Source organism: Solanum stenotomum, chromosome 1 (assembly GCF_019186545.1).
Source record: "Solanum stenotomum isolate F172 chromosome 1, ASM1918654v1, whole genome shotgun sequence".
NCBI classification, from domain to species: Eukaryota; Viridiplantae; Streptophyta; class Magnoliopsida; order Solanales; family Solanaceae; genus Solanum; species Solanum stenotomum.
In genome coordinates this window covers 21,593,486-21,737,664 of record NC_064282.1, presented here as the reverse complement: position 1 = coordinate 21,737,664, position 144,179 = coordinate 21,593,486, and the positions used below count along the sequence as shown (strand labels likewise).

At 31.3% G+C, this 144,179-nt stretch overlaps 13 protein-coding genes and 1 non-coding gene across 20 annotated transcripts in view; 8 read left to right on the top strand and 6 right to left on the bottom strand.

Moving 5' to 3' along the window:
* Window positions 1–173, top strand: part of LOC125875584 (putative late blight resistance protein homolog R1A-10) — a 3,194-nt gene extending 3,021 nt beyond the window's left edge. Inside the window, exon 3 of the mRNA XM_049556572.1 lies at window positions 64–173. Within this exon, the coding sequence (XP_049412529.1) occupies window positions 64–119 (56 nt within the window). The 3' untranslated portion in view covers window positions 120–173. The remainder of the gene's footprint in view (window positions 1–63) is intronic.
* A 1,790-nt stretch (window positions 174–1,963) lies between these two features.
* LOC125875683 (chaperonin-like RbcX protein 2, chloroplastic) lies at window positions 1,964–7,132 on the top strand. The gene is made up of 5 exons (XM_049556705.1): window positions 1,964–2,498; window positions 3,786–3,877; window positions 6,194–6,251; window positions 6,488–6,553; window positions 6,824–7,132. Exons 1-5 carry the CDS (start codon window positions 2,175–2,177, stop codon window positions 6,947–6,949), a joined length of 666 nt encoding a protein of 221 aa, XP_049412662.1. The 5' UTR covers window positions 1,964–2,174; the 3' UTR covers window positions 6,950–7,132.
* A 1,429-nt stretch (window positions 7,133–8,561) lies between these two features.
* LOC125875693 (uncharacterized) lies at window positions 8,562–9,962 on the top strand. The gene is made up of 2 exons (XM_049556714.1): window positions 8,562–8,669; window positions 9,521–9,962. The coding sequence occupies exons 1-2, from the start codon at window positions 8,616–8,618 to the stop codon at window positions 9,902–9,904; spliced, it is 438 nt and encodes a 145-aa protein (XP_049412671.1). The 5' UTR covers window positions 8,562–8,615; the 3' UTR covers window positions 9,905–9,962.
* An 11,213-nt stretch (window positions 9,963–21,175) lies between these two features.
* Window positions 21,176–25,358, top strand: LOC125875595 (zinc finger CCCH domain-containing protein 30-like). The gene is made up of 2 exons (XM_049556580.1): window positions 21,176–21,542; window positions 22,849–25,358. Exon 2 carries the CDS (start codon window positions 22,860–22,862, stop codon window positions 25,035–25,037), a length of 2,178 nt encoding a protein of 725 aa, XP_049412537.1. The 5' UTR covers window positions 21,176–21,542; window positions 22,849–22,859; the 3' UTR covers window positions 25,038–25,358.
* Window positions 25,359–28,101: 2,743 nt separating this feature from the next.
* LOC125875605 (protein DETOXIFICATION 43) lies at window positions 28,102–45,512 on the bottom strand. 6 transcript variants are annotated; one of them, XM_049556624.1, is made up of 14 exons: window positions 40,344–40,528; window positions 40,138–40,264; window positions 39,918–40,039; window positions 39,393–39,650; window positions 39,130–39,311; window positions 38,903–39,038; window positions 38,693–38,789; window positions 38,509–38,609; window positions 38,195–38,358; window positions 38,038–38,109; window positions 37,834–37,950; window positions 28,443–28,538; window positions 28,240–28,361; window positions 28,102–28,162 (listed from the first exon to the last, which is right to left on the bottom strand). In XM_049556624.1, exons 2-14 carry the CDS (start codon window positions 40,212–40,214, stop codon window positions 28,102–28,104), a joined length of 1,605 nt encoding a protein of 534 aa, XP_049412581.1. In that variant the 5' UTR covers window positions 40,215–40,264; window positions 40,344–40,528. The 6 variants fall into 6 exon arrangements, with proteins under 6 accessions (XP_049412581.1, XP_049412589.1, XP_049412558.1 ...); XM_049556608.1 differs by lacking the exons at window positions 28,102–28,162; window positions 28,240–28,361; window positions 28,443–28,538 and adding exons at window positions 37,062–37,382; window positions 37,459–37,580; window positions 37,662–37,757; XM_049556617.1 differs by lacking the exons at window positions 28,102–28,162; window positions 28,240–28,361; window positions 28,443–28,538; window positions 40,344–40,528 and adding exons at window positions 37,063–37,382; window positions 37,459–37,580; window positions 37,662–37,757; window positions 45,434–45,512.
* Window positions 45,513–58,925: 13,413 nt separating this feature from the next.
* Window positions 58,926–65,505, bottom strand: LOC125875660 (uncharacterized). The gene is made up of 3 exons (XM_049556673.1): window positions 64,883–65,505; window positions 60,429–60,614; window positions 58,926–59,355 (listed from the first exon to the last, which is right to left on the bottom strand). Exons 1-3 carry the CDS (start codon window positions 65,477–65,479, stop codon window positions 59,062–59,064), a joined length of 1,077 nt encoding a protein of 358 aa, XP_049412630.1. The 5' UTR covers window positions 65,480–65,505; the 3' UTR covers window positions 58,926–59,061.
* A 12,880-nt stretch (window positions 65,506–78,385) lies between these two features.
* Window positions 78,386–78,467, top strand: TRNAS-GCU (transfer RNA serine (anticodon GCU)). The gene has a single exon. It is a non-coding gene; the product is annotated as a tRNA-Ser (tRNA).
* A 2,967-nt stretch (window positions 78,468–81,434) lies between these two features.
* Window positions 81,435–83,997, bottom strand: LOC125841878 (transcription factor MYB46-like). The gene is made up of 2 exons (XM_049521064.1): window positions 83,685–83,997; window positions 81,435–82,506 (listed from the first exon to the last, which is right to left on the bottom strand). The coding sequence occupies exons 1-2, from the start codon at window positions 83,978–83,980 to the stop codon at window positions 81,729–81,731; spliced, it is 1,074 nt and encodes a 357-aa protein (XP_049377021.1). The 5' UTR covers window positions 83,981–83,997; the 3' UTR covers window positions 81,435–81,728.
* An 8,244-nt stretch (window positions 83,998–92,241) lies between these two features.
* Window positions 92,242–94,256, top strand: LOC125864687 (probable carbohydrate esterase At4g34215). The gene is made up of 3 exons (XM_049544760.1): window positions 92,242–92,588; window positions 92,724–92,916; window positions 94,065–94,256. The coding sequence occupies exons 1-3, from the start codon at window positions 92,242–92,244 to the stop codon at window positions 94,254–94,256; spliced, it is 732 nt and encodes a 243-aa protein (XP_049400717.1).
* Window positions 94,257–94,640: 384 nt separating this feature from the next.
* LOC125843687 (ATP synthase subunit O, mitochondrial) lies at window positions 94,641–100,371 on the bottom strand. The gene is made up of 6 exons (XM_049522863.1): window positions 100,218–100,371; window positions 99,356–99,406; window positions 97,423–97,666; window positions 95,821–95,933; window positions 95,147–95,233; window positions 94,641–95,055 (listed from the first exon to the last, which is right to left on the bottom strand). The coding sequence occupies exons 1-6, from the start codon at window positions 100,320–100,322 to the stop codon at window positions 94,936–94,938; spliced, it is 720 nt and encodes a 239-aa protein (XP_049378820.1). The 5' UTR covers window positions 100,323–100,371; the 3' UTR covers window positions 94,641–94,935.
* Window positions 100,372–101,138: 767 nt separating this feature from the next.
* Window positions 101,139–117,603, bottom strand: LOC125843527 (telomerase reverse transcriptase). The gene is made up of 13 exons (XM_049522642.1): window positions 117,247–117,603; window positions 114,232–114,309; window positions 114,002–114,067; window positions 113,737–113,902; window positions 108,628–108,691; window positions 108,245–108,539; window positions 107,617–107,743; window positions 107,174–107,318; window positions 105,469–105,607; window positions 103,919–105,079; window positions 102,637–103,196; window positions 101,675–101,947; window positions 101,139–101,496 (listed from the first exon to the last, which is right to left on the bottom strand). The coding sequence occupies exons 1-13, from the start codon at window positions 117,535–117,537 to the stop codon at window positions 101,214–101,216; spliced, it is 3,648 nt and encodes a 1,215-aa protein (XP_049378599.1). The 5' UTR covers window positions 117,538–117,603; the 3' UTR covers window positions 101,139–101,213.
* Window positions 117,604–124,293: 6,690 nt separating this feature from the next.
* On the top strand, window positions 124,294–124,908 carry LOC125843796 (uncharacterized). The gene has a single exon (XM_049523003.1). It carries the CDS (start codon window positions 124,506–124,508, stop codon window positions 124,707–124,709), a length of 204 nt encoding a protein of 67 aa, XP_049378960.1. The 5' UTR covers window positions 124,294–124,505; the 3' UTR covers window positions 124,710–124,908.
* An 837-nt stretch (window positions 124,909–125,745) lies between these two features.
* LOC125843636 (uncharacterized) lies at window positions 125,746–128,266 on the bottom strand. The gene is made up of 6 exons (XM_049522790.1): window positions 127,974–128,266; window positions 127,837–127,901; window positions 127,603–127,655; window positions 127,039–127,497; window positions 126,691–126,865; window positions 125,746–126,164 (listed from the first exon to the last, which is right to left on the bottom strand). Exons 1-6 carry the CDS (start codon window positions 128,116–128,118, stop codon window positions 125,973–125,975), a joined length of 1,089 nt encoding a protein of 362 aa, XP_049378747.1. The 5' UTR covers window positions 128,119–128,266; the 3' UTR covers window positions 125,746–125,972.
* A 2,913-nt stretch (window positions 128,267–131,179) lies between these two features.
* Window positions 131,180–134,493, top strand: LOC125843605 (ADP,ATP carrier protein 1, mitochondrial-like). Of its 2 annotated transcripts, none has more exons than XM_049522747.1 (4): window positions 131,180–131,307; window positions 132,266–132,741; window positions 132,826–133,197; window positions 133,855–134,493. In XM_049522747.1, exons 2-4 carry the CDS (start codon window positions 132,274–132,276, stop codon window positions 134,149–134,151), a joined length of 1,137 nt encoding a protein of 378 aa, XP_049378704.1. In that variant the 5' UTR covers window positions 131,180–131,307; window positions 132,266–132,273; the 3' UTR covers window positions 134,152–134,493. The 2 variants fall into 2 exon arrangements, with proteins under 2 accessions (XP_049378704.1, XP_049378712.1); XM_049522755.1 differs by lacking the exon at window positions 131,180–131,307 and adding an exon at window positions 131,344–131,379 and having other exon boundaries at window positions 132,268–132,741.
* Window positions 134,494–144,179: the final 9,686 nt, after the last annotated feature.

Genomic DNA, 144,179 nt, shown 5'->3' with positions numbered 1-144,179 from the left:
TTCTTGAAATCACACATTGAGTAGCTCGAAATTCTGACTGATCGATGACTTTCTCTCTTGCAGCTGATGATGATGAATCTTCCTCATTGTTCGACTTCTGGAGAGCAGTACTAGATTGAACTTGAGTTGAGAAATCTGTATTTGACTGGCTAAGTTTCTTGTTATTGTTACTTCATGTAATTATAGGTTTCTAAACAAATAATAGTTTGATTCCACTGGTACTTGTAGATATCCTGCATGTTATTACAAACATTTAATGTTAGAAGATATATGCTCACTGAACCTTCGTAATATCTAACAATCGAGTCTTATGTTAGTCATATAAAACAATAAACACTAACACATGGAAATATAGCTTATGAAGTCTAGCTTCCAAACAAATCAAACGGTTCTTGATTTGGATAACAAATGGTCATTTATCTAGTGATATGTAACATAATTTCATTTTGTTATGAAAAATATTTGAAATCTATGGTCATACGCATACTTAAAATCTCTGATATGACGTGTGCAACATTAGCAAAAATTAGAACTAAAAAAAGAACCATTATTGCTAAATATGTTCTACCTTACTCTTAGACTAATCTACAATGAGTTATGTTTAAGTAAATATTTCATTCGTCTTTCTAGCAAATTTTAACGTTCTCCCTATAAATACTTTTGATTTACTTACTACATAATCATTTTACTAAATTTTCACAAAATTGTCGAAAAAAGTAATTTTACACCACAATTTTGGTGAACTCTAATTATTTGGTTCATTGTTAAATTTAAGATGTACTTTCATTGCATGATTTTCTCTTCGAAGAAATATTTTTCTTTATATAGTAGTTTAATGTACATAATCGGAAGATGAAAGGACAAATAGGTTTAGATTTTGGATTGAAAATAATTATTTTATTCAGTGTAGTAAGTTCTATTCCTAAACCTTCAAAACACGCATTTCAATTACCAAGTCTATATGAATTGAAAGAACTTAAAAGTACAATCAACTTTTTTTTTTTGGTAAACAAGATGATATATTATAATTTAATATGCATCAGTACAAGTAAATGGCCGAGTATGGCTAGTAACGTTTGGGAAAGGGATTGGGATTACATTATACACATTAATACCTTCTATAGTAGAAGACGACTTTTTTAGCCTAACATAAAGAGTTCCTACTTTGTCTGCTTCTGTTCTACTAGAAACAATAAATGGAGGAGTTGTCCAAAGTACAAGGGATTTAGCTTCCTTCAATCTAGACCCCTCCTTAGCCAAGGTATCTGCCACTTGATTTTCTTCCCTATATTTATGTTGCATCGAAGAGTTTCCAAGTTTAAGTAGAAAGCTCCTTGCAATCAGCCAAAATATTAGAGTAAGATGGATGATCATTTGCTAGACAGTGAAGGATATCTTGACATAGTTTTCAACCTATTCTATAAAATATCTAAATTTTCTAAAATAAAATTTAATTATTTAAAAGTTTATATAAATATTATAAGTCCCTATAGGTAATGATTCAAAATATTTACAAACTATTTGTAAGAATAAGATTAATGTTTTAATCTTTTTTACAAAGAAAATATTAAAAAGTTTTGAAATAGTTCAAAAGGCTATGTTTCAAAATTTTCATTTTCTTAATTATATTTTTTCATACAAGCACATCTTCTTCATGTTTATGACCTTCATTGGCCAAAAGGTCATACAATTATTTGCCTCTCTCCAAATATATGCAATAACAGTCGCATTATTGACTTCTAACAATTATTTGCATTTTTTAATACTTGCCCTAAAAAGATAAAATTATATGTCATCAAGTTTAATAAGCTTAACAACAATTAAACAATTTGTTTCAAGGTCTCTTTGGTTTAGTTCTTTTCACTTTACCAAAAAAAAAAAACTTTAGTTACGTCACTCTTCCTTCAAAAAGAAAAAGGAAAAAAAGACCATTTTGGGCAAGAAGTTGAACTCCTAGTAAAGATTTGGCCCGTGTTCTCCTGAGAAAGGAAGAAGCTCAATTGCTTGTCGATTAAAAAAAAATCCTTTGTCAAACAATTTTGGACCTCAGAAAAAAAACAACATAAAATCTCCGAAAAAATGTGTTTTCAAGAATCTGCAACAGAAGATTCAGCCACCAAGTCCACTGCTCTCTACCCCATCAATTTCCCATTTTTTCGAACCCCCAACTCATAATGGTTGGAACTATTTCTGGGTCTGGAAGATCATTAGCTGAAACTCACTCTACTCCATGTTTGTGCTTGAATCCTAGTCTTAACTCAGGCAGCACTAATTTTAAGAGTAATAGGGAATTGGGGTTGTGGAGAAGCTTTAAGGGGAGAAAGCAGTTGAATTTAAGTAGCAGTTTCTTGGAAGCATGGTGTGAGTGGAGGTTATCTGCAAAGATGGTATCTTTGGCTTTAAATGGAGGTTCAAGAAAGAGACAGAAGATTAGGAAATTCACTGTTGTTGGTGGGTTGGAAGTGGAGGATGATGATTCAGGGGAAGATGTTAAAAATGTAAGTTTTTTTGTAAATTGTTACTACTTTTTTTTATTATTATTACTAGGAATTAGACCAGAAATTTTCCAATGTGAAGAATTGATTGTGTTCTTTATTATCTGCTCGTACATGATAGTGGGATTCTATAAATTGATTAGCAATAGTGAATTGTATAGTGGATTCTGTTGAGCAAGCTTCAGCTTACTAAGGACGTGAACTTAGATGGGAGGTTATGGAGGACATGGATTAGGGTAGGAGGGTTAGTTAGGTAGTTGAGAGTTGTTTCACTTTTGCTTCCATACTAGTAGTTGTAGCATTACTCAGGGAAATCTTGGTTTTCCATTTTTGTTACTATTTGATGTTTCTTGCACTTTGATTATCATAATTTTTTGTTGTAGTGACTGTTCCTTTTTAATATGCTTTGTCTTACGGTCATTAGCATTTTGTATTGGATTCTTCAGTCCTGCTGTTTTTGTTTTTCAAACTGCTTTGTAATGCTTTTACCTGCGTTAAGGTCCATCGATAACAACTGCTCTACCTCCCAAGGTAGGGGTAAGGTCTGCTACACACTAGCCTTCCCAGACTCCATTTATGGGATTACACTGGGTATGTTATTATCTGCTCACAGTGATTCTGTGTATTTATGACAAATGTATTATCTTTCATTGACATGGGAATGTTGAAGTTTGTTGCAATAGTTTGTAGATAGAACAACCTTGACTGAATGTTGAACATTTCCTTGTTGGTTATAAATCCTGGGAAGAAATGTGAACATCTATAGAAATTGGATATAAGTGAACGGGTATGGTCAAACGGGAAATTTTTGGTTGTGTTGTGTTAATTGAAGGTTTTTACAGTTGATTATAGACTGCTCTCGTTGGGCTTTAGCGAAAAAAACTTGCAAATTTATACTTTTAATCATCAGTTTGAAAAATGTTTAAAATGATTAGGGGATAAGGTAGCTGTCTTTTGTATGGTTAGACGAAGGAATCTCAATAATATAAATTCATTGCTTAAATTGTTTTCTGGTCTTTTTTCCAAATGGCTTGTACTACTCCTTTTGTTGCAGAGCCAATCGATTCCTCCACAGGTGTAGTTAGCTAAAGTTTGGTTCATTATTACAGTGCTCTCTTTGTTGATTCTGCACTTGAATTTTGTCCATCCATAAAAATGAAATCTGCTGAAACTGTTTTATCCTCGGTTTGCTGGAACTGTATGACTTCAAAGTGAACCGTGTCCGATCTCCTTTTGCAGTTCCGTTTTTACTTGATCATAATCAACTCCTTAAGTGATTGGCATTTGCAGGAAATAATCAATGTTATCACTTACAAAGCTGTACGGACTGTTCTTCAACAACTCTATGAGATGAACCCCCCACAGTACACATGGTTTTACAAGTAAGTTTAGATTTCTTTTCTTCTTAAGCGTATCCACTCTCCAGATATGATGATCCTCTGATTTAGCCCAACGATTCAAGTTAGCATTTAGGCTGTTGATGTTACAAAAACTGACACCTTAATCCAATTTAAACAAAATCATGTGAGGAGTGATCGATGCAAAGACCATCACAGTTTTGGTGTTATTGTTTTTTAATCCTTTAAATCAAGGGAAAGAGGAAAATAAATTGACAATTTCAAAGGAGATGGGCTCTAGATTGGATTGGAAGGATGGGAAGGTGGTTGTGGTTTAGTGGTAGTGGCTGTTGGTTAGAGAAGGCTGGGGAAAGGAAGTAAAAATGAATGCGGGCGAGGTAAACTGAGAGAGGGCAAGAAGCTGCATTGGAGGGGCAGTGAAAGGCCTGAACGGCAGCTGAGGCAGTTATATGCTTTGTTAGAACAAGGATAATACAGATAATAATAATATTAAAGACCCAAAATAGGACTTGCTTGTCTTAGTGGACACGTCAAGATGTTTCTTGAAAATAGTTGGAGTCTCTCCCACGAGCAAATGGAAGAAATTCAACTAAGCCACACAACAAGTAGCACTCAAGAACGTTGATCTTCTATTCTTGATCTGTGGTTTCACCTTTTGGTCAATGTCTCTCAAATATTTTCAAGGGAAAGAGTTTTTGAAGTGCTTTTCTTTTATGAGAAAAGAAGAACTATTTATAAGATAAAAGTTCTTGTAAGAAGAGTTTTCATCAAATAACATTTATTAATAGGTTTGTGAATTTTGGACGATAAATGTATTTTTCAAAAGAACCTAACGTATAAACAAAATGAAGTGAAACCTATGGATTCACATTCATTCAATAAGAAAATCAAAACTTTTATCAAATGTATTGTTTCAAAAATAATTGAACATTTGTTCCAACATGCTTCTCTCGTCGTCCTTTGCTTTTTCTATTTTATTATTAAAATACGATGAGCGTTTTATCTCCTGAGCTTTTCTATGTTTTCCCTTTTATAGTGCATTTCATTTTTCATTTGACATTCTTTGGCTCTCTTGAAACTGTTTCTTTTTCCTTTTCCTAGATATCTGTTAATCTTGATTTGAATGGAAATACGGAAAATATTGTCCGAATTTGCTTTTCCACTTGAAAGGTAACATTAAATTTCTCCTGAGAACTTGTATTTTAAATCATCCATTCCCTAAAAAATGGCAGAAGTACTCACTACCCCCCTGAACTTAAAAGCTTTTTATACGGTGTACACCTAAACTAAATTTTGTTTTAATTACCCCCCCGAACTTGTTTATTCCTCTGTCGCGTGCACCTTTTTCGTCCACGTGGCGTAGAAATTGACAACACACTCTATTAGGCGCGTGAGGAAGTGATTTTTTGCCACATCACAAAGCTACAACGGTAAAAAAACGTAAAATCTCCATTTTTCTTTAATATTTGGCATATTTTAAACGAAAAATAGGGCAAAATGTAAATGAAAAGTAAAGGAAACAAAGATTAACACTTACTTGGTAAGAATTTCAGATAAATTTGAAATTTAATCGACCAACTTCACGTCTAGAAAACCCAAATCCAGAAGGAGTTCCGCGAAATCAGCCCTTATTCAAAAATAATTTTTAAACAATGAATTTTAAATTTAAGAAATTTATTTTTTGCAATATTAATTTATCTAGGTGGAAATCCACATCACCAATTTAGACAGTTGTCGCTCGCGTGTAGTCACAGCAGGAGTAGGTGGACGAAAAAGGTGTACGCGACGGAGGAATAAACAAGTTTGGGGGTAATTAAAATGAAATTTAGTTTAGGTGTACACCGTATAAAAAGCTTCAAGTTCAGGGGGTAATGAGTACTTTTGCCCTAAAAAATACCTTTTAAAATTGGATTATACTACCACTTTTGCGAGCTTAGTATGCTCTGATTTGGAGTCACCAAGGGAGTGACTTAGTGGTCGAATAAGTGGAATAATACCTCGGGAAGCTTGGTTCAAATCACAGTAGAGGTAATACTAGGTTAATTGTTCTCAGTTGTCCAAGCTTTGATGGACAGAGTTGATTATCTAATATATACCTGTGCTAGTGGGATTAGTCAAGATGTACACAAGCTAGCGTAGACACCACCGTTATATGAAAAGAAGAACAAAGCTCCAAACTGGAAGCACAGGGTCTAAAGTGTAGTTTCACCTGGTAAAAAGTAGCGAAACTGCTGTGTCAAAGAATCTTGTTTGTTCAATGGCACTGAGAGGTATGAGTCTTTTGATGGTTTTGCTCACTGGTTATTTCACTAATTTTTTTTATCCTTTTCCGTTTTACAGTTTTATAGCAAACCACGTGCCTAACACTGGGAAAAATTTCCTTCAACAGCTTTTCAAGGTAACATAGTATATATTGATAAATATTCTATCTTTCTATATGGAAAAAGTGAATATATGGCATGCAACTTGCAAGGATTTTCCCTCTGTCCTTCGCATCCATTTAAATATGTTTTCAAGGAAATAGCACTGTAATAATGTCCGCTTAGATTTAAGGATAACTACCCTCATATTAGCTGAGTTTTGCATTTTGTCTGTATTGTTATGTGTGTGTGATAGTTTCTAAAAGTTTCGCAGGAAAAGCGAGAACTTGCTGAGAGAGTGATGATTACACGTCTTAGCCTTTACAGCATATGGATGGAGGTATGCCACTTTGATTTTAGCTACTGCTTGATGTAAATGTTTTGCTCCTTCAAAAGTACCGTGTTCTTGAATTATACATATCTTTGTTCAAAAGCAGTCTATTGACCTGTTCTTTATGACAAACAGATAGTTTAATTTATGGCGAAAAGCGTACTAATCCCTTTTATCTATCTTCCATTCGTCTGTATTGTATCATGGACGAGTGGAAATTTGCTATTTCAACTGCAATGATGCAGAGGAAAGCTAATGAACATTCTGTGTTGGATGTAGAAATGTGATCATGCTGAATTATATAACAGAATATCTGATGAGAATGTGGAACTGATGCGTGAACGACTAGCTCAAACTGTTATATGGCCATCTGATGATGATGAGATTGCTGGAAGTTTGGATTAGCTAGCTCTCTTTGGTGTTTTATTTTGCCCTTCCTTTTTCCATTAGTCTTGATAGGCAAAACTGTATAGTGCATCTGATTGACCAATATATCAGGCTACATGTTTTTCATCCATACATATTTGATGTGACTTCAAGGTTGCAATCATTTCTGAATGTTTATAATGATTGGCAGATCACATAGAATTATGCCGTCATCTCTGTTGGGTTCTGAAGGGTGATTATGGCGTCATGCGGAAGCTTATAATTTGCAAATCATATGGTTGACAAATTAGACGACAAATAAAAACATACTAAAGATATATTATTAATATGGTTTGGTCAAACGACCTACATATTATAAAACTAATATAATATTGAAAAAGAACATAAATATGTTTAGGAGAAAATCTCCCCATAAACAAGACTCTTAACTGACTACATTGTGGATTCTCTTGTGTTTTTTATATGAGAAGAGGGGTCTTCAATTTATAGAGTTCCAAACTTTTCTTCCAAGGAAAGAATAACTCAAATATGGAGAATATTATATTTTCCTTTCAGGAAAAGTAAAAACATTTATGGTAATGTTTTGTCTTTTCTTTTAGGAAAAAATAAACTTAAAATAAGGTAAGAAAATCAGGACAAAACCCTAGCAATCTCATCTAAAAGCTTAAATTGTTTTTTATTCATTCATTTACTTATAAATTAGATTGTCACTAGTTCTCGCTTGAGTAGGTTCAGGACATGCAGCTCCATTTTTAATCCTCCCACTTTACTAAATTGTTTTATATTAATTTATTTTTTTTATATCATATAAAACAGTTTTGTAACCTTTTATTCTTGTTCAAATGAAAATGGATCCTAATAATCTGAAGATGTAAACATCCGTTAAATATTTAACTTTTCGTTTGTTTTTACCTTATTGGAAACATGAACATAGTTTGGTTATTTTACTGTCCAAAACAATTCAAAAATTACTTTAATAATTTATTTTTATAATCGTAATTACCATTTTAATAACTGTGCAGCCTGCTTGATGAATTACGTGATGAAAACAAGGTTCACCGTGTAAGACTAACTAATTATTACTCGGTTTCGAGATGGATTTCCTTGCGGGTGTGTCCACTTGTTTTCCTATTCAAGTTCTGATTCCAATTTCAGAGAGTTCAGATTCTTATTGTCATTACTTAGCATACACTGATTAAAGGGTTAAATGGTTAATTTTTCTTAACTTTTGATGAGTTAGGTTTTTTACGCAAAAAGTCAAGATTCTAAATAACCTTATATGACTTATTATTCTTTAATAACAATAAAAACGTTCATTTTATTCAAACCAATGGGAAAATGATTGTTGATTTGGAACCTTGGAGGGTTGTAGTTTTGGAAAGTGGGATAAACATGACACAAAAATGTGAATACATATCCACTGCATGCAATCCTCAACGTGTCAACAGAATATAGATTTACCAAAACATCATCATATACTCATCAAACATATAAAATGTTGTAACGTGTCAAGTGCCAGTTGCTCTTCTTATATCCTGACACGTATTAGTTTACCACCTAAAATCCATTATAAATATCCCTCTGCCTCTGGCCCCGGCAATTATATTATTATTATTATTATCATCAACACAACACACTGAAGAAAGAAAGAAAGAAAAAGAATATAATTAAGGAAAAGAAGAAAATGGCAGCAGTAGAAGAACCAATACTCTCTAGGCTTGATAGACTTGACAATATTGTGAGTACTTCTCTAATTACTCTTTATTTATTTTCTTGATATAATGATTCTAGATAGTATGTTTGACGTTTTTCTTTTTTTTGCATCAGTTGTTTTCTTCATTTTCTACCTTTTAATAAAGTGGTTCCTCTTATTATTTGATACAAGCAAAAAATAAGTGCCAAGTACTAAGTCGTAGCAATAAGCATGCGCTTCAAATATATATAACAATCAGTGAATTTTAATTTCTTAATAATAATAGTAAGATTATCAGTGCATCTTAATTTAGTAATAGTAAAATTGGTAACATGTTTATCAATTAATGTTGGAAATAGAGGTTAGTCATGACAAGATGATATAAAATTACCTTTTTTTAATTGAACTCTACGAGTTATCGAACTCAGAATTAAATCAAATCAAATCAACGTACGACCAATTGTAAACTTGGTACTTGGTGGCCTCACCCTTGGAGTTTAGATGTCTTAATTCATGATTTTCCATTTTCGAAGGATAGGCAAGCACACGGGTTGTATCGGTCAATTGGCCAAGATGATTTTCATCATGTAGATAGGGTACAAATAAGTCAGTTAAAGACGAGTAGGGTACAAATAAGTCAGTTAAAGACGAGTAGGCGGGGCATTAGGCTAGTGCTAATGGGTGAATAGATCACATGATTTTGTACTAGTCAGTTTTGAGTAATTGAGTGAAGATTGTTTTATCTCTCAAGAAATAAGAAAGGATGCGGGCCTGTCTTATTTTATAATAATAAAGGGGGCAATCTCCATAAGAAAGGACGTGTTACATGGGAATATATACATCAATTAATAGGAAGTTTTTTGACGTTTGATATAAAATCATATTTGTGTGTGTAGATAAAAAAATTGGAGGAAGTTAGAGGAGGTGATCATTCCCCAAAGACATCAACAGCATCAAGCGAGACATTAACGAGCGACGGGCAAGTTTCGTCGCTCGATTTCTCTCCAAGAAGTATGGAGAAGCATTGCCGGCCTATAGAAGACGTGATTTCGGAGACTGAGCATAAGGGGACACTCATTGAGAGGCTGGTGAATGTTGAGAACAGGGTGTTGAATGTGTGTTTGCAATTGGAAGCAGAGTTGGAGATGATGAAGAAGAAAAAAGAGGAGGAGAATTTTAATTTGAAGAATAAATTAGCTCATAACAAGGCTAGTTTCAAGAGCTTTGTTAAGTCTTGTGTTAAAGGGACAGGAATAGGGAAACATAAACAAAGAGACTGAAATTTTGTCGGATTCCAATGAATGTAACTATGTAAAATTTCTAGTTTTTTTTTTCCTTCTTTGGTTTGATGTAAGGTGTTTTTTGGCACCAATGTGACAATTTTGGCAGTTTCAAAGAGGATGTTTTTTTAATAAGTAGATGTGAATCATATTTTGGATACAATAATTATATTAAAAATAACGTGTGTATCCAAATTCGATACATCCAACAATCGGAATAGTAATTAATTATATTTTACTATACATATTACACACATCAAAATAAATAGATGGTATAATTTTGAAAGAAAACTACTAGTGTTTTAGCTTTGTTAAGAATGTGCTCTCTGTTGTTTTTCTCCTTTTCATATGTCAAGCCCAGCAAGCTCGCATCCGATCTGCAGGCCCATGGGCTGTGTACTTGGGTTCTTGCTGCATGGCAATGTCAGTTGATAAAGTAATTATATACATACATATATACTTGATATACAAAATTTTTAATTATTTATTTAATTTTATAAATATGAAATAATGAAGCTAATAATACGTCCACACATCAAAGAAACATTTCCTAATTAACATGCAGTGCTACTTTTGCCTTCATTGTTCATTTGGTATAAAAAGTAGAGAAAACCAAGCATGATGTTGAGACTGATATTGATTGCTCCAATAATTAAATATTTGGTAGACAATCAATTCTTCTATATATATAAAGCATAACATCAAATTTCAATCCACTTAATTAACCCTTTGGGAAGTACCATGCTACACTATATAATATTATGATGTCTTAAGGTTTTGGAACACCTTCAATGTCTTAATGATTCTTGATTTATGCTAAATTATTGTTTTTTAATAAGGCGAAATGGTCTGATGGACCCTTAATTTATATTCTGAACCCTCTTACTTTATACTTTGTCAATTGGATCCTTAAACTTATTAAAATATAATATTTGAAATCCCTCTGACCATTGACCAAACATATGTAACATAAATATTGCTGAGTTAGAAAAATGTGTAAATGCACTCGCTTCCAAACACGTCATTACACTACTTTCTATTTAAAAATATTTTTTTTTGGATTTTTTTTTAATTAAAAATATATATTTCTTCATTAACCCTCTCCCACCCCCACCCCATCTCAATTTCTCTTCTTCTCCACCAATCTTCCCACCCATAACTCTAAACTTTCTTCTCTTCTTCTTAAACAAAATCACCCATCACATCCATTTCCTTTTTTCTTCGAAATAACCAGTCTTCTTCACCTACCACATCCATTCCCTTTTTTTCCGTCGTCTTCTTCTTCTTCTTCCCACCGATAACCCTAAACTTTCTTCTCTTCTTCTTCAACAAAATCACCCACCACATCCATTCCTCCTTCCCTTCTCCGTGCACCGAACCTAATTTCTTTTTTAGCCCCCTTTATCTAAATTTTTAATTTTTCCTATTTAAAAGTTGAAACCATTATTTGTGTTGAATTTAAAGAGAAGGTATGATATGAATTAACGTAAAGAGTGATGGTCAGTGTCGGAGCCAGAAAATTTAACAAGGGGGTTCAAAATCTGAAAAGTAAACACACGAACTAGTGGAAGGGGGTTCGACATCTATTATACATATCTAAAAAATAATTTTAACCATGTATAAATAGTAATATTTTTTGTCGAGGGGGGTCGGATGACCCCCCTCATTACATGCTGCCTCCGCCACTGGTGATGGTGGGTATTGAAAAAGTTGAAAACTCCACTTTGCAATAAATCAATTTCAGCCCCCCTTATCTAAATTTTTAATTTTTCTTATTTAAAAGTTGAAATCATTATTTGTATTGGATTTAAAGAGAATGTATGATATGAATTAACATAAAAAGTGATGGTGGGTATTGAAAAAGTTGAAAACTCCATTGATAAGTTTGAGAAAAATTGAAGAACAACAAATGGATCTTATGAATTTGTAAAATTAATTCAAATTTGTGATTGTGGCTAATAGGTTTTGTGTTTATGAACTTCTAGTTGAAATTTCAAGTCAAATAAAAAAAAATTCATCAATTTTACATGAATTTGGTGCTCAAATTGTGAGCATATATAGAGGTTGAAGAACATGGCTATTCAAAAATTTCCAAAAGTTAAATATTTATTTTTCTTTATTTTCTTAATATTTCTTACGTGTCATTGTAAAATGACATGGAATTACACATGTAAGAGGTTGGATTACACACACAGTGATCTAATGGAAAAGGATTTAAAGTATTGTATTTTAATGAGTTTAAGAGTTAGTTGACAAACTGTTAAGTATGAGGGTTTGGAATACAAACGCATACAAGTATAAGGTTCAAACAGACCATTTCGCCTTTTAATAAACTTATGTTATGAGCTTAAATACTACTAGTACCCTTTAGTATACTATTTTAGTTTTGACAAATGCTGAAGTTCGATATATATTGGTTTTGTTACAAAGATAACATATCAACAAATATTTTAATATGTGATTTTCTTGGTGTGAATCTGAATTAATAGTTGAGACTCAAAGCAAAAGTATTCGAATACCTGACGGGCTGACATCAAATGAAAACTTAATAAACGTATTTCAAATGAATTAAACATTAAAATGGCAATTACCACCAACAATTTAGGGTCGTTTAGGCTACATATTATTTTAATATTTGCAAATATTAGTTTGGTGATGAACATTTTCCCAAGTATTGAATTTCATTAAAATGAAAAATTGATATGATTTTCTGTCACTTATCGTCCATTAAAATTTACCAACTTTTCTTATTTAAAATAAAGTTTACAAACAGGAGCTGAGTTCAACTTTCACATTTTTTCCTATGGGTGCGTTTGATATGATGTCAAATGTTTTTCGTGAAAAATATATTTTTTTTAAATATATCTCTTAAGATAATTAATAAGTGAGTTTTTTTTTATTTAATTTTTTGTGTTTGACAAGCAAGCAAAAATATTATTTTAAATGTATTTAAATATAATCTAGACAAATACTATGAGAGGTGACGAGACGACAAAAGACAAGAGGTGTGGAGGTGAAGTTGAGGTCATGTGGTGAAAGGTATGGAGGACAATATCAATGTGAAATATTGTTTGTATAACTTGTTTTTTTATATTTCCATAAGAGAAACAAATATTTTTTCCTTAGCGAAATATTTGACCAATCAAACGTCAAAAAATAGGAGAAAAGTTTTTCTCTATACCAAATAGGCAAACACACCTTAATTTCGACTTCAATTCTATTTTTTTAAAATTTCATCTCAAAAATTGTTTAAACCTTTTTCAATTTCAAAATTAAATACTCTATTTTCCAACCTCCACTCAAATATTGTACAAATGCATGCCTACTCCATTTTCACTTTAGTTAGATAGGTAAAAACGTAACAAAGAAATATATTTGTCAAATATATTTATGATGAGAATTCTTGAGATAATTCATACTCCACCCAAAAATATACTCTTTCAATTTGGTCCCCAAGAAGTAGATACTGGCATTTAATTTAATTTTCTTTGAATATTCTCATAAAATTCTTACCCAAAAAAAGGTGTCTAAAGATTGAAAATGACAAACTGTTTTGATTGACTTTAAAGATAGGTACAAAAATCCTTTCATCTTCTTTTTTTAGCATCACTTTGTGCCACTTTCAAAGAACAACATTATTTTCAGGTGTGGAATTTAATGTGTAGTGGAGGTTAATTTTTTTAAAAGCAATCTTATATCAAAATCACCAAATCTTTTAATTAGACTTTTGTATTAATTGAATTATTATTATTATATATAGTCTTGCATGATTAAAAAGATTATGTTACAAAATTAAGCATGACAAAATTCATTTTTGAGTCCTTACCAAATTAAATTACTAATCTGTTTTCTTAAAATTGGGCACTATAGTTTTCTGATTATAAGAAGTTTTGGGGAAAAAAAGTAGTAGTAATTTCTCCCACAAGTTATGGATCATGACAATTTTTAAAAATTATGTTTTGCCTGGTATGTGGGTAGCATTATTAAATTAGAAGAAAAAGAAGAAGTTGTGGATGTAGTTGACAATTAAGAATCTCTATAAAATAATTTCTTTAAGAAAAATTTCATTCCATGTTTAGTATTTATATCAGAGTTGAACTAATTAAATTGACTTTCCATAAAAGAAAGTATCATATTGGAGGTAATTCCTAGCAAAAACAACTTTGTAGTCAAAATCACTCGAATTTCAAACATCTGATTAAGAATTAAAAAAAAATACTTATTGCTCGATTATAACTCTTATTTCTTTTTTTATTTTTAAAAAGTCCTTTTGCTGCAATTGAAGGACCCATTTTTTTTATATTCCTTGAAGCGCTTTTTGAAATTCAAGGACCCATTTTGAGATACTTTTTTTTTTCTATTTTAGTTAAATTAAAAGAAATAGTCATCTCGTTTTAAATTTAAAATGAAAACTAAATATATTCCAGTTGTTAATATAAGAACCAACATCGTAAAGAATAAAGATACTAAGGAGTAAGGAATATATTTTTCGTTTACTCTATAGTATGAACAAAATAAAATCCAACATGTTACATCATTGGTTACTTTTTTAGTTAATAACCAAAAAAATTTCTCAATTATAATATGGATCAAAATCGTAATTAAATTTGCTATAAAGACTTCTATTTAACCAACCAATATTTGATATTTAGTGTCATATCTTATAGTTCTTCCTTCCTAAAATTTGATCTGAAAACGAAATTTCAATCATCTCAACCATCTATTAATTAGTGATTATTTTATTTTTATTATGCCATGAATATCACCAAGTACACGTCACCTCTTTTTTTAATTAATAAATAAAAGATCCTTAATTTCCTTTTTCTTTTGTATAATAATATAAAGTCGCACTACCTCCACAGCATCACGTCAATATTGGCCGGCTTAAAAAGCAGGAATAATGCTCTTATCTTTTCATAATTCATCACCGTCCATAAAATAATATTTGTCCTTTTTTCATCTTCTTCTTTTTTATGTTAACTACTTTTTTTCTATATATATTAATAGATTAGTGTTTAGTTAGTGGGTTAAGAATAATACAAAAACATATTTAATGAAATTTCACCAAGTGAAGTTTGAGGAGAATAAAGTGTATGCAGACTTTCACTATCTCGAGAAGGTAGAATAGATTAAGAATAATAATTATATATATATATATATATATATATATATATTGTTTTTTGCTCTTTTTTTTCTTTCCAATTTGCCCCTTATTGGCCGTGCTAATGTGTAGGGGTGTGAAAAAATGAACCGATCAATAAATCGAATCGAAAAAAATGTTATTGGGTTATTGAGTTAACAAGTTTTAAATGATTTTATAAAAAAAGGTATTATTGTGTTATCGATTTTTAGTATTGAGTTATTGGATAAATTGATAACTCTTAAGACAATAGTAAGTTACTACTATACCCTTCATAAATATTAAATATTGATAATTTAACATAACTTTACACTATATCAGTTCTCTACCGTCTACACTACGGTCTACACACTTCACACATTATAGTACGCATCAAAAATTTCATATTATGTTTGGTTGTAACATGTTATTGTAGCCTTCGTACGACATCTACTCTTATTGATGTAATTTCTCATTATATTTCTTGTTTCACTATATCAAAGCATTTACAACTTATTTGTTTGTCTCATCGTATCGGGTCAAATTGTTAGAGAAGTGAGAAATCATATATTTCTTTTATGAGCATTTTTCTTATTGGGTAAACCTAAAATCGAACTGTTAATAACCAAAAACCGATAAAGAATATCTTATTGGTTTGTCATTGATTTAGCGTATTTGAAAACATATAAATCGAACTAAACCAATCGATGCACACCCGTACTAATGTGAGCATAGACTTCATTGCAAAAATATACTACAAATATTAATAAATAATTATAATAAGTTTGAATCCATAATTTTGAAAATATATCAATGATAAGAATGTTTAAGATAAAACGCTCAAAGTTTAAATTTTAAATTCGCCTTTAATTTTGACCTAATTTGTAGTTATATCGATAAAAAAATGATAAAGTACTTTCTCTAATCGAATTTAAGTATCTTAGTTTGACCGAACATGAAATTTAAGAAATAAAAAGAGACTTATAAATTTTGAGATTTTAAATTAAAAATATATATAATCTCTTAAATCTTGTGATCTTAAACTCATCATATCATTGTTAAAATTAAAAAAAATTACTGAACACACAAAAAAAAAAATCTTTTTTAAAACAAATAGAAAAAAAAAATTAAATTAAAACGGGGAGAGCAATAGAAATATATTATTTCTAGGCCTAGACACAATCACTATCACGATAGTAAAGAAAAACGGTGTATTTTAGCTACCCAAACATGAGTCAAACATTCAACAAGACAAATCACAGCAGTAATTAGTTAACAAATTAAATTTTAAATATTTTTGAATAATGATTTATTTTAATTGAGTATCCAAGCACAATACATCTTTCTATTGAACACTTCCGGTTCAAATATAAAAAATTATATTTATTTTTAAGCATTATTTATATAGATAAATTAACCATATAAAATATATAATATGTCCTCTATTGTAATAACGAAGAAACTTAAACTGCTTTTAATTTGATATTAATTATACATATTAAAATACAAGCGTCCCCTTTAAGCGCTAATTGATTGATTGGATGTCTATGATTAAGGATAATTTAAATATTAGCTGTTGAATAACCAATGACTAAATCATCATTTGACATTTTGGCTTAATATTGTAATAACAAATAAATTACTCATTCATTAAAGGAAAAAAAAAACACAGACAAGGACATTTATAAAAGTGAATGGTAGCCATTAGACAAGGTCCTTGAGTAATTTCTATCGATACAATATAATAATTATTAATTAAATAACAAATGATCATATTAAGTTCTTTCAAATTAAGTTCAATGCTTGAAACTTACATTCATTTTTATCAATTATTTGGTGGACTAATTCCTAAAAAAATGTTTCTATTTCAACTTATAATAAAGTACTTATAGAATGGTTGGATATAAGTTAAATTCATAGTAAAATACTCTATTTTAAAAAAAAATCTATAATCTCAAATAGGGGTATATGATCAGCTTTAATTATCGAACGGAAATTGCATTTGTTTAATAGAGCTTGATAAATGGTAGTATGTCGATTATATTTATTGAAGTTAGAAGAGTTTAACCATAATAATACTTTAATTAGCCTATCAAATGAGTGAAAGATTCATTAAAATGTGAAATGTTACTTATGACATGCTTATTAAGCTCTATTCTTTTTGTCAAATTCATTAATATATGGAGGAAAGAATATCTCAAATGGTCAGAGCTACTACAATCAACAGGGTATGATATCTTTTAATCACCTAGAATAACGATGCATATTTATTTAAATATAATAGCGCAATAAATAATACATCAGACCACCTAACTACTCCCTCTGTCCCTAATTACTTGTTCACATTTCCTTTTTTAGTTGTCCCTAATTACTTGTCAATTTTGACAAATCAAGAAAATATTTTTTTTTTTACCTATTATACCCTCAATTAATTATTTTGAAAAAGGTAGAACTTTTTGAAAATATTAAGTTTTTAATTCATCCACTTTATAATTAATAGGGGTCAAAATTTAGAGTTGTCAATTTGGGCTAGCACACCCCTTTCGGGCTAACCCATACAAGCTTTGAAATTTCACGGGTGAGGCTGGGCTAGCCCATTTTTGGCGTGGGACATAAAATGGTCAGCCCAACCCACAAGTACATGGGCTACGGGCTTTGCCATGCCAGCCCAGCTCACAAGTACATGGGCTACGGGCTTTGTCATGCTAGCCCTCTTTTCTTAAAAATATATATTATATAATTTTTTTAATTAAATTAAAATTTAAAAATATTATCATAAATATTGACAAGACAATATTACATGGTGTTAGTGTTACTACTTGTTAATCAAATTCACGAATAAAATTATCTTTATAATATTTATTAAGTTTGATTTCAAGTAAAAACATAAATAACTAAACAGAAATATTAACCTAATTATTTTCCAATGATCATAATAAAACACAATATTCCATAGGCTACGGTCTATGTAGTGATTCCCTATAAATTTTAGGGAATTTTTATTTTATGTAGTACATATTTTATAAACATAATTTGTATTTAAATTGTAATATTTCAAACTTTAGACAGATTTTGAGTTTAGACTCTTATTACTTTTAATACTCTATTTTATTTTTATTTTTAATTAATTTTTATTTGGCCCACGGGCTGGCCCTATTCATATTTCTTAAGCCCCACAAATCGGCAGGCTTATTCAGGCCGGGCTAAAAAACCCTTTTCTTAAATGAGCTTCAAAAATCGTAATTCAGCCCTATCAAATCATGGGTTAGGCCAGGTCGGCCCAACGGGCCTAGCCCATACTGACGGCTCTAGATAAAATGGTAAACTCACTATGTCAATTATTAATTTCTTAATAGGTGTGCCAATTTAAAAGTGAACAAATAATTAGGAACAAATAGAGTAGTTTTTATGGTTGACTGAAGGTATTTAATTAGAAAATGGACGTGAATATATCACTGGTCATGACCATTAACTGATATGGCATGATGGATGAATTACCTTCATNTCCATAGGCTACGGCCTATGTAGTGATTCCCTATAAATTTTAGGAAAATTTTATTTTATGTAGTACATATTTTATAAACATAATTTGTATTTAAATTGTAATATTTCAAACTTTAGACAGATTTTGAGTTTAGACTCTTATTATTTTTAATACTCTATTTTATTTTTATTTTTTAATTAATTTTTATTTTGGTCCACGGGCCGGCCCTATTCATATTTCTTAAACCCCACAAATCGGCAAACTTATTCAGGCCGGGCTAAAAAGCCTTTTTCTTAAATGGGTTTCAAAAATCGTAACTCAGCCCTATCAAATCATGGGTTAGGCCAGGCCGGCCCAACGGGCCTAGCCCATATGACGGCTCTAGATAAAATGGTAAACTCACTATGTCAATTATTAATTTCTTAATAGGTATGTCAATTCAAAAGTGTACAAGTAATTAGGAACAAATGAAGTAGTTTTTATGGTTGACTGAAGGTATTTAATTAGAAAATGGACGTGAATATATCACTGGTCATGACCATTAACTGATATGGCATGATGGATGAATTACCTTCATTTTTAATCAAATTTAGAATTCGATTCTTGAAAATAAATGAAAAAATCTTTCATACAGATCATCTGCTCCTTTATAGCCCCCCAGTACAAATAGTGAATATCAAGTTTCAGATGATTATAAAAATAAAAATAATTTTTTATTGAAATAACATCTTTAGAACCTTTTTTTCTTTGTGTTCTCTAATTACATACATCTGACTCCTAAATTATAATCCAAAAAATATTATTCATCTTGGAATTGTATTTTTTAATATCCATTATTTACCATTGTTTGTATATTCGGATAAGCATCCCTAGAATAATAATTAACATTATTTCAGGTGGTATTTGATTATAAAGAACACCTTAATATGCATATATTGAAAGAGACCATTCCCAATTTTGACATAGCTACATAAGGAACTTGGTCTTTAATTTGGCTACGAAAAGGTCTTAGATTTCAAGTGATATTTCATTGGATATTTTAATAACTATAGACAATTAATATATTTTAAAATGAAATTAGACATGAAGAATGGATTAGGGTTAGTAGACTCACATGATAAAACAAATAGGAGGAGCATGAATTGAGTGTTTTTTGTATTTAAAAAAAAAAAACGAATAATGGGTCAATTAGTGTAGAGGTTATAGTTTAATTTTTTTGCTTTTACAAATTTGGGAATGACTCTATAGTCCCTCCTAAAAAGATTGTTATTTTATAATAATAATAATTTTAACATATAAAATACTAATACGGACTATTTATTTGATTAATTATTAAAAATTAAAATTAATGTGACATGTCAATTTTCAATTAGAAGAACATGAGACTTTATGGTGTTAACTATCTTAAGAAAAAAATGATAGTAAATGATAGTTAATTGATTTTCTAATCCTAAAATAAAAATAAAATATTATAATTATTTTTTATCGTTATATAATATAAATTAATGATGAATATACTATGATGTTATATATATGACATATATTATCCGTCGAGAGGGTATATGAAGTTATTCTATTTTAATTGATAAAATGAGATTAAGAAGAAAAAAATATTTCTTACATTTTTTATTAGTTAAAGTGATTTTAAATGAAAGAAAACAAGAACATGATTTTTTAATAATATTTTAATTAGGAAGAAAATGTGTTTAAAAAGGAAAAAAGTAATATATATATTCAGAAAATGACATTATTGATCCATTTAGTAATTATAAGGACATTTATGGATCAAAGTATTGATTACAAGGATATTTTTAAATAAAAATATTGACGAAAAGAACATTTTTGAGTCAAATTATAAACAAATGACATTTTCATTACTTTCACACAGTTTAAGAACATTTTTTTTTTATCATTTTCCCTTACAATAATTTAAACCAAAGATGAGAGGGAGTTGCTCAGATGGTAAGTACTCTTCACTTTCAATTCAAAGGTTGCGAGTTCGAGTCATCAAGAGAACAAAAGGGGTGAGAGCTATTAAACCAAACAACCTGGTAGAATTTAAAGTTGTGGCTATTTCGTCTTGTAGCATGGCAATAAATGTAAATTATGAGAAATATAAGGGTATTTAGCTTTTAAAAAAACACAAGTTTTCTCTTTCTGCCGCGTGCCCCCTTATTTTTATATATATACTCTATTCGATATTATAATTGATATTTTGAAATTTCGAAATTTTTTCACCCTACAAAATAAATAAATTATTTAGAGTTCAAAATAAATATCTGAATTTTTTAATATGTATTCTATCATTTATTGAAGTTTTATATTTTTGTTGAATATCAATTAAACTACTTACAAAATATATACATTGTATTACAAATTCTTCTTTTGATTTGATCCCAAAAATTAACCATAATTGACCATTGGCCCTCACGTCCGCTCCTTCTCTCTCCTTTTATCATAGGCGGACTCCAAATCCCCTATTTAAATCGACATTAATCTACGATTTGAAATCCGGGACACCTCAACTATTACCCACCCAACCGGTAACATTCAACCGGCCAAACCCGTCCCCACACCTTCACTTTCAAATATAACTTCAATTTAGCGTTCATTTCAATATCATTTCATCTTAATTTCAATTTCATTTACATTTGCATTTGCATTTTTAATTTCTATTTCCCCCTCTTCTTCTTCTCTCTCCCTGTTATTACACAACTTCATTTTTCTCACTCTCCTTACTTCTACATCTTTCTCTCTCTACATCTTTCCAATGGTGTGTTTATATATATAGAGATTCACTTCTATGTATACATGTATGTATAGATTACAAAAACCTGATTTTGAAGTTTCAATGAAGATGGTTATGGTTATCGAAGTGATTAGTGTATGTAGCTTCTGCGATTACTCCTCTTCTTCTGCTGCTGCTGGTGTGTTCTCAACTTCGAAGGAGTGTTGAAGAAGAAATCTGTTTCGAGGCTTTGTTGTTGTGGATCTGCTAAAGCAACTATAGCTGTTGGATTTTTGCTTGATTTCTGGTAAGATTTCAGTTGAATGATCGAGATCGAATTTGTGAATAGTAGTTTAATTTTATTTATACTTACTGTTATGTTTGCTGACTGTGGTTAACTATCAATACAATCTGCAGTGATTTTATATTAGTAGATTCTAGTTTTATAGCTTAAGTTTTCTTGTTGAAATCGGCTGATATGTTGATCTATGTGCTTCCATATATGTATTGTGGCGATTTGTTCTGTAAAGATGCGATTTTTTTCATGTAATGGGGGAGTTTTTTTTTTCTTTTTTTAAAGGATGACTCTGCTTTTGAATATATTTGGGTATGAGATGCGATTCTCTTTGATATAGTTATCATTTTATTTTTGTCTCTATCACTAATATTTGGTGTGTGAAGGTTAATTTTTGTGAATTGAGTCAATGAAAAACAATAGATCAGATCATATATATTTTAATTTCGGGTTAAACAGATTTGACATGATCATTCTTCCTTAGCTTACATTGATCATTATCAAACTGATAGGCTATGAAATATTTGCAGAATAATTTTTGCTACTCTATGACAAAAGAGAACACAGTTTGAAATTTTATTTTTTATTTTCATGGTTGAATTCACAGTTTTTAATGTTTTACAACGTATGTGCCTATTCAAGTGAAGAAGATGGAGATATTACCAGAAAAGAAACTGAATCAGGGATTATAATTAGTTGTTGATCAAGGTATGTGAAAAAGCAAAGACTAGAATGAAAGTTAACCCTTGTGAGTTGATATTTTATAAAAATAATAATAACTTACTGTGTTATAAATTAATAGAGACTTCTTATTTTATAGAATTAAAGCAAATAGAGTTAAATAAATTTGTTATTAAAAGTATGAAGTTTAATGTGACATGGAATGCCAACTAGAAAATTACCTCTGTGTATGTCTGTACAAAATAAACTTCTTCATTCTACCTTTCTATCATGATTGTCTATCTATTTACAAGGTTGGTGTATTTTTATTAGTTTTTGAGAAGGTTAGGTGAGTTCAGTTGTACCTAATATGATTATTTTCTTGTTTTTAGAGATATGTTTTCTCCCCCCCTTGGCTTTCCCCACTGATTCCAGACCCTTTAATTTACGGGCAGTTTGATAAATTTTCTATTGTGTTTTGGGAGGATTCTGAGTTTTTGATATTGTCTGTCAGGTGTATTCTTGAATTAGATTTTTTCTATTCAATTTTATTAATCTGTATATGACAAACATCTAATTCTAGAAAGATGGTGCTTGGAATTTTTTACTAGATTTGGTGCTGTAGTCTTCTTTTAATTTCTTGATTTTTGACTTGCAGTTGACTGAAGCATGTGCACTGGCCCAGAAAGATCCAACCAATCTGTTACTGATTCTACATCTAGTATGAAGGGTATTACTAAGCTCACAGTTGAGACTGAAGATTCTTTTTCTAGTTTGCTTGAACTTGCTGCAAACAACGATCTTGGTGGTTTTAAAAGATCTGTTGAGCTTGATGCTTCTGCTATTGATGAGGTGGGGCTATGGTTGGTTCGGAAAAAAGGTGCAAAACAGATTGTTAACGAGGAAAGGACTCCTTTAATGGTAGCTGCCACTTATGGAAGTTTAGATGTTTTGAAGTTGATTATCTCTAACCCTGTGGTTGATGTTAACCGTGTTTGTGGTCCAAACAAATGCACTGCTCTTCACTGTGCAACCTCTAGTGGTTCTGTCAATGCTGTTGATGCTGTTAAGTTGCTACTATCAGCTGGTGCCGATCCTAATGTTGAGGATGCTAATGGCCAGCGGCCAGCTGATGTGATTGTTGTTCCACCAAAGCTTCCTGGTGCTAGAGCTTCTCTAGAAGAACTGCTTCTGAACAATTCATCTGATGGCTCAGTTGGTGACTGCAAATTGAGAGTATCTGTGGCTACTTCAGATGCATCATCTCCCATTCTCTCCCCATCACCAGAAAATGGATCTCCTTCATCATTGGAGTCCTCATCTTCCCCTATGGCATTGAAGTTCAGTGATATCCCTGCAAATTCTGCACGAGAGAAAAAAGAATATCCAATAGATCCATCTCTCCCTGATATCCAGAACAGTATATATTCAACAGATGAGTTCCGCATGTTCTCTTTTAAGGTCCGTCCATGTTCTAGGGCCTATTCACATGACTGGACGGAGTGCCCATTTGTCCACCCTGGAGAGAATGCTCGTAGAAGAGATCCAAGGAAGTACCACTATAGCTGTGTACCTTGTCCTGAATTTCGCAAGGGGGCCTGCCGGCGTGGTGATATGTGTGAATATGCTCATGGGGTGTTTGAGTGCTGGCTACACCCCGCTCAGTATCGTACCCGTCTGTGCAAGGATGGTACAAGCTGTGCTAGGCGAATTTGTTTTTTTGCCCATACTACTGAGGAGCTTAGGCCCTTGTATGTCTCCACTGGATCTGCAGTTCCATCTCCTAGATCAGCTGCTTCTGCAGCTAGTGTGATGGACATGGCTGCAGCACTGAACCTTTTTCCTGGTTCGCCCTCAGCACACTCTGTGATGTCTCCTTCTGCATTTAACCAACCTATGTCCCCCAGTGCCAATGGAATGTCTCATTCACCTGCACCATGGCCTCAACCAAATGTCCCAACTCTTCATCTACCTGGAAGCAATCTGCAGTCTAGCCGTCTGAGGTCTTCCCTTAGTGCACGAGACATTCCGCCTGAGGATTTTAACATGTTGCAGGATTTTGATGCCCAACAACTAGTTTTCAATGACATGGCTTGCTATTCACAGCAGCGCCCTAATTCTGCCTCTTTGAACCGATCTGGTCGGTCCAAGACACTAACTCCTTCAAATCTTGAAGAGCTATTTTCTGCTGAGATGAACTCTTCTCCACGATTTTCTGATCAGGCAGCGGCTTGTGGTGTTTTTTCCCCATCACACAAGTCGGCTTACTTTAATCAGTTCCAACAGCAACAGAACATGCTTTCACCAATTAATACTAACATTTTTTCGCCAAAAAACATTGAGCACCCTCTTTTGCAGGCTTCTTTTGGTGTTTCCTCACCTGGAAGGATGTCCCCAAGAAGTATGGAGCCCATTTCTCCCATGAGTGCTCGCCTTTCAGCATTTGCTCAGCGTGAGAAGCAACAGCAACAGCTGCGAAGCCTCAGCTCCCGTGATCTTGGATCCAATAATGCATCAATTGTTGGATCCCCAGTGGGTAATTCTTGGTCTAACTGGGGGTCTCCCAATGAGAAGGTTGACTGGTCTGTCAATGGAAATGGACTTGGACACCTGCCCAGATCATCTTCTCTTGAGCAGCTCAATAATGGAGAAGAGCCTGACCTATCATGGGTGCAATCTCTTGTGAAGGAATCTCCAACCGAGATGAAAGAGAAGCAGGCCGCTCCTAATTCAGTTGCTGCACCTTCCGGTGAGAGTTTGAAAAACAGTTCCCAAATTGATTCAGTTGATCATTCAGTTTTAGGAGCTTGGCTCGAGCAGATGCAACTTGATCAGCTTGTCGCCTAGCGAGATAAGACACTATTAACTCATTTTCGTGTTTAGCCAAACAAATCAATTTCATAGGGGGGGTAGTATATATTGTTTTATGGTACAACTTTTTGTTTATGGAGGGGAGGAAATTTGAGAAAAACAGGGAGAACTTTGCATAATGTTTCTATTCAATTCTAATTGTTTATTTGTTTACAAGCAAACAGTTTTTAAGTTTCCTGGGCTGTATTAATGAAAACCCAGTCCAGGTTTATTGAGAGATCATCCTTGTATTTTTCCATAATCCTATGGACTTCTTTTTGTTACACTCTCAAATGAAACTATATTTGGTAATGTTTACCATTAGCATTTCATTTTAATAAGGTGTTGCATGATTATGTGCTTATATATATTAATAATCTCTCCATATTTGCTACCCACTCAATAAAGAAGGGTCATTTAGATTGTGGAGTAAAGGAAGTGGGCAGGTTTCGATGGTGATTGGTATTTGAGGATAAAAAAATGTGGAGTGTTGTCCAAACATAGGTTTTAACTTGAGATAGTCATGGATGGTGACAAAAGGGTAGATTTCTTTTAAAGTTTGAAAATTTGGGCAAAGACTTTGAATGTGTAGGTTAAAATAGTAAATGATGAGAGGCCCCTCAAATGACATTGCAGATAAATAGTGGGTGAAGTTGGGCAGATTTCTTTAATGGAAAAATATATGTTGGATTTGTCGAGTCCCCTATTTTTGATAATGAAATGTGGGGACAAAAGAAGCAATGAATGACATTATATTATAGTAGTCCTAAATAAAGGACAAAAACAGGTGAAATGGGTTCGCCACGTCTTAACATCATCTTGGATGCCACATGGCACGAATTTCTCCTAGTGTAGTTGGTTTCTATTTTTTCTTTCTTAAATTAATTATGATCTTATTTTATTATAACATACTACGTTTTATCTTGTCTGATATGAATTTGCAAGATAATATTTGGAAGGATTTTTATCTTGCTCGGTTCAAGTTTGTAGAAATAAGTTAGAGCATAACTTTGTCCATTCTGAAACTACTAGATTTTTGAGTTATAAACTTCTAAAGCCGTAACATTCGGAATTCTTATTTTTATGCAATTCTCTAATAAGCTTAAAAAACTAATGTTCATTCAAAAGGGATAATTTAAGAGTCCTCCAATTTGACTTCGTAATATAATTTTCTCCTTTAATTTATGATATTAAGTCTATTTTTTATTGTTAATTTTTAAAAATTGATAAGCCTAATCTATTAATTCTTAATTAAACCAAATGGTATGCACGTCAGGTTGTCGATTAATATTGAGTTTTCTCTCGGTGAGGGCTAACCTCAACAAAATGGTATCCTTAAAAAATTAGTTATTTTTCGAAAAACTATCTATAAATTAAGTGAATTTATAGCAAAAAAGTTTTCTTAGTGATTTTTATAGAAAAATTTAAAAGTCGATAACTATTTGATGAATTAACTTTGACACATGAAATGCTAGTGGAGCAGAAATTCAACGTGCTATTTGTTTTGAGTAGTATATTTTCAGTAACATAATCAAAATAAATAAGGTGATAGGTGCACCAACTTTCAAAAAAATATATAAAAGAATTTAGCAAAATTATAATTAATGATAAATTTAAATTCATAATTTAAATAATACCATAAGTATAATACTATAACTCTGGGAGAAATAATGAATATACAAAATTATTAATGCAATGAATGTACTAATTATTAACATACAAAATGAATGTAATAATTACTAATATACAAAACTATTACTACATAAATTTAGTAGTAATAGTTTGCTAAATGATTAGAAAAATATTAAGGAAACTTTTCCACGGGTTTAGTTGAGGAAAGAGTTTCCCAATTCTAATTAGTTTGGGTAAAATACATATGCCTTATAAGTGTGATGTAACCCTAATTAGTCTCATAATAGATTTTACTTCCGACTAATTTTTGTTAGGGTGAGAACAAGGATCAATCATGGTTAAAATTATTATTCGCATGGATTTAGAATGAACGTTTCTGAATCAATTTTTCAATCAAGATAATATTAAAACAATAGACAAACTTAGAATACATTTGAGTTTATTCCCCTGCATAATGAGGTACTATATAAACACAAATAAACAGAGATGCATCCAGTTAATTAGTAGCGGAGCCAAAAAATTCACGAGAAATGTCCAGAATTTCAATTTCAATGTTCCTTATGTTTTTGTCATAGCGCCATGAAATTCCTATTAATGCAGCACAGGTTTCACTGAAGTCTCTATTGCGTCTAACAGTGTTCAAAATGTTATATATAAATAAAGAGTAAATATCTCACAAGGTCACTGAACTACGAAGAATTGTATAACAAAGTCAACTTTAATTTATTTCAATAAAATCACTTGAATTAAAGTTTTTCTTTTATAAAATCACCCCTTCAAATTTATCATAAAAAAATGTGACATAACATTTTTTTTATATAAGTTAGACAAGAATTCTACTAATAAAATAAAATTTAAAGCTTACAGGAGATGTAACACAATAACTACGAGATGTAATATATTGTATTGAACTATATATTTTGTAAAAATCCCATAAAGAAATGAATGATTAATTACAAGGAAAAAGACATGGAGTTTACAGACTTATTTTGACTAGAGATGATTGATAACATGAATTATCTCGAATATTAAATAGTGTAATTTAGTGTGCCACCAAATGTATTTTTCTAAGTTCAACTCTAAAAAAACAATAATATATTTTCGTGGCAAAATGCCTTAATTTCCAATTTAATTTGGAGATTATTTTCACGGCTGAACTAATTAAGGAGGAAATTATGTTTTCAGCAACAACAAATAAAGAAAATTTAAGGACATAATGTCATGAATATATGACACCAAAAAAATTTAAAAGTTTCATATGTATCTAGCTATTAGGCATATTCCATTACAAAATGTCAAAATCATATAAAAATGACATCACATAAAAAAAATCTGTAGAATTTTTACCCTATACGCAAGAAAAATAATAGTAACTCCCTAGGAAAATAATAGATTGAATATATATAGTGACATAAGTGCTCTAGCAACTCTATGACTTGGCTTCTGCCGGAACCCGCAGAAAACGCCATGGTCCTGTTCCTGTCCCCATCCTGTAATCAATTATCGAGTCAATTGAGTTCGTATCTTATTATAATTTTATTTTAAGATGTTAGAGATGAGAAATTACCTCCATAAACCGGCAAATGTACGCAGGACCATGAATATGGTTAAAGCAATCCATATTCCAGTGTAACCATTGGATTTGTAAAGGAAAAACTCAGAGGTTATGGTTAATGCACCAACTAAAACCTACATAAGAATCACTTTACATTAATTAAAGCGGTAATTAAATTCAAAAGGTAAATTAGTTGTCTAAACTAACTAACCAACCATGGAATATGCAGAGTATGCAAAATCATTTGCTCCAAAGTTGACACCATCTAACACAAATGCCACTGAATTGATTGGTTGTGTACCAGCAACAAACTGATCGATTGAAAAATAAGTTAATAATACTGAAAGAAAATTAAAAGAATCGGAAAAAATGTTTATTGAATTGTACCGGGATGGCAATGGTTATAAGACGGATAACATTCTTGTCCTTTGAAAAGACTCCTGATCCGAAATATAACCCAATTGCAACGAACATAGCTAGTCCGAATCCCAACACTAATCCCATCTGCATAATGAAAAACTTTATCCTCTTTAGGCGCGTTGTATAAAATTAGTAGCCTAAAGCCAAATTCTATTGTAGTGCAACTTGTTATATAGTAGTACCTGTAGGACTCGAACTCCTGCAGCCTTTGCCTTTTGGAAGTCATTCTCAGCAAATGAAGTAGCAAGTATTGCCTGGAAAAGATGAAATCGCAGTAATCAGAAAGCAAGTTTCATTTCTAAATGTGTAGTTGGTGTGTTTTTTTACCTGTCCTGCTACAGCTAATCCATCAGCAAGCAGAGATGATGTTAGCCAGATTTGTAAGCAAACTTGAAATGCAGCCATCTGCGTTGTGCCTAATCGTGCAGCCAACGATGCAGCCAATGTCACACAAAATGTAACAGCTATCACCCTTGCTAGTAACCAAAATCCTACAGCAATCAAAGTTTATCAACTTAATTAACGTACTTATGAATTGTTGTTGATTTGGTACCAGTGATGGTCGTTTCAGTATCTTATATGCCCTTTTTCGCCTTCTATCATTTACTTACCATTCTTGAGAAATTTGCTGAACTGCAGATCTTTCGCGCTAGGAGGTAATAGATCAACTTCTGTCATCAATTTAAATAGGAGAATAATCGTTATCAAGTACCTAAAGGAAACACAACAGAGTGATATTAGTAATTGTGTGACTATATAACTTGAAATTAGTTTTGATTCAGAAAACGGACTTACTGAGAAAGAACATGAGCAATGGCAGCACCACTAACACCCCAACGGAAAACAAAAATAAATATTGGGTCCAAAATTATGTTTGTCAAATCTCCAGCAACTGATACAATTGAAGAAAAATAACGATAAGAGTTGGAGCAATTATCTTAATTTAATTTTATTTGATGTATTTTAAGTAGTTGTTGGTTCAATAGCAGAGTAAATACTAGTTACCAGTAGCGAATAACGGAGTTCTAGTATCCTTGAAACCGCGAAAAACGCCTTGCATAGCCAAAGAAAGAAGGACTGCAGGGGCACCAATTGCCCTCAAGGTCAAATACTTCTTTGCTGGAGAAAGCATAGGAGAATCCTGTATGATTTCGTTAAATAAAACCATGTTACTCTTTCTTTCTGATGACATGGTCACATAATTTAATATGTACTAATGATGTTGTACTTACAGATTTCACACCCATTAAGCTTAAAATTGGTTTCACCAGAAATATAAGGAAAATCGTCTGGAGAATGCCAAGAATGCATCCCATGAGAATTGCAGTTGAAGCTGATGGAATATGTCGCTTCACATGTTTGAGTTTGCCTTTACTTTTATTATCCAAAGACTCACATTTTGTCGTCTTAAATTCTGTAAACGTAACATTATTTTGTTTAGTTATAGTAAAAAAAATGACTGTCAGTGTATAAAAGTTAAACTCGTAAGATATACCTGGTGCTAACACAGTCTCTTTGGTTTCCGTCTTGTCATTGTTATTATCACCAGTTAGTATTAGCTGTTTTGTTGAATCATTCTTCTCCATTTTACCCTTCTCCAAATCAGCTTTTGCTTCTTTTTCACTAATTCTTCTAACAGTATCTTCCTCAGCAACAAATGAAGTAGTTATGTTCACTAAAGGGAAAATTGTGACTTTAGAGGCTTGATTAAAAATGGCAATTGAAACTCCTACTGCTGCAATTTCAACTGCCCCTGCAATGATTAAAAATAATTGTAAGGGCAAAATAGTCAAGTTATTAATGCTTACATTTAATGATTTAAACTTCTAACAAACAAAAAAATGTGACTGTGCTGTCCTTACTAATACTGATGAAGATTGTATCTGTCCTATTTTCATGACTAAATTAACACGTCTTTTGTCAAGTAAAGCTTTTGAATACAAAAGTCCTATGTTCACATTGAGGTGAATTTTGATACCACTCGCTTGACTACCTGAACTTTAATCCTAAACGTACATACCTAAATGACCGATGAATGCTGTATCAATGAGAGAAGCAATAGGATCAGCAGCTAATGCAAGAGCTGCAGGGAACGCGATACGTAGGATTTCCATGCCAAGATCATCGAATTTAAAGACATTCCTAAACACCACAAGAAAAACAAACTACATAAAGTGATTAAACCGAGCAAAATTCAGTATTTGGAGAAAAAAAATCAACAAATATTTGACAAAATGTACCTAATGTCTTCAAAGAAAACAAAGATTGGTATGTTCCATCTTCTTTCAGTGCAAGCTACATTGCCAACTTCAGCCATGAGTCCTTGATTTTGATAACTTATCGCGCAAAACGCGTTGGCTAGGGCACCTAAAAATCATCAAAAATTCAAAATTTAGTCACAAATGGTATGAAAAATAATATAAAGAATGAGTAATTTGAAAAGAACCTGATGGAAGAAAGCAATGGAGGAGAGTAAAATTAACAAGTGAATGAATTTATAGTATGACTAAATTCTCTATTAAGTTTTCAATAAAAGTTGAGGACAAAGAATTAAATGAAACTGGTAGTAAAATGGTTGTATAGATATAGGTTAAGTTTAATGAAGATAATAAGTGAGTTTAACGCATCTAGGCATGCACTTATTGTACTTTTCCGTAGTATCTTGATGACACATATTTTCCTCTAATTCATTTATTTATAACAAAAAAAAGGAGGACTAGGACTAGGTAGGAAATATAAGCATCTTTTCCTGTATAAAAATACAAAATAGTAATGACCAAAATAATTCCCCTTCCGTTACAAAAAGAATAACCTAATTTGTCTGGCACAAAATTTAAGAAAATAAAAAAGATTTTTTTTTCAATTTTATAGTTCTAAATTAAAGTTATATCAAATGTATCAAAATGTCCTCTAATTTTATAATTTTAAACATAGTGGAAAACTGAAAGTAAAATATTGTCAAAAAGAGAAAGGGGTTATTCATTTTGAAACATAGTAAAAAGAAAATTATGTATAAAAAATATATAGCATATATTTTCAAAATTACACTTCTTTTTAATGGAGTTTTCAGTTATTTTTAAATCTCAAAGAATGACTATATATATATATATATATACATGTGTCACACCTTGATAATCCATTTTGACACACACCCTTATAATTTATTTATATTGGACTAGAGGAAATNCACCACTAGTTTTCAAACAAATTGTACCAATACCAACCACCCTAGAAACAGTCTTATTACCCATACTCAAGGTTCCAAAATCACCAGGAGTATAGGAAGAGAAAAAATCATTCTTTGATGTCACGTGAGAAGCGGCACCAGTGTCCACAACCCAGCTTGACTCATCACAAGCAATATTTATCATATCTGCATCAAGGACGGTAACAAGATCTTCAGTGGTGACGGTGGCTAGGCAATTTTCATTGCCATCTTCTTTAGTTTCCTCCTTGTTTTTGTTCTCCCTCTTCAGCTTCCTGCAGAATTTCTTTGTATGCCCTTTCATGCCACAATGATAACACTCAATGTCCTTAAGTCTGCCTTTGGATTTGCTCCTATTTTGTTCTCTATTTTGAGAACCACGAGTTTTGTTTCTCCCCCTGGAGCCAGTTATCAGGACATCCGACGAAGAAGAACCTTGGGATTTTCTTCTCATCTCTTCGTTCAAGACACTACTCTTGGCGGAATCCATTGAGATCACACTATCCGGAGCAGAATTTGACAATGAAGTTCTAAATGTTTCCCAAGAGTCTGGTAGGGAACCAAGTAGAAGCAAGCCTTGAATTTCTTCATCAAATTTGATGCCCATAGCAGATAATTGTTTCATGATCCCCTGAAAATTATTCAGATGGTCTGTCATCGGAGAACCATCATGATACTTTAAACTCAACATCTGCTTTATCAAGAACATTTTATTGTTGCCAGTCTTCCGAGCATATAAACTTTCAAGATGCTCCCATAGGGTTCGAGCATGTGTCTCCCCAGAAATATGGTTCAACACATTATCGTCAACCCATTGCCTAATGAATCCACAAACCTGTCTATGCAACAAATTCCACTCTTCATCTGTTTTATTATCAGGCTTTACAGTGGCAAAGACTGGTTGATAAAAATTCTTGACATAAAGCAGATCTTCCATTTTCCCCTTCCAAATGGCATAATTAACACCATTTAAAGCAACCATTCTACTTGTGTTGGCTTCCATTGTTTATCCCCAAAAAATATAGATATTGCAAATCAAAGTAAATCTTTTCTGATGTGGAAGTTCAGACTGTGCTGCAACCACAGAGCATAGTCAGATAAAACCTTGGCTCTGATACCAGTTTGTTGGGAAAAAAATGGACAAGCACAAAAATATATATGGTAAAAGTAATGGAAATATAATGGGAAAATAATGACACCAAGAATTTTACGTGGAAACCCTTCTAAATAAGGGAAAAACCACGGGCCAAGAGGAGCAACTGATATCACTATAGTAAGGAATTTTACACTGTGTAGTCACGAATACAATACTCAAAATGACTACTACACACTCAAAAAGAATAACACTCTTTTGATTTCTACCTTACTAAAATATCGCTCACACTCTATTTTTCTTCACAGACTACTTTTCTTGTATAGTCTATGGAATACCTCACTTTGCTCTCAAAATGGTGTTTTCTCTCTAATTTTGGTGTGTGTAGAAATGAGCAAAATGGCTTTCTATTTATAGGAGAAATCTACTTCTTATGATGTCACCAATGACATATAAAAAATACAAAAGTTTCAAACTTTGCAACTATGTAATTATCTTGGTAAGATTTAGTTGGTATGAAGTTGTACCAACTTAAGACTTTAACCAAAATGGGGCTTGGAACCCCACAATAAGAATCACTTTACATTAATTAAAGCGGTAATTAAATTCAAAAGGTAAATTAGTTGTCTAAACTAACTAACCAACCATGGAATATGCAGAGTATGCAAAATCATTTGCTCCAAAGTTGACACCATCTAACACAAATGCCACTGAATTGATTGGTTGTGTACCAGCAACAAACTGATCCATCGATTTGGAAAATAAGTTAATAATACTGAAAGAAAATTAAAAGAATCGGAAAAAATGTTTATTGAATTGTACCGGGATAGCAATGATTATAAGACGGATAACATTCTTGTCCTTTGAAAAGACTCCTGATCCGAAATATAACCCAATTGCAACGACCATAGCTAGTCCGAATCCCAACACTAATCCCATCTGCATAATAAAAAACTTTATCAGTATACGCGCGTTGTATAAAATTAGTAGCCTAAAGCCAAATTCTATTGTAGTGCAACTTGTTATATAGTAGTACCTGTAGGACTCGAACTCCTGCAGCCTTTGCCTTTTGGAAGTCATTCTCAGCAAATGAAGTAGCAAGTATTGCCTAGAAAAGATGAAATCGCAGTAATCAGAAAGCAAGTTTCATTTCTAAATGTGTTGTTGGTGTGTTTTTTTACCTGTCCTGCTACAGCTAATCCATCAGCAAGCAGAGATGATGTTAGCCAGATTTGTAAGCAAACTTGAAATGCAGCCATCTGCGTTGTGCCTAATCGTGCAGCCAACGATGCAGCCAATGTCACACAAAATGTAACAGCTATCACCCTTGCCAGTAACCAAAATCCTGCAGCAATCAAAGTTTATTAAGGTACATATGAATCGTTTCAGTATCTTAAGTATAATATATGCCTTTTTTCGCCTTCTATCATTTACTTACCATTCTTGAGAAATTTGCTGAACTGCAGATCTTTCGCGCTAGGAGGTAATAGATTAACTTTTGTGATCAATTTACATAGGAGAATAATCGATATCAAGTACCTAAAGAAAACATAACAGAGTGATATTAGAAATTGTGTGACTATATAACTTGAAATTAGTTTTGATTCAGAAAAAGGACTTACTGAGAAAGAACATGAGCAATGGCAGCACCACTAACACCCTAACGGAAAACAAAAATAAATATTGGGTCCAAAATTATGTTTGTTAAATCTCCTGCAACTGACATAATAGAAGAAAAATTATGATAAGAGTTGGATCAATTATAATAATTGTACTTTAAGTAGAAGACTAAATACTAGTTACCAGTTGCGAATAACGGAGTTCTAGTATCCTTGAAACCGCGAAAAACGCCTTGCATAGCCAAAGAAAGAAGGACTGCAGGGGCATCAATTGCCCTCAAGGTCAAATACTTCTTTGCTGGGGAAAGCATAGGAGAATCCTGTATGATTTCGTTAAATAAAACCATGTTACTCTTTCTTTCTGATGACATGGTCACATAATTTAACACGTAAAATCACATTTCTTGAAAAGGCACTTTAGAATACTTTAAATGCCATGTGGATGCCACATTGCATGCCAATAGGGTTCCACTGCCACATAGACTAAATCCCTAAATCCTAATTACTCTTTTCCCCCCTCATTTCATTATTTTTCCAGAAACAATTTCACCCTTTCTCCCTCATTTCGCGGCTAGGGTTTCACAGTTTTCTTCGTGGCTGGGTTTCAAAGTGGATATCCGTGGTTGTAGGTTAGTAAATCTTTTTTTCTTATTTTATTATGTTTTCGATTTCAAAGCATGATAGTTAGGATTTCACAACTTTCTCCTCATTTTGCGGCTAGGGTTTCATAGCTTTATTCGGGGATGGGTTTCAAAGTGGATATTCGTGGTTGTAGGTTAGTAAATATTTTTTCTTATTTTATTATGTTTACGATTTCAAAGCATGATAGTTAGAATTTCACAACTTTCCCCTCATTTCGCGGCTAGGGTTTCATAGCTTTCTTTGGGGTTGGATTTCAAAGTGGATATTCGTGGTTGTAAACATAATAAAATAAGAAAAAAGATTTACTAACCTACAACCACAAATATCCACTTTGAAACCCAGCGACAAAGAAAACTGTGAAACCCTAGCCGCGAAATGAGGGAGAAGGGGTGAAATCGTTTCTGGAAAATAATGAAATGAGGGGGAAAAAAAGAGTAATTAAGATTTAGGGATTTAGTCTATGTGGCAGTGGAACCCTATTGGCGTGCAATGTGGCATCCACATGGTAGCCACATGGCATTTAACAACTTCCGTTAATAAGAAGGGCACTTTTGACCCAGTAGTTTGACGGAAAGGATAGTTTTGAGCCAAAATATAGTTTAAGGGTAAATATGAGCTATTTCGGATGGCTTAAGGGTATTTTTGACCCTTTTCCATTATTTTTATTAATTCTTTCAGCTTCTATATCATGAATCAACATCAATAATCATAGAAAAATAATATTATTGCTTCACCTTAACCAGAGGTCTTGGATTCAAGTTCTGCGTATGGAGCAAATCTTATTGGGAGCGTTATCCCCAAATGAATTCTACAGTCCGCGATTCAGATTTAGTCAAGACTCCAATGTAGGCTCCCGATCAACAATGGAAATAAAAATAAATAAAATAATATTACTATATGTCTTTTCATATGAATGTGGACTTGATATAGCTGGCATTCTGTATTATCGACGACATTAGTAACGACTCTAGTCAGAAATTATTGATTGGCCAGCTTTAAACTATACTCCATTTATTATAATGATCAATCCTCTCAAAGTATACAATAAATAAAGGGAAAATTACCTGTGTGAACCTTCGGAGAAAATAATGTAGGCATTGTGAACATGTTCTTGATGAACTTTATTTTTTATTTGAATTTTAAGATTTTTAAAAATAAATTTGTGTTGTGGTTCGTTCACGCGTCATGTGTGGTTAAATTTGAAGATATTTGAAAAAGATTTGATCCATTTATTGGAGGTTCGTAGTTAAAGTTTATAGGTGACGAAACACAATTTTTTTTAAAATAAAGTACTATTATAATGTGAAAGTGTAAAAACATATCTTATACATGATTTATACGTGGTGTATATTAAATACATAATATTGTATAAGTATTTGTTGAAAAGAAAAAAAAAAGAGGCTATACAGGTGTTATGTGAAAATATTAAGTACGTAAATGTGATATATTGCATCAAACTATAATTTTTTGTAAAAATTCCATAAATAAATGCATGACTAATTACAAGGAAAAAGACATGGAGTTTGCAGACTTATTTTGACTAGAGATGTTCGATAACGTGAATTATCTAGGATATTGGTGAAATCTGAAAAAAATAAATCAGTGAAAAATTATATTTGAAAGTTGAAGTTGTATTTAACCATTATAAATTAAAGTTGTTCTTGATAATTCTTTCAAAATTTTAGGACCAAACGTATTTTTTTGAGTTCAACTTCAGAGAAAAAGTCAATTTCCAAGTTTATTTGGAGATTCTTTTTCACGGATGAACTAAGGAGGAAATTTTGTTTTCAACAACAACAAAAAAAAAGAAAATTTAAGGACATTATGTAATGACTCATGAATATATGACACCAAAAACATTTAAAAGTTTATATGCCAAAATATATTCTACATATATATCTAGCTGCTAGCCATATTCCATTACAAAAATGTCAAAATCATATGAAAATGACATCACTATATATTATTATTAAATTATAGTAACATATATATATGAGTAAAAAATTCTGTAGAATTTTTACCCTATACGCAAGGAAAATAATTATAACTCCCAAGGAAAATAATAGATGGAATAATATATATAGTCAGATAAGTGCTCTAGCAACTCTATGACTTGACTTCTGCTGACATCGGTGGAACCCGCAGAAAACGCCATGGTCCTGTTCCTGTCCCCATCCTGTAATCAATATCGAGTCAATTAAGTTTGTATCTTATTATGATTTTATTTTTCCAGGTAACGAATGATAGATTACCTCCATAAACCGGCAAATGTACGCAGGACCATGAATATGGCTAAAGCAATCCATATACCAATGTAGCCATTGGTTTTTGAAAGGACAAACTCACAGGTTATGGTTAGTGCACCAACCAAAACCTACATAAAAATTACTTACATTAACGATTTGCTCTAATTAAATTCAAAAGGTAAATTAGTTGTCTAATCTAACTAACTAACCATGGAATATGCAGAGTATGCAAAATCATTTGCTCCAAAGTTGACACCATCTAACACAAATGCCACTGAATTGATTGGTTGTGTACCAGCAACAAACTGATCGATCGAAAAATAAGTTAATAATACTGAAAGAAAATTAAAAGAATCGGAAAAAATGTTTATTGAATGGTACCGGGATGGCAATGATTATGAAACGGATAACATTTTTGTCCTTTGAAAAGACTCCTGATCCGAAGTATAACCCAATTGCAACAACTATAGAAAGTCCGAATCCCAACACTAATCCCATCTGCATAATGAGAAAATTTATCAGTATCACTATTTAAGGCGTGTTTTATAAAATTAGTAGCCTAAAGCCAAACTTATTGAACAGTACCTGTAGGACTCGAACTCCTGCAGCCTTTGCCTTTTGGAAGTCTTTCTCAGCAAATGAAGAAGCAAGTATTGCCTGGAAAAGAAGAAAACCGAAGTCTCATTTCTACTTAATAGTGACATTATTATTGCCTAAATGTGTAGTTGGTGTGTTTTTTTACCTGTCCTGCTACAGCTAATCCATCAGCAAGCAGAGATGATGTTAGCCAGATTTGTAAGCAAACTTGAAATGCAGCCATCTGCGTTGTGCCTAATCGTGCAGCCAACGATGCAGCCAATGTCACACAAAATGTAACAGCTATCACCCTTGCTAGTAACCAAAATCCTACAGCAATCAAAGTTTATCAACTTAATTAACGTACTTATGAATTGTTGTTGATTTGGTACCAGTAATGATAGTCGTTTCAGTATCTTAAGTATACATGTATGTATATTATAATTATATGCCCTTTTTCGCCTTCTATCAGTTACTTACCATTCTTGAGAAATTTGCTGAACTGCAGATCTTTCGCGCTAGGAGGTAATAGATCAACTTCTGTCATCAATTTAAATAGGAGAATAATCGATATCAAGTACCTAAAGGAAACACAACAGAGTGATATTAGAAATTGTGTGACTATATAACTTGAAATTAGTTTTGATTCAGAAAAAGGACTTACTGAGAAAGAACATGAGCAATGGCAGCACCACTAACACCCCAACGGAAAACAAAAATAAAGATTGGGTCCAAAATTATGTTTGTCAAATCTCCAGCAACTGATACAATTGAAGAAAAATAACGATAAGAATTGGATCAATTATCTTAATTTAATTTTATTTGATGTATTTTAAGTAGTTGTTGGTTCAATAGCAGAGTAAATACTACTTACCAGTAGCTAATAACGGAGTTCTAGTATCCTTGAAACCGCGAAAAACGCCTTGCATAGCCAAAGAAAGAAGGACTGCAGGGGCACCAATTGCCCTCAAGGTCAAATACTTCTTTGCTGGAGAAAGCATAGGAGAATCCTGTATGATTTCGTTAAATAAAACCATGTTACTCTTTCTTTCTGATGACATGGTCACATAATTTAATATGTACTAATGATGTTGTACTTACAGATTTCACACCCATTAAGCTTAAAATTGGTTTCGCCAGAAATATAAGGAAAATCGTCTGGAGAATGCCAAGAATGCATCCCATGAGAATTGCAGTTGAAGCTGATGGAATATGTCGCTTCACATGTTTGAGTTTGCCTTTACTTTTATTATCCAAAGACTCACATTTTGTCGTCTTAAATTCTGTAAACGTAACATTATTTTGTTTAGTTATAGTAAAAAAAATGACTGTCAGTGTATAAAAGTTAAACTCGTAAGATATACCTGGTGCTAACACAGTCTCTTTGGTTTCCGTCTTGTCATTGTTATTATCACCAGTTAGTATTAGCTGTTTTGTTGAATCATTCTTCTCCATTTTACCCTTCTCCAAATCAGCTTTTGCTTCTTTTTCACTAATTCTTCTAACAGTATCTTCCTCAGCAACAAATGAAGTAGTTATGTTCACTAAAGGGAAAATTGTGACTTTAGAGGCTTGATTAAAAATGGCAATTGAAACTCCTACTGCTGCAATTTCAACTGCCCCTGCAATGATTAAAAATAATTGTAAGGGCAAAATAGTCAAGTTATTAATGCTTACATTTAATGATTTAAACTTCTAACAAACAAAAAAATGTGACTGTGCTGTCCTTACTAATACTGATGAAGATTGTATCTGTCCTATTTTCATGACTAAATTAACACGTCTTTTGTCAAGTAAAGCTTTTGAATACAAAAGTCCTATGTTCACATTGAGGTGAATTTTGATACCACTCGCTTGACTACCTGAACTTTAATCCTAAACGTACATACCTAAATGACCGATGAATGCTGTATCAATGAGAGAAGCAATAGGATCAGCAGCTAATGCAAGAGCTGCAGGGAACGCGATACGTAGGATTTCCATGCCAAGATCATCGAATTTAAAGACATTCCTAAACACCACAAGAAAAACAAACTACATAAAGTGATTAAACCGAGCAAAATTCAGTATTTGGAGAAAAAAAATCAACAAATATTTGACAAAATGTACCTAATGTCTTCAAAGAAAACAAAGATTGGTATGTTCCATCTTCTTTCAGTGCAAGCTACATTGCCAACTTCAGCCATGAGTCCTTGATTTTGATAACTTATCGCGCAAAACGCGTTGGCTAGGGCACCTAAAAATCATCAAAAATTCAAAATTTAGTCACAAATGGTATGAAAAATAATATAAAGAATGAGTAATTTGAAAAGAACCTGATGGAAGAAAGCAATGGAGGAGAGTAAAATTAACAAGTGAATGAATTTATAGTATGACTAAATTCTCTATTAAGTTTTCAATAAAAGTTGAGGACAAAGAATTAAATGAAACTGGTAGTAAAATGGTTGTATAGATATAGGTTAAGTTTAATGAAGATAATAAGTGAGTTTAACGCATCTAGGCATGCACTTATTGTACTTTTCCGTAGTATCTTGATGACACATATTTTCCTCTAATTCATTTATTTATAACAAAAAAAAGGAGGACTAGGACTAGGTAGGAAATATAAGCATCTTTTCCTGTATAAAAATACAAAATAGTAATGACCAAAATAATTCCCCTTCCGTTACAAAAAGAATAACCTAATTTGTCTGGCACAAAATTTAAGAAAATAAAAAAGATTTTTTTTTCAATTTTATAGTTCTAAATTAAAGTTATATCAAATGTATCAAAATGTCCTCTAATTTTATAATTTTAAACATAGTGGAAAACTGAAAGTAAAATATTGTCAAAAAGAGAAAGGGGTTATTCATTTTGAAACATAGTAAAAAGAAAATTATGTATAAAAAATATATAGCATATATTTTCAAAATTACACTTCTTTTTAATGGAGTTTTCAGTTATTTTTAAATCTCAAAGAATGACTATATATATATATATATATACATGTGTCACACCTTGATAATCCATTTTGACACACACCCTTATAATTTATTTATATTGGACTAGAGGAAATACTAATCTTAATTAAAGAATCAAGCAAAAATGTGTAGCTTTTGTAACTGAAAGCACAACTATTTTTTGTGTCTTAATTTATATGATCATGTTATACTGTAGACTATAATTTTATTTCTTTTATGTTTAAAAGAATTAAAAGGAACAAATAGGAATGGACAGACAAAGTAGGCAGGAATGAACCTGCCTTAGTTCAATTTCCCCAAGTTGTTTACAAAGCAAAATTTGCACAAAAAAATAGACCTTTCCATATCAGTAAATTAAAAACTATATTTTTTCTGTTCTTTCAGAATTTTTATATTAATGAAGAGAATTAGATGATGAATCAACAAAACCAACATAGAAAGGTATATCTGTTCATGTGTGCCGTCTCCAAATAAGCCTTCTCGATTCAAGAGACCGGTCTTTAAATAGAGTTTAAGTTATATATATTGACTATATAATTAAAATATTATAACTAAGTTATTTAAAAGATAATTACAAATGACTTTATTAATGTGTTATTAACAACATAGGACAAATGATATGTAGCCTGTTATAACATATTAAATTACATTTGATAATATAAAATATTCTTACAGTACGTAGGAGTCTCGATCCTCGTTGGCATTAAAATACTATGAACGAGATCGACTACCCCATGTACAGAATAGGTACTCCACTAGATAAGTGCAGTATCATTTTTAGGCCAAAAGAAAAAAAAGGAGGAGGAAAGATCATGGAAATAATCAACAAGGAAAATTAAAGCTTAAGAAAAGAATGCCTTGTTTTTCACGATAAAAAATAATAATAGGAAAATGGTCTATGAAGACTAATGTTGTCAATATTTCTTTAAAAATAACCGGCATGGCAGTGGCGGAGTCAGAATTTTCAATAAGGGGGTTCAAAATATGTAGAAATAGACACACGAAGTAGCCGAAGGGGGTTCGATATCTACTATATATACATAAAAAATTATTTTAAGCCTGTATAAGTAATATAATTTTCTGTCGAAGGAGGTTCGGATGAACCCCCTTCGTACAAGGTGGCTCTGCCCCTGGCAGGGGAAGGAGGAAATAGGGGAGGAGATTACAAGTTGAAAATCGACCTCTTAGTAGTAAGATGAAAGTTTAGATAATCAACAAATTGAGCTATTAAAATTCTTGAAATTTCGATCTCGATTCGAAAAGCTAGAGTTTTTGTTTTAAGTTCTAAATAATATGATTTAATTTCTAGTTTTAGGCTCTTCATATGCACCGACACGGAATGCTAGCTTCTTGTCTAGTTAAAGGCTCACTTAGATAACCTTCGTTATTTATCCTAGGATTTATTTTAATGGTGTCCAAATTAATTTATGCGCATGCACTTCAATTATTTCTCTGTGTTATCTCTTAACAAACATAAGTATCAAGTAATTTTATCCAGCGAAGCTCATACAGATGAGAAGAAATTTTCTAATCTTTTTTTTACTTCTATTGAAAAAACATGAATCTGAAACCTCATGATTCTTCTCTCAATACTTCATTTTCCACTAGACCATGGCCTAATACACTAAAATGTGTATACATTTGTGCGGTTTAGTGAGATCCACACTACAGACGAATTCAAAAATTTAAATTTATGAATTCTGGATCACTTAACTTTTTTGCCTAATAGATTCTAAATAGATGGTTTATGTGAATTTCCTAAGAAAAAAATTCATAAACTAAACATCATATATCCTCTCTAGACTAAATGGTGACTATTTTGGGGCAAAAGGTGATTATTATTAGGGCCCAAAATCAAGTACAAGGTTCCAATTTCTGGCCGTGGACAGATTTCTGATTTTGTCATAATTAGAGAGAGCTCATTATTAATTAACTACTAACTACAAGAGGCCATAAGCAAGTAGTGGTTGTTCATTGGTATGCCGCTTCTAATCAAGGATATTTTAAAAAATAAATTATTTTAAATATTTATCTTATTTTTAAAATTTATTATATATTTAAAAAGTAAGTAAAAAATATTATAAATTATAGTAATTAATAATTTAAAATATTTAAAATATATATAAAAAAATTTAGTAAACTTTTAAAATTTTATCTGTATCACCTAAATTAAAGTAGAAAAATATTCTCCCTATTCAACAATAGTTGTCCAACTTGGCACACCCCTTAAGAAACAATCTGTTACTTCTTCTGTCCCTAATTACTTGTCCATTTTTTCCTTTATAGTTGTTCCTAATTATTTGTCAATTTTGACAAATCAAGAAAGGACAACTTTTTTACCTATTATACCCTCAATTAATTACTTTAAAAAAGGTAGAACTTTTTGAAAATCTTAAATTTTAATTCATTCACTTCATAATTAATAGGGGTAAAATGGTAAACTCACTATGTCAATAATTGTTTTCTTAATAGATGTGTCATTTCAAAAGTGGACAAGTAATTAGGGATAGAGGGAGTTCTATTTTATCCTTTGACTTTATTAAACTTAATGCTCTGAGAAATGTGTTAGATGATAGTACTATTTAATAGCAAGGGTAAAATAGACCCAAAAGATAAATTATATCTTGATATTTTAAACTGGACAAGTATTGTTGGATAACTATTATTGGACGGAGAGAGTAACGTACGCTTAATCCATGCTGGCACTAACTCATATCCCTACCGTATGTATATATGTACATATATGGTGTCCTGTTTGTTAGTACTTCATATTTTGTTTTCATTGTCTTGACAGAAGTAGTGTTGTTAGGTTTTTTTTGTTGGTTTCTAAATAAAAGTAAGAGATTTATTGTACTCATTCGACGTCCCATTATTCAACAAATAAAGTTATTTAAGTTGTTAAAAGCTGAAATCACTTATTTGAAATTAGATTAATTTGAAGTTGATTTGTTAAATTGTATTTCCGTATTTGTTTAATAAACATGAAGATCTTATAATTTGTAAAAACTATAAAAATGAATAATAAAATTCAATGTTTATACAATCTTATTAGATGATCAAATAAAAATAATTTCAATTTTCATATTTTACATTTTTTATGTCCCGATGCCCCCTAGTGAGTGAATCAATTTTAAATATTTGGAAATAAGTAATTCAAATTACTTTCTCTGTTCTAATTTATATGATTCACTTTACTTTTTAGTTAGTTTAAAAAAGAATGGCATATTTATAATAATATTTAACTTTAAAAATGCTTATTTTATCCTTAATAAAAATGATGTATAGTCACACTAATATTTATGACTTATTTCTGAACACAAATTTCAAAAATATTTCTTTTTTTCTTTCTTTAACTTCGTGTCGATTCAAACTACCTCATACCAATTAAAGACGGAGGAAGTATCGACCAATATTTCCTTTTCCACCAATAATAATAAGTGTAATACTTTGGTTATCTTCTTTTCTTTTAGACTTAGTGTCCTTATCATTTGTTGGAAAAACGATAGAGTGTTTTACACTAGAATTATTGTTATATATCACAAAAAGAATTCCACTTGTGCTCACGCAATTGTTAACCCAAAAAGAAAGAAAAAGATTATTAAGTATTTTTTTTAAAAAGGTTAAGGAAGTAGTGGCATTCTAAAATTGTTAAAAATATGTAATCAAAACAACTAACAGAAAGTAGAGAAAAGACCAAACTTTTCAACGTGTGGCTAACAACACATATGATAATGCATGGTGTTTGAAATTTGGTCTATATTAATGTTGCTAACTTTTCCTCATCATCATGCACTACTTCCTTATACGTATCTTTTATACACTCAACGTGATAACACTTTAACTAATACGAAATTTAAGAAATAACTTATAGATATTTAGACTATACGCAATCTTACAAATGGTAAATAAGTAGTTTAAATTCAAATACAGAAAAATTAATATCATTTTTTTATAGACTAAAAAGAAAAATGCGTCATCGAAATTCTAATAGAGTGAGTAATTAGTAGATAGCCACTTCTTTTTCAGGAACAAAGTCAAGGAAAGTAACTTTATCACTTTGATAGGGAATGTATCTTTTTTTCTTTCTAATGGTTGATTAGAAGTGAATTTTGAATTTTCTTGTCTTCTTCACTTAAAGCTTGAAATTAAATTGCTTGATAGTCTCATTGAAATATTTAATATTATTTTTCTTTTGACACTAAAAATGTAAAAGAATGTTTGATTTGTTGGATATATAAGAATTAGGCACACATGATAATGTGCATGATCTCATTCAAAGAAATGAATAAAAAGGAACCAAAGTTAGTTCAATATCAACATATATATTTTCCAAAAGAAGGGATGAAAATATAATATTATTAAGACGTGTGAATAGATTGAGCTTGAAATAACAACTATTAATTAATTTTGAAGTTGATGTTGTAACTAAGAAGTTTTGGACATACCTTTATGTGGAAGTTAAAAGTACAAATGATTGAAAGTTGCCAAACAAGTTCTCTTCTAGTCCACTGGCTTCTTTGTTTCAATTTGTAGACATTTAATTTTCATTTTTGATGGCCTATTTATAGAGGAGATAGAAAGTTTGTTTAGTAGCACTTTTAGTCCTTCAAGTTTTTATAAAATTTCATTTTAATACTTCTTATATCTGTAAACACATTATACTTTCAATTAATAAAAATATGTGTTTTTTCTTACTTTAAATGATATTTGAGTGGAATTATCATAAGTTTTGTGGTTGATTTTTGTCTTCTTTTCATTTCTTGGGGTGTGGGTGGGGTAGCAGGGTAGGAGGAGTGTGAGTGTGTGGCTAATGAATGTTAAAACGTGCACATATGAGTTGCTTTAAATTTTACAAGCTTCAAATTTAAGATGGAATGTGATGCGTAGTATTCTGGTCAAAATATTTAAATTTCTCAAAATCAAGAAAATAACTTTTCTTGAAATAGAAAAAATAAGTTTCATAAGTGAAATTTTAAGTTTATTGTCTTTTTCTTATTCATGCCGCCCACCTCACTTTCCACGCCATTTCATTCTCATAGAAATAATAATTGATATACTGAGTTTATCATTTTACCCCTATTAATTGATAAAATTTCAAAATCAATTTACTCATTAAATATGTTCTATCTTTTTAAAAAATGTTAATGTTTGGAACAAATTTTAAAGTGACAGAAAATAAATTCCAATCACAAATAAAATATGAAGAAACATAATTTTATTGATAAACATTGCGGGTACAAATTTGTTCCTCCCTTGATTCTTCTCTCTCTCTTAAGATTTAACCATGATTCGCGGATCGTTAGTGGCGTATTTCTCTAACTAGGATGGTTTGAAATTGATTTATTTGTGAATATTCCTTGAATTTGCAGAATATTCGAGATGCAACTTCAAGGGAATATAGTACCCTTTATATAGGCATGAACTAGGGTTTAGGGTTGAGTAGCCTCCAATAATTCTAATTGGGATTGAACACCATGTAGAGTCCCAACTTAAATTGAACACGTCTTGTAGAGTCCCACAAAATTTTAATGTCTACAGTTAACTCTCTAAATAAATTGAGGATATAATAGGTAAAAAAAAATAGTCTTTTTCTATTTGTTAAAAATGACAAGTAAAAACTCAAAATTGGACAAATAAAAAGGGACATATGGAGTATTAATTATAAATGATTTGGGATTAAAAAAATTCTCACTTACCAAACACTAAAAATTAAGTTAAAAACTACTTGTTTTTTAAGAAAATATTTTTGTTAATTTTTTTTTTAAAAATAAACGGGTTTCTTAATTTGTTGTGTTTGTTATGTAAGTGAGAAATATTATCTCAAAATTATTTATATATAATTTTGACAAACATTAAGCGAGAGAATTGATTTTGTCGGACATTTACAATTTCTTTTATAAGTTGAATTTTTTTTAATGAGAGATTTTCATTTTTACACGCAAGAAATGAAAAGGTTTTTTTTATAGAAAACTTACATAAATCTCACTAGTTTAGGAGCTAATTACTTAGATATACTCTAATTTGCAATATTACGTATCTTACTAGATTTTGATGCGTCCAGATACGTTCAGATATGTCCATATAAATGTATCTCAGGATACATGTGGTCAAATTTATTTTAGATACATTGTATCCAAGTGAAATCACATGTATCTGGAATACATAACAAATCTCTATCATCACTCTCCTATTTATCTTGTATCACATATACACGTGAATCTCTCTCTCTCTCTCACACACACACATGTGTGTCTCTAGCATGATTCACATGTATTTGGGATAATTAACAAAATCTCGATCGCCTCCTCGCCATCTCGCTCTTCTCTCTCTCCTTATTTTAATGTATCTGGTTGCAAAAATACATGTATCTAAGTGTATCTTTCTCAATATATGGTAAAGAACTCTTAAGGGAAAAGACATAAATTCACCCCTGAACTTATCTCGAAAAGTCAGTTACACGCTTAAAGTATCATGGGGACCTATTACACACTTATTCTTGTTAAAAGTGTAACTAATATCACCTTCTAATGTACAAAACAAGTCACACATACTAGAGTTGTGTGCACGCGCCTGCCAAATCCTATGCAAAAATACACGTGTAATTTTTTAATTTTTTTCACTTTTTTTCCTAACCAATTTTACCTTTATCTTCTCTCCATTTTTTCACTTTTTTTCCAACCATTTTACCTCTATGTTCTCTCTTCTTCCTTACCTGAATGACACCATTTTTGTCTTTATTTTCTCTCTTCTTTCTTACCTGAATGACTTCATTTTCAATCCTTTCAGCTGATTATAAAACATACCAAACAAACTATTGCGACAAATAAGATTGACGGAGTAGCAGAGATGGTTAGAAAATTTGTGAAGAAATGGGGGACATGAATAGCAAATTAAATCAAAGTTATTATTCAATACGGTTTCATCCCACTTGTCATTGTCATTGACATTAATTTTGAACCCAAAACTTATGTTTCTCAGCTTCTTAACCCTATCTAAACAGCTTCCTTTCTTTTGGGTTTTTCAAATATGGGTCAAATGAACTTTAATTGGCAATGGTTTATTTTGAATTTTCTTTTTAGTTAGTAGTGTTTTTGATGGTAATGGGTTGTGAACCTTGAAATAAACAGTTTAGTTTGATATTGATCAAGTTTATATTGTCGAGCTAATTTTGATTTTGCTATGTATAAATCTTCATTGAACCCAAACCCTCGTTCTATCAAAATTTGCAACACTGTGTAAACTTGATAATCTTGATAAATGGGGGTGGGGAGCAATTAACTTTTCTTGGTAATAAATGTTTAGGAATTTAGGGTTTGACTCTTTAATGTTCTTTTGATGCTAATGGATTGTATAAAATTTAGATTAGAAAATTAGATTTTTTGGTGAATCACTTTGCTGAATTAAGTATGAGTCAAATTAGTGGAGAATTCTCAAGTAATGATAAAATTGAGGGAGGAATTGTAGAGTTTTGATAAGAAAAAAAATGAAGAAGAAGTCTAAAGGAGAATGAGAGAAGATGAGCATGAAATAGAGGGGGGTGGGGGTCAAAAAAATATATTTTTTACTCAAACGCGTCAAATTTACTTTTTTATTTAATTTTATTTCCACGTCAGTTCTGCGGTGGTATTGGTTACACTTTTACCAAGAATAAGTGTGTAATAGGTCGTCATGATAGTTTAAGCGTGTAACTAACTTTTCGCGACAAGTTAAATGGTGAATTTATGCCTTTTTCCAACTCTTAATTACTGGTAAGATAAAATACTATTTTGAAAATATAGGTAATAGTAGTATATATTGTAGTGAAGTATGTCTAATTATGTAGTTTTTGCTCTCTTTTTTTCTATTCAATTTATAAGCAGATATACGAAAAAAAAATCATTTTCTTCTTTTCTTCTATTCAATTTATAAAAGACTTAAGAAAAAATCATTTTCTTTTATTTAATTTATGAGCGGCTAAGAGTTCTCATTTCCACCAAACATGACTTATGTATATAACATACCTTATGTGAATTTTGCATTACTCATCCACATTGATCCAAAATTCATATCATGAGATCAATTTGTGATTAGCGCGTCTTAAGGAAAATCTTTATTTAAGTAGATAAAATATATACCAAAATAAGGAGGATATTTTGACATAGGAGTAATTAGGGGTGTACAAAGAGAACTGATAAATCGCACCATATCGATAATATACAATATTTATTATATGCGATTTTATTTTTATTGAATAGTTCATTATTATCACTAGCTAATTACATATTTTGTAAGTTTTTTTTAAGAAACACCTTAGGTTGTTATATCTTGCTATGACCAAAAAAATATATCTGAATCACAAAGTAATTATATTTTTATAGGTAGACTTTATTAAAAAAAACTCGAAATTGAAAAATCAATTTTGATTAATTTGATTTAATTTATAAATTTAAAATTATACATAAACAATTTAGTTTGATATTTAAAAAATCTAAACCAACTCAATTCATACACGCCCCGAAAGTAATTCTAGGAAAATTGCAAATTAAGAATGTGAAAGTATTTTTGGGTGAAAATTAGTGTATAATATTTTGAAACTAAAGCTTTGGATTTAAAATATTGATAAAACATTAACCGATTGATTATTTCTAACAAAATAATGGTTTCTTTCTGCCATATATTTTTTACTTTCAGTAACTCATTCTTTGCAAGTTTTTTCACATTTATTGGCCAAATTAGACGTAATTACAACTAGGACTAAACTTCATGGCATATATTGCAAGTGAATTATATATAGTGGTTAGTGGATGTTCCAAAACTCCATGTCAACATCAAGTGTTTTATTATAATATTTGTAATAATATATATATATATATATAGATATATATATATATAGATATTATGTCTCCTCATACTTTTCCTGCTAATTGGTGCACACGTAGGAATCCCAAGACTTGTCCCCTGGTGGTCCTCTCTCTTGTATACCTAACTTCTTTATCGACTCCGGTGAAAAATTATGAATTCAGCTGAATTCAGTATTTATTAATCTTCAGATACAATGAGTTCAACAATTAAATTTAATGATTGAACCTATTTATTCACATTTTATAGTGTGGCATTCATGTCTACGTGACATAGGAAATCAGTTTATTGTGTCAAGTCAGATTAATTGGATGATTGAAAGTGACAATTTGGCTAGAGTGACTTTGTAAAAGAAAATTCATAAATTAAGTATTTTATTGATACAAAAACTAAGTTAAAATAATTTTATTAAGTAATTCTATATACTTAATTTACTCTTTAATCGGCAAATATCTCAGCATAATAGTTATCTAAAAGCTACAGAAACTCCTAATTAATTAGTCCAAGCTAAACTCGATTCTTTCTAAATTAATTTTATTTAATGAACAACTCGTCCAGAAGTCTTTTTATAACTAGAAGTGTCTTTTAATAAATTTTGGTTCTTCCGTGGTCCTATCAATAAACGTCCGTACTTGGAAGTCCATAATTTAGTTAAATTTACGACAAATAAATGATTTTGCGATATAATAGAATTTGCATCGTACCCATATTCGAACTTCTAGCTCCTGCCACTGCGGCTGATGATAAGTGCGCCAATGCCTATGTCACTCTAGCTATAAGTCGTCAACATTAAAAGAAGTGATCAACAAATAAATAGTTGTTTAAATTATTACGTTACATTTGATAAAGTGAACAAATAAATATACTAGCGTGACATCATATTAAAAACACTTTTAAATCATATTTACTTCAAGTCAAATTTGTGATTTTTTTTTTCTTTTTATCATTAAGTGTTGTATGATGAGGTAAGGCCAAGTCCGCTCTTATACTTATTCTACGTATCTATATCAATGTGCATGCAATGTATATTGGTACTGTATACAATAATGATATTACGTTCTTAAAAAACATTAGATTTACTTCAAACAAAAATAATTATGACTTATGAGTAAAGAATCACGCACCCACAAACTCATTTAGGTGTAAGGGGTTTATTGGACATATATACTTCGGAGGAAATTATGTATTTTCCCAACTTATTTACACCAATGTATATCTACCGTTTAATTGAGTATACAAAATGCAGAATTGATTACTAAGGTATATTTACTTTCACGAACAAATGTATATCGATCGAATATATATACTAGCAGCAAAAAGAATCATAACCTTTATAGTTTAGATGTTTTTGACGTGATCATTTCGATTAAGTCCCTATTTCGATTTGATTTTTGTTTATTAAGAAAGGGTAGTTTATTGAAAGTTTTTGAGAACTAGATGAGCTTATTTTTAGCAGCAGTTAATTTGATAATAATGCTCGAGTGACATTGCTTCTTCCTCCTGAACCGATTTTAAATTTGATTGAATTTTTTTTAATTGATTGTTGTGTCCGGCCAACTTTCACGCACTCAACTAATTTCACAAGATATCTGTCACCTCCTACCAACAAAAGAGTAGGGGTGTACATGGCTGGGTTGGTTCGGGTTTTTCAAATATCAAACCAAACCATTTGTGTCGGATTTTTAAATCTATAAACCAAACCAAACCAATAAAACTCGGGGTTTTCAACTTCGGGTTTTTTCGGGAAAAGTATTCATACAAACATATAATTTACTTGTACTTCAAATATTTCTTTAGTCCTACCAAAATACAACTATCTAAGGTGTTTCTTAAGAAAATAACACAAAATATTATATGAGTAATGATACTAAAATATCCAACAAATAATAATAATAATAATAATGAAATCGCGTAAAATAAATATTGCAAATTAACAAGTCATAATGAAAATGATCATAATTTAAAAGTACCAAATCATGCTAAAATAAGTTTAATAAGTATTAGTTACATGACTAAATATTAAAGGAAATTAAAATTAGATTATGTATTTGAATAAACCAATGTAAAACCATAGAGCAAATATTCAATATTATTGTCATTCTTAGTGTTGAATTGATTTTTTTTTTTGCTTTAGTATTAATTTAATTTTGATTTAAGCTTTATTATAATTACCAATATTTGTGGACTATAATCTTTATTGAACCATTTAGAATTCTAAATCAAACTTGAAATAATAATATATTAAAAGATAAAAACTATGAAAAAGTATAAGAAATATTTAAAAATTATATCAAAGTAAATATTTTTATGTATAAAATAAAATTTTAAAATTATATATATAATGTCGGGTTGATTTGGTCTCGGGTTGGTTTTTTTTGGTTAAAACCAAACCAACCCAAATATAGTCGGGGGTTTTTTTCAATACCAAACCAAGTCAAACCAACCACTAGTCGGGTTTTTTTTCTCGGTTTGCGATCTGGTTCGATTTTCGGTTCGGTTTTGTACACCCCTACAAAAGGGTATCAGGTAACTCTATTCACTAAGGCTGTGATAGATGAGAAGAATCACTTAATGTTTTTTTGTCTCTACTGAGTTTTGAACATAGAGTTCAAGATTTTCAACCACTTTCATTGACCATTACGCTACAACCTTGAGTGCTATTTAATTGATAATTATGTCCAACGGAGAATATGAAATGTCAACATCTGGTAAGATAGTGTGATTATTGCACGTAATGACCCAGATTATTACCAATATAATATATCAAATATGTCAGTCTATAAATGATATCTTTCCATAAGTTGATAATTAACAAAAGATGCACTTAGCAATTCACGTCCATTCGTTGCCATTCCTATAATAACACTAACTTATCCTTGCATTTATCTAACATTATGGTGCCCAACCATTGGGTTAAAAAAATATAATATTTTCCTATGGTAGTAGTTTTCACATGGCACTTCCATCCTTTTTTAGAAAATAAAATATGGGATATTTTATGCACAAATTAATTTGGCACATTCTTGATTCTCCTTTTTGGCTTAGGTAAAGGGATGATTTCAGACCACTAAATAAAGCCAGTTGAAGGACTAAAATTGATTAATTACTATCTTTCTAGAAGTGGAACACATCCTAATTTAGGCTCGTAATATTGTTTTCTCTTAATCAACAAGATATGAATCTAATCATTCCTATTCTTGTCTATTACGTGTACTCAATTAATAGGAAACTTACATAAATTTCACTAGTCTAGGAGTTAATTACTTAGATACATTCTAGTTTGTAAAAATTAAGTATCTTACCAGATTTTGGTGCGTCCAGATACATTGAGATACATTTATCTCAGCATACATGGGGTCAAATTTGTTCTAGATACATTGTATCAAAGTGGATCGCAGTATCTGGGATACATAACAAAAAATCTCACTGGCCTACCTCCCATCTCATTCGCCACTCTCCTATACATATATATGGTATCCTAGACACATATAATACATGTATCTAGTTTGTATCTAATTTGATTCGCATGTATCTGGGATACATGAGAAAATCTCACTGGTATCTCTCCCATCTCGCTCACCTCTCTCCCTATTTTAGTGTATATAGTAGCAAAGTACATGTACCTAAGTTTATCTTTCTCAATATTTGGTAGAAAACTCTAAATTAGATGTAAAATACATAATATTTTGAAAGTATACGTAATAATAGTATATATGGTAGTGAAGTATGTCTAATTATGTAGTAATTTTTTCTTTACAAGATTATTTGTTGCTATTGACATGTCTAAATTATCCAAATTTTGTATAAAAATCTTAAAATCATTCAGATGTTATAATTCACTTAAAATTCTTGTGATCGAACAAATGATTATATATGATTGTCGATGGCAAGCCTACAAGGTCTATAATGAAGATGGAGGTGGTTTGTAGTAATAATTATTGGTGGAGGTTGTTTATATAAACGCGATCCTTATGAACTAATTGTTCTACGTACACTTTTTATTTGGCATAGCTTGTTATATAGGTCATTTGGTGATAATGACTAACAATATGATGGAGTCCGTTGAACATTGGAGGTTATAGTCAAGGTAATCGTAAATGTTATGAATAAAATAGTGTTAAAAGTCACATCAATCATTACTACCAACCATCTATTATTAACCATCTTCACTTGCAATTGCTATTTAGGATGCAACTCACTGTAAATTCGACCTAATTCTTGACCCAAGCCACGTATCCATCGTGGCACTTATAAGTCTATAACGTGACCATTTCAACTACTAACAAAAAGTTTGGAATCAGACTGCATATTGGTGCAAGTATAATATAATATATTTCCAAAAGTAAATATATAACAAAATACAGTTGGGTGACACTATCTTAATAATTTGTCTATACAAGATTTAAATAGCATATGTTAATTTAAAAAATAAAAGAGATCATATTCTGTGGCATAAAAAAGTCTTGGTGCGTGTGCCATACACGAGCATGAATAAATATATCACACAAATATGTAGTGTGTAAAGTAAAGCTACTAAATTGCTTTATAAAAGTACATATTATGTGCCCATTTTAGAATTGAAATTAGAGATAGGTGCTGTCTAAAAGGTTATGCTTTATATGTGTTGTCTTGATTTTGAATCTACTTCCACTATTCAATCTTTTACAACAAATATTTTTCAATAGTTTATGTTTTAATTGCTAGAGGGATTTACGCAGTATGCACAAAATGCTCACTATAGAGTGCTCATTCAAAAGACAAAAAAATTGTGACAAAAACTATAGCAGCCGCAGATTATCCTGAGTTTCAAAAATAGAATTCTTTTGACGTGACCAATAGTCATGCACAAATATGTGTTTTATAGATGCTTTCGATGGAGACATCAATTCTATATTTAAAGATTAATATCTTCTTAATATCATTAATTAATATATGGATATCAATGACCACGGCACTACCATATATTAGATATTTATAATTTATATTGCATGCCTTTTAATTTCCACTAACGGTCTCCGCCAAAAACATTATAATCTTCTTTATATATTACTCTATGTTTTAGCACCTTGGACGATCAATGTCATGTCACAGTAAACTTTTGTACGTATCCACCAATACTAAACGACTTAATCATTGTTATTAAACTCTTAATTAATCACTTGTTCTTAGTCTAGTTTATATTAATGGTATAAGTGGAGTTAATGGAATACGTACTTCACGTATTCTTTTTTCATTTCCAATTTTTATTTTTTTTGAACATTAATTATCTCATCTCATCTCATCATGGGGAGGAGTGCACAAGTACTCTATATTTCTGAGACGTGGACTAGGAGCCCAGGCGGAAATGGACTTTGCTCTGATATTACGTAAAAATATGACATTTGGACCTAACTCAACCCTAAAAGTTAGATCACGAGAGAAGAACCGCCCAAATCCATATAACCAGACCATCAATCCATTTTTCAACCAATATGAGAATTTTATCAACTCTAACAATATGATCATGATACTAATAAATAAATATGCAACCAGTCTCAACTATATTCACAAAAAGTTTGAAATCAGATTGCATATTCGTGTTATTTGTTTAATCTTCCAAAAAATTAATTTGAAAAGCAATACAGTTGGTTGACACTATCTTTCTCCATCTTAGATTTTTTTTTTCACTCAAAAGTTGTCCATGTAAGATATAAATTAGCATATTTGTGGCATAAATTAGGCTTTGTGCGTGTGCTATACACAAGCACGAATTATTATATAATATATAGTGTAAAGCTAATTAGTCGTGTCACGGAAGTACATATAAATTATAATATGACCATTAATCACAATTAATTAAATTAGTGAGTGCAAAAGACACATATATACTGCCTAATTATAAGTGCTGATCGGATCCAGTTTGCTGGCCGCTGGTTTACAGAATCCATCTTTTGCTTAAATTTAATATATACTTTTAAAAACATTTATAAATATTTGATTGTAAACCAAGTTACTATAATATATTATCTTTAAGAGATAAGTATTGAAAATACCTCTGAATTTGAAGCAAAGTATTAGTTATATTCCCAAATTATTGATACCTTAAAGCCACCCATCTACTTGACTAATTAAATTTAGGTACATCTCTGATATGCAACATGACATAGAAAGTGCTCTCATACTCTTGTAGGAGCATGCGACTCGTAATAAAAAAACCGAGAGAAATATTGAAAGTACCCCTAAAATTGGCGAGAATTAGGGGTATATTTCACTCATTGCAAGAATGGGTGTGTATTTAAGTCCAGTTAGTCAAGTAAATGATGTTTTTAAGGTTGTCGATAGTTTAGAGATGAAACTACTAATTCAGGTCAAGTTTAGGTGTTCTCAATATTTTTTCTCTAACTTTAAATAGTTATAAAAACTCACAAATTTTAAATTTTGAATTCGATTCTATATGTTAATATGTTAATTTCGACCCATAAATATGTAACTCGTCTAACATATTGAGCAGATTAATTCATAGGGTAAAGTATTTATTTCGGGCTAAATGAATTATGGATGTTAGGTGCCATGAAAGTATTAATCCAGAAAGTTGGATCAATTTGAGCTTAATTAGTATGACCTCGCATCAACCATTCAGTGTTTTGTCAAGGGAAAAAAAAATTCCTACATTGATAGCCGAAAAGGATTTTAAGGCTTCTTTCAAATATTAGATTTACGTAATAAATAAGAGATACTAAAGATTCGAGTCATAAAATTTTTTTAATTCTAACACAAGGTACTTGTACTTTTTTAGATCGAAAAAACTTCTTAGATCTAATAGAATGTCTTCATTAAGAGGAGTCCCTGGTTTTTATACAGAAGCTTCACAATGGTTGGTCCTAAGGATCCACATTTCAATATTATTTTGAGAATCAGGAGCAATGTATAAAGACAAACTTCCACATGAAAAAAAGTTCGATTTTCTTTATGAGAAAGAAAAATACAAATATTAAAATAACTTTCATTTAATTAAGCTTTAATCTTATATTAATAGCCGAAAAGAAAAATAGACTATTAAAGATACTATTAAATTATTAATGGTGTGAGTTTTTTTTTAAAAAAAACCTCACGGGCATGACCTAAATTTACCAATAAGACCTGATCGTTTTAACTAATTACCAATAACTTCTTGCATTCTTATAAATTTTCAACCAATCATATGCAAGCAATTTTTGAACTTGACCAATGATCCACCCATACCTTAGATAGACATCAGTTTGTTCCTAATGATATCTTCTTCTAATTATTAATTATTATACATAGAAACCAGTCAGCACCATTAGATGTATAATTAATTTATTTATAAATCAGTCATTATTCCATGGTCTGATATCTTTTCCCACTAATAATGGTCACCATCAAAACTATCTCATCTTTTGTGTAGTATTTTTTAGGCTGAATTCATCGTCGGTCTTTTAAACTTGACATCAATTTTCAGTTAGATAAATCATTATATCTATATTTATTTTACACCTCATATCATGTCTCGCTATGTCATTTTGATACTTTTTGATGACCTGACATAGTGAGTGTAATACACTGAATACTAGCGCATGAGACTAATTTAATCATTTATATTTTACTTTCTTTCTTTTTCTTCCCCATTTTTCAGTCACCATCTCTCAAAAACTTGAACTCCAAAATAGGTTTGATGATGCTACAAACAATAAAAAGGAATTTCAACATAAAGATATTTTAAAAAAAAAACAAATTTCAACTCATTAGAAGGCCCACGATTCATGCTGTCGTAAAGAAAAAGAGCAGCGGAAAGTCATGGATTCGAATTTCAATCGAGCAGTAAGTGTGTGTTTGTTATTCTATTCGAGATAGAATAGTCGTCAAACTAAGCCGAATTCGATGACTAGTACGTTCTAAAATTTGTTAGCACTTTTTCCTCTTAAATCACAAATCTTGAAGAAGACGATGGGTGGGGTGGGAGAGGGGTGGAGAAGACGATGTGGGTGGGGAAGAATTTGGGGTTAGGGTGGGTAGAGGTGGAGAAGACGTTGTGTGGGTGGGGAAGAGTGGAGAAGATGATCTGGGTGAAGTTGGGTTATTTTTATTCCATATGTCATTTAGTCATTGGTCACTTCTTTTTTCTACTAAAAAATTATAATTTAAAAATTATTTTTAATATATATGTCACGTATTTTTATTTAATTTACCACTTTGACACGTCATCGGTGAATGTGTTACACACAACTTTCATATTTGATTGATTGTTAAAAAAATGTAAAAATGACATAGCGGGACATGGCATGAGGCGTTTAAAATAAACAAAGTTTAGTTAAGATGTCTAAGTGAAAATTCATGTCAATTTTAAGAGGCAATCGCTAGATTTATCTCATTAATCTTTATAGATAGGAGGATCAAATGGCCCAGAACATAGGCAGGGGAGGACAAAAACTTAACGGAGCGAGATGGAGCAAATAATTATAATGCATAAATATTTGAGAAAATACTACACAAGGGACAGTTAAAATTTTAGACGCAACGCTATACCTAGAGTCTTATTTATTTTAATATAATCTCAGATTAAAATCCTACACAGAACCTCCATAGGGAAGGGCGTCTAGCCAGATCGAGTATCAAATGATAGAACTAGAGTCGGGAGCCACATAAATAGGCACGATAGATGATCAAGCTATTTTGTATATGATGATTAGGGGTGTATACATTTCGAGATTGTTTTCAAATATTAAATCCATTCAAAGGTATCAAGTTTTTATTTACAAGTCAAACCACATCAATAATAGTTGGATTGTTCAACTTTGGATTTTTTTTTTAATAATAATAATTATGGTTCGATGTGAATCATCTCGCAGTTGTGGGACAATCAAATTTAATTATGTCAAAACTTATTTAACTCTTCAACAATCAATAATAATAACCACAAGTTTCACAAAGCTATAAGAAAATCGGCGAAACTACTATATATATATACTATAACGTATTAACAAATCTACTATATGTCCACGATTTAAAAAAAAAAAATCAAATGCAAATATGAAGTAATTTAGGTAGGTGAAACTAATTGACAACATTTAATGGAAGAAAATCATGCTATATATTTGGATAACAAATTTGCACTAGATCAAAATTACAAATCATTAATTTCATATACTAATGGATCCTTCCTAATAACAACAAATACAATTTCATTTCTTCTTCTTTTTCAACAACATTTTTTGCAATTAAAAAAGTGATAATGTTTTTAAGAAGGGATCAACAAACAAGTGCTATTATACCTTTGGGTCCTATGTTTTTTATTATAAGTATTATGAAGAACAACAAGGCACTCAATTTGGTGATGAAATTTGGGTTTGATGAGACCCCAAACAACATGAAAAGTTGAAGATAGATGCACGCGTATAAGCAAAGGCAATCCTTTGCCTGATTGAAGCATATCTTGCATAACTCTTCCTGCCCCATACAATGCCTTGTCCTTTGTCCCTACATTTAGCTTGAAGTATGTTGGCCCATAGCTCCCTGCATAAAGCTCTTCTCCCTAACAAAAATGACAATTGTTAAGTTCACGGGGTATTCTATTTGGACATCGCTATTTAATATGTATTTACCTAAAGTTTTTGCATGTCTATTTACTTCGCAACAATATCAAATATATGAGATGTCAGAAGTTGCATATGGTTGAAATTCAAACAAAAATGATAAGTTTATAAAAAATAGATGAACTTCAACAATATCACATGTTGAAGAAGTTGTTCCAAGTTGGGTAAACTTATAAAATTTTACATATTATGGATATGATGACTTAAATGGTGGATCCAAAATTGGGTATCTGTCCATTTTGTCCACCCTCTCCCCTTTGAATTTTAGGATATGCATTGAATAAAGAAATACTAAGTTTTATTGTTTGTCGTTGTATAAGATCTAAGATTTGAAATTTATGAATTTGTATAATAACCTTTAAGTTTATATACAATTATTAACTATGTTCAAAAATGACAGCCAAATATTTTTATAAGTTTTAACAAAATTTTAAATAGATATACATGATATAAGCAAAAGTTACTGAATTCACATGAATCTATAATAAGGTTACACTATAGATCAACCACTAGTAGCTAATGTAAAATGAGTGTTGGACTAAGTCAACCATAATTAGCCCAAATAAACCATATGACACTTTACGTTGAAAAATAGAAAAAACAAGGACAAAGTCATGATTCCAAATGTGCAATATAATTTTGAGTCAATCTACAAAAAAATATTTTTTAACAGCTCAATTACATATGCTAAAGAATTAAAAATGTAACGTAAAGAGCAAACAAACATGAAATTGTTGATCTGAATCCGATTCATTTCACTTGGATCTATTTTTTATGAGTAATTAGTTAGATTATAGAAGTTGCAAAGACCTAATAATAATAAGTCAACGTATTATAAAGAAGACAAAACAAATCAGCAACAACATATTCAGTGTAATTCAACAAATGGGATATAAAAAAAGTAGATTGTACTAGGCTTTACTCCCCTACTTCTGAAGGTAGAAAGACTGTTTTTTGAAAAAGAAAATATCATATGAATGGAAATTAAAATGTGCAAGTGAGAAAAACTTACTTGTGCTAATATGAAAGGGACCCTTCCAAAATACATTTCCATGGTAGGGGGATTAATATAAAGCCCAAAGAGCTTAGATTTATTATCAATTTGTAAGATCATTGAACTATTGCATGTTAGCATTTTTGTGTTCACACCAGTTCCATCTACTCCTTCTCTTAATCCAAATTCACGAACACCTGCAATCTACAATTATTTCGTTCATTTAAATTAATATAGTATACAATTACAATACAATAAAATTATTTTTTAAAAAAATAAATAGGTATCACAAGCTTCAACCACCACAAATTATTATGTAGACTCGACAACTTGGGCCGACTTTAAACAGGCACTCTTCCAAAATGCAACAAAGGTCATTAGCATCGGGGGTCTATCAAAAATATCTTCATCGAAAAATTACAATACAATAAAATTATTATTATTTTTTTAAATAAATAGGTATCAAGCTTCAACCACCACAAATCATTATGTAGATTCGACAACTTGGGCCGACTTTAAACATGCACTCTTCCAAAATGCAACAGAGGTCATTAGCATCAGGGGTCAAATTATTGATTTAAATCTGTACTAAAAGTATAATTCTTCCCTTCATCAATCATTATGTAGCTCCATGATTATGTATTCTAGCATTCTAGTGTTAATGCCATTACCAAAAGTAAAAAAGAATAATTGAACTAAATACATGCCAAACTTGTTTCAATGTTCATGATCAATTTCATGTTTAAAGCTGTACTAAAAGTATAATTCTTCCCTTCATCAATCATTATGTAGCAACATGATTATGTATTCTAGCATTATAGTGTTAATGCCATTACCAAAAGTAAAAAAGAATAATTGAAATAATGATGAGTGGTAAATGAGGTTGAATTCCACAATTATATTGAGTAATAAGGATATTTTGTTTGAAAAAAATGCAATTTAAATTTGAAATTTATGTGTTTATACTATTTAATAAAGAGAAAATATATAATTACCCTCATTAAAGTAAGATTTGTTTTTAAAAAATACACTTCAATTTTGTAGGGGTCCTATTACCTCCTTACTCTTAGAATGAATTTATTTTCCCATTAAATGCCTACGTGACATGTAGAGTGTAGTTTACTCTATGATAGAGAGTGAGCTGAACCAAAAAGCAAATAATATTTATTTAAGCATTTATTTTATTAGAAATATTAATTTTTTTTCTTTTTATTTATTTATTTTATTATACTTTCTCAATTCTTTATTTTTGTTATCTTTTTCCCCAAATTTCAAAAGAACCAACTACCTCTTCTCTATCTTCTTCAACTTAGAAGACCCATTTTCTTCACTCATTTTTTTCCTTGTCTTCTTGCTTCTCTTTGTTCTTTTTTCTTCTTTTGCCCTTATTTTTTTCCAAAATAATAATAACTGTAAACCTCCTTGTTAACATTGTTCCTTTTTTTAAAAAATAACAATAAATTGTTATGTAGTTCTTTAGCATGTAAAGGAAATTATGCAGAAGTACCCCCAGCTTATGCCCAAAATCTCTGAGACACATCTAACCTTTACTAAGGTCCTATTACCCTCCCAAACTTATTTTTTGATTAATTTTTTACCACTTTTCGGCTACGTGGCTGAGTCCGTGACTTCACCTAAGTTAGGCGCATGGGTGCAGTTTTTAGACAGCATTGATCAATAAAAATTGGCCACGTGTTAAAATAAACTTGAAAAAAATGAATATTAACTCAATTGTCTTCTTCTTTATCATTGTTCTTCATCTTTGGAAAAAGAAACCTCCATTATCATTCAACTCCTTGCTTCGAAAAGGTAAAGTAAATTTTTAATATATTCTTTATATTTACACCTTTTTATATCGATTATTAGTTCTGATTTTAAATTTCTTTCACAATTTTTATGTATAAATGTTAGGGCTATGACAAAGTCTGAGTTGAATAAGTTGTGTATGGATGAGAATGATTCAATGATCAATGCAGAAGTGCGATGCAAGCATGGAATCTTATTGCAAATGCAAACGTCTTGGTCAGATCGCAATCCCGGAAGACGATTTTGGTCTTGTCCTCACTATGAGGCCACGAACTGTAATTTTTTTAGATGGAAAGACAAGGAGAGAATCGATGAAAGATCTCTGAAATCGAACACTAAGTACCAAAAATCAACATAAAAAATCAATTATGAGTCTGAAAATCGAATTTCTAAAATCAATTTTTGAAGATAATGTTCTTTCCCTTGTTCCTTTCTCTTCCTTTTTGGTAAAGTTAACTTGAAAACATAAAGTGATAACTTTTTGAAATTTTGGGAAGTGTAAAAGCTATTTTTGAACTGATAGCTTACTTTTTAAAAAGTTGAAAAAGTGGGGCCCAGCGCATGTAGAACAAAGCTTTCAACCTATCTAGTTTATATTGCCACGTAGGGCGAAAAGTGGTAAAAAATTAATCAAAAAATAAATTCAGGGGAATAATAGGACATAAATAAAGATTAGGTGTGTCTCAGGAATTTTGGACATAGATTGAGGGGTACTTATGCATTTTCCCGCATGTAAATAAAGAAATTTCTTCGATTTGAGAGTATTATAGAATTCCATTACCTTCATCTTAATGGAGTTCCGTTGCATAATTGTTGTAGTTTTGAAAAGGAAATGATAGATTGGAGGTGATTATTAATTTTCAATTTATAATTTGTTAGTAATTTTATTTTTAATTTAACAATAATTTGATGATATTAATGATGGAATTGGTATTATAATAGTGACGTGATGAAGACTACTCTGAAGGATTGACGAAGAAGGTGGCTACGTAGAGGATTCCCGGTGATGAAGGACTGAAGAAAAGCAGAGGAGGGTCATGAAGAAAGAAGAAGAAAGAGAAAAAGAAAAAGAAAATGAAGTTAATAAAATAAGAAAAAACAAAAATGAAAACAAAGATTAAAAATTAAAATTAATACATGGCAGTTAATAATTGGTGCGTGATTACACTTTTTTTCTTGCAATGGAGGGTGGCTAAAAAATGAGATATTTACAACACTTTAAAATCGCTTAAGGGGTACTAAGACCCCCGCAAAGTTGAAATGTCTTTTAAAAAGACAAGTCTTACTTTAATGGTTTAATTATATATTTTCTCTTTTAATAAAATAGAACTTCAACTTCAAATTAAAATTTTGTTTGAAATCTCAAAATTAATAAAATAGAATTTATTTTTAAAAAGACATTAGTTCAACGAAAAAATTATAGTATTATATGGGAGAATTATATTTAAAAAATAATTAAATACTACTATTATTTATGTATTGGGATTTGGACCATTGGATCTTTTATAAAAATATGTGTATTAAAAGTTTACAATAACATATAAGCGCACCATTTATTTTTGAAAGCTCTTAGAATATTCTGATAACTTATTTATGAACAATAGTTTACTCATTTGATATAACATTGTATAATAGTTAGAGAAGTTTGATAATTTTCACAAGCTACAGAATTTTTAAATATATAAAAACATATATAACTTTGTAAACCAAATCAATAATTACAAACTCATGTTCAAACGTCTATAATCTTTTTAGTCAAGCGGGTAAAAGAGATTTAGCTCCCTACTTATAGTTGTTGATATATACTTAGTATATACTATATACATTATTCGTTATATTATGAATATATAAACTATAATTTATGAAAATGCATTGATTTAAGTTATATTATTGTTATGAGTTTTGTTGGACGTATGTATAAAGTAACTAGATAACGAATTTTATCATATTCTCTAAAATTTCCTACTATTTAAAAAGATTACAAAAATCTCCTATTCATGAATACATCACTTTGCCTAATGTATCGATTAAAACATTGAATGATGTATCAAAATCAAGACATAATGTATCAAGAAGTTAAGGGATGTATTAGAAATCAAGACGCAGCGTTTTGAAATGTATCCGGATTCCACCAAATTTAAGGAATTTTGTAATTAGAAAAGAGTAGAAATATAATGTTATTAGTTTTTTAATAATAGAGATTTATGTAAAATTCCCTCAAGAGAATCCAGTATTATCTGGCCTAGTGCCCCTCATATTGGGCTTCCTTAAAAGAGAGCCTAACATGTGTTTGGGCCTTCATGTCTTTTCGAACTTAATCTTTATAAAATGGGCCTTCATTCAACAAGCACTTTGACCTTTGGTCATTTCAATGCCTTTACAAGAAATCTTACGTCTTTTTCACTTTTTAAATAAAAAGGATCAAAAGATAATGGTAGTAATAAAAACAAAATTGGTAGCTACGGCTTTAGAATTTTCCTTAAAATGTTTCAAAAAATAAAAATGCACAGCTTGAAATTGAAACTTAAGTATAGACAGCTTCTACACTTAAATATAGAGGATCAGATTTTTTTTATCAAGGAGATTCGGATAAACACCCTCACGACCCTAGATCCGCCTCGAATCGAATAATAAAAAAATTAAAAATAAGAAGGTAAGAGTGTTACCTCAATAGAAACCTTAGGTGAAGGAGGCTTTGTGGCAATGTAGAAAACAACCAAAGCTACTATCATACTCACAATAAGCCTCCATGTTACTTGCACAACAATCCACGATGTCGAATCCGAATATCCCAACGAAAAAAATCTCATCCAATTTCCTTTCCCATAATAATCATTGTCATCGTCATCGTCCTCATCATCGTCATCGTTAACACGAACACTACTACCATTTTTCCCATGATTAACCAACAAAATTGCACCACAACGTTTCTCATCGATCCCCGTCCCGTGGCTCTGAAGAGAGTCACATGAAATCTTCTTCTCGTGATGCGAGAAGGAGTGGTTAGATCCACGGGACGAGGAGTATCGAGAGAGAGCTAACGGACCGGTTTCCGGTCTAGGCAACGGCGAATCATGACATCCGGAGGAATATTCGTTAATATTATTATTATTAGTACTGATGTTGGTGTTGATGTTGTTATGGCGAGATAATTCTCCGCTATTTGCATGTGAGAGAGTTGATGGACTTTGAACGAAGTAAAGTGGATATGGAGAATTTCGAAACAAAGCTTCCTCTTCTGAATCCATTCTATAGTTAGCCATTGTGAGATGAAATTTGGGGGAAAAAAAGAAGAAGAGAGGAAAATGTGATTTTTGCACAAGTGTGTTTGGAGGGTATTTTAAAACCATAGAAAAGCAACAAAAAAGGACGTCGCTTTTGATGTTGGCTCAGCTTTAGTGACTTGTACCATCATTACTCTGACACTCTGAGCCTGCACTCTGTGCCTTATCACAGCTAAAGCGGTACTCTCTGTTTTTATATGAATTAGTTCGACAACACGAAAGTCAAGATACAAAAAAAGATGGATTGAAATTTGGTGGTTTAAAACAAGTGATAGAATTGGGGAATTATAAATTATTTATTAAGGATAAACTAAATATTTTAGGGTTAAATTATTACAATGTGACATTTTTTTTCAATTTGATAAAATTAAAAAAGTGAATCATATAAACCACAACAAAAAGAAGTATTGTTTATTTAACCGATAAATCCTTTCACTTTCTCAATCTTTTTTGGTTTTAACATTACAAGTTTGACTGAGTAATGCTTGTCAAGATCATAATTGTGTGTTACTACATTAATGAAATAACAAATATAAGTTCAACCGAAAAAGGTAGTAAAGTTTATTAAAGTTCTAAAATTAAAAAAGAGTTTGTTTGTCAAATGTTTAGATACTAATATTTATTGTTTATTTATCAAACATCAAAAAAAAAAAAAAGAGAGGAAGAAACTAAATATACTTATTCTTTGAGAGATACATTGAAATGTCCATAAATCTTTAGTTTCATTTTGATAGCCTTAAAATACTTCTTTATTTGACTAATTGAATTTAAATACACTTTCGATTTTATAACATGGGTGAAATGTGTCCTCAAATTCTCGTCAAATTTAAGAAGTGTTTTCAATATTTTTCTCAATTTTTTTATGAAGAGTTTCATATTTCTATAAGAGTTTGAGACCACTTTTATTATGTCGTATCACGGGGTGTATCTAAGTTTCGTGAGTTGAGTAGAGANATAATATTCTTTCATATTTGGTTTATTCTCTCCTTTTAGGACTCCTTTTTTAGTAAGAAAAGGTTTTAGGACTCTATAAATATAGGTTTATTTCTTCTAACACATAACAATAACATCCACAATGTAGTCGTTTAAGAGTCTTGTTTATGGGAGATTTATTCTCTCAACAGTTTTAGTATCTTCTTTTATATTAGTTTTTCATATAATAATATTATGTTTTTCGTTAAGTTTTTGTCATCTAATTTATCAACTATATGATTTGCAAATTGTAAGCTTCCGCATGACGCCCTAATCACCCTTCAGAACCCAACAAGTGGTATCAGAGCACATGGTCCAACGATCCCATGGTCCGATGATCCTATGGTTCAATGAGGTTGAAGAAAGGTTCAAGTGGTTTCAAATCAATTTGCAACAAATTTGATGATAATGAAGATTTTTTGTCAAGGTACATGTGGAGAAGAAGTTTCAACCATATTTTCAACATTCCTGTTGCTGCAATTTTTAAAAATAAAAATAGAATATTTTTAACCCATATATTTTAAACTTTATTTTTAACCATGGCAAGCAACAGTGATGGAGATTTTGTGAAGAACAAGATTATCATGTAATGAAGAAAACAGATCAAGCTTTGTCAAGAAAATCCAGCCAAAAAGGGAGATTTGTTAGGGTTTTGCCCTGATTTTCTTATCATAATTTAAGATTTATTTTTCCTTAAAGAAAAGACAAAACATTACCATAAATGTTTTTACTTTTCTTGAAAGGACAATATAATATTCTTTCATATTTGGTTTATTCTCTCCTTTTAGGACTCCTTTTTTAGTAGGAAAGGTTTTAGAACTCTATAAATATATGTTTGTTTCTTCTAATACAAAAAAACAATAGCATCCACAATGTAGTCGTTTAAGACTTTTGTTTATGGGGAGATTTATTCTCTCTAAAGTTTCAATGTTTTTCTTTATATTAGTTTTGATATAATAATATTTTGATTTTAGTATAAGTTTTTATTATCTGATTTATCAACTATATGATTTGCAAATTGTAAGTTTCCGCATGACGCCCTAATCACCCTTCAGAACCCAACATTTTCAATATTTTTCTCAATTTTTTATGAAGAGTCTCATATTTCTGTAAGAGTTTTAGACCACTTTTATTATGTCGTATCACGGGGTGTATCTAAGTTTCGTGAGTTGAGTAGAGAGATACTTTTAGGCTATTAATAGTTTTGAAACATAATTAAAAATTTACTTTAAATCAGGAGTGCTTTCAATTTTATTCTTATTCTTTGTTTTACAAACATAGACAGGTCCTAATATTATACAAAGAAAATATCATAAGTTGCAATAGTTTCTATTCCAGTGGAATACATCTATAAATGCATATATACCATATATTGATCCCACTTATTATAATTAATTCTTGAAATAAGATAAATATTTTGAAACGAAGATAATAATAGCAATGACAAAATTAAAATAATCAAATTTCAACTTTTTATTCGAACTATCGGTAGAAGCTTTGATTGTGCTATCTATGATTCCATTGTATAATATAATTGATATTTCCCGTCCGCATTTTTTTATTCATTTATTAGAACAAGATATCAATGTTTTCTTTCTTCAAAAATTCAAAAGTAAATAATTTTTTTTGTGAAAAATAAACTAATCCTTTTTGTAATTAAGATTATCCTACGCACACCTTCATAATTTGAAGGTAGAATTGATTTTATAAGCTATTAATTAAATTTTGATTTTCTTTTCTGATTTTCATTTTCATATATAAAATGATCTTTTTTCTTTATCATTTTTTCTAAGTGGCTAATTTTTCTTTTTTAATTCCTCTGCTTAATTGGGTTTTTAAAGCTGGTAATATTCTCATTGTTACGATTTACGATGCTTTTTCCTAAAATTATGGAAGGGCCGGAGTCATAATTAAATTGATTTAATTAACCTCTACTGCCTATTTTATAGACTATACTATTTTATTGTGCTTTACACCGAATTGTTTCCCCTTTTTATGTTCGAGAGAATCATGACAAATTAAGCACGCTTTTTAAGCATAGATCTAACGGTATTTTTAAAGAATTTTAATAGCTCAATTTTCCCACTAATTATTTTTAGCGAACGATCTTTTTGCAATAAATTTTAAAGTGATGAAAAAATAAATTATAATCACAACTAAATATAACGTAACATAATTTTACTGATAAAAATTGTGGATACAAATCTATTTATTCCTTACTTCTTTTTTCCTATAACTTTTTCGATATTCAAGAGTCATTACGTAGTGGTGTGCATTGGTTGATTCAATTTTATGTATTATCGGTCTGATTTATCCGTTTTTTATTTTTAAATACGTTAAACGAATAACCAAATCAAAACGATATTTTTTATTGATTTTCGATTTAACCAAAAAAGAAAATACTTATAAAATAAACATATAACTTCTCTAATAAATTTGACACAACATAATAATGTAACTTAACAAATACTCATAAAATAGAAACAATATTAACAAACATAAAAAGAACTATGCAAGTGCAATACAAAGAAAAATTAAGAGGAATAGGATTGTTACTTTAGATTTTGACGTTTTGCATAATGTAAAGTTGTGATCTCAAAGTCACTGTGAAGTGTAAATTAAAGACTAAATAACAAAAACAGTAACTAGTAAGGAACTAAGATTAATATATATATATATATATTATTTATGTACAAATAAAAGTAGTTAATAACAAGTCTTAATGGATTATCGGTTTATCCAATAACCAATATTAAAAGTCAATACCTAACCGATAACCCGATAATTTTTTTTACAAAACCACTAAAAACCCGTGAACCCAATAACAATAAATCAATAACACTTTTTCCGATTTCGTTTATCGGTTAGTTCAATTTTTGCACTCCCTCAATCATACTGACGTATTTTCTCAAACTATGATCATTTCCTTTTTAATGAAAAAAAACATGTGGATATTCCTGGAGTATTTTATTATTAATAAGAGTCAGGCATATCTTGATCTCTTTATGAATATCTCAAGAGTTTACAGGATATACAAGATGCCTTGTTAAGGAGAATTATTAGAATGATAAGCATTCCTCAATCACCAAGGGAGCAAAAAAAGTGCGAGCCCCAAAGGATGAGGAAAAAATAATCTCTATCTCATTTTTTATGACTTATTTTTATTTTTAGTCCGTTTTTTAAAATGATACATTTCTATATCAAGTGACAATTCAACTTTGAAATATTCATTTTACCCCCACAGAAATGATTTATAGCCACACAAATAATTATTACTTATTTTAGACCAGAAGTTTTAAAAGTTTTTCTTCTTTTCTTAAATTTCGTGTCAGGTCAAACTAACTCACATAAAATAGAACAAAATGATAAATAATAAGAATGGCCTTGTTTCTTATCTTTTTTTGTTTGTTTCAATTTATTACTTTATCTATTCCATATGAACTGAATTCGTTAAACAATGCATACTTATTAGGAAAAATATTCAAAGACGTAATTTGAATCATATTTTTCACTATTGTCGTTTGTGAATTCATAGATGTAACTTTCTAAACTATAAAATTTATGTCCTATAAAATAGCAAATTTCACAAAAGGACAATTATGAAAAATTCAAACATCCATCTTAAACTTTAAATAATTTAATTATTTTAAATAAAAAAATCACAAAAATTGAGTTAATATAGAATAGATAAGTAATTTTATTCTCTATGTCTCATTGAGCCCCAACTTTCACGTCTTTTATAAAATCTTTTCAAATCGGTCGGTCCAACTTTTAAGATGCAAGGCAACTGTTTTTTTAATTTATTTTTTAAAATTAGAAGTGCCAAATCGATGATCAAATTGAATAAGAATGGATCAAAAAATGGGATAAATAAAAACAGAATAAAATATTCAATATTCAACACATAGAAAATGAGTTAACCAAGGAATAATATGGATTTGGATGAGATGACAAATTTAAAATGAATGAAAAAAAGAAGAAGAACATTGGAATCTCTTCTTTTCTTGTTTTTGGGGCTTTTAATCAGTATTTGATGCTTGCAATGGAGCTTTGACTAGATTTAGACAACAAACTACAGGGTTTATTTTGGGGGTGACGGTCTCAATAAAATTTTCTCTATTCATATGTTGAGAAAGCTTACAATCTTCTTCAATGGAAGCTGTAGCTATGGAGAATTAGGAGAGAAAAAGAATTGAAAGCAAAATAGTAATTGTATTCTCTATTATTCCACACTCTCGCATTGTTTACATTGTATGTACTAATACGTATGTATACAGATTACAATGAGATACTCTACTCACCTCCAACTAACTAGTGACACAATTAACTAACTAACTACTAACTAATATCCTGACTTACAGCTGGCTTCACACTCTAGAACCTTCATCTTCACACTCCCCCTCAAGCTTAGTCATATGAAACAGGTTGAATACTCCAAGCTTGGATAGTAAAAAATCATGTTGTGTGTGTCCAAGGCCTTTTGTCAAAATGTCTGCCAATTGGTGATATGNTACAGATTACAATGAGATACTTTACTCACCTCTAACTAACTACTGACACAATTAACTAACTAACTACTAACTAATATCCTGACTTACAACTGGCTTCACACTCTAGAACTTTCATCTTCACACTCCCCCTCAAGCTTAGTCATATGAAACAGGTTGAATACTCCAAGCTTGGATAGTAAAAAATCATGTTGTGTGTGTCCAAGGCCTTTTGTCAAAATGTCTGCCAATTGGTGATATGTCCTTACATGTTTTGTATGTATCATTCCCTTTTGTATCTTTTCTCTAATAAAGTGGCAATCAATTTCAATGTGTTTCGTCCTTTCATGGTATATATGATTTGCTGCTATTTGTATGGTTGTCTTACTATCACAAAACAACTTCATAGGCAGTGTTAGCTTCCAATTCAATTCTGCAAACAACCCAATCAACCAAACTACCTCTGCTGTGGCACTTGCCATGCTTCTGTATTTAGCTTCTACTTAACTTCTGGATATGGTACTTTGCTTCTTGGATTTCCAAGATATCAATGAATCACCTAGTTTAACCACAAAACCACTAACTGATTTCTTTGTCATAGGACAAGAAGCCCAATCTGCATCACAATAACAGTCAGTGCATATGAAACTTCTGATGACAGGATGATTCCTAAGCCAGGGGCAGTCTTCAGGTATCTAACCACCCTTAATGCAACTTTCATGTGAGACTTCTTAGGCGAATGTATAAATTGACTGAGGTTTTGTATTGTATAGGCAATATCAGGTCTTATCATTGTAAGATAAAGTAACTTCCCAATTAGTTTCTGATAATTAGTAGGGTCATTTAAGAACTCATCATTCAATGTTTTTCCTGAGCTAACAGCTATACTCTCATCATACAGCACACTGGTAAGTCTGTGATTTGCTTCTAGTAGAGTGCTGGCAAGTTTTGAACCTGTGAGGCCTATGTCTGAAATCAAATCAAGGCAAAACTTTTTTAGGCAGACTGAAATACCTTTGTTGCTTATGGCAATTTCAAGACCAAGGAAGTACTTCATCTCCCCTAAGTCCTTGATCTTGAAATGGTGGTTGAGAAGTGCCTTAGTTTCCAAAATAAGAGTGGAGGAAGAACCAATGATCAAGAGATCATCCACATAAACTAAGACTAGAACAATGTCATATCCAACTACTTTAGTAAAGAGAAAGTAATCATGATAGCTCTGTGAAAAACCAGAACTAAGTAAAGCCTCTGAAAGTTTTAAGTTCCACTGTCTGGAGGCCTGTTTAAGGCCATAAAGGGACTTTTGTAACTTACAGACTTTGGCTGACTCCCCCTTGCTTAAAAAACCAGGAGGTTGAAGCATGTAAACATCTTCCTCTAAGTCACATTGGAGGAATGCATTGAACACATCCATTTGGTGAAGCCTCCAACCACTCATAGCAGCCAAGGATAAAACAGCTCTAACAGTGACCATTTTAATCATTGGAGAAAAAGTTTTCTAATAGTCCAAACCATCTTCTTGTGTGTAACCTTTAGCAACAAGTCGAGCCTTGTACCTTTTAACCTCTGCAAGAGCATTATATTTCACCTTAACACCCATTTGCAACCAATAGCTCTCTTGTTAGGAGGAAGATCAACAAGACACCATAAATGGTTGTCTGTACGTGCTTGAAGTTCTTGTTGCATGGCAAGTACCCATTCAGAATCATTCATGGAAGAATAAGCACATATAGACTGGTAGTGAGGGACAACAATATTGGCATAAGACATGCATGCTGATAAGGGATACTGGCAAGAAGAACTAGACACATTATGTGATGGTAAAAGAGCATGCACAAAACTTTGGAGTCAAGATGGAGGTTTAACTGTCCCAGATTTCCTGATGGCATGAGAAGGCTGAATAGAAGCAGGTTCTGCAGCAGAGGTAGGAACATGACAGTCCAAATCATCTGCAATGTCATCATGAGCAACAACCACAGTATTTGGAAATTGAGGTGAAGAAGGAGGTGTAACTAGAAAAGGGAAGATGTTTTCCTGGAAAGTAACATCTCTATTGACAAAAAAATGTTTGTGAGTAAGACTATACAAAATATAGCCCTTTTTGTGTGCTAGAATAGCCTAGATGAACAACCTTTTCAGCTCTAGGACACAATTTATTACCACAATTTTTAGTGATAGTTGCATAACAAAGATACCTCAGTACTCTCATATGTTGTACATTGGGTTTTTTATCAAAAAATATTTCAAGAGGACTCTTTCCATGTAAGACTGTGAAAGGTATTCTGTTAATAAGATAAACTACATTTTGATCACATAAGCCCCAAAACCTCAAGGGTATATGACCTTGAAACCTAAGTGCTCTTGCAACCTCTAGGATATGCATGTGTCTCCTCCCAACTACTCCATTATGTTGAGGTGTATGAATACAAGAACTTTGATGTATTATGCCAGCAACTTTAAAAAAATCTCTACAATGTACATTAAAGAATTCATTGCCATTGTCACTTCTAAACACCTTGACAAATGCATTAAACTGGACTTGATCAGCAGCAAAAAAATCATGAAAAACAGTACTCACAACACTTTTCAAGTGTAATAGAAACAACCAAGTTATTCTGCTACAATCATCAATTAATGTCAGGAAAAATCTTTTACCATCATGGGTAGGTAACCTGTAAGGACCCCAAACATCACCATGAATACGATCAAAGGGTTTTTTTGCCTTGCTGTCACTTCTTTGAAAAGGAAGTCTAGTTTGTTTTGCCAAAGGGCATACAATACAAGATGACAATACAATATTTTTAGAATCAACTAAAGACATTTGTTGAAGTATTTTGTTTGGAACATGGCCAAGCCTCTTATGCCAAAGCTCATAATCAGCCTTAGTTCCTATTGAAGCTGCAGATACAGAACAATCCTTATCTTTATGATCCCAGTAATATATCCCTTCTTCCATTCTACCAGTCCCCTTCACCTTGTCAGTGTGAAGGTCCAGTAATAGGCAGAAGTCAGGATAGAAAACCATACAACATTGTAGTTCCTTTGTCATCTTAGGGACAGACAACAAGTTAAATTTAAAGTCAGGAACATGTAGAACATTCTGAATAACTCATTGTGGTAATCTACATTGTCCTATATCATAAATAATAGCCTTACTTCCATTAGGCAAATGAACATTTTGATCTTGTTGTGCATATGTTTCATATAACATTCCTAAGTTGGAAGTCATGTGGTTTGTAGCACCTATGTCCACTATCCATCTATCGGGCACATTACTAGCATGAAAAAAAGTNAATAGTAGCCTTACTTCCATTAGGCAAATGAACATTTTGATCTTGTTGTGCATATGTTTCATATAACATTCCTAAGTTGGAAGTCATGTGGTTTGTAGCACCTATGTCCACTATCCATCTATCGGGCACATTACTAGCATGAAAAAAAGTAACAATACCTGCAGAGTGAGCAACTATCCCAGGAGCAGGATGTTTATCTTTCTCAAGTATGTGTGAGAACTGATGTTGTGTTGAAGGAAAAAAACCAAGCATAGACCCAACTCTTTCACCCATTTTTCCTTGACCTCCATGGGTAGATAGTGGTGAATAAACATTGTATCTATATCCATTGTGAGCATAACTATTATGAAATGGGGACATTTGAGACTGATGCATTCTAATCCCATTGTAACCATATGGACTCCAAGTTTGTTTGTGATGAACAAGAACCCCGGAATACTGATCATAATTGTCCTTACTGTGAGATCAATCATCACTTAAGGAAGAACTATTTGCTGCAATACCCTCTTTCTTCCTGCCTTTGTAATTTGGTGGATATCCAATAAGCCTATAACAATTTACCTTGATATGACCCTTAATTTTGCAAAAATCACACTTCTCATTGCAATACTCATTATGTGGTTTCTTATGATTTTGTGGTGGCCCTCGTGCACTCCATAAAGTAGTGATATCATTACCTCCAGCAATTGAGTAAGGTACAGTGTTCAGGATAGATCCTTTCTGGCATTCATCCTCAATGATCAAAGCATAAACTTGATTCAGAGAAGGTTCATAAGTCTTCATGAGAATCTGTCGTCTGGCTTGATCGTAAGAATCATTCAAACCTCATACAAATTGTAGTAATCGTTGTTGTTGAATGTGTTCCACATACTCCTTACCTCTAACACAACCACAATCAGGGGAAGGAACCACTGCATCAAACTCAGACCATAATTCCTTTAGCCTCGTGAAATATTCAGCCACAATACTTGTTCCCTGATTAATTGAATTGATCTTCTTATGCAACTGATAGATCCTCATTCAATTGACCTTATCAAACCTCTCTTTCAAGTCTTCCCAGACTAAAAAAGCATTCGAGGCATATATGATTCCACTAAGAAGTGAAGGTGAAACATTTGATCAAGGGTGTAGCAATATTATCAATGCACCACAATCAATATTGATACTAAGCTTAGAAATTAGAATCTCATCAAGCAAAAACTCATGAGAAATACGGACATGGGTAATAATTTTTTAAATTTTCCACCTTATGTTTAAAGCCCGCATTGAAACTCCAAATAAATTCAAATTACGCACAATATTGACATTGATAAAATGAATATTGATATTATCCATCTAAATTTCTACTCCCTCTGTCCCTAATTACATGTCCATTTTTCCTTTTATAGTTGTCCCTAATTATTTGTTCATTTTGACAAATCAAGAAAGGATAAATTTTTTTTACCTATTATACCCTCAATTAAATGACTAATTACTTTGAAAAATGTAGAACTTTTCATCCACTTCATAATTAATAGGGGTAAAATGGTAAACTCACTATGTCATTCATTGTTTTCTTAATAGGTGTGTCAATTCAAAAATGGACAAGTAATTAGGGACAGAGGGAGTATTATTTTTTTAGTGCATGATTCTTATAAATTTATTTGGAAAAATCTTTTTGGCCAGAATGATATTTTATCTATGCTATTTTACCTTTTTAAATATTTTAACCCTTTTAACTTTAATACATTTTAACTAAAAAATGATAAAAAGATCAGTTTATTTTTAAATAAAAAAATATTATAGTTTTTTAAATTTTCTTGTCAAATTCTGGCCAAAAAGATTTGATTGAACGATATATTTATTTTAGAATATTTTCATACCAGAGTTAAACTAAAAAGGCATACAACTTTAATTATCAATGAAGAAATTTGCTATAATGGTAGATCTTATGAAAAGAGAGAGGGATGTGTTATATTAATACGAAATAATTATATTTCTTGCTTTTGAAGGCAGTAAATAAATGAATTGATATGCAAGATTTGTATGTATAGTTATGATATGATTGGAGTTTATTGTGAAAGCATCCTATGTAAAGCAAAAGATATTCCCCTTGCTTTATTACAAAGAAATCATTCAACCCACTATACTATAAATAATAATTGCCATATATTTATCTTGTTACATTTTGACGTTCAATTTTTTATTTTACAAGAAATAAAGAAAAGATACTTTACAAATTGAAGAACGTGAGGATGAGAGCTAGGGCTGTTCATAGTTATATTTTAAAAAATTAAATCGAATCGCAATTTGGATCAAATCGATATTTGATTTTGTTTAGTTTTAAATTTTTAAAATTGATACTATTTGGTTTGATTTTGATTTTATATAAGAAAAAAACAATAACAAAAATAACCAAATCAAACCAAGAAATTATATATATAATAATTATTTATATATTATTCATAAATAAAACATAAATATTTTATTAAATTTTATGGGAAAAGGGTAAAAAATGTCCTTAAACTATGTGAAAAGAACAAAAATGTCATTTATAGTTTGCTCAAAAATGCTCTTGCCGTCAATATTTTGGTTCAAAATACCCTTGCAGTCAATACTTTTGTCCAGAAATGCCCTTATAATTACAAAATGGATGAAAAATACCCGTTTTCGAATAAATATATTATTTTTTTCTTTTTAAACACATCTTATTCCTAATTAAAATATTATTAAAGAACACTATTCTTGTTACTTTTTCTTCTAAAATAACTTTAACCAATAAAAATGTAGGAACTATATTTTTTCTTCTTAATCTCATTTTATCAATTAAAATAGAGTAACTTTGTGTACCCTTTCGACAGATAATATATGTGATATATATAAGATCATAGTATATCCATCATTAATTTATAATTTTATAACGATAAAAATAATTATAATAAAATAAGAAATATCTTAATTTTTAATATTTTTTTTTTAATTGAAGTAAGATAAACATTTGCTAATTTTAAAAAGTATTATTAGAAAAAGAAAATAAAGAATACTATATTTATTTGGAAAATGAGTATTTTCGACACATTAAATAACAATAAGGGCATTTTCAGACCAAAATATTGACACTAAAGGCATTTTTGGACCAAACTACAAACGGAAGATATTTTTGTTCCTTCCTCATAGTTTAAGGGCATTTTGACCCCTTTCCCAATTTTAATAAACTTCAAAAGCCTTTAGTCTTTACCGGATGAGGTTCCTCTCCATTACTCAACATCTCCATATCCCCAAATACCTACTTAAATAGTAGCCACATGTCATAATTAAGAATCAAATGTTGAAATTTAATTACCTAAATTAAAGTCTAATCGAATAACAAATAATTTCTTTATTTATATTTAATTTTTTTATCAAACCCACTATTCTATTACTATAGTTTTTAGCACGAATGAGGAGTAAAATGGCCCAAAGGTATCATGTGGGGGTGCTTATTTTGTTGTAGATATACGTATACAAAATTAAATTCAAGTATGTTAGTGATAGAAAATATTTTGGATTTCGTGATCGCGAAGTTCCAACTGTAAATGATCAAAATCTAAAAGAAAAAAAATAATGATATTTGAAGTGTTGATTACTCTTAGATCCCGTTTAGATTGACTTAAAAAAAGTAGTTTTTAAGTTAAAAATAAAAGGTCAAACTGAAATGACTTTTAAATCAAAAAATAAAAAGTAGGGGGAGACCTACTTTTGGTTTTTGACTTATTTTAAGTCATTTTTTTACCTTGCCAAACACTCTCTGATTTATTTTAAGTCATTTTTAACTTATTTTAAATTATTTTTTATATTTTCTAAACACTTTTATAAGTCAAAAAACTAACTTGAAAGTAGGTTTGACCAATTTTTAAGGCAATCCAAACACCTTTTATACTTTTTAAAATAACTTTGCAAATACTGACTGTATTTAGGGCTATGGCCTATGTGATTGCTGGGCCTAGTAAACCCAATCAAAATGGGCTTATATTCTTTTTTGGGTTTGTTCTTATTTTCAAGAACGGGCCGTACAGGAGTGTTGGGCCTTAAAGCTCTACTTTATTATTGGATATTTGAAGTGTGATTTTAAATTTATTTAAAGTTATAATCAATTTTGAATTTTCACAATAAGCGTCGCTTTGGCCGAGTGGTTAAGGCGTGTGCCTGCTAAGTACATGGGGTTTCCCCGCGAGAGTTCGAATCTCTCAGGCGACGTTTTAATCATTTTTCCCTCTGATTCTCTAATATAAATTTAAGTAAAGACTTTAGCCCTCTTTGTTATTGTATATATTTATTGCCGCTAAAAAGTGTTTTAGTTGTAGTGTTAGTGATACAATTACTAGTTATTTTTTAATTCTCCGTCCCGATGTTTGATACAAGCACTGAGATTTGACTAAATTTGAGTTCACATCTGAAAGTCCTATATTGGGAGGGAGAGTTAAGGTACTCTGTAAAGAAAGTAACTCCATTTCTAAAAAGACTTAAGCCGAAAACTTTAATTAAGAATGAAGAAATACTTTATATTATTGGTCTAATCGTCCAAAGTAAATGTACTTCAAAGTCAAATAATAATGATTTCATAAGACATATACTTATAGTTTCTAGACTTTATAGCTCGTCGTAGATAGATAGATATAAATAGTATAAGTTCTAGACTACTAGTAGACAAACTTGCACGAAGAAACCGTGATTTAACTATTTCCTCCATTTTGATTTAATTTTTTATTTGATTTTGACTTTATGCGAAATTTAAGAAAAAAAAAATCAAATCTTATTGTCTTAGACAAAAACAATATAGAATGGATAACAATATTATTTGGTCTTGTAATCTAAAGCATGTCATATGAAAAGTTCAAATTATAGAATTTTTAAAACAAGAAAGTCATTTTTTTAAAAAACGACTAAAAAGAAAAGAAAGAGATTCAAGTTGAAACGAAGAAGTATTATTAATTGACTTAGGTCACCCACTACTAGGAATAAAGTTCTTTCTACGCGAATAAGTGAGAAATTTATGATGTAGAACATGATTTTCCTACTCATTTTCTTTTGAACCAACTTACTAAAAAATGTACGAAGATTGGTGGGAAACAAATTCTCACTAAAATAGTAGAAAACATGCATCCTATTTTTCCTATATGAAAACATTAATATATATAATTTTTCTGCCGATTCAATAAAAATATTTGTAGAAATAACCATTAAACATTTTTCAACGAATATAATGATTTATTTGGTAGTGACCTAATTACCTCATGCATATATTCACACCTAATGATACTATCATAATGCAAGTCAGTGTAGAAGAAGTGCCATGAAAATAACTCAGGTTTAGTGGTTTGAATCAGATGAAAGTTTAAGCAACTATGAGGTGTAGAAATCTCACGTCTAGAATTAGAGAAATTAAGAATTGTATTGATGAAAATAATGTTGAGTTACAATCTCTTTATATAAGGAGAGAATTGTAGAGTCATAAGTTAACTATACTTAGAGTCCTACTACAATACCTATTACTACTATAATAATAATAATAATAATAATAATAATAATAATAATAATAATAATAATAATAATAATGCAATTATAAATAATCTAATCCTAGTCGTAATATAATCCTAATCATAATATAAATCTAGTCATAATATAATCCTAATTAATATAAGTAGTCTAATCCTAGTGCGATTCTAATTCTATAGCAGTGCTGTAAACTCGTCAGTCAGCTTCGTTGGACCTGTTACTTTGACATGTTCCAATCGTCAGCTTCCTTCTTTATCAACACTTGCTGCAGACACGTCAGTCAGCTTCGTTGGATCTGTTCCAATCATCAACTTCTTTCTTCTTCAACATGAGGTAAGTTCCCAAACACTATATTTTTATATTAAGATCAAAATTACAAAAAGATTACAACTAATTTATGATCTCTAGCAGTTATTAGGTTCTTTACACAATTCCAACTATATGAATTCATTTAGCGCAATATCAAATTTCAGTATATATATCACCTATAGTCCTAAAATATACTGAAATCGCAAGTTCTTTATTTTTCTAATTTCTAGACAAGATGCGATTACGTAACATAAGAATAAGATACGACAAAACCAATTTTTAGTTAGTATATGCGGAAATATTAAGAAGTGACATAGTTAAACATTCCCCTTTTTTCGAGGATTACTCGGCTCTGATGTATATATACTTTTGGGGTAAGGCAGAAGTCCCACCTTTTGTTGTGCTTCTACATGATTTATATATACATCGTTATAGTCGCAATCCTGGGAATTGATATATATAAAAAAGATTTCATAGGCAGCTCGTTCAGTTTGGGAAGCAATTTTGTTGCAACTTTTATTAGTAGTAATGGCCAAGATTAAGTGACGAGCAAAATGTTTAATGAGCTTTGTTAAAGAAAATAAAATCGTTCCACATACAAATTGATCCAACTTAATTTAATTTCTCATCATCAAATTCAGTGTCGAAAAAGTTAAATCATATATAATGATAGCGTAAAAAAAACTATACACAATTATTATGATTTAGTCCATTATAATAGTAGCTTATTAATTTATTATTTATTTTATCATATCTAGGTTTGATATATTGTTGAATGTCAATTTTAACCGGATATGTAATAAAAAAATATTTATTCTATCAGTGCACACAACATGAATTCAAAATTAAATATTACATATATGACTATATGAGTTTAATTTCTACGCATAAAACATAAAACCATATTATATAAGCAATTTTGAGAGAGAAGGAGGGTATATATAGGGGGATTAAAAGTATTGAAATATTGATCATATGAAAAAACTAACAATGCTTCTTATTCCTTTGTAAATACAAAGTACGTACAACAATTTTCTCTATCTATATTTCTGAGAAATATATAACTGACTAAAATTCTCTTAAAATTCAAAAGATTATTGATTGATTAAATTGATCCACATCTGTACACAAATACTGCTTACAAATCAACAATTTTGACCTTTTTATTTACTTTCTCTTCATAATCTTCTATATGATCGATCTGTACTTTGCTCATTTTTCTATTCACACTTTGCTCAATTCTTGATGAGAAAGATTATTATTTCTCCCCTAGAATCCCCATAATATTCCTCAATGTACGATTCAAAGAAAAAAAAAAGGAGGAAATGGTAAACAAAAAGAAAATCTTCTCTAAGATAATTGCAAATAAAGAAAAGAAGTATATCTCAAAATTTTCTCTAAGATGAAGTGGTGGAGAATTGAGGAGGGGGGACAATTTATGTATAATGAATTGAAGGAAGAAGAAGAAGATATGGGAAGGAAGATAAAAGTCTCGATAGACCTATTATTCACTGAATTTCAAATCTTGCTTCATTACTGGTCTTCTGAATTTAAATGTGCGATTATCAAAAGAAGAAAGAAATATTGGGAAGAGGGGTATTTGTGTCATTTTGTGGGGGATATATGTGGGGTTGAAAGGGTTGGAGAGAGTAGTTATTCAACTTGAAAATCAAGGTAAGGTAAAGAGGAAACATTTGCCAACAAACCTTCCCAATCAAATTCTCCAATTCTTAAGCTTTCTCCATGCCAATGATGATGATTCCCAAAACCAACCATATAGTCTTCAACCTTTAGGATTTGATCACTACTTTCACTCATATTCATCAAGTGTTGGTTGTTGTTGTTGTTGTTGTTACCATTTGTAATTTTCTTCTCAATCATGGAATCATAGTCATTGGCACCACTAACAATGTTATTACTACTAAAATCAACATTACTATTATTGTTATTATTATTCTCCCCCATAGTAGTAGTACTCTTATTATTAACACCCTCTAAAGAAGGCATTGAAAATTCATCACTTCCTAACCCCATCATACTATAAGTTTCCACAACTCCATAGTCCAAAAATCCACCATCACCTCTACTACAACCAAATTGACCTAAATTCACTGGCCCAACTAATCCAGATATATCGTAACTTGTATTATCAAGCTGAGGGAAAGGGTTGAAATGGTTGCTAGGTACCATGGCTTGCATGGATGATCCTGAAGTAGTAGACGACGAATTATCCATGCATAACGCTGCCATAGCATTTACATCGTGCCCTTGCATTTGAAATATTCCTCCCATCGAAGAATCACTCGTGTTAGGCGATGGCGTGCTGTTGTTACTGTTGTTGTTTTTCAGTCTCTTTTTAATCGTGGAATTCCAAAAATTCTTGATTTCATTATCTGTCCTCCCTGGAAGACGAGCCGCAATTTGTGACCACCTATAATATATGCAAAATATATAAGGTTTAAAGTAATGGAAATAAAGTACATCATGGATTTGCATGCATTATGTTAGTTTCATTAACAAATTAAACAAATAATATTTGTTTGAAAGTTGAAATTGTTTCCCTGCTACAGCCTACAAGTGTTGGACGAAAATCAAATTGACTAACTAAATAACGGATTAATTATATAGTTCCTGAAATAAATTAATTACATATGACAGTAGATAGTCATTTTTAGTTTTCTTTTACTTAATGATTGATCCGTTTGGAACTTCTCTCTCTATTTAATTATCTAATTTTCCCTTCAGATTTTTTTAATTCATAAATCTCTTACTTGAAATCGGAAATACTGAAAAAAATTAAGCACAAGTGGTTGGACTCTGGGGTCGGAGTCAATTATATTACTTATTAGTAAAAAATTATACATATACGAGGTTTGAGTCAAAGCAATTAATAGAATGGCTTAAGATTTAACAGTAAATGGGTTGTATAATATAATGCCCTAACATAAGAGAAAATAGTGAAAAAGGACTAATTAAACATGACAATTAGGAGTTGTAGAGTAAAGTAAAATTATCCTTCTCAGAGCTTGAGATTTAGTGTTGAAAGAGGATTTTTATTTTGTGTGTGTAGACATAAAGTAGGTTAACCATAAGTCAACCAATAATTTTAAAAAAACTGTACCCCTTAGTATATTTAATGCATAAAAGATCATATGCAAGTGTCATATATATGTACACCATCCTCTATCATTTTACTAAAAATGAGTTGTATAATTATATGTTCTTTATAACAACGTCTCGTTATAAAAGTCAAAAAATATCGCGGTTTAGTTATATTAAAATCAATATCTAATTTCAAGCTAGATGATAAAAAAAAAAAACCTATTCACATTTTAGTTCCATTAACACCCTCATACTCTCTTGATCGATCTCTTCTTCTCAATATCAATAGTGTCTAGCTAGCATGATTATTGGTTAACTTTAACCACCATTACAAATAGAAAAAGATAAGTACTACTAATATTTTCGTCAGTACTGAAATTTGAATCCTAATTTCTCATGATTTTCACTCATTTCATTCACGGTAAAATCAACATGCCTCCAAAATACACTACACATGAATGTTAACTTGATAGAAAGTAGAAAATGTGAAAGAGTGTATATATGTACCTATTTCCCAGAATAGAATGCAAATGAACAATGAGTTCTTCTTCTTGAAGAGAAAAGGCGCCGCGTTTAAGGTCAGGCCTCAAGTAATTAATCCATCGAAGACGACAACTCTTACCACATCTTTGTAATCCAGCATTTCTAGCAATGTCACTCCAACATCCTTGACCATTTGTTAACATGTAACTCATCAACTTTTCATCTTCTTCTGGTGACCATAAGCCTTTTCTTAATTTCCCTAATTTATTCACTTTCTCCTTCTCCTTCATCGTTGTATTATTATGTTCCGGCTTCCTCATCGATAACAAAGACTTAAAAATCCCTAACAAGATGATGAGGAGGAGAAAAAAATATATGATATGTTTTGCTAGGCTTTGATGGTGAAAAGATATGAAGAAGATATATAGAATGGAATAATAAGAAAGAGAAGGAAAAAAATAAAAAAGATTATGTGAAGTGGAAGCAAAATGTGTTCCATTTCTCATACACATATGATGATTACCTTGTGAGTGAAGAAAAATGCAACGAAAGAGACTAGATAGAGTCAAAGACAAGAAGACCAACCATCACACTCTCTCTCTCTCTCTCAAACCGCGAAATCAGAATTTCAACTTTATGAGTTCTGAATTTTATAATACAATTTTCATTTGGTTGATAATAACTGAATTTTAAATTTAAATATGTGTATATGTTTAATGAATTTATCAATATAAATACACTGTCTGAACAAATCTACTGAATTCAACCCAAACTTGTTTGCAGGCTATTAGCTCCGCCCCTGACCCAAAAGGAACGTCCCTCTCAATCCGTTTTCCACTCCACCTATAATTGTTTTCTTTAACCAACTAATTTGCCTCTTTATTTTTTATTTAATTCTCACAATTAATAATATTTTAGAAATAATTTTTTTTAAAAAAAAAAAAACACAACCCCACAAAATATCACTTTCATCATCACCATTACCACCCAAAGAAGTTTTCGTTTCTCTTTTCTTTCAACTTCTCACTTGCACCTTAAGTCTAAATTTTCAAAGAAAAGGAAGAGTACATGTACACTATATTCACAAATAACATAAAGTACTACAATTGTTGTACACATTTTCTAAATTGTGTGATGGTAACTTAATATGTTATATTAAGGTACGCGTGTCTATGTCTACTTTGAACCTTTATTTTAACTCAAATTTAATTAATCTTCTACAAGTCTTTAATTTGAGTTGTTTGTTGCATGAAGAATGAAAATAACGTTCAAAATAATAAGCCTTTCAGTTTCATCTAACGGATTTTTGAAGCAAATTATCTGTCGACAGATACTATTGAAATGATTAGTGCTTCATTTTGCATTATATTATTCATATATGTTACTATTAAATATAATATATATATAAAGAATGTTTGTATAGTATTCCTCAACACTATACCAAACTTCCATTCTTGTAAAGTAAGTTATAGTTACTAAAAAAATGGTTTTTTCCCACTACGTGTGAAGACAAATTTAATATTTTTGTTCTTTTATGCAATCATGGGGTTGTCTTGATCAAGAAGGGAATTCTAATATAAAATCAATTATTTTTCCTTCAAGTATATGGTACAATCGTCAAAGCTCATGGTTTGATGTTCAGCACGTCTTACTGAATAAAATAAAAAAAGACTAATTGGGAAGTATTATCATTTGCCCTAAGAAAGAAAAAAAGAAAAAAGAACACTATATTCGAAAAGCTAAACACCTTTACTAATAATTTTGCTATGACGGGTGAACTTTTTTTAAAAAGAAGTGAACCCATTCAACTAAATGTTTATAGTTGTACGTTGATTATTCAGGTCGGTCTTGGATGGATGTTTGATCTCCTTATATGATCTTGAGTGGTTTTTATTTTTATAAACTAGCTTTTGACATTGCTTTAGGTTTGAGATTCATTTTATTTTACATAATAATAGAATCAGACCCGTCCCACTTCAAAAAAATTTACTCGATGTTGAACCCGCCCCCCCCACAAGGTACATCTCGATATTATTGATGATTACAAGTCAAAATTATACTTCTTTAAAGTGAATAAAATAGGAAACAATTATTTAAAGAAGAGGGGAATAAAGTGAAATAATAGTAATTATTCAATTATAATTATAAGGGAAAAAAGTCTGAAATATATCCGAATTTTGGTCGAAATTATTGTTACGATACGAATTTTGAAAAGGACCTTTTACCCCCTACACTATTTAATAGTGTATTTTAAAGGTATATATGTGCCCACGTGGACATCATAAATATTACATAATTATAAATAGTAACGTGTCCACGTGGACACATATATATCTTTAAAATACACTATTAAATAGTGCAGGGGTAAAAAGTCCTCCATAAAATTTGATATCCTAACAATAATTTCGACCAAAATTAAAGTATTTTTCAGACCTTTTTCCTTAATTATAACAAAAGATTTTACTTTTTAACTCTTGGTCAAAATTCATGTTCTGTTGTTTTTCCATGTGTAAATTGTTACATAGCCATGTGTTTTGCACTGTCTTTTAATTTTCTCTATGATGTTATTAGGCGACAACATTCCCTATTTTGTGCTATAATAATCTGTTTCACACTAAAGACAACAATCTTTAGAAATGAAAGCAATCTTTGACCATAGTGCAAATTTTGGAAAAATTATTGTCAACCAATTATGCACCATGTGTTCAACATTTAAAACTCCAATTGTTACTTCATTCATGAACTTTGAAAATTGAGGAACTACTTTTCAAATTAAAAATAATAATCTTACACCCCGTTTAGGTCAGCTGACTTTATAAACACCTGATAAGTTTTAAGTAGCTAAAAAAATACTTTAAAACTATTGAAATTGATTTTATAAATAAACAGTGTTTAAATAAGTATGGGAATTGTTAAAACTAATAGTAACTAGGGTTGTTCACAAATCGGTTTGGATCGATTATTGGTCAAAACTAATTTAATCGATATTTAAATCATTAAAACCAAACCAAATCAAATATAATATACATTTATCGGTTTGGTTGTTATCAGTTTCGGTTCGATTATTTGGTTATTAATCATACACAAAAAAATTTAAAAAAAAGTTCATTCAAAAGAGGGAAAAAAGACAACAGTTCATATTCAAAACGAAAAATAGCTAGAACAACCAACATTACAGAACTTTCGATCACTGTTTTATTGTGAATAAAGTTTCAAAATTAACCATTTTGGCCTAGAAGGAAGAGACAGTGACATTCTTAGTCCACAAAAAATTATCACAGACACTCATATACATGAAATCAATAAGATTAATGTTCTCGTCTTGGACATTTTTGTTTTCATAAATAAATTATAAATATTTTTTTATGAAAACATATAATATAAGATATTTAAATTTGCTTATAAAAGTAATATGTTATGCATGTATAAAAATAAAATATATGTATATAATTTATCGGTTCGGTTCGATTATTTCTTCCATTTTTTTAAAACAAAATCAAATATCGGTTTTAAAATTTTTAAAACCAAACCAAACCCAAATAAAATTGATTTATTTAATCGGTTTGATTCAATTTTTCGATTTAGATTGATTTTTATCCAAACCGTGAACACCCCTAATAACAACCAGCCGTTTGATAAAAAAAATTTAAATTTATAAGTATGAAAAAAAAGAACAACAAATACAGAATGAAGAGAAAGTTAGCGTTTTGTTTTAAGAAACGTATTGAAAAAAAAAACTAGAAAAATGGTAAAAAAGAAAGGGAAAATTACTCGGATAAGTAAACATATACCAGTTAATTAGCTAATATAGCTTTAGTTTGAATTAATTACGGATCACAACTTAATTTTAGCTATATTTACGTTGTCTCTCTCCTCTCTTCCTCTCTATCTCGCCTCCCTCCTCTTTTTTACATATACAAATACAAATTATCAAATAAAAATTGTACATATAAATATATATACAATTATATGATAGATATACAAATACAATTAGCTTCTCTCCACTCTCTGTCATTTTTTGCTGGCCTCTCTCCACTCTCTTTCAATCTCGCTCGCCTCTTTCTTCACTCTCTCAATCTCTCTCGTGAGATATACAAATATATATATATACCAATTACATATATACAATTTATCTGAGTCCGGAGCCAAAAGGGCAAAAAAAAATTGTCAAAAATTCCAAAGGGCACATCAAATTTTTTTAAAACCAAAAGGGCAAAATCGCTCCTGACGAAGCGATTACCCTCTGACACAATGCGATTTTTAATAATTTTTTTTTTTACAAAATCGCATTGTGTCAGAGGGTAATCGCCTCATCAGGAGTGATTTTGCCCTTTTGGTTTTAAAAAAATTTGATGTGCCCTTTTGGAATTTTTGACAATTTTTTTGCCCTTTTGACTCCGGACTCCAATTATCTAACATATATACATATATAGTTTGCCTCTCTCCACTCTCTGCCCTCTCTCACTGACCTCTCTCCTGTCTTTCTCAATCTCGCTCACCTCTCTCCTCCCTCTCCCAATCTCACTCGCCAGATATACAAATACATATGTATTTCAATTACATATATACAATTATTTTGACAGATATACATATACAATTCGACATATATACATATACAATTTGCCTCTCTCCACTCTCTGCCCTCTATCGCTCGTCTCTCTCCTCCCTCTCCTAATCTTGCTCGCCTTTCTCAATCTCTCTCTCCTCTCTCTAACATGTAGCTACAAATCATAATTAGTAAATTATAATTATGAAGCATAATTAAATTATTTTTGAGTGACTATATGCGAAAATTTCCCAAAAAAATAATTAATCAAACTAGGAGTGATTATAAGCTGAACATTAATTTTAACTTATAAGCATTTGGTTTATAAGCACTTTTAACAAATGCATAAGTAAACTTAAAAAATTGCTTAAATTAATTTGATCATCTTATAAATTAATTAATTTAGCTAAATACCCTCTATAATTAGTCCAATCATTATAAGACACAACTTGATTCATTCTTTTCTCTTTCCACCAAATTTTATTTTTATTAGATACATCTCCCTTAAAATCACTCTAAAGTGAAAATATTTGACAATACAAAACACATTTATCCTTGAGCAAAAATTATCTCGTAGAATTGGTCAGCCTTTGCCTTACGATGACGAATTATCATTCGATGAAACAACATTATTATTAAAATGCAAGAAAGACTTTTTGTGAGATTGCAATTTTAATTTAATCTCTTGAAGTCAACTATACATTAATTCAGAATATAGTTTTTTTTTTGTTTTGAATAAATAAAAAGTAATGGAAGAAACATCCCATTTACGTAGGGGTGTCCAATATGTACTTTTTCATATTTGTGGGCAAATATCATTAATCATTATACGAAGACATAAAATTATAGTATGTCAAGACCGCTTGAAAATAATAAAAAGTAAATATTAATTTAAGACAAAAAATAAAAATCTTAAAATTACTACACCAAATTATAATATTACTTTAAATATTAATATTTTCAAAAAAAAAAATGTCTTTGATTTATTGACGTCCCTCACCTACCCACTCAGAGGCTGAGTCAAAAGGGACCGATGAGTTCATTCGAAAACCCTTCGACACTGTTTATGCATGGTTAAATTGTTAGTTTTATGTATATATTGTAGATTTTGAATCCCTTTCGACTTCTCATATGTTTGAGTTTTCATATTTTAAACTTGGTGAAAATTTTGACTCTGCCGCTGCCTCACTAAATACCTAATTTAGGTCTTATTCATATGGGAGTAGTTACCATCAGATAAGCATGAAAAAACACATCAGAGGTATCTCTATCAACACAAAGAGGCAAATTAAATCAATGGTATTTTAAAATATATAGACTGTCTCTGTCAATTTAGGAAAAATATGAGGGACTATTTTGAGTATTTAAAAACTTTAATTTGCATGCTGAGTTGGATTTCCGTATGAAAAAATAACAAGTGGAAAAGAAATACAACTAAGCTACTCAAAGATATATAAATCTACGTAGTTACAGCTGTATAGATAATATATTTTTTCTTTACTTCTTCAATTTACCCAAGCCAAGCAACATTCTTCTTCTTCAATAAGATTAATTAGGACCCCATCATGTGCAATTCTCGTTTCTTATAGGGCCGGCTATCAATAATTCTTACTTGGACGTGCGCAAATAGAAATTTAAACTATCATAAAGTTAAATAGGTAGATAAATACACGCATCTTATGTGACATGTATACAAATCTTCAAGTGTATTTCATGTGAATTTTCATGTTAAGTGTGTGTCTAGTTGTTCAACTTTGTAGAAATTTAAATGTCTACTTGTGTGCACCTAAGATTTGGAGGCATAAATATCAGTTAAGACCGAATTAGAAAATACGTTTATATATCCGCCCTCAATGCATTCTGAGTCGAACATGTCACATAGGGTTTGCCTAGTGCGGTTTACATCCCTTGTGTGGTTTGCAGGCTATTACACTATGGAGGGTTTACCCAGTGCTCACCACAGAATACTCACCCAAAGGGCAGAGGTTGTGACCAGTGGCGGAGCTATGATTTTTAATAAGGGGATTCAATATCTGAAGAACAAAACATACGAACTAACCGAAGGGGGTTCAACATCTTAAAAAATAATTTTAACCATGTATAAATAGTAAAATTTTCCACCGAAGGGGGTTTGAATGAACCCCTAACAAAAGGCTGGGTTCGCCCCTGGCTGTGACAGAGGTTTGTAGCGACAGCGTGTTATCTTTGGGTTCCAAAAAAAATATAATAATACACTTTAAAGTTAGAAAAGATATTCCTTCACGTGAAAAGCTAATAAAAAGAATTGTAGCTCGCTCATTTACGAGAGAACTACTTCAATATTTTGAATTAGGCATTGCAATAGAAGTAGATGGAGTAAATGGTAAGAGTGGACAGTTTGCCCATTTTTGGTCGAAACTCCATTTTGATCTATGTTTTTAGGGAATAGGGCGATCCCTTTTAATGTGTGGTGTTTAAAAAATATCCGTTTTAAAATCGAACTCTTTATATGTGGTTGATTTGATTTTGTTGAGCTTAATTATTAATAATGAGACCATAAAAATATAAAAATAAAAGAATCAGTCGTAATCTAACAAATATATAATCATCAATAAAATTGGTTCCAAGGTAGAATATCAATCCCTAGACAAGTTGACATAATGATTATTTGCACTTATTTGCGGAGCTCTCAACGAATGCACTCATAGGTGTTTGAAAGAGCAAGCCGGAGAAAAAAACGTTGAGATAATACTTTTAATCCTAATCTCATTTATTGAAAAAGGGAGCCCCTTTGATCATCTGAAGAGATTTTTAGGTAGAATTGACATAATTATTATCACGAGGATTGAACTGCCAAAAGAGATTATCCTCCTTTGGGCTGAAAGATAATATTTATGCCGTCCATAGAAAAAGAAAAGAGGAAAGTATTTTGAAGCCAAAACAGACTAAAATATACTACCTCTGTCACAATTTATGTGACTTACTTTTCTTTTTAGTCAGTCCCAAAAAGAATGACACATTTCTATATTAAGTAACAATTTAACTATAAAATGTCTATTTTACCCTTAATGAAATAATTTACAGCCACACAAATTTCTATCATTCATTTTGGACCACAAGTTTTAAAAGTCTCTTTTCTTTCTTAAACTCCGTGCCGAGTCAAACTACCACACATAAAATGAGACGGAGGGAGTATTGAGTTAGTAAAATTATAGATGGTATATGGAGTCGTTGAATTATATGTGGCAAATAAATTAATTTGATTGAATTTGAACGAATCAAAATATGATGGACTAATTTTGCCACATTTTAATTACACTCCATAGCTTTTTGATTATATGGATACTTATAATTAGTTAGATTTATAGATGCTTATAAGTTACGAATAGAATCTTAGTTCGTCTACTGGACGAAACTTATGAAAATAAAATATTTTAATTTTATGATCTTAAACTAAATATATGTATAATGAATTAAATTGACTTCGTATCTTATGGTATTAAATACTTCATGTTAAAATTAAAAAGGTGCTCTCTCCATTCTCTTTTATTTAGTCCATATTTAACTTGACACTCTGATTAAAAAAGTAGGGGTCTATTTTATTAAGTTAATCTTATTAATCAGATTTTGAAAATTTAGATTAAACTACCATTAGTACTTTATGTAGTTACTTATTAATAAGGTAATCTGTCTTTGATTTACCAAAAAAAAAAAAAAACTAAAAGGGAGAAGTAAAAAAAAAGTGACTTTTTTTCTTGAAAAAAAAAGACACGTGAATTAAAATAGAGGGGGTTAAATTGTTTTTTTTTTCAGGTTATTAATTTCCTTTTCCTACATACCTTAGGACTACTTTCCCATTCCTATTAGAATAATGAAATAAAAATTGTCTACTTAAATCATAGTACGCCACCAAAAATTAAATCCATAGTTTTTTTTTCTTCTAATTTTATAACAATTTTTCCTCATCAATTTTAAATAATGAAATCAAAAATTAGATACGAAAGATTAACTTTTTACTTAATATTTTTCTTGATTTTTGCATGCATTTTATGGATAATGAATTATACAATTTTTGAGACTAAGGATGAAAAACAAATATTTATACTAGCTGGACAAAGTAACATGGCTGGACGTGGAGGGGTTGTTAAAAGAGTTTGGGATGGTTATGTTCCACCGGAATGCCATCGGAATCCGGCGATCCACCGACTAAACGGAAACTCGATATGGGAAGTAGCTCAAGAACCTCTCCATGAAGATATTGATTTTAACAAGACATGTGGGATTGGACCAACAATGGTGTTTGCTAATATTGTGTTGGAGATGGACCCTCAATTTGGGAAAATAGGGTTAATCCCTTGTGCGATCGGAGGCACTAGTATCGATAAATGGTCACAGGGTTCCAGGTACATGACTTATCTCATTGTAACATATATGTTAAGAACTCATCAATCGAGATGTACATTCATTCTGAATTTATGAACGACTCTATAAATATAAATAATTATGCTGTAAACCTAATATTACTATATTTTTGCTAGGCTCTACAATGACATGATTAAAAGAGCTAGAATTGCTTTGCAAGATGGTGGAACAATTCAAGGAATTCTTTGGTACCAAGGGGAAAGAGATGCATTAACTTTGAAAAAAGCAAAATCTTATAAAAGAAAATTGGAGAAACTTTATGGGGACGTTCGCAATGATTTAAATTCTCCATTACTTCCTATATTTCAGGTACAATTTTATCGAAAAATACCCTTTGAACTATGTTAATTTAATTTAAAAACTATATTGTGGTATGAATTAATGATGATTTGAATCTAAAAAATAATTAATGATGTTAGTGACTAATTTAAGGAATTGTATTAGTAGTTATCATTGTTTTCTAAAATTGACATGTTAACAATATCTACAATGGACCACGTACGACGTAGAATGTGTTTTTGTATAATATATGCTATATTTAATGAAACAATATTACTGTATAAGAAGGATAATTAATATCTACGTTATGTTTCAACTGAATTATGATGATTGTGGAGTTAGGTGATAATTGTGAGTCATAAAAGTGTTTATAATGTTGAAAAAAATTGGAGTAGAAAAAACATAAAGAGAAAGTTAGTTGTGCAATATATTGTTTTTTACTTTTTATTATTAAAATAGAAAATAATTTCTTGAGAAGACATTTACCAGAATCAGTATGTGTGAAATACTTCTATTTTACATAATCATGTAATTGACATAAAATTTCAATTTTTTTCTTTTCTTTATTTTTAGAAAGAAAGAAAATTTATAACATTAGCCATATAATTTTCGTGATATCCTCCGATTAATTGGTTTATCTCTTTACAAATTTATTTTTTTGTTCTTTTTTACAAGAGATCTTTATATTTACACATATGAAAACAATATACAAGGCATCCTTACATGCTTATTTTCTTCTATTCTAATTAGTAAAGGATTCAATTGACCCTTTTTCCCGATATTTTCTCTTTCTTTCACTACAACAAAAGAGACATTTAGTGGCAATAGATTTTTCTACTCAATATTTATTGCCGCAAATATACTTAGCGACAACTAGGACAATGTTATATGCATTTTTAGCGGCATTTATCTAGAGTATTGCTTATAAATATCCATATTTATTATTACGGCTAAATATTTTATTGCCGTAGTATTTTTAAAGTGAAGTGAACCTACTAAGCATTGGATATATATCCAAAAGATGGGAAGGGTGAAATGTTCATGTAAAAACTTTTTCTTTGTCACTCTTACTTGTATACCAAAATACTAGTTAATATCATCATATAGTTTTACAGGTTTGTTACGAAATTAAGTATTTTATGTAAATTTTAGTATTGATTTTGGGTATAATTGTATAGGTAGCCCTTGCTTCTGGAGAAGGACCCTTTATGGCAGAAGTGAGAGAAGCCCAGCTTGGAATTAACCTTGACAATGTAATAACTGTAGATGCTTTGGGCCTGCCTTTGGAGCAAGATGCCCTACACCTTACTACTCAAGCCCAAGTCCAACTTGGATATAAGTTGGCTGATGCATTTCTTAAAGCCCAATAGCACTCTTTCTCCTTTTTATTTATTTATTTTCTTTTTACCTTGGTGTGATCTATAAAAAAGCTCGATAGAATTAGGAAAATATCAGTTTAAATGTACCCCTCATAATAGTGATATCGTGGGTTTGAGTCCCACTAAATTCGTGTAATCCAATAACGATGGATATGTCATGTATTCATTGGTCTAACGCAATAACAATGGATATGTCATGTATTCATTTGGTCTGATGTGAATAACAATAACATATGTGAATAATGATTTTTTACCAATTAGGCACCCATGTGAAGAACTCACCACGATCAAACATGCAAACAGTGTGCCCAAAAATCAAGCCTTTTTACTCTTCATAACTAAGGCTTCATATAAGTAACTTCTCACTCCATCAAATAAACAAAAGAAGATGTTATTCAAACTCTAAAGAAGGTTTTGATAAACAAGAGTGAGTACAAAGAGATACAACTTCAAAATAAACCTTCATGCAAAAAAAAAAAATGAAAAATCCTCATCAAGGTTTTCCTTTGGAAGATTCAAATGTAAAGTATGCTTTTTATTTGTGCAAGAAGCAGAAGAACATTGTTATGAGAAATAAACACCTCAGCGCAGTCCAAAGCATGAGGATGTTTGTTAATCTTCAGCTAAAACCACAAAAAGGGTAAAATAACTAAAGCGGGCTTTCACGCAATCAGAAGTTGATAGGTTCCCTCAAGAGTCTCTCCATCTGGCGTGCCCTAGTCCTTATGGACATGTCAAAAACTTTCTGGCCAAATTCTATCACAAGCCCACCGAGAATGCTAGGATCAATCTGTAACGACAAGGATTCAATATCATAAACAGATGCGATCTTTGTCATTTGAGAATTTTCAAGAAGAAAAAGTTTCAGTAGCATAATGTACCTTCTGTTCAATGTTCACCTTCTTCCCTTTTCCCATCACCTCTTGCAATGTCTCCTTCAATTCTTTCTCCTCCTCTGGAGGAATAGGCTGGGTAAAGTAAACAATAAGATTTAAGAATCAGATATCTAACTACAAGGAAACAACAAACTAGGACTGCCAGCAATTAAAATCTTGTATCAATACAGCGGTTAACAACCCTAGTCCTCAGAGCACAAGAGAGCAGGGTAACAAAGTAGTCAACTCAAAGCATCATTCATTGCATTACGCAGAATAATGAAGGGACCTCACCAATAATGACTATCAAGACATTGAAGTATTAGAACAGAATTATCCGCCAACTATTTACATTGGACATCATTTGGTAGTCACATTAAAAGTGCAGATATATTGAATTTCGAAGCAAACTGCAACATAGTCACTATCTTTCCACTAGAAAAGACATTTAACTTCATGCACAAATTTTCAAGAATCGCCATAAGCAGTTTATAAGCAACTCATACTGCTTTCATCCTCATAATTCAAGTATCACTTACTCTTTCAAAGCACCATTAAGTAAACACCATATCGAAAATATAGTTTAACTTGAAATAGACCTCGCCACATTAAATTAAAAAATACAAAAGATAAGGATCATATTCGAGCGCAAACTTTTAGTGCCAAATAGGTGGACTTACAATAACAGTTGTTACAATGGCTTTAAGTTCCCCCTTGTGTGCCATGGTCAACTCTGCAAACCTTTTTGCTATGGCATCAACATGTTTCAGCCTCCCATTTTCAGCCAAAACAACTAGAAATCCAAAGGTAAAAGAAAATGTCAGACAAATATAAAGTGATCATAAATGGAAAGAAGATACTAGCTGAGCAGGATAAGAAAAAACACACATGCTCACCTACCACATGACAAATAACAAAGAGATTATGAAATCTTGGCGGTGTGAAGCTCTGATTGGTTTTTTTTAAAATGAAAAAGGTGTGAAGCTCTGATCTTTAAATAGATCATAGCAACCAATGGAGAAAAGACAATAGTATGTCAAAATTTCTGCCAAAAAGAAATATAGCTTTACAAATGCTGCTGCCAATGTGATAATGAAGAAGCATTCCCGAGGCAATGAAAAAGTAGTAAAAAGGTGGAAATTCCCATGTCTCTAGGAAGCCATAATGACAGAAATGGATACTGGAATCAAAGTGAAGTTCAAAATAAATTGTTCATTCTCGAGGCAATATTAAAAAACGTTTTCTTAAAAAATGACTTGACCACATATAAGATAAATCTTTCAAGTAAAATAACTCTACTAAATATTTTTCACAGGTCACCCTACAAAAATATTTTCAGAATTATATACTTTAAACACTCAAAAACATGTTTCTGAACAGGTGGTGGAAAAAAAATAGTTACTATGACTAGGGAAGACTTGGGGAGTAGGAGGAGATAACAGAAATGAGAAACGGTAAATACGGTGCAGGTTAGAACAATTTCTCCAGATTAGTCCAGCGTGAGGGAGCAAACTGAGAATAGTCCCCTGCTAATCACGTGATCTTTCAAACCAAACAAGTGATTGGTTTGATTTTCTTTTTCATCCCCAAATCCAACAAAAATACATGTCCAATAATAGACCAATACATTAACCAAACAGAACAAAAATACACAATGATCAGATAATCCTAAGTTGACTGTCAATCGCATCATTGTTCACCAGACCTTTTTTTGATTTCATCACCTAGATCATTTTGATTTTCGAGAAAAGAACATTACTATCCTTATTGCTTTTGTTTCTTTCTAATAAGAAACAATTACTAATTAATTAAAAGGATGTATCTTTTGGATTGTCTAGTTCAGCTCCAAGCAGTACAACACAAGCCTTCAGTTTACAGTATGAAAAGATGACCACGCAGCTAGGATAATAAAAAACCAACAAATAGTGACATTGAAGAAGAATTTACTATTTGCTAGTGAGATTCACATTGATCAAAGGAACTTGCTCATCTAAACCAGAATATAGATACCAAATTGATGTGATTCTTTGTGTTAACCAAGAATCAATCAACCAGGATCAAAATCTTGAAACTGAAACAACGGTTGAACAGTCCAATATCAAGAAATGGATGTTATCTCAAGCCAAATATCTTGGAATCAACTACCAAGTGATTCCAAAATGGGGTGAAAGATGAGATTTTGTTTAGTTATGCATCTCTCATTGTTTCTAAAACTACAAATTTTCACATTTTTAAAAATGAAATATAGTACTTTCAGAAATAACAATATAATTTTATCATACCCAAGAAGTTCCTTGTGAGCTCTCCAAATTTAGCCTCTGAAGAGATGTCAGACATGGCCTTCACTCTTGTCTCTGTAGGTACAGAGAGATCCTTCATAAACTGAGAAAATTTAGGACTTTTCTTTGAAGCCTCAATAAGGTCCAAAATCTCGGACTCGACCTTCTCCAATGCATTAGCTTTTACAGCTGCGATGTACAAAGCTGAGGCATAATTTCCAGAAACCCCATACATAGTCACAGGAACCTGATACATCATAGAGGAGCAAAAGATGTTAACACATTTAAGGCTCATATTCCAAGAGATTTGGTAATAGTATTCATTTCTTCTATCTCTTTGGATATGAAGGAAAGGACGAGATGTATTGCTTCAAGTGACAGAGATTGCTATTATTTTGAATTTAAACTTAAAAGAGAGAAAAAGGTGAAACAGTTGAGATATCATGAGTCAAAATATAAAAAAGAACTTCCAACATAAAGTGGAATTGGTAAGAATGAACTGGTTCCAGACATGCATAACTGACAGGAGAATAGGGAAAGTTTTTTGATGAAAATAGGAAAAGTTTTTTACTACATAGCTAATAATCATCCCCTATTACTAGTCTTCTACAACAATAATGAGGATATGAGTTGTTTTTCTCAACATACAGCTTGAAAGAGTTATAGTTAATGCTGAACCCTGCGCTTCATTGATAAAATCAGTGTTGACTCTCTATCAACCAATAATGTGGGACTATTACATGGTTAAAAATCGACTTGTTCTCTTGAATAATCCCCAGCAGTTGTACCGCTAAGAACTTATGTAAACACTTTTCGGGCAGTATCTCAGCTCTACATGACAGACTTAATGGACTTGGCAGCAAAAAAGATAAAAAGGAATCACTAGGAGCACATGTGAGATAAGCATCAGATCATGTCATCCACTGCCAAGGGAATCCCCAAACGAAGGAATCAATTTAATGATGTGTGCAAAATAATAGGTAAGTTATGTTCATTCTTCTTTCCAAAAACATAGGTACTTTTACAAGCAAGATACTTTATCCTATTAATACAAGGGAGCTCAAAATTTTGCTAATTCAGAAGAATTTCCAACTGATAGACAACAAGTTGGTGTCAAATGTCAATATATAGTGTGGATTTACATCCAACCTTAAAAAAGAAAGGAGTTGAATTTTGCTTGAAACTGTTAACTTTTCTAATAAATTCAAGAAAGGCAATGGGCGTCAAATAAAATTTGAAATCAAAGATGCATCAGTAAGTTAGACTTCACTTTTCAAACTTCAGGTTTAATTTTTTTCATTGGAGCTTACAGTTGAATCAATATTGTAGTATCTTTACTAGAAAATTTAATCTGATGCAGATACCATTTTAAGGAGTTAATTTACCCAATGGGTTTCAATATGCATTTACTTTAGGCTAATGCACTGCTTTAGGCAGCAATAAGTTGCATTTACTCAAGGCTATAAATGCAATGCTTTAGGCAGCAATAAGTTAGTGACTTGGTGTCAAATGTCAATATACTGTGGGTTTATATCGAACCTTTGAAAAGATAGGAGTTAGATTCTGCTTGAAAGCATTGATAACTCTACTAAATTCAAGGAAGTTCTTGGGATCCAAATTATACTTGAAATCAAGATGCATCAGTAAATTAGACTTCACATTTCAAATGTCAGCTTAAGTTTTTTATGTTGGAGCTTACAGTTGAATCAATATTGTTGTATCTTTAGTGGAGATCTAGTTATGCAGATACCATTTTGAGGATTTGATGTACCCAATGGGATTCAATATGTATTTACTCTAGGCTAGGAATGCAATGCTTTCAGCAGAAATAAGTGACATAGCGAAAGATTCAACTTCACTAAAAAGTAAAAAAAAACTCGATCAGAAACAAATATCAAACATACAAATACGGCTACAATCTCATAGGACTACTAACCTTTACTTTTTTCTCTTTGGCAGCTGGGGCAGTAGCATAATTTCTTGACAACTGCAAAAAAGAATTGACCAACATTCATAAAAAAGCATCAATAAAACAAACCACTTTACCATATCACAACAGCATGTACACTTTTAACAGTTCTGTAAAGAATAGCCATTCAATCAATCTTCAAATGAGATATGCAAGCTTATGCACATTCGAAGGTTTCTCTTTTCAAGTACTTCGGGTGTAAATAAAAAAAAAGTTACCATCAATCAAACCATGATATGCAATTTCAATAAAAAAAAAAGGAACTCCAGGAAACAAACTAAATATTCACATAGCAACAAGCTACCAACCCCCTTCCTGAAAAAAAGTTTTAAAAGGCTAATGTTTGGCCATGATGCGAGGATAATCTTAAAATTTCCGCCTCCTCCCATCCAACCACCACCACACATACCGAGGTCAAAATGTTTTGTTTTGCAATAAACAAAGAAGACAAATAACAGAAAAAAGTATTTCCAATGACAATGATGACACTATTTTCACATGTGAATTCAATCAGAAAATTACACCAAAATACTCCACCCTAAGCTGCAAACATATAATCATTTCCATCAATTTCACTTTCAATTTAAAAATTTGACTCCACATAGCAGGGTTTGTTCTGACTACATAACATCACAAAAAGATTAGCACCCAGAAACAACATTCATCCATTTCACATAAACATAAATCGGGAATCAAACTCATCCAATTTCAAAGTCAATAAAAATAAAATCGAAAAATCTAAACGGAAGATGCAGATCAAAGCACAACCCAGAAAATACAAAAACATCAAAGACCAAAAGTAGGTCTAATCTGTGATAAGAATGAATACCTCAGGATTGGAGATAATGGCCGGATAAAGAGCGGATCTTGAATCAGATGAAAGGGCTTTGCGTACGTGAGGAAGTGTAGATCTAATACGCCCTGCCATTGCCATCGCAGAGAAGCTTTTCTTCGAAACCGATTTAGCTTTTCACAGAGATGTATGTATGCCTTTTTCTAGTGTTGAAAATAGCTGAGGGTTACGGGTAAAGGAGGCTGTTGATTTTACTGCCTTAACAATTCAAAGCTTGTAACCTAAGAGGGCATACAATTTCTATACTACCACTACCAGTTAGTGACATGTGTACTTTATTTATTTTTTACTTTACAAGAAAAACAATGAAAACTATTTTATTTTTAAAAAAAAGTCGGATTTCAATGTATCGTGATGATAAAGTCGCTTTATCACTTATAATACCCGTCAAACAACTTAGTTATTTACAAAAAATTCAATTCATTACTTAATAAAATTGTTATTTTAAGATGTCAATCGCATTTTTTCGCCGCAATGCTTAGTCTATAATACATACCTAGGAGACCACAAGAAAAAAGTTTAGGATTTGATTAATTAAATTCCTTCTTTAGTTTAGTAATTTGAGAATAATCATATTTTGTTATAGTTTTATATTAGGTAGATGTATTTCTTTGATCATAAATATATTTGAATTCTATAATTTGGCATAGCAAAATTTTTTATAATATAATAAATATTATATTAAACTCATAATTTCAATTTATAATGAATTCATTATAAAATATTTTAACAAGACAAAATCATCAAATTTGATCATGAATACCTATCTATGAAAGTGTCTTGGGTGCACAGTGCACACCAAATGGAACCTTTACGAGTTGGTGTCACTTTAAATACCTGCATAACAGTAAGAATAAAATAGGTTACCAAGTATGAGTAAGAATAATATGAAAGCTCATTTTAGAAGGCCATGCAAAATTTACAGCCTTCTTTTCCAATCACACATAATGGAAAATTTACAGCCTTGTGTTGTCAATATTTAATCTTCCATAGTATGGAGGAACGCTTGATATCTGTGGCATGTTGCAATACTGATGCTCTACTTTGAACTAGGTTAAGGTAACCAAGTGCCTTGAGCTTAGCCTCTATTACATATAACAACTCGTTATACCATGCTGGTTTTCTCTTCAACACTTGTTTATAAGCAGTTAATCCAAGCCATTCAATTTCCCCTTTCTCCACTTCAAGAACTGGACGAAAATCTGAACCAGATTTGAACGAATACATCCTCCTCTTGATGAGCCTTTTCATATACCTAGTGAAGTCAAAAAAATTAAGGAGTCAGTGAATATGTGACACACTCAGATATGATGCAGAAGGGCTCTTGGTCTATCCTTGATCAAACATTTCTCGGAGTTTGAACAAGGTAGGTCCAACACCAGTGTATAAAAAGGGCAAACAGCATCAATGATAATGTACTAGATGTTTCATACCTCAATGATTTTTCCAAAGCATCTACATAAAATTTGGTGCTGAATCTATACAAGCATGATAAATCATAGAGGTAGCAGTGGAACTTCATGGCACAGAGAAGAAAAGCTTGATAAATGTTGAGTCTGACCACAACTGCTGAGTTTATGTTAGAATCATAGAATATAGGATGGCATTTCGGTCTAAGATAACTGCACAACCTAGCCTTAAAGTTACGTCCTGGTTTATTTAGCCAGCCAACAGTGAGGGTTGAACTTAGCGGGGAATTCAAGTACCTGTCAGCAAAAGATAACATCAATAAATATCTACCTATTAATCATATTCCTTGAGCATTGAGAAAGTCGATGAGAAAGAAGGGTATGAACATCATGCAGAGGAAAATGTTGCTAGTAGCCAAATATCCTAACCATTAAATTGTTTAAATAGGTTCAGTTATCAAAAATTGTTTTAATAGGCCAATTGCTAGCCAAATAAGGTTATAGTTGATGCCAGAATGCTAAATAAAATAGTGGTTGCAACAAAACACCATTTCAGTCTACAAGACACTTCCTAGTCATTAATGAAGAAACAAAAAAATGAGCTGACGTGAAGATCTGCTACACCAATTAGGTCATCTTGAAAGCCAGAAATGCCTTGCACAACAAGCCAAGGTAAACTTTCCTGTGGAAAATGGACACTCTATAAATGTACACCGATCTTTCCCAGATTTACAGCAAGGCAGACTACAAAATAAGTGATGCTTATCGACCAACTGTTGATACGGTTCATGTTAGAAGAGTCATTTTGCTACACTGTGCGTAACAGGGAAGTATCAGTTTCTTCAGCAAGTGAGTGAATGATTCCTAGAGTGGCCTACTCCGCTTTATCATAATATAAACAATTAAGAAACACTAAAATAAATAAAATAACAACTTGCACGAAAATCCGCAAGTGACGCCATGTTGCTACTAGGAAGATAGCTGACCTTGTGTAATCTGCCTGAATTTCCAAGGTTGAGCAGTTGATAAATAGTCCACTCCATCGAAGAAACGAAGTTCCATCTTCAACCACATATAATCTATCCGATCCCAAACCTGGTATAATATTCATCTGAAAGTTCGTTCCAAATTTTTGTTCATTCATGTTGCAGTTGTAGGCACGAAACCCTCTCTGCAACCGGGAGAATAACTTAGAAGCCTGTTCCTTTGAGGTTGAGATGAAAAGCAAGTCATCAATAAGCCTAAGCAACAGATTGATAGGTTTACACGCCACAAGATGATCATATCTTGCAGCTGTATCATCAAGGAAAGGTTCCTTTGAAGGAAATCCAGGGGCAGGTATACAAGCTTTCTCAAGAAATGGAAATATCACTGAATTCTCAAGATGACCATAATACAACGAGCAGAGCAGAGAGGACAAAACACTTCCTTGAGGTATACCGACAGATTGCAAGAAAAACTTGATACCTAACTGCAGTACATTGCGCTTTATGTGCTCCTTCAAATCATTTTGAAGCTGTTCTTTTCTTACTTTTCTGCCTTTAACCTGGAACAATCAATAACTTAGATTTTATTATAGCCACTTTTGGAAGTAAGGTTCTTAAAGCATATCAACGTCAGGTCATGTTTCAACTGAAAGATATAACTGTTCATCAAATTATTATTTTCTTGTTCTTTGGTTGAAGGAGCCTTGATACAAAATCAAAACTCAGAAAAATGATTCATTCCTCTTTCTAGGAGTAGGATGTTTAATTGATCTGCCCTTCCCACCCCACACCCCATTCCTCATAGATCATTAACCTTGGGAGACCTACCTAGAGCTCAATGCGCAATTTTCTCTTTGAACTTCAAACATTCATGTTAATTTACACTGCTTTAAGTTAGTTGGTTATTTAGTCGGTCTCATGTGTTTCTTCTTTTGCAGAACAGTACTCAGATATGCAAATTATAATATGTACAAAGACTATCAAGGATGGAACATAAAAGAATGCATGCCTTAAAAAAATTACAATGAGTACCAAAAAATTATAAAACAAACTCACATGAAGTGAAAGAAGACAAGAAGACCATGAAATGTACATGTAGATGTTTTTACCATAAGGCAGTTCAAAATTTCAAATAATGGTAATAAGTATGACCTCTTTCACACAAACACGATCAGGGCCAAGAAATTATGAAACAAATTCACATAAAAGTGAACGAAGCCAAAAAACAACCATGTAATTTGCATGTAGCTGTGTTTACCCTAAAGCAGTTCAAACATCCTACCTGTTGCTTTACAAGAATGCCATGCAACAAGTGAGTGGGAAGGAAAGACCTGACATTGGCAGGACCAGGGATATTCTCTTTACTCCCTAATGTCCAGTTTTCTGGTATCCTCAGAGACTTCTTAGTGCACACAACTTGAACAACTCGGCTGAAAAAATATTCATCCTCCAAATTGAGATCATCCAGCACACTTACTAGCTTATCTTGGTCTACAGAGTCAAAAGCTCTTTCAACATCTGATACAACGATGAATACTCCAGATTTGACAGAAAACCCACTCTTCAGATTTGATAAGAAAGGGATAAGCCTTTTATACACATCATTGTAGCCAAATACAGATGAACCCAACCTCTCTGGTTCTTTTGCTACTACATGTTTGAGCACTAAATGCAAATCTTTGAGGACTCCATTAACAGACTTGTAATTGTGGTGTTTGCAATTTTTACCAGCGCCTACTTTTCTCCAACCTCTGGGTCGACAAGGATGACTCACTGGCAAGTGTAGGGATGCTTTAAGATTTGCAAGCATTCTTAACCCCCTTCTTTTTGGAACTAGTCGAACTTTTGAGAAGCCAAATGACCTAGTCCTTATTATATTCCTGACAGATTCAGCAGTTAATTCTTTATACCCTTGATCCCTTACGCAAGTCACGGCTTTGGAAATAAGATTCTTCCAGGTTGGCTTGCGGTAATATAATATATCTTGTTTCTCATGCTCAGCTTCAGTTGCATAAAAGTTGGCTTGAATCAGTGGCACAATAAAAGAAGAAAACAACCAAAATATCCAGTGTTCTAGTAATTTATGTTTCAATAAAAGGGAGTTCTCATCTGATAGTAGAGGATAACTAGATAGTTTAACTTTCCTCATGCACTGCTTGGACATGAATTTCTCAAACCTTCGTAGCTTAACAAGCTTGTAAATATTATTCGTTAGAACTCTCCAATTAGAAGGAGTCCCCAGCAAATCTATGGGCACTATATTTCGACAAGCAGCCCAAACAAATGATACAACTTGCTTCTTCATACAAAAACACTTGGTTGGCTCCACGAGAGAGGATTGTGATTCTGAAGTTATATTGCAACTTTCAGGCTTGAAGTAAGAGTGTGCCAATCCATTTTCTGGACAATCATTTGGAAATATACTTGCCTCAGATTTGTTTCCCTGATATCAACCAGTTCAGAACATCACACATTTAATAATCATATATCTGGAAATGCTAGATATGGAGAACTGAGTTGGATCATTCATTGACTTTTCAGTTTTCACTAACTGCACCTGGTTATGTCAGATAAAAAATGGCACCTCATATGAGCCAGATTTCTTCTGATAATTAACAATAAGAGATTGTAATAGGAAACAGACTGGCCCACACATTGAAGTAATATCCAAAATCTCTAAAATATTTGTGGCTTGGTTGACAAATCTTTGGGAGTCAAATGGAATACTAGTAAATAACTAGTTTTCTTTCTTTTCATATAACATTAAACCTCAAGGGACCGTAAATAAGAAGGGGATGAACTAAAATTTTAAGAAGTTCAACAAAGACAAACCTTCAAGATAGTTGCAGCAATATTTTTGGTGTCTTGGTCCAATGATGGAGCAGAACAGTGTTCTTCCAACAGCCTTAAGTGTTGGCACTGGTGAGCTTTGCGGATGAGAGATTTCAGCAACTTAATAATTGAATGGTATCTAGGCAAAACAACAAGTGTTAGAAAAACGACAAAGTAAAACAGGTACAGAAGTACACTCCTGTCCCCAAAACAGAACTAAAGGACCATGTCAAATGAACAAAATAACTTGTGCTGAGACATGTACCATGTTATTTTAGGATTAACAGCATACTGGTCCACCCTTTCACTGCCAAAAGGAAGTGGTGATAATAGTGCAGAGCAAGACAAGTTGTTTGGAACAGAATCAAAGAGAGTTGACCCAAAAAAACAACTTTTTCTGGTTGCTTCAGTTAAACTACATTAACAAATTGAAGCCAATCAAAGAGTAAAGGGGGCAAAAATGTCGTTAAATATAATGAGAATTATAAAGCAGCAGGTAGCTCTCGAAAAACCCATTCAGACTTAAGCTAATGATTGAAGGCATATTGACAGTAAAAATTATTGACGAAGGTTTTCTGATAAACTAGCCCCAGCACCCCCCACCCCGCGCGCGCAACAAATAGTAAGTTTGCTTGAGCTCCTACAGCAATGCCATCTACTAGTGTACAAATCAAACAGCAATATTATGATGATCTGGCTTCCCACTATCACGTCGCACCATATATTTTTGGCCTTTCTGTTGACAAGAAACAAAAAGCAGCTTCTAAAACTTGACAAGCATTTTCTTGATAAACAATCCAATGCTTGACTATGGCATAAAGCTCCTACACAGTTTATAATCTTTGTCTGATCAATAATTATGTATGTTAATCATCCATAATAATTCCAAGCTCATACGAAGTATTCATTAGCCCCTAAGTGCAGACACTTTGAGCTTGAGCAGACAAAAAGAAACTAAAAATGTGAGAAGAGGAGCACCATGTCTTTTCAGAAGGGATAAAATCTCAATTTCAATCTTTGGACTGTTAGAAAGAACAAAAAAAAGTACAGTGCTAAATCATTTACTCCAGAGTATTTTTGACAAAGATTATCTGCATAGAGATAAGCCTTCAGTATGTGAAGAACAACCAAAGAGACTAAGGGGTCGTTTGGTGTGAGGGATAATACCAAATAGTCCCGGGATTAAATTATAGTACCGTTCATTTTGTTGTTTGGTTGACAAGTTCGGGATAACTTATCCCGGGATTAATAATTAGTACCGGGATAAGTTATCCCTCTCCTTGGGTGGTATAGTAATCCCGGGATAACTTATCCCGGGATAAAATAGNTAATCATCCATAATAATTCCAAGCTCATACAAAGTATTCATTAACCCCTAAGTGCAGACACTTTGAGCTTGAGCAGACAAAAAGAAACTAAAAATGTGATAAGAGGAGCACCATGTCTTTTCAGAAGGGATAAAATCTCAATTTCAATCTTTGGACTGTTAGAAAGAGAAAAAAAAAGTACAGTGCTAAATCATTTACTCCAGAGTATTTTTGACAAAGATTATCTGCATATTCCGCTGAGAGATATGCCTTCAGTATGTGAAGAACAACCAAAGAGACTAAATCAGATAAAAATCCTTGAAGAAAAAGACTACTTAAAAGAGAAGAAATGAACATAGATTATTATCAATAAAGAACAAGGGAAAGCTGTTGCTCACAGACACGAGGATGCAATGAGATTACAGTTGCTTCTGTGCACGCAAGGAGCTACCTCAGTAGAGACATTAACACCTAGGGATCCAAAAATTTCCTTGAAGAGTTCATTTGCTCCAGAAGAGTTTGGCTTCAAGGAATACAAGATGTCTGAGTATTCTTAAGTTTGTCAACAAAGTTTTCCCTAACGATGGCACAGAGGCCAACAACAATCAGTTTCTATTTTAGTTCTTCCATTTCCTCGAGTGACTTGGAAATAAAGGCAGAAGTAAAACTCCTCTCTAATTAAAGGGAATGAAACCATTTAGCTCTTAAGAAGCAGAAAGTTTCAGAACAAGTATGAATAAAAGTGGTGGAACTCCATCCCTTTCTTAATTTCGACTAGTAGCAATTAAAGTGAACCATAATATCAAGCCAGATTAGCATGGGGGACAAAGTAGAAGGATACGCTCGGATGGGAATACTGATGAACAACTATCCAACTTGTAGAGCATGGTTCGCCTGTCGATTAGAATTTCCTTTTTGACCTCTGAAAGAGGGTCAAAGACCGAACAACACGAGCACCAAGCATTTGTCTGTTGATAAGAAAAAGGGAAAACTTTTTATTAAACCAAAAAAAATGAGGGTGAAGATCTAAATAGATGCTGAAATATTTGTGAACTACATGCAGAATTTCCTGAGTTCTGATTGTATAAACTTTTACCTTTTTCATCAAAAAAGAAAATTTCTGATTGTTAAAATGGGGCTAAGGATGACTCATCCCAATACACACCCTTTAGCAATCCTAAGAAAGATAAAGTAGGATTCAATCATTCCAATGCCTAGAAGTTATCAAGCTACTAAATGTGCACTATAATGATCAAACTGCATCATTTCACAAGAATAATATGCAGATGCATTTAATGGTTATAAGATTGAAAACCTTCAAATGCAATATTCTGAAACATCTTACAAGTCAGTGATCACTTATCAGCAAATGCATCACACGCAAAAAGGGCCATATTATGGTGTGTACAAGACCGCAAGCTAGATATAAGATCAAATTTGGTAACAGCAGTATAAGTTTCATAAATCACCTTTTTAAGAGGAGGTCTTGAATTTAAGATTACATCACACTTCACGTCTCCCAACCACTCGTCCTTAGTGTTGGAACTCATACAAGGGATTAAGGAATGTGTTCCTTGAGCCTTCAACTGCCTAAGCTTCCTTTGACGCAGCCATTTAGACAGTCTTTTACGCTTTCCACGCGATGGAGTATGTCTATTAGAGTAACATTGTCCTTCCCTAGATGGAAGCACTTCACAACAAGCGGAATTAACTTCAGCAGATACTGTAGTTTCTGTAGATAACTTCTCCATCTCACATATTTTCCTGCAGCACCAAGGCATGGAAACTATAATCCTACAATGACAGCAAAGCCAGGTAGTACAATTTACAGTAACAACATCAGAACACAAACCTAATGTCCATTTCTTTCCTTGCTGATGAGTAAACTTCGTCTACACTTCTCTTTTTCCTAGATTCTGCGATTAGCAATGGTTAAAAGATTTACAATAATTCAAACAATGTGGAAATCAGATACATAAGCAGAAATTCACAACTTCACAGTATATTTAGAGACATATGAGAAACAAATGAATTATGACCACTCCATGAAGCATCTAGACTTCTGGTACTAATGTCTTAGAGAACGATTTGGAGACCTAACATGACAAGGCTAACCTTTAATTTTGTTGTTCAACCATCAAGTATTCGAAGTTTACTGGCCCGACTAATCCGTATTCGCACCCTGGTAGGCCCACTAAAGGGGTAAAGCAACACCCGATTGAGATTTGAGATTTGAGATGTTTCCATTAAGGGGGTAAAGCTACTCCCGCTTGAGATTTGAGATGTTCTTCATTCCCATGGCTCAAACTTGAGATCTCTAGTTAAGGATGGATGTATCCCGACCATTACACCACACTTCTTGGTGAAGACAAGGCTACCTTTAAGTACTCTAAGTAGATAACAGAAGATAGAATACTCAATATAGCCTTTGACTGTGTAAATTGTTGTGCATTGTTCAGTTCTCTACAACTTATCTCAATAGTCCAATTGCTTTTGACCATGAAATAATAACTCTGTCATCAAAAGTCAGGACCTACTGTACTCTTCTGTCAGAAAAGTCGACTGACCATTCAGTGGTTATTGCTGAAATCCACAGTTCCTTTTTCCAGAGAAATTGGCATACTTCAGTTAAAGAAACTGATGTATTTGCACTTCCCCGTATAGGATAAAGACAACAAAAGAAGTTTAAATGAACAGGAAAAAACCGATATTGAGTAATGCAGACTATCAACTAACTTTTTATCATTTTGAACAGGAGAAAATGTCTCTTGAGTAAATCTACCAACTAGTGAATTTATAAGTTACTCCACCATATGACAACTTGAAATTCAGTTTGATCAGAACACCACGCGATGATTTTAAATTGGGAGAAGGACAAGGATGATTAAAACTTGATTGAAATCTCTCCCCATTAAAGTTTTGAGATATGGGGTCATCAAAAAAGTTTGAGATATGGAACAATAATGCTAAGCTACACAAGCAGGATTCGGGCAATGAACCCTACATCTCTCTAACTTGGGCGACAACTATGGAAATTTGAGGAGAAAGCTTTGCCATGGACTTTGCAGTCGTGGTCCAGCCCCTCCTGCTGGGCTTAGTCCTTCCTCTTCTCAGCCTACTTATGCAACCCTAATTAAAACAGACACCAATCTTACTCCCACTACACCATTAAAACCCAAGGAAGTAAGTTACGTCCATGGCAAGCCAACAATCTTATTTGGAACTGCTGATATTGATGCTTACATAAGGATCGGAATTTACAGTTTGCTTTGATAGAAAAGTTCTTATATGGTAAACCTGATAAGGCAGAATTGAGGAAACTTTTTCCTCAGCAACTGGGAATTAAAGGAGGCTGCTCATTTGGTCTCACTTATTCAAGGCATATGCTAGTAAGGCTTTTCTTCATGGAGACTTTATCTCTGTTTATTCCAAGACTGTCGCATATATTTGGGGTAAAGACGAGGGTCGGGATGTTGATTATCAGTTTAGAATTCAAAATGGACACTTTTGTTTAATCCAAACGAGGAAACCTCCATTGCTCTTGCTTGGATTTCTTTTCCTGATCTCCCCGTAAAACTCTTTACTAAGAAGCTTTTTTTTCTATGAAATAAGAAGGATATCATTAGCAGAAAGCATCAAGAAGATGCGAGCATTACAAAGAAATTATCAGCTCCCAGGAAGGCAAAAAAGCTATCACAACTATCAACATACATCTATGGAGCTAATAAATTCTAGGAAAGATTCAACAGTAATTACAGAGGAGTGGTTTACCCAACTAAAAAGACTAATCAAATAACTAGCCTTAAGAGAGGAAATGGGAGTTGGGATACCATCAAAACATCTTTTGTTCCTCTCTATCCATAAGCACCACAAAATACAAGCAGGAACCAAAGGCCAGACCTTTTTTATGGACTTTCCAACTTTTCAGGAACTCCAACACACAAAAGCCTCTCTCAAAGAGCCTGGCACGGCCCAAGTCAGACCAAAGGGAGAAAAGAACATGTTCAAAAGGTCTGTGGCAACAGTGCAATGAAGAAACAGGTGATTGGAAAACAGTCAACTGCAGATAAGCAATCAATGGTCAAACGAGGTCTAGTGTGGCTAGGTTCAGGTTGAGGTTGATTTATTATCAGCTTCGCCGGATCAACATTAGAGAGGAAGCTGCATGTAATCTTAAGGAAGTGTGGCAAAAAGTTGTATATAGTCGATTTCCTTCATATTGCAAGAGTTGTAAACATCAAGGACACTGATAATGTTTGCAGATTGTCAGATTTAATATTAAAAGTAAGGATGAGGTAGATGCTTATGGAGAAGTGCACACCAAGTTTCAAGTGGATTTGACGGATATTTTAAATGAGAAGAGGGGCAAGAAGAATATGTAAGTAATAGAGCTACGTAAATAGTAAATTCTGGTAGCATCAACAAGGGGATGGGGTATATTAGCTTTGATCCAGAAGTTTCATCCAATGCTGATCGAGCACTAGCTACAGTTCCTGAATCTGGTGGAGCTAGTAAGAACGGGCAAGAACATGATAATGTAGCAATTGCTACCACTGGTTAGATTAAAGAGGGGCAGTTGCAAGCCCCAACTTCAACATGTATGATTGTTGAAGCTACAGATGGAATTGGTGATATGCAGCAGATTGAAAAAGCTATGTGATAGCATCCATGTCAGCCTACTTGCACTAAAGTTGACGGACTTTAATGAGAAATCAAGAAGATGTTTATCGTGAAAGAAAAGCCCAAGATTGACCCAAGAATCATAACAAGAAGTAGACTAAATGCTACATATATTTCATGGTCCAAGTTCGAGTCCAAGAGCCGAAAGATTGGGCCACATGAAGGCCAAGAAGAGGGCCCACATGGAGCCCAATAGAAGCATAGAAGTTACCTATTTTAAAAGCTTCCTAGTTTAAAAGTTTCCTTGTATAAAGTTTCCTAATTTTAAAAGTTTCTTAGTTTAAAAGTTCCCTAATTTAAAGTTTCCTAGTAATTATTTCCATAAAAGTAGTATTTGAATCTCCTTCTATTTGGAATAGGTTTTCCATTTATATATATATATGGAGTAATTCTTAATTTAATATCTAAGGTTATTAGTCTTATACTTATTGTTGTCTCTAATTTCTTCGAAATAGGGGTCTAAACCACTTTTGATCTAAGTTCTTGAATTGACTCTATTAGTATCATAATTAGTTTTAATCCACTAATTTTGAATACTAAGAACAATTAGATTTCTTAGCACTTTTCTTGAAATTTAGGGATTTTAATCTCGAATTTCACATATCTTTCAATGTATGCCCGTTAATCTTTATAGTTTTGCTTTGCATTATTTTCTTGTTTATTTTGATAACCTGATTCTTATCAGTTATCACTATGGGTGAGAGCTCTAACTGTACTAACAAAGCTGGTAATGAGGAATTCATGATGGTTCACAATTCAGGTAAGGGCAACAATCAGGTTTCTAGACCTAAAGCTTATGCCTATCACTCTTCCTTATCAAAATGGGTTTGAAATTTTGGCAAAGGCTCGAGACAGGGCTTGCGACAAAAGGAGAAGGATAGTACTGTTTCAGTTTTGGCATCAGGCAAGGGACAGAAAAACAGAGGGGCTTCCTTGGTCTACACGAAGCTTCAAGCAACACAGAGACAGTGGCATTCATTTAAAGATTTGAAATCTGGTCTAACTCAACCTCAAAAGCTAGCTCATGAAGGTAGGATTGCCCAAGTCCATATAAGCATTCCATCAGTCCATTCCCCAACCAATATGGGAGTTAACTCACTCTAACCCCCGGTTCACACCCATGCCCCAACTGGAGTATGCACCGGGAGCCCAAATGGGCATGGACCTGCATCTAATACTATGTAATAGAATGGAAGATCTTATTATATTCCAATATGTGAGCAATGCATAAATACAATACTTTTGGGGCTAACTAAGGAAAGAAATTCAGAGGGGTTCCTATGAATATGCTTTCCTACTAAATGTAGCTATGTACATTACTAATATTAAGATCTAAACATTTTGTAACAGCAACTAAAGGAGCAATAGTCTCTTTCTTCTATGCAAGGAAAAACAATAATTTTGGCTGATTTATAAGCATCATAACTGTACAAGGAGTTACAAGATCTGTCATTATTATTCCAGAAATCACATTTAATGCTGGATGGAGGGACATTGCATTCAAGATTGCTTAAGTTCATTAAAGAGGATACATGGACATTTACTACAATTATGTCATAGTTAAGATGTTAAGGTGTACAATCATATGACAGTGTCAACAACTTAAATAAGATCCATTAAATTCAAAAGGAAAATACTTCAAATTGCTTTAAACGGACAATCTATCTTTTTAGTTCATTCATTTGTAAAATGAAGTTTGAGTTTAATAACTCAACTATCTTCTTGACTTAAATATTTTTGCATTACTTAAGCGTCCTCATTTGTAATATCATCATAGAGTATATTATAAACTTTGAGATGATAACAGAGTACCTACTTCTCCTTAACTTTTATTTTCTTTATGCTTGTTTATTAGTAGAGGTTCATTATCTTACTTGGATTGGTTAGGTAAAGTCTAGCCCCCTTGCTCGTACTTATGCCTGTTAGAATTTTCTTATTATTATTAATAGAGATAAATATTGAAGACACCACTAAATTTATATTATTATTATTAATAGAGTAATAACTCACATCAAGTTTAGAGGTGTTTTCAATACTTATCTCTTATTAATAATATAAAAGGTCGCTAGACACCCTGACTAGTGGTATAAATTCACAAAAAAAAAAAGGATTCAGGAAAAATAAGCGAACAAGAAGACAAATCATTAGTGTACTCATATGAAATTTTCTAGAGTAATTATGCTGCAACAGTAGATCAAGAATTATTTTAACCGCGAAGAGAAACTTGAACTTAATGGAACTCAAAGCCTCAAAAGAAGACGTTTCTGAAACTGGTAGTTACCAGGATGAAGTAGTGAAGGCTTATAGGTAGTGACAGATATGTGCACTTGAGATTTTAGGCATAAGTCACTGATCGGAAATCCTGCCACCTGATGATGTTTGTTTCGAGGGAGCCACAAAAATATTGAAGTGTTCTTTAGTAAATAAACCATGAGAACATCCCCAATCTGCAGGTCGACAAAGCTCATTTTAGTAAAGTTTACTTGCCTACTATCACATAAGAAAACAAAAGAGTACACCAGAAAAGCTAATAGTATCTCACACACCCTTGTTAGGAGAAGGCTCCATGATGGTGATGTTAGAGCCTCTACTATGTCACTACACCGGCTCATCTATCAGATGCGGAAAAAACAAGTTATATAACAATAATCAAGCAAATTAAAAGATAGGAAAAAGAGAACAGTTGAAACCAAAAGTGTTGCTACGTTGAAAGGGGAAAAGGCATATATAAAGATGCAGACAAACGAAATCAGCTTGACAAATGCATTGCTGTTACCTTATCATAACCAAAACTTATAACGTTGGAACTGCTGCATTGCTCACTTATTGTCATTTCAATTGTCTTTCTAACAAGCTGAAATGGCAGTGTGTAAGAGATTTTCAGTCTGAGTTCAAACAAAGGACTGATATCTTTATAATAATTCAAGTTAAAAGTGTACTATAGAGGGGCATCTGTTGCAATAACAGCTATCGAGAATTCCTATCAGAGCAGCAGTATTGAACTATAACAAGGTTGTGAGCATCTTGAATTTCAAGCATATTGCAATCATGTTACTAATATTTTAAGCATCATATAATTAGAGAGTTGTCATCAATGTTATTTATGAATAACTAATCATCTTCAAATGAATATCACATTAGATGAACAGTTCCACGTCCTTACGTTGAGATGAGCTAGTCCAAGCATTAATCAAACGATAGCACATAAATCAAACAGATAACACGTTCAAAACACAATATGAATTCCCAACAAAGCATATTAGGCACCCTTCAACCATACTCATTCCCATGTTAATTCCTGCATATATAGGAACTATATTTTGAAGATATGACCATCACTATAAATTTAGAAATTAAAAATATTTATAGCTTTCATTTTAGAGCAACTTTAAGGGTGTATATACACATTATGACATAATGATGCTTACATACTGAACAAGTATAGCCCCAGGCATGTACTGATTATAAGTCAAATGCAAGAAAGTTTTGAAAGAAAAAGAAACGTGTTTACTACACAACTGTTTACCAACATGGAAAATTTTATAACTCTAGTGACTCCTCTTTTACATCAATATGGGATATAGCATGTTCTTCTAGAAAAGCAGAACATTTCAGGGTTTGTCTACCAAGGCTTGGACAGATGGAAAGAATCACCTAGTATTTTTGTCTTTACTGGAATTTGAACCTGAGACTTCATGACTCTCAACCACTTTATTAACCACTAGGCCACACCCTTGGGTGGCCTTATATCCATCTTTTAGGATGATCACGCGTATAAACTTGTTATGAACTAGAAATCATTGTTAGTTGTGTTTCACGAACTTGGACAAACAGTGCAACATTTGAGCTGTCTCTAAAGCTTCCTCCTTAGATACCTTCTAATTTAGCAACCAGGTGTGTCTAAACTTGTCACAGTAGAAAAAATGCTACTTAATTCTACACTCAAAGCATTTCCTGGAAATGCTACTCAATTCTAGGCAGTACTTTGCAAGCTTATGTAGTTACTTAGTCCTGAGACTACAATCAACAAAGATAACATTTCAGCCATGAGCTACCATTCTACTAAACTAAAACGAACGTCTAATTACCCTTTTAAGTCATGACTCTAACTAATGTGGGGCATACTGAAGGAGTCAATAATCACACTCTGGAGGCACAACATCTCCATCAATATCATCCACATTCTAGGCAGCACAAGTGCATCCCAATGTAGATCCAAGCTCACACTAACACCCATGGTAAGGTGTATTTTGTTGTTGTAAGCACAGCCAGCCAAATGGATCAATTGGCTGTCAAACTTTGAATTATGGCCTACATATATACATCAGTTGAATGACAATATATCAGGCTGTCAAATGAATTCTAATAGGTATAGGCCAAGTGTATGATGGTACTTATCAAGAAGAAAACCCCAAGAAACATGAAAGGTCACTATTTACGGAAAGTATTTTCATAAAGAGAAAAAGAAGAAAAAAGACTAGTTACATGAATGAAAAAACAAAAAAGGGAAAAGAAATAGCAATCCCGTGGAATTAGTTGAGATGCGTGCAAGTTGGTGCGGACACCACAGCTATCAAAAAAAAAAAAAACTCAAACCCATGTCAAAAGAAATACACTCAAAAACATGCACAATCAACCCCAAAATTCAGCATAAACTATTTGAAACTGTTCCAAAGTACATTCATATTTAGCCCTTCAAACTGGCTCTTTTTCCGTGGGGCTGTCATTCTGCAGTCCATGTTCTTCCCTTTGCCAAGATAAAAGTAACAAACTGTGTACCATCAAACATTTGAACCAGTTACACGTCCAGAATCCATTTCATACAGTAATCAAAGAAAAGATTTGTCTTTGATGTACTAAACAATTATGATATTAGTATGCTGACACAAGGCTTCTTGGGCTGTTAAATGCAGGAAAACCGGCCCATTTCTCATGATATACAGGAAAAACCTTGGGAAATAAAAAGAATACAGGAAAAACATGAGTAAAGTCATCCCAAACAACAAGGATGAAGTGATAGGAATGAGTTGATCTTAGGCATGAAACGGAATACACATAAGTCTTGTCTCGTAAAACTGTTGAAAGTTTTATTGGATTATTATCACTATTGAGGCTAAAAAACTGAACTGTCAGCTATTTCCAAACCAAACACATGAAACGCCCTGCTACACTCTTCGGTTTCTGCCAAGTTTGTCAACTCCAAAAGTTGTACACAACAAAACTCTTAACAGTGATCTACAGCCTTATTCAATTAGCTAAATAACCAGCCGAGTTTAGTTTAAGCATATCAGCCAAAAAAGATGATCATATTTTGTTTTTCAAGTGTCAACTGTATTGCTCTTCAATTAATTTTTATTCTGAAAATATTTTGCTGAAATATATTCAAATTAAAGATTTTCACCTCATAGTATCTTCTCTATGGTTTGTAAAATTCCATTTCCAAAACAATTTACGAAATTCATGCGCTCATCTCACACACTTTGACATACTTTTCCCTCAACTGCAGTAGCCCAGCATCAACATTTCAGCAGAACAGTCAAATCCTCAACGACAAACCACACAAAATTACATTTTAGAAAAACTAAGACAATATCAAGGAAAAAAGAAAAAGAGCTACGTAAAGATCAACAGTTTCCCGCCAAAATTGAATGACAGGTGAGAATTTCAACAATTTCCCTCCAAAATCCTGATTGTTTCTATTCAAAAAAAGTTATTTCGAAAATGCTTACAAATTTTTTTTTCCCATAACATTGAATTAAAACAGATGCTAGTAGACAAAAAAAGCGAATACCTCAAGATGTGCCCAGCGGCAGTCAGGATCATAGCCATGTAGAGGAGGTGCTTGATCGGAGACGACAATGAAGCACTGGTTGAGAAGCTTCCGATAATCATCTGGATCGTTTTCCCTAAGAAGAAACGAAATGGCGCCATATTCTCCATCACATCCGAGGCACCGGCGACCCTTGCATTGGCAATTCGTCGATGATTTTAGAGGAATTAGAGATAAGATTGTCGCTCCCAGAGTACGTGCACGGTTGTGAAACAGCCTCCATAGAATCTCTGGAACTCTCCGTTTCTTCATCGCCGGCCGGCGAGGGATCGAACGGAGAAAAAGTGTGTAGAGAAGGAGAGGGTTGTGAGTGAAAACTGAAAAGCTGTAATGACTTTTTAACTTTCTGGAAAATCGCTTCTTTTTTTTTAGCCAACGGTAATTGGGGTAAAAGTCAACAGTAAAGAAAATCTGCTTCGTTTTTTAGTTCCCTCCCAATAACTTTGTTTCCCGAAGTTAAAACTTTCTTAATTTTTGAATTCACATTTGGTTATACTTGTATTAGTAAAGGTAAAATTAGTTAACCAAGGTTTGGTTATTTATACTATAGTATTTGTTATTGCATTTTTGATTTCGCATCAAATAATATACTATCTGTCTCATTTTGTATAACTTACTTTTAATTTTAGTCCGTTCAAAAAAAAATAACATATTTTTATATTTAGTAATAATTTAACTTTAAATATTCATTTTACGATATGATTTCTAGCCAGATAAATATCTATAACTTATTTAGACCACAAATTTCAAAAAAACTTTTTTTTTTTTCTAAATGAGTTAAATGTATGGAGAAAAGAAGGAAAACTTCATTAATTAGTTTGTGTTTCTCCCAGACTTCTCTAGAATGATCCAAACAGGATAAGAACTTTAATAGTGATTCATTCACGAAGATTTAAAGAACTTTCCACGTTTGTTCTCTCTTTTTATTTATATATATATTGTGAATTAAAAAGCCAATTTGCCTACTCAAGTTGACATTCGAGGGGCTTCTATGCAATGAATCTCAGCCACCAAAACAATATGCCTAGCAAAGTGGTTTTGTATATATTAGCCTTCCCATGTTTGTGCAAACAAAAAAGTCTCCAAAGTGGTTTTGTATTAGCCTCATGTTTTGTGTTATTTGGGGCATGTTTGCATCAGGAATTTTTCGAAATAGTTAACCATTTTTTTTATCATGGAAAAATAGATGTAATTCAGTTTGAATAAAGTGAGAGGGCTGAAAAAAAATTCGACCTACACAAAGAGGGAGGTCGTTCAAAATCTATTGGCTCCAAAATGGGGCAGCTCCAGAGACACTATCGTACTAGTACCGACGTAATTGTCCACCCCACCTAATAAAAAGAACGTTCTAGACTTCGGAAAGTGCCCTTGAAAAACATGACCGCTGGACTCCCCGAGCCCGTCCTCTTTTTCTTTTTCTTTTTCTTTTTCAAGTGTAATTGTGCTTGATATTAATTCGAGTTAATATCTCAAAAGGAATTTGTCTAGTTAAGTCATTAAACTTTGTTTTGTATCAATAAAATCACTCAACTTAGACCTTTATATCAATAAAATCACTAGACTAAATTTGTCAATAAAAAACAAATTTGACATGGCAAAATAATATAAAAATATGAACCTCGCAAATAAATAAAATTAAAAATTTATTAAGAAGTTTTTATGGACAAACTTAATTAGTGAAATAGCTATTATAAATATTATTATTTATTTAAATTTTGCAATATATCGTGATAGGTGTATGAAAATAATTAAGTACCGCACACATTTTAAAATTATTTTTTGATATCAATAAAATATACTTGTAAATTAGATAAACAAATAATTAGTGTCGTTGTTTTACTGGAGTAACACGTTCAAATTGATCAACATAAAAAAAATAAAATTATATCATTAAAAAACATATCTTTTTTTATTTATAATAATTTAATCAAACTTGGCAGTAGCATTATGCGCTTTTATGTAACGCCTACTTAGTTAAAAGAAATTATATCCGTTAAAAAGTTTTAATGGATTTTAAAATTTTATTTATTTGTGAAATTCATATTTACGTGTTATAAAAAGTAAATTATTTTGTCATTTCAAATTTCTTTTATGATGATAAATTTGTTGAGTGATTTTATTGATAGAAATGACTAAGCTGAGTGATTTTATTGATACAAAATAAAGTTCAATGACTTTACTAGATAATTTTTCAAAGTTGCGTGATCTTTTGAGATATTAACTCTACTAATTCGGATCTAATGAGTATTGATTAATAAGATATAAAATTAGAAGAATATTGATACTCCGAAAATCCTTTTCCCATTTGAAACATTTTATTTTGTACCTTTCACAATTCATATAAAGTCTCTTTTTATTTTACAAATTTACAAATTAGTAAAACATAATTATATGTTAATTATGTAAGCACAAAAATACCTAACACAAACTACGTTAATTAAACAGGTGAGTCCAAAAGGCAAAAACAATAACAACAACACCAAAAATACCTAAAATACACAATTTACTTTCTCATATTTTCTAAAAATTTCTACTATTTGAAAAAATTATAAAAATTCATACTATCTCCTATTTTCGGATACATCACTTTACGCGATGTACCGGAGCGTACGCAATGTATCGGCACGTGGAGTGATGCATCCAAAACAGAGACATGATGTATCAGAACATTAAGGGATGTATCCGAGACTGAAACACGATGTATCGAAACGGTCTTGAAATATATCTGAGTTCCACCAAATTTAAGAGATTTTGGTAATTTAGAAAAGAATAGGGATAGAATATAATTAACTCTAAACACTATGAAATTTATGTAAAAACTTCCATAATAATATATCCAATAAATTTGATGAGAATAGAATATAGACACATTTTACTATTATCTCATTAATATAAAATAAAAAAATTTAATTATTTGCTCGAATACGACAAATCAAAATAGCTATAAAAAACAAAATGCACAATTGGGTCTTTGTTACACGAATCTAGAACTCACTAGGTCAGCCCGGTGGCTTCGAGTACCATAACAACTACCCACTCTTTTAATAGTCAAATTGATTCCTCCTCTTCTACGCCATACATTTCTCATAAAAAATTATACTACTTATTTGATCTTTGGTACCATGAACTTCTTTTTCCTTTTCTAGTTTTCTTTGGAGGTTTGTTATAACGTATTAAAATTCAATTAAATTTAAATTTGTGTATTATAGAAGCTATTCTTTCTTAAAAGAAAATGCTCCTAATAATATTAAATATTACATCAGGTCATTGAATACCACGTATTAAGAAAAAATCAAAAGTGTTGTTTGTGGTTGTTTTTAGAGTATGTTTGACATTATTGTTAAAAATTATTTATTTGTAGAAACACTTATTTTAAATGACTTTTAAAAAAGTGCTTTTGGAAAAAAAAAAACAATTTGTGTTTGGCTAAATTTTTTTAAAAAATGTTCTTAAGAGTCAAATTACGAAAAATGATAAGTATCAATGTGCTTTTAATATTAATATTATTTTATAGAGAGAAATTATTTTAATTATCTATTACTAAAAATAATAATTAAAATTTTATTTTAATTAAATATTTAAAAATCATTCCACAATTAAATCACTATATACGAAAAAATCACCACAAAAATAAATAAAGTCATTCATATTTTTAATCCTACAAAAATATTGTTGTTACCTTTATTTCTAATTTTATAAAATAAAAAGTAAAATAACATATAAAATTCTTGAATGAAACTTAATGAGATATGCTACTTAATTAGTAAAGGATATATTGGTAAATATGTATATATGGAAGGGATGTTTAGTTTTCAAATAAATAATTTTTTGCTTCTCCTTTTTTCAAGAAACAAAAAATTTTAGTTTCTTCCCAACAACAGAAAACTGTTTCTGCTTCTATTTAAAGTTATTTATCAAACACTTGATTATTTTTAAAAAAAGTATTTAAAAAAAAATACTTTTGATCTTCCAATAACAATGTCTATTTAGCATTGATTATTTGTATATATAATAATTTATCCATAAATTAATAGTTAAGTTTTACGTTGGCATCCTCATATTTTATTCACACTAAGTAGATGTTTGGTCATTTCAAATATTTTTGCTTTTTAAAAACTTATGAAATTAAAGTTCAAAACGAAATTATTTTTAATCATTTTTATAACGATAATTTAGAATAATATACATACTTGAATATATTTAATTATAACTTTAAAAATAAATATTAATTAAAAAATGGCCAACGGCCAATAGCTTAATTAAAAAGAAAGTTATAAGTTATTTTTTATTTAAAATATAATTTCAAATTGATTTTGAAATTTTTATGACCAACCATTAATTTTCAAATAAAATAAAAATTCATTCTAAAGAAAGTGTAGTAGAATTATTTTTATGGAACTATCAACATGTGAATTGACAATATTCAAAACAATTTTATTGGATTGTCAGTTAATTTTGATTTTATTTCATCAAAACTAATGTGCAACTTCTTATAACAAAATAGTCACTCGATTTTATTCGAGCATAATAAAAGCTATTAAACTGTTCTTTTATAACAAAAATTCACTCACCACATTTTCCTCATAATGACATTTCAATTTACCAAAATTAAATCAAATAAAAGATCTTGTAATCCAAACTTTCGAATACCCACAAGTGTCCATTCTTTTGTAAAATTATTCACCAATGAAGTATGCAATTGAAAATACTGAACATGATTATATAGATCACAATTTCAAAATCATTTTGTAACTTGCTAAAATAATTACTATTGAGGACTTAACCATTTTCTTAAAAGAGCTAGTCAATTTAAATACCAAACTTCCTTTTTATTTGGTCATGAGATAAGAATACAAGTCAACATCTTGATAATACCAACTTGTCAAAATCAAACATATACTACCAAAATAGTAAGGGAAACACCTCCAGATCAGCTTCCAAAGTATTGTATGTTCCTCGACCCATAAGTAATAATCCATTAAAATAGCGGAGTCAGAAATTCAGTAAAGGGTATATATTTTTTTTTTCTTAATTGTGTTACGAACGTGCAAAAAAAGAAATATATGATAATAATAATTATAATAATTTAATTTTTATACACTATATAATTTTCAACAAAAAATATATAATAAATTAATCTTTACCTAAAATGGCTCCGCTCATATTTTGTATTGAGGACCATTGGATCTTTTCCGGTCCCATACAATCTAATGATACAAATTTCAAAGACAATTGAACTTGTATGGTTGTCATTCAAAAATAAAGTTAGAATGATGAGTTTATAGATTTTGAATTTTAAAAATAAAAAATTATTAAATATTTAATATTTTTTTTATATATTTAATAAATTCAATATAAAAAATAAAATACGTAAACTTGCAGTAAAAATGCTAACTCATCTTTAATTTTATTGAAAAAAAAATTAATAATTGATTTGATGTAATTCGATTTGAATCTCTATTTTAAATTTTATTAGAGGTCATAGAGAGGAAAAAGGTAGGTGATAAACACCAAAATAAGATAGAAATTTTAAGGGTTTTAGGCCACATGACATATGTGGATTTGAGATAATGATAGTTGTAGACAAAATATTTATGGTATAGCGGTTGACATGTAAGTCATTAATTGTGGTGGTTGATAGTAATTGAAAATTAATTAACAATCGAATGATACAAATAACTAATGACCATAAAAAATGTTAAAGACAATTAGCTATATTGATTACAATACATATATTAAGAATATATATATACCCCTGCCTGTTTCTTACACATCAATCAAATTTGTTTAATAATTTATGATTTAGTTGTACAAATTTCAGCCATACAATACACCTAAACTCATTAAACACAAGATTGTCCAAACAAAATCACCACTCTTAAATATAATAAATTTATTACAGAAAATAAAATATATTAAAAATAATTATAATTAATAACAAAAATATATATAAAATCAATCAATAAATTATTTTTTAATTATCTAAACTAGACGAGTAAAAGTATTTAATTTTGGTGCAAGGTAGAGAGGGTATTGTAGTACGCCATTTGATTCATATTAAGTAAATTAGTGATATTCTTTTCATAATTTAAAATAAGTAAATTATTTAAGATTTTAAAAAATTATTGATTTTTTTCTATATTTATCCTTATTTAATGAAATTCTTAATTATTTTATTTTATATAGAAGTATATTTAATTAATAATCAAAAGAAAAATGGTAAAAAATAATTTTAATTTTAATTAAATATTTTTGCTAAAAAATATATCATATCTCGATAATTTACTTAATATAGACGAGACGAATTATGGTATGTTATACAATTAAAGTTAACCGGATGTACAATTAAAGTTAACCGGATGTCCCATTAACCCCTTTACCGAAAAAAGAAAAAAAAAAACCCCAAAACCACTGATGACAACCAGGTGGCGGTAAAAAAGTGGAAAGAAACAGACGGCTGGTCTTTCTTGATTACTCACTCGGTTTCGTAATCATCATATTAAAAATAGTTATTCTATACTCACTCCGTTTAAAAAAGAATGACTTCCTTTCTTTTATAGTTTGTTTAGAAAAGAATGATTTTTTTCTTTTTTTTGGTAACATTTTAATTTCAGTTTTCCACGTGGTATGTTTAAGACCACAAGATTAAAGGGCAATTTTGTACATTTGACATAACTTTGATTTATGACCACAAAATTCAGAAGTCTTATTTATTTTCTCAAATTCCGTGTCAAGTCAAATTAGACCATTCTTTATGAAATTCATGGAGTATTAATTGTCTATCTTATTAAATTAAAAAAATATTAATTAAGTTTTTATTTATTTTTGCAATTAATTTTTTTTTAAAGTATTTATATTTATTTATTTATAAGATAAGATTCTCAAGAAACTTTTTAAGCAATTATCTTTTTGCTTATGAATTTTTAATACGGGTATAAAAAGAAAAGTGATCAAGTAATATAAAACGGAGAAAGTAGCTTTCATTACACGCGCCTCACAGTCTGATTTAATATAATGAACAAAATTGGTCCAAGTTCATCCAAATCTCAATTCCTCAAAAATCATTCACCACAACCACAGCCACAACAATACTCCAAAAAACTCTTTTCTTGTATACCTTTTTTCTCAAAATTCATTACAAAACTCCCTTTTTGATTTTCTCAAGAAAATCCAAGTTGTTAGCTTTTTGAGAAAAACCCATCTTTTGGTTTAAGTGAGAGATGCTGCACTTGTTCTTTGCAGTGGCGTTTTCTGCAGTGCCTTTGACACTGTATATACCTCCGATGAGAAGCTTGAATCTTTTTGTGGAAACTATGGAGGATCTTTGTAGGGAATCAAGTGTTTATACAGGAAGGATGTACCCAAGGCTACGACATGCTTGGGCTAGGTTCTTGAATTGTATGTTTTGTGTCACTACAAGGTAGATTATTCAAGATTCACTAAACTTGAAGCCCTCTGTAAATAATATGTTTTGGTTTAAGAGTTTTTTTTTCAATTTCAAGTTTCAGCCTAGGATAACTCTGGGTTTGTTCTCTCTGCAAGACCTTTTTTTTTGTTTCAGAGATTTGATGGTTCATGTTAAATCAAAGTGCATTAATAAAAAAGGGTTATTATAGGTTGCAATTTTTTCTATTTCTATGCATAATTCAATTAGTTTATAATGTTTCAAGATTAATGGTTTTGGATCTAGTTTTGTTAGACTGGGGTTTAATAAAAAAGGGTTATTATAGGTTGCAATTTTTTCTATTTCTATGCAGTGGCGAATTTACAGCCAAAAAATAGGGCACCCGCACCCGTGGTCTCTTCGCAAAATTAGATATTTTATATGTATATTTTTTAAGATTTTGTATAATATTAGATTCTTGCATCCGTACTACGAGAAGTCTAAATGGTCCACATGATTAAATGTTGAGCTATTGATCTTGAGGATTAAAGATCAATTCTCACTTCAATACATTTTACTTGGTGCACTCATCTTCGAAAAATCCTAGATTCGTCTCTGTTTCTATGCATAATTCAATTAGTTTATAATGTTTCAAGATTAATGGTTTTGGATTTAGTGTTGTTAGACTGGGGTTTAAAGATCAATTCTCACTTCAATACATTTTACTTGGTACACTCATGTTCGAAAAATCCTAGATTCGTCTCTGTTTCTATGCATAATTCAATTAGTTTATAATGTTTCAAGATTAATGGTTTTGGATTTAGTGTTGTTTGACTGGGGTTTATGATCTGAATATTGCTGTTTTGGTTATCATTGTTCCAAGAGAATTATTGCCAAGTGAAAAAGATGAGGACTCCTTTTCTGCTGTGGGGTTCTTTTTGGTGGTCCATCATGATAAAAAAAAAATGGAGATGGAGATAAAGCTGAAAGCTGTGTTTAGGTTCCCATGGCAAGAATCAATCACAATCTTTTCTGATCTTATCTTTCTAATGATAGTATATTAGAAAGATGCTATATTCCAATGAACAATAAAAGGATAATGTTATTTAATATTCTGGACTTTTGAACTGTCTTCTTACAACTTATTGTCCTCAAAGAAATGGGGGTAACTCATAGATTGATTGAGTGTATCAGAAACTATAAAGAATGAAAGAATATGGAAAAACAAATTGACACTTTAAAGTATGGAAGGAGTAAGCACTTCATGAAATGTTTGTTCAGCAACAGTGGTGGCTTGAACCTTTCAGCTGGCAAGTGTGCAAGGCTTCAAGAACCAGAAAACATCCAAAGCTCTTGCAGCTTCTTTTTCAGCTACAATAGCAGCACCTCTCTGTCCTTGTTGATTATTATTACTAGTCATCATCTTCCCTGGATCTTCCTTTCTCTTCCCTTCATTGCTGCTTTGTTCCAGTTCTTGAAGGATCCCCCTTGTCTCCTAATGTTTATTTCATACAAATTCAGTGTTATTAGTCCCAGTATTATTTTTGACCAACAATTCAAAACATTAAAAGTACTCTTGCTTTTTTATCAGAACAAGCTAGTGGTGGTAACAACACAATAAGCCATGTCTTAATGATCTAAAATAGTGCTGATTCTAGCCCAAGCTCAGCTCAAATATCATATGAAATCGAATCTTGAGGATTAGTTGGTTGTAGCTAAAATTGCAGACTGCACTGCACTGAAACTATACAGAAAACCCTTGGCCTAGTCTTTAACTGGACATGATAAGTTAGCTCATAAGGTGAGGATTGCAAGGAGATAATGGGCCAAACACATCACACCAAGTAGAAAATAACAGTTCATAATGATGGACTCTGTAGCAAAGAGGGTATTGTGTTAGTGAGGCTGAAAATTTCTGAACAAGTATCACCTGCACAAAGTGAGGAGATCACAGGCTACTACTGTCTGCGAGTCTTGAACTGCAAAATTCAATCTAGAGACACAGTAAGGTTTACACATACCAGAGGCCTAGATTTCGAAGGCTTAGATGGAGTAGCCTTTGTAATTCCCCGGCTGGCTGAGAAACACTGAGGAGTGGGAGGATTTGTGCGGATTTGAGACAAGATCTCTTCATCTCTGCGCTTAATGCTCTTCACATCCACAAGTATTGGTGTGTTTTCTGCATTATCATTTCTCCTGCATAGATAGAGTTCACCGACAGTTATACTCAGTACCTCTAATAATGTATTTGCTTGGTCAATTGTTTCATTTGGGTAACTATTCAACTATAAGCTATGCGTTCAACTGAAACTAGTATTTTCGATGCAAAAAATTGGCTGACTAAATAAAGTATGTGATGTAAAACTTACAGTTTCCTTCTCTGTTTCTCGTTAGTGTTGCTCTTTGCCACTAGTTCATTAGTTTCTTTAGTCATCTCCAGCAATGGCTTCCTTTCCCTTTCTTTATCATCAACAATTAGTGGCAACTTCTCATCTGCACACTTCTCTCTCTCTTTAGTCCTGGTAACTACCAGTCTCTTCAGCTCATTGCAAAACTCAGACACCTTGTTCAACAAATCCCCACCAGCAAAAAGATTCCTAGTTGAAAGAGTACTTTTCAGTTTTGGTATATGTTCCTCTTTTTCATCAACTGGCTTCTTCTCCGCGCTCGACTTGATTGTTTGTTTCATCAATTTAGCCTTGAACCTTGGAGGGGTTGCAAAATTGGGATTCTGATTTTCACCATCTTCAACAATCTTGTCACATTTAAAATCCTTATTCAATGATACCAACGGTTGAATTAGCCCCCTCTTCTTCAATGTTGCATCTCTGAAATTGAAAATACCATTTATTTCATAATCTTGTCCAAATAAAAACTCAGGTAGAATCGATTGCATAATAAAAAGATTGGATTTTTTCTTCCATTTGTTATACCTCCTATTTCGTTCCCCAAGAGGAATATCAGATACACTAGCTGATCTTTGAAGCTGTTAATCACAACAAATTTAGCAAGCAAAACGTGTCAAATAACAGAGCAAATCTTTGATTCTCAAGAAACTAACCATTACCCACAAGAATTTAGAACAGAGTACTCTTAAAACTAGCAAAAACACTCAAATTACAATACCTCACTTGTGGGATTTTCAAAAATAGGAAGAAAGCACAAACCTTTGAAGAGGAGGAAGGGGTAGCTACTTTATAGAAATCTTCCACTGTCTTTGGATGATTACACTCTGTTCTCCAAAACAAGAAGAAGTTAAACAGAAAATCCCCAAAATGAAGTAAAATTAAGAATCAAAATTTACCAGGTCTGCAGAACCAAGCATCATCATCAACAGGAGCATCGGGGGCGAAGAAATCAACCCATTGAGGAGCTTTAAAATGCTCATAAAGATCGTCTTTAACAAATCTTGAATCAATGGTTTTCCAATCAATGACAGCTATCTCCATGAAGATCTTCTGCTTCTTGAACAATGAACAGAGTATGTACAAAACCCAGATAAAATTTCGAGAAATAAAAATGAATTCACAGGTGAAAATGCAACGTTTCTTTGTTGTTGAAGGAGCTGACAACAAAGAGATTTTAACAAGACCGTTGGGATACAAGGCTTTTCCAGGTTTTTTATTTTTTGTTTTATTTATTTCTTTTTTTGACCGTTAGGGATTTTTCTCATTTATTTATTATTTATTTTGCTGAGTTTTTTAATCCATGGGAATTAACTCCAGATCTAACTACAAGACAATGGTCTAAAACGTATTTACTTGTGGATCTAGTGTGTGGTACCGCGAGGCAAAACATTTTTTTTTAATGTAGGGAAAATAAATTATGTAAGTAACTTTCAAGTTCATTGTTTCATCTCCACGCACCCAACGTCTCCAAATCTCCTTTCTTGACCATTTCGCCCTCCATCCCATTCCATCCTCATAATGTTTTACTAGCTTACATATTACTAATACTTTTTTACTTAACAAATACAAAAAGATAATAAGGAATCCAATTATTTTTCAAGATTTTTTTTTTGTGAAAATGTTTCCTTCATAACAAACACACCTAAGTTTCAAATCAACTTATATCACTGTATCTCCAACTAATCTTAAGATACTTATTATAGTGCAAAACATAACTTTGAAAATAAAATATATTGCAAATTAATGACTATACTTAAGGTAATATCNTCACAGAGGCGTATCCAGGAGGGGGTCACTGGGTTCATGTGAACCCATGCTCCCCTCCTGAAATCATATATAGTAGTGTTATATTTAAAAAATATATTTAAATATAGATATGTGAACCCACACTTGAAGTATTATACCGTGCGATTATGTTGGGTGCACCTCTCTAAGTGAGGTTAGAAATTTGAATCTTTTAGTTATCTTGTTTTATTTTTCTTTTTAAAATTGGGCAATGTCTCTCTAAGTGGTTTGGATAGGTAAAAATAACTTTGGACCTATAATTTTAAAGTTTTAATTATTTTTAGTGATAAGAACCTATATGTTAAATCGATCAAATTTATATCTTAGATTCACTTTTTTTTAATAGTGCACCCATCATTTCAAAATCCTGGATACGGCTCTGCATCCTCGTAATGTAATACTAGCTTACATATTACTAATACTTTTGAAATATATACTTTTTTACTTGACAAATACTAAAAGATAGTAAGGAATCCAATTATTTTTCAAGATTTTTTTTTTTGTGAAAACGTGTTCCTTCATAACAAACACACCTAAGTTTCAAATCAACTTATATCACTGTATCTCCAACTAATCTTAAGATACTTATTATAGTGCAAAACATAACTTTGAAAATAAAATATATTGCAAATTAATGACTATATTTAAGGTAATATCATTATACAAATACTCATAGATGGTTGGCATCATGAGTTGTGAACATAACATATATATATTTCTCAATCAATTCACTCTTTGTAAGCCTACTTTATTCACCGATTTAAAATTCAACTTATTGGGAATTCTATCATTATTAGTAGTTGATTTGTCGCTTTATTGACCATTGAACATATAAATTCAATAACTTATTATCTTTACGATTATTGTCTTTCAATAAATACTTTTTATCATAAAAATATTGAAAAGTCAAAATCTTCAAGTAAAATTCAATCAGGAAAGAAAATAACACTATATTTTTAGTGATATCCTTTCACGAAATCAAAGAACACAATTTTTAGTGAAAAAATATATGATCAATCATCAATGAGTAGTTCAATCAATTAGTATGTGAAGATTTCACTTACTACCATTTATTCCTAAAAAAATATTCCTCAATTTAAATTTGTGTGTGAAAAGGAAAGATAATAATACTAAATAGTTTATGTTATATAATAAGAAGTAGAAAAAAGATTGTATGTTCTAAGTAGAAAAAACAATTTGAGTCCACAAGTGGATTATATTTTCTTAAAGAATTATATATAATCCCTTCACTTCACTGTTGCTAAGGTTTTGGTTACTATGCTAAGATATAATTGAAAAACGTTTCTATGATAGTGGTAATGCAAATTACAGAATTTCGAAGAACTCAAATATCAAAGCAAATCATACTATATTTACGTTTTGTTTGAAAACAATGCACTAAGAAGACAAGAATAATTTTAGATTTTTAGTATATTCAATATATAAAATTCAAGCTACTTAATTCTATCTAATACATAAAGTTAATGTATGCATTAATTTTGCTAATACACTCTACCAAATATTACTAATATATTATATTTAGCATTATTCTTATACACTCTAACAAATGATCCCTAAATTTATAAACCATAAAAATGTGAAATTGAGAAATGCAATCTAAAAGTAAAAGGAGTTTTTTTTTTTTTTTTCTCATTTTCCATTCCCACCTTATAACATTCATGCCTCCGCATAAACTTTAACCAGGGGCGGCTCTACAGCTTTGCAAAAAAAGCAATTGCCTTAGGCCCCAAAATTTGAGGGGCCTCATTTTTAAAAAAAATAATAGGTTATAAGTATTTTTTTTTAAAAAATATAAAGTATTATTTGTAGAAAATAAAAACTTTTATAAAAGAACAAAGAAGTAATAGACGTTTGACAAATTATGAATACTATGTCTTAAGAAAGATTAAATAATTGACTCTAATAAACTTCATAAAAAATATATATTTAAATTTAAGGCCTCCATTCGAATTTGGCTTTAGGCCACCGATTTATTAGAGCCGCCCCTAACTTTAACGTACCTTACCCGTTCAACACCTTCCATCCGTCCGACTCTATTGCCATCCCTAATCATCTCAATTTTGAAGACAAAGACAAGACGTCCAGTGTCTAATTTACTAATAAATTGGTCCTTTAGTTATCTAGTTATTATGAAGAAAACGATATTATTTAGAAGATAAATAAAATATTAAAACTCTTGTTTTATTTCTTTTACAATTTTTAAATTTAAAAATATTAAGTGGCATTGAAAAAATGAAGAGAAATTAAAATATTTTTTTAGTTAGAAATGTCATATTTAAAGCAATAACATTCTCCTTAATTACCTCTGTACCTATCATCTCCACTTTTGACTCCACTGTTAGAGGCAAGAGAAAGACTCTCTCTTCTCTACATCTTACTTAAAAAGCAACCCAGAATTCCCAAAAACTTAATCTCATTGATCAGGTACTAACCTTTTCTTTATTTTCTCTTTTAAAAAAAGTTAACTTATATTTACATTCTTCAAAGAGTGAAAAGGTAGAATTTGTTTTAAGTTTATTCCATTTTGTTTTGTTTTTAGATGATTGTTTCTTTTTATGTGATATATGATATTTATTTGGAATAAGTTTTGAATCTAATTTCACCTTTGTCACACTTGTTTTATGAAATTGAAATGTATATAAGATCATGTCAAAGTGATTTTTAGCATTTGAACAATTGTGTATATATATATATATATATATATATATATACTAGACATACATACTAGTGTAACCCCACGAGTGGACTCTCACGATGTATGCATACCTTATTCTTATCTTTGTGGGGTAGAGAGAGATTGTTTTTTTATAGACTCTGAGCTCAAAATAAATATTTGTGAACTAGGATTAATGTAGCTCTAACAAAATAATAATAATTCCTTTTTGAATGATTATATTGATGTAGTGTATGTATACGTATTTGCTTGAATTTCCATTTTAAAATTTTTTATAAGTTTTTTTTTTTTTTGCATTTTTCTGCTGCAATATGAAGTATCGGATATGAAAAAAAAAGTTGTCATTGGATATTGATCTGTTGCTTAACATTATATTCTTTTGTTGAAATTGGTTTGTGAAACTAAAACAGAACCGATGTTGTTGCTATAATCAGTTTTGAGCATTAGCCTGAATTAATTATCGTGCATTCGTCATCATCTTTTTTTTGGTTCTATAATGTTAAATTTTTTTGAATTCAAATGGAGAAATATGGTTAGTGAGGATTCATATACTGCTCTGAAGGTTTTTGGCTCCTTCTTTCCGAATAAATTTTGTGAAGAGAGAACATAATTATGGACATATAGTCATTTATACATGTCTAGTAATCGTAAGGAAAAAGCTATGTTTGTTGCAATTTCATTTACATGTTTGCATTTCTTGTTGTATAGAGACAGAGATGACGATTGATCAGCCACAATACCCCTCTGTTACTCACAAGGTAGCTGGGAACTTGCTTGTTAGATCTACCCAAAATCGAGATCTTATGGCATACCAAAGGCAATATAAATATGGAAATCAGACTAAGCCCTGGTTGCATAGATGTGAAGGGAAATATGACATGCCCGTGGTTTCATCTTACTCATCGCCAGTTTTCGTCCAAGCTCCTTCAGAGAAAGGCTTTTCCAGCTTTGCAATTGATTTTCTTATGGGTGGTGTCTCAGCAGCTGTTTCAAAGACAGCAGCCGCTCCAATTGAGCGTGTGAAACTCCTGATCCAAAATCAGGATGAGATGATCAAGGCTGGGAGGTTATCTAAACCATACGGTGGCATAGCTGAATGTTTTAGCCGAACAATGAAGGAGGAAGGAGTTATGGCTTTGTGGAGAGGCAACACAGCAAACGTTATTCGTTATTTCCCAACTCAGGTTCGTTCTTTTCTCAGACAAAATCAATCGTATGTTCATTTCGTTGATCTCGTGGTATATATTTCTCTTTCACTTTTTGTACAGGCCTTGAATTTTGCGTTTAAGGATTACTTCAAGAGGCTTTTTAACTTCAAAAAGGATAGGGACGGTTACTGGAAATGGTTCGCTGGTAACCTGGCATCAGGAGGTGCAGCTGGTGCATCTTCCCTTTTCTTTGTCTATTCTCTTGACTATGCCCGAACGAGGCTAGCAAATGATGCTAAGGCTGCAAAAGGAGGAGGAGAGCGACAGTTCAATGGTATGGTTGATGTTTACAAGAAGACATTAGCATCTGATGGAGTTGCTGGACTGTACCGTGGATTCAACATCTCATGTGTTGGAATCATTGTGTACCGCGGTCTCTACTTTGGTTTATATGATTCTTTGAAGCCGGTTGTCCTCACTGGGTCGCTACAGGTAAAATGCTGCATCAGTACTAACTACACATTGTCAAATTTTATTTTGTGCAAACTCAGGTGATCGCGTCCATGATGATCTTCTTGTTTAAGTTTAGTATTGGATGTCTAAAACATATGCCTTCAATACTGTTGAGTGTTGATTCATTTGGAAATTGTCATTGAGCATTTCTAGTCATACGGGAAAAGTATTCAAATGTCATGGCAAGTCCATACTCATTTGACTCCTCGTGGAGTAATAATTCACATCCAAACATCTGATTGGGAAATAAGACAGTCCCCATGAAGCTCCGGCAGAAAGGGAAGGTCTCCCAAGCCTTATGTCCATGGGTACAGGATTCTTCGAGAAAGTACAGGCTGACTTGGATACCTGGGACCTTGGCTTAATAATGAATGAAGGGAAGCTCTCGAGCTTTCTCCACTAGCGGGCTTGTGTAGTGGCCGAACTTATAAAGCTCACTAATTCTAAGGTTGAGTTAGTCTTGGTTAAGCAATCCATCTACCCTAACATCTAGGGCGGCTTACCGAAGCCCTATTATGTGTATATTCACGAACAAGGCTATCAAATTTAAGCCCATCAGTATTAAAAACATGAAAGAAGCATTTGCATACACATGTATGCTAATAAATTATTTGTCTTGTTGTTTATTGGTTTCAGGATAGCTTCTTTGCTAGCTTTGCACTAGGTTGGTTAATCACAAATGGTGCTGGACTAGCATCCTATCCAATTGACACTGTTCGTCGAAGAATGATGATGACATCTGGTGAAGCAGTGAAATACAAAAGTTCAATGGATGCATTTACTCAAATCTTGAAGAATGAGGGTCCAAAGTCCCTCTTCAAGGGTGCTGGTGCAAACATTCTTCGTGCTATCGCAGGTGCTGGTGTCCTTTCTGGCTACGACAAACTCCAATTAATTGTACTCGGAAAGAAGTATGGTTCTGGTGGCGCTTAAGCTTGATCAGCAATCATGTTTGCCATCTCTCTACCTAACACTAATCCGAATATTCTAACTTGAATTTCGAATACCAAAACCGAAGTATCTTGTTGATAGTACTTCAGTAGGAGATGTGATTCATATTGCAGCAGCTGCTGCTTCAGTTCAGTTGCTAGTTTAGTTTCAGGTTCCTAAAAATTAAGGCATTGTACAATGCCCAATTTTGTTAGTCATATCTTGCATAAAAGTTCAACTTTCTTTTCCCCACTTTATGGGGCAATTTTTAAAATAGATTATCCAGCCAACTCAATAATGTAGTTGAGTGCATTCTATGTTAAATCATTGATTATTTTGTGTGTTTTCCTTGGTGCTTCCAATTGTCGTGTGAATCAAGTGTTATCAAAGCCAACATGCACAGAAAAAACTCTAAGATCCGTTGGTCTCTAAGCACAAAGCACAAATAAAGTTGAAGCTTTAATGAGTAAATAAAGGCACAAATGGAGTGTATATATAAATATATGGACAAAGACTAGACAAATAGTTATAAACATGAATAATAAGTATATGGATGAAGAAATTATTATTTTTTCAATGATTTAGCGTTGCTCTTTAGGAAATGCTAATTTGCAAGGATAAGTATGAGAAAGTCTTCATGATGGATGACATTGAAGTGCACATCAAGTGAAAAATGTTCAACATATTTTGAATCTCACTTCAAGGCTTAAGTGGGCCTTTGACAACACAAAGGAATAATTTGAACAAGGCTATCAAACTCCTCAATTGAATTATTGATTAGAAATGAATATTCTACCATTTTACTATGTACCATGAATGATTTAGTCGTTATTGGTATGCTACTCCGCAAATCAGAAGCGAGCTAAGTAAATCTTACTTGAAAATAAGTGAGATTCGATTCTGTTGGAAAAACTTAAAATTCTAGAGCTATATCAAACAAATTTCAAGTCACTCAATTTGAGGATAGTAACAGCAAAAACCAGATCCACTTATACAAGATTTGATTAATGGAAAAAATTTATCTCCACCGGTGTATACGCCAAATCATAGTATGGTACTAATTACTATGATTGAGTCAATAATTAAGAAAGAATGTGTATTTATTAACTAGGGTTTAGGAATAAAATTGTAATGAGAGGTGTGTTAATGGATTGGTGTAAGCAATTTTCAGTTTCTGAGGGTGTGTTTGGTACTCCCTCCGTTCAACAATAGTTGTTCACTGTACTATTTTGGGATATTCAACAATACATGTCCACTTTATGAAATCAATAGATACTTTTACACTTAGTTCCTAATTTACCCTTATCATTAATTGTAGTTATTTATATCTATTACATTTTTCAAGACTTTATACTCCCTCCGTCCCTATTTAGTTGTCCATATTTCCTCTTTTAGTTGCCCTATTTAGTTGTCCATTTTGACAAATCAAGAAAGGACAATAATTTTTTTCCTATTATACCCTTATTTAAAGTGAAAAGTTGTCATAAATAAAGTAAATAAACTTATGAACTTTCCAACATTGATTAGTTATCTTGAGTGAATTTATTTTGCAAGTAAATTGTACTATAAGGGTAAAATTGTAACTTCATTATGTTAATTATTGTTGCCTTAATCTGCGTGTCATTTCTAAAGTGGACAACTAAATAGGGATGGAGGGAGTATTTATTATATTCAAAGGGTAATATAGTAAAATTACCCTTCTATTTATAGTTTTTTAAAAAGTTTGTAAAATCAATAGTGGACAACTATTGTTAGATAGAGGGAGTATGAAGGAAAATGTTTTTTCTAGAAAAAATTTTCTTGGAAAACAAGTGAATTTCTAACTTATTTTTCTCATATTTGGTTGGTGAGTAAAAAATATTTTCTGGATTTTTTTTTTTTAATGTTAGGTTGGTGAATGAAAAACATTTTCCAGAAAATATCTTTTATTTTTGGCTTGAGACTAGAAAATACTCTTTAGAAAAATAATTTTTAACTCAAAAATCAATCCCGATAATCGATCTAGGACCCGACCCTAACACCCAAACTAGGACACGACTCCGACGACCTTTCCAAAATTCGACCTTGAGATTTGTCCCTAGACCTGACCCAGACTTCCGACCCTAAAATATTTTTCAAATTTTTTTAAAAAATTAAAAATAAAAATTGACATGGTGGCTGGGGAAGGGGGTGGCCAAGGGTAGGGTGGTGTAAAAATGAAATTTGAAATATTTTTCAAAAACCATTTTTTTAAAAAATAATTGACGGGGTAGGGGGTGTATAAAATAAAAATTTTAACATCTGAAATGTTTTTCAAAAATATTTTATAATTTTTTTATATTTTTGTTTGGGGGGGGGGGGGGGGNGGAAGGGGTAAAAAAATATTTGAAATTTAAAAAATAAGAAAATTTAATTTTTTTAAATTTTTTTTTGGATGGGGAGGGTCGGGTACGAGGTAGGGTAAGAAAAAAATATATTGCGATTTAAGGATGAAGTAGAGTTTTGGAAAATATTTTCCTTAATTTTTTAAGGGATGTCATTTTACTTAAATTTGAAGAAAATAAGTTGATTTGGAAAATATTTTTCAAATCATTTAAGCCAACCAAACATGAAAAAATTGGAAAACATTTCCTTCATACCAAACACTCCCTTTATGTTAGGAGAACGGATTAGAATGGTAAACGGTTAGGTCTGATCAATTAATTACTAAAAATCTTACATCAAAATTTATTTAAATAAAATTGAGTATAAAATACAGAATTATCATAAATTTGGGGGCTAATTACATCTTATCCCGAAAATTTTCTCAATTACAAAAATCTTGAATTTTTCATTGCTTTCGAATACATTCCTTGGTTGTCTGATATATTACAAATGATGCATTACTTAATATGAGAGACGTATCCAAGAGGAGATAGAGATGTATCCAATGAGAGATGAGGGGGTAGAAATGTATCAAAGAGGGGAATTTTGTAAAAAAAAATTAAAATGATAGAGAATTTTAGAAATTATGATATCTTAATTTGTGTATTTATGTAATTTATCGTAAAGACTAAAGTAAAAGATGGTTGCTGATTATCTCAGTTAATGGGCTTTGTCCCTGTGGTTGAAGTTGGACCCAAAAGAAAGCCCATCTTTGAAGTAGCCATTTGGACAATACTAGGCTGAAGCTGGGAAAAAAGATTAGTTTTCGAAGTTGAAATTTAAAAAGTGTATTTTTTTATGTTAATTTTAGAGGAACTTTCAAAAATAGCAAACAATTGAAATATAATGAGATAAAATAGATATAGTTGGCTTAATTATGATTCATAGGTACATGTTAGAGAGAGGAGAGAGGATAGCGAGAAAGAAAGAGGACAGAGAGAGGAGCATTATATTTGTATATTTGTTGGATAATTGTATATATGAAACTAGTATGTACATGTGTCAATGATTATATTTGTATATCTGTTAGATAATTGTGTATATGTAATTAATATGTACATGTATCAATAAATATAATAGTATTAACGAATATAATTTGTATCAATGAATAAATTGTATGAATGGTATCTAGTTCAAAATTGTATTTGTATAATTTATTGTTATCATTTGTACCAATGTTGTATCAATTGTATTAGCGAATATAATTTGTATACGAATACAATTATATCAATATTGTATCACGTTCAACATTATTTGCATAACTGATTGTCATCATTTGTATCAATATGTTTCAGTAAATACATGTGTATTTATGTTTGTAACACTAAATAGAATCTGTATAGTTAGCACTTATCATTTGCATTTATATTAAGCGAAATGGTCTGATAGACCCTTGTACTTGTGTGACTTTGTATTCTGGACCATTCTACTTGATCATTTGTCAACTAAACCATTAAACTCAGTGAAACTAAGCATTTTAAACCTCTATCGCTGTGTGTGAACTTCAAACACTTGACAAAAATGACATATCATCATCCACATCACATTTTAAATGACATATCACTTATTATTATTATTATTATTATTATTATTATTATTATTATTATTATTATTATTATCATCATTATTATTTAAAGAAATCTATTTTTTCTTTCTTTCATTCCTCCTTCATCCCTTCACCTCTCTCCATTTTATTTTTTTTACGTTAGAAATACCACCACAACCTTTCATTCTCACTAGTATCATTACATTCCTAAATAACTAACAATTATCATTCAATTTTTTATTTCCAAAATTTCTTTTAATGGTATTTCTTCTTACCAACATTTACATCTACCACTTGAACCACCATAAATCTCTTTTCCCCATTGGTGTCAACGAATAACCATTAAAATACATCAATATACTCTAATATTTGAACACAATTTTACATAACACATTTCACCTAATTTTACAAAGACATTCAACAATCACTTTTCATCTTTCAAGACTGTTGAATCTTTATTACTTTATGGGTTATAAATTACCCCGAAAATAAAAGGAAAATACAAATTTACAACAACAATACAATTTCGTTTCTATTCCTGGAGGAAGAAATGTGAAAAAAAAAAGAAGAAGAGAGAAACAAGAAATTGGAAAGGGCCGGAAACGGGAGAAAGAAGAGAAATTGGGGTTTGAGAGTAGAAAGAAAAAAAGAAGAAATGGAGATGGGTGGGGTGGGAAAAGAAGAAAGAACTAAAAAATAGTTAAATTTTTTATTTTTGACCTTTTTATTCTATTTTTAAAAAGAAAAACAAATTATTTTTAGTCTAAAATTGATCTGTGACATCACGCATTTGTGCCAACTCAATAATTAAGTTGTCACATAAGCTTGGTCAATGACCAGAAGGGCTTAAAACATAGAGTTTCATTGAGTTAAAGAGTTTAGTTGACAAATAATCAAGTAGAAGGGTCCAGAATACAAACGCATACAAGTAGAAGGGTCTATCAGACCATTCGCCTTTATCTAATAGATTGTTATAATTTGTATTTATATTGAGAAAGAGGACACGAAAAAAGGTGAGAAAGAGGGAGCAGAGAAAGGCAAAGAAGATTGGAGAGATTAGGGAAAGAGGGAGAAAATAACAATAAAATCCTAACGATAGATTTTAACAGAATTCTCATATATAATCAAGAGTATCTTTTTTCTTTTTAAATAAAATTTGACAAATATTTTGGTTAATAATTGTCCATTTCTTAGCACACAATTGTGAACATACGTATGATTAGTTTAATCATGTGAAGTTACAAAAAGTGTAAAGATGATTATTGTCTACAACCGGAATATAAAGATAATCAATGCTCTATCTTATCCTTCCCTTTTTCAAATTATTAAATTAAGATAATCATACAATCTAATCATTTCCCAAGATAATTCAACTTCTTTTCCTATAAAATAAGTACTTATATGAAGTCTTTTATTGATTTGTTGACCAACTTTTTTTTGGAACATATTTCTTTGTGTTCAAATTTATTTATCTATTACAGTATATTAAAAATATATTTTATTTATTTATTTATTTTAATAAATGAAGAGAAAGATAATTTTTTTTACCTTTAGCATCATAGTAAATAAAATAAAAGTGAATAGAGGAAGTAGTTTTTATATCTTCTTCATTTCAAAATAAGTGTCATATTAATAAAAATAACGCTCATCAATAAATATAATTCGCAATTTACTAAATTATTCATATTTAAATAAATGTCTTCTAAAAATTGAACATTATTAAAAAGATGGTAAAGAGCTAGATAAAATACTTACTTTTCAAAATAAAGTATTTTGAGATAATTATTTTAAAATTAAACTAGTACTACTTATTTTGAGACGGAATGAGTATGAAAAAGGGGGAAGAGCGTGTTCACTAAGAGACACGTAATTGGTCAAAAAGATCAAATTCGTTGCTTGAAGACAAAGGATTGTGTGGTCCATGCTTCTCTATATTTGTTTTCCAAAATTATACACCCATCCATTTTTATTTGTTATGTTGGGTTTTTCAAAAGTTAATTTAACTAATTTTTAAAATTAAATTAGATTACATTAATTTGATATTTTAAACAAAAAGTTGAGATATTCAAAAACTATACGAAAAGTACTATAAATTATAATTTTTCGTATATCAATATGATAAAAAGATATATCGTAAAATGTTAGCCAAAATTCTTATAATTTGACTCTAAAATAACAATCATGACAATTAAAAGTGAACGGACGTAGTAAAATCTTTCTTGGTTTTCATTCTCTTTTGAACCATTGGATTTTGCTTCCTTTCTCACACAAAAGTTACAATGACCAGAATTGGGCAATAAGTACAGTAAATACTCTTTGTAACACCCTAATTTGTTCCAATATTTTTAGTATTGGGAAAAGAATGTGGGACTCGACATCTCTTTCCACGGTAAGATTGGATATCTAAAGTGTGAACAATATAAAATAGAGGTTCAAATCAAATAAATAATAAATTGAGATGGTTATACCTCTGATAGCATGACAAAGAAATAGATTTTTGATCTATCTCAATTCTAAAAGTTATTTTCTGAGGTGATAATTACCCAAAATCATACGAAGAGACCACCCCACCCTAAAGTCGAGACTCAACACCTCTTTTTAGTCTTCTCACATGTCCAAATTTGGACATTTAATATATGAATAATATGAGATGGAGGCCTAATCGGGTAAATAATAAATTGAGATGGATTTGACTTGACATTGTGATTAAAATAAAATAAAACAGTAAATATATTTAATTTAACCATAGCTCATGGGTTAAGAATTGCCCAAAAACCTATCAATATGAGACTGATCAACACTTAAATAGAGAATTTTAAACTTAATAAAAGCAAGAGTTTGAGATGAATTTTAGAGTGAAATAATAATCTCCATTAAAAAGAATTGAACCTTTTGCCCAAATCAAATTCATGTCCAACTTTTGTTCGGCCATCATTTGAAAAGTAATAAAATTTTGTAAGAAAAAAAATATTACATTTCACTTTAAATCCTCTGCAGATCAGTTTTTCAGCTTCAAAATTTTTGTTTGAAATTGGAGTTGAAATAATTTTCCAAATTATGAAACAAACAATGATTTATACTAGACAATATTTCAAGTTGAAACTGACAAATATAATTTTATCTCCAAATATATGCATAATTGTTACAATTTCTAGCAACGTATTTTTTTCTGTGTATAACAACCACAATACCATCAAATGTTTTCCTTTTTTTTAAAAAAAAATTCCAATCTTTTTTTTTCTTCATAAAATTATCAAACCAAAAAACTATGAGTATAATACTTTGCTTTTTGTAGATGTGAAACTAGTGTTAAATATTGAATTTTTTGTAAGATATGATTTGGTTGAAAAATAAAATAAAATAAAAATAGAATTACTTTACCACTATTCTTTTCACTCTAAAATGTGAATAACAGTTTAATATCTAAATTATCAATTCAATTAAAAATATAATTGTATCGAACGGGACATGAACCATTTAGAAGGGACCACAATTTCTTCATTTTTTTTTTTTTAAAAAAAAATTGTTGTGGTCCCTTATCCATTTCAAAAATGTAAAATAAAGATTGAAGTTTTAAAAAATTAAAGAAATATTTAAAAAGAAAATAAAAATGATACAGTACTTTTTAAATTTCTCATTCGATATATATATATATATGTTTGATTAATTAATTGAATCCGCATCATTTAAGATTTATTAAAGGGCCAAAACACTTTTTATTAGTCCTGTTTTTATTTTTGTACTTAAATTCAAGACCTTTGATTAATATTTTTATGACTTGGAATGTGCACTTTTTGTCGATGTGTTTGTAAATAATAACAATTTTCATGAATTATTTACAATTTTACCATTTAATTACTCATTTCTTATTCTAAGATTGTATTATTATTTTATAATTGAGAGTAACTCTTCTATTTCAATTTGCTTGTCTGTTTTTCACTTGAAACGGAATTTAAGAAAATAAATAACATTTGAATCTTGTAATCTTAAACTAAAGACATATATAATGTATGAAAATATGTTTTAATCTTATAATCTTAAACATATTATATGAAAAGTTAAAATTAACAAATAATTAAAAAAGAGAAAGAAAAAAACATTTCTTTTAATAATTTTTTTTTAAAATATGATAAATAAATTAAAACCAAAGTACTTCGTTCATTACTAAGTAGAGTAGTTAAAACTTGAACCAATACAGTAAAAGAACTGCTCCTTCCATTTCAGATTTAGTTTTACTTTTTTTTTTGGTCCATTTAAAAAGAAATGTTTTTCTTTTTCGACCTTTCACGTGATATGATTAAGATCATAAGGTTATTATTTTAATGCATTTTAACTATTTTTAACTTGAGATCACAAAATATCAAATTAAAATTAGACAAACAAATTAAAACAGATAAATCAATTAATAATATAGATAAATGAACAGTAAAAAGTTCACTTTATTTTCAAATAATTAAGATGAAATTTCAGAAATAACAAAGACAATATATAAAATAAGTCTCTATATAGTTATACTTTCAATAATTGCGCTCCATAGCAATAGTTCTATTTGATATGGAGGTCGCGGTTTGTATATTTCACTTGCAAATATTTAAACAGGTAGGTATATGCAACTTGAGGCTGCAGTTTGTATATTTCATTTGCCGTTTGTATATTTCGTTTGCAAATATACAAACATGATAAATATATACAAATTGTGTATTTATATATTTTTGTATATTCCGCTTACCAATGTACAAACAAGTAATTTATTATGAATTTTTGATAAACCATATACAAATAGTCAAGGTAAGCATATACAAATTTTAGATTTATACAATCAGAAACCGAAATTATATAAATTTTAAATTTATACAATCAAAGACCAAATTATACAAATTTTAAATTTATACCATTAGAAAATCTAAGTAACAAAAATTCACAAAATATCAACCACAAATTAAAAATAATCAAAATTATAGTTATATTGCATACATAGATGTTTGTCATTTCATATAATTTTCTCAAAATGTAACTTCTCTTCCCAACTTGTAATTCTCTCGCCTATTTCCTTTTCCGTGCCCTCATTTTTTTTACATAATATACTTTAGATATTTATCATTTTACGTAATTTTTCCAAAATGTAACTCCCCACCTTGTATTTTCTTTCCCATGCCCTCATTTTTAAAAATAAAATAAAATATAGATAAATGAATATTTATAGAATTGAAGTGGGGTGGGGGTGGGGGGAGTGGTTGGGGAAGAGGGGAGCATAGAGGAAGCAAATAGGAGTTTTTGTAGTGACAAAACATACTGATACAGAGTTAGGTACAGCTGTACGGCAGACACTCTTCTCGGAATGCGGCTCTTCCCCCTCACACCTTTCTTACCGCCTCTTTAAACGGCTTTTTTCCTTCCCAAACACATGCCTTACCCATCCTTTTTTTTTTTTTTTCCGATTTTCCAATCTGATATTTGGTATCTATGTTAAATTTCGATTAAATTTAAATTCGCATCGAAAAGTCTCATATTGAGAGGTAAGTGTTCCCTAACAAAGGCGACTACGCATTCAAGGGGACTCAAACTCAAGACCTCTTAGCTAAGGATAATAAAGGAATACTTACCAGTTATCACTCCACTGCAACCCTTGTTGATCCTTCTCCATCCTCCTATTCATCTAAATTTTACTTTTGCCGTTTTACTTTTTTTTTTTAAAAAAAAAAATCTCATTTTTAAAAATAATTTTTTAATCCAAACTTTTTACATGTGATATTTAAACATATTTTTATTTAAAGAGAGTAAAATTTAAAAATATTTTATCAAATTAGAATCAAACAAATAAATTGAAATGAATAACAGAGAAACAAATTGAAATGACTCAGACAACTAAATTGGCTTGCATAAAGTTCCTATGAAATCTAACAAATTTTATCAAATATTTACAGAGAAAAAAAATATTTTCTCTGTTCCAATTTATGTGACTTACTTTCGTTTTTAGTCAGTTCCAAAAAGAATGACACATTTTCATATTAAGTAATAATTTAACTATAAAATATCTATTTTATCCTTAATGAAATGATTTACTGTCACACAAATTTCTATC

Excerpts from the sequence above, each read along its gene's own strand:
- LOC125875683 (XM_049556705.1), top strand. The coding sequence starts at position 2,175 with ATGGTTGGAACTATTTCTGGGTCTGGAAGATCATTAGCTGAAACTCAC. Across the intron at positions 3,878-6,193 it reads CAGTACACATGGTTTTACAA|TTTTATAGCAAACCACGTGC; the intron begins GTAAGTTTAGAT and ends TCCGTTTTACAG. Across the intron at positions 6,554-6,823 it reads TTTACAGCATATGGATGGAG|AAATGTGATCATGCTGAATT; the intron begins GTATGCCACTTT and ends TGTTGGATGTAG.
- LOC125875693 (XM_049556714.1), top strand. The coding sequence starts at position 8,616 with ATGGCAGCAGTAGAAGAACCAATACTCTCTAGGCTTGATAGACTTGAC. Across the intron at positions 8,670-9,520 it reads TTGATAGACTTGACAATATT|ATAAAAAAATTGGAGGAAGT; the intron begins GTGAGTACTTCT and ends TTGTGTGTGTAG.
- LOC125875595 (XM_049556580.1), top strand. The coding sequence starts at position 22,860 with ATGTGCACTGGCCCAGAAAGATCCAACCAATCTGTTACTGATTCTACA.
- LOC125875605 (XM_049556601.1), bottom strand. The coding sequence starts at position 40,214 with ATGGCTGAAGTTGGCAATGTAGCTTGCACTGAAAGAAGATGGAACATA. Across the intron at positions 38,610-38,692 it reads ATTGCTCATGTTCTTTCTCA|GTACTTGATATCGATTATTC; the intron begins GTAAGTCCTTTT and ends TGTTTCCTTTAG. Across the intron at positions 38,110-38,194 it reads GATTAGCTGTAGCAGGACAG|GCAATACTTGCTTCTTCATT; the intron begins GTAAAAAAACAC and ends CTTCTTTTCCAG.
- LOC125875660 (XM_049556673.1), bottom strand. The coding sequence starts at position 65,479 with ATGGCTAACTATAGAATGGATTCAGAAGAGGAAGCTTTGTTTCGAAAT. Across the intron at positions 60,615-64,882 it reads CACCTAAGGTTTCTATTGAG|ATTGCAGGTGTTCGTGAATT; the intron begins GTAACACTCTTA and ends AAATAATTGTAG. Across the intron at positions 59,356-60,428 it reads TCCCTTTCATATTAGCACAA|GGAGAAGAGCTTTATGCAGG; the intron begins GTAAGTTTTTCT and ends CATTTTTGTTAG.
- LOC125841878 (XM_049521064.1), bottom strand. The coding sequence starts at position 83,980 with ATGAGGAAGCCGGAACATAATAATACAACGATGAAGGAGAAGGAGAAA. Across the intron at positions 82,507-83,684 it reads CATTCTATTCTGGGAAATAG|GTGGTCACAAATTGCGGCTC; the intron begins GTACATATATAC and ends CATATATTATAG.
- LOC125864687 (XM_049544760.1), top strand. The coding sequence starts at position 92,242 with ATGAATTATACAATTTTTGAGACTAAGGATGAAAAACAAATATTTATA. Across the intron at positions 92,589-92,723 it reads AAATGGTCACAGGGTTCCAG|GCTCTACAATGACATGATTA; the intron begins GTACATGACTTA and ends TATTTTTGCTAG. Across the intron at positions 92,917-94,064 it reads CATTACTTCCTATATTTCAG|GTAGCCCTTGCTTCTGGAGA; the intron begins GTACAATTTTAT and ends ATAATTGTATAG.
- LOC125843687 (XM_049522863.1), bottom strand. The coding sequence starts at position 100,322 with ATGGCAATGGCAGGGCGTATTAGATCTACACTTCCTCACGTACGCAAA. Across the intron at positions 97,667-99,355 it reads CCAAAGAGAAAAAAGTAAAG|GTTCCTGTGACTATGTATGG; the intron begins GTTAGTAGTCCT and ends ATGATGTATCAG. Across the intron at positions 95,056-95,146 it reads AGGTGAACATTGAACAGAAG|ATTGATCCTAGCATTCTCGG; the intron begins GTACATTATGCT and ends TTGTCGTTACAG.
- LOC125843527 (XM_049522642.1), bottom strand. The coding sequence starts at position 117,537 with ATGAAGAAACGGAGAGTTCCAGAGATTCTATGGAGGCTGTTTCACAAC. Across the intron at positions 113,903-114,001 it reads GGAGCCTTCTCCTAACAAGG|ATTGGGGATGTTCTCATGGT; the intron begins GTGTGTGAGATA and ends GTCGACCTGCAG. Across the intron at positions 107,744-108,244 it reads CAAGACCTCCTCTTAAAAAG|ACAAATGCTTGGTGCTCGTG; the intron begins GTGATTTATGAA and ends TCTTATCAACAG.
- LOC125843796 (XM_049523003.1), top strand. The coding sequence starts at position 124,506 with ATGCTGCACTTGTTCTTTGCAGTGGCGTTTTCTGCAGTGCCTTTGACA.
- LOC125843636 (XM_049522790.1), bottom strand. The coding sequence starts at position 128,118 with ATGGAGATAGCTGTCATTGATTGGAAAACCATTGATTCAAGATTTGTT. Across the intron at positions 127,902-127,973 it reads TGCTTGGTTCTGCAGACCTG|AGTGTAATCATCCAAAGACA; the intron begins GTAAATTTTGAT and ends TTTGGAGAACAG. Across the intron at positions 127,498-127,602 it reads CTTGGGGAACGAAATAGGAG|AGATGCAACATTGAAGAAGA; the intron begins GTATAACAAATG and ends TTTCAATTTCAG.
- LOC125843605 (XM_049522747.1), top strand. The coding sequence starts at position 132,274 with ATGACGATTGATCAGCCACAATACCCCTCTGTTACTCACAAGGTAGCT. Across the intron at positions 132,742-132,825 it reads TTCGTTATTTCCCAACTCAG|GCCTTGAATTTTGCGTTTAA; the intron begins GTTCGTTCTTTT and ends CTTTTTGTACAG. Across the intron at positions 133,198-133,854 it reads TCCTCACTGGGTCGCTACAG|GATAGCTTCTTTGCTAGCTT; the intron begins GTAAAATGCTGC and ends TATTGGTTTCAG.